The sequence below is a fragment of the Tachysurus vachellii genome, chromosome 14, assembly GCF_030014155.1.
Source record: "Tachysurus vachellii isolate PV-2020 chromosome 14, HZAU_Pvac_v1, whole genome shotgun sequence".
NCBI lineage: Eukaryota > Metazoa > Chordata > Actinopteri > Siluriformes > Bagridae > Tachysurus > Tachysurus vachellii.
Window position 1 is genome coordinate 2,109,664 of NC_083473.1, and position 144,179 is coordinate 2,253,842.

Consider the following 144,179-nt stretch of genomic DNA (forward strand, 5'->3'; position numbering starts at 1 on the left):
TTATCTTATGTTTCTGAAAACGGAAAATCATCACCTGACTCCACTGAACAGGTACGAAAACATTTAAATAAAAATAAATAAATAAATAAAAGTTTAATCACTTTTTCAAAAAAATCATTGGATTTTGGTTGTAGTTCAGGTGGGGAGTTTACAGAAACATGGCAACCCTCCCTGCCTACTTTGGGTCACTGTCATTTTAAAGGTACATTAGACAAGATCAGAAACTTTGGTCAGAAGAAGCGCTTTCATGACCTCTAGACTGGACTATTGTAATGCATTACTAGGTGGTTGTCCTGCATCTTTAATAAATAGGCTACAGTTAGTCCAAAATGCAGCTGCCAGAGTTCTCACTAGGACAAGAAAGTATGATCATATAACCCCAATTTTATCATCTCTACACTGGCTACCTGTTAAGTTTAGAATTGATTACAAACTGCTGCTACTTACGTACAAGGCTCTTAATGGTTTAGCTCCCACGTATCTAACTAGTCTTCTAACACGTTACAATCCTTCACGCTCTCTGAGATCACAAAACTCAGGACCTCTGGTAGTTCCCAGAATATCTAAGTCCACTAAAGGCAGTAGAGCGTTTTCTTATTTAGCTCCCAAACTCTGGAATAGTCTTCCTGATAGTGTTCGGGGCTCAGACACACTTTCCCAGTTTAAATGTAGATTAAAAACTCATCTCTTTAGTCAGACGTACACATAATACATCCCGTTACATTATATTGTGCTCTATTACACTAGACATGCACATTTTTATGAACAGCAGATATGTTAATCCCTTTGCACTGCTCTTCTCTTTTTCAACCCATGCCGAGACACCCAGACATTGTACCAGCTCCTATCGTCTTCCGTGCGATGAAGTTTTTGGTTTCCGCTTAGACGAGGCCGACTCTGCGAGAATCCTGAAGAAAACATCTACAGATCTACCAGCTCCAGTTGGACTCTGTGATACTAAGAGGAGATCTGAACTCCATGTGATCTCTACACCAATACAACACTTGTCTGACTGTATATTTGTAATCACACCATCTAGTGTCACCCATATGAGGATGAGGTTCCCCTTTGAGTCTGGTTCCTCTCAAGGTTTCTTCCTTTACCAATCTAAGGGAGTTTTTCCTTGCCACTGCTGCCTGAGTCACCTCAGACTTGCTCATTGGGGATATACATACACACGTACACACACACTGTGAACTATATATATTTTGAATTTTGAATTTTTATTATATTAATTCTCTATATTACTCCTTATGCTTACCTTCTGCTCTATGTTTACGTTCTGTAAAGCTGCTTTGAGACAATGTCCATTGTAAAAAGCGCTATACATATAAACTTGAATTGAATTGAATTGAATTGAATTGAATTGAATTGAATTGAATTAACAAATCCGAAAACAAATTAACAAATCCGAAAACACTATATTACCAGTTAAATACAAAGCAAAAATCATGCATTGCAGTCAGACTCGCAAGACACCAAAATGTGAAATTTTCATGTGGAACCTAATCTAAATGGACTGAAAACCACAATCTTTATAATTACCAAGGTGATGAGAAAGTTTGCAGTGGTCCAGTGGGGAGGATGCTGGGATGTATAGCGAGATGAAAACTGATGCCATACGCAAATATGATGACACCAAGATGGATGAGGATGGATACCCACAAACTGACTATTCAGTTGCTGTGGAATGGCAGAAGGGGAAAAAGCCAAAACATGGCTGGCCAGTGTACGCTGCCTCTATCAAGTTTGTGAGCAGTAAGTAAACCTCTAATGGATTTTGTTTTTACAGTGTCAGGTCCACTACTGTCACAATAATGTTAAGCTGTTGTGATGTGTAACTATACCATTAACAAATAATATTTACAATAGCAATTAAGTGTCCTTAGTTTCAAATAGGTTTGGCTGTAAAGTGCCTTAATTTGATCTCTTGTCCTACTTTTAACTATTTTTCAGACAACCGATTTCAAACTAATGCAATGTAAGAAAAGGGCCACAGTCCCACCATCAAGGTATACAGATTCAGATGAAACTGATGCTGAGAACACACTGGTAAGATAAAATAAGATATAATATAATAATACTTTTGGGCCTGGCTTCACAAACAGGGCTTAGATTAAGTCAGGAATAGGCCTTAGTTATATTTAAATATCTACATTTTTATTTTTATTTTTATTTTTTAATAAATGTGCCTTACAAAAACTTTACTGGTTTGTATCTTGCAACAAAACAATGACACTGATAGATTTGAGATGTCAGTGCAAGATATTTTAGTTGAACACTTAAAACATACATTTTAGTCTGGGACTAGACTTAAAGGGACAGTTCATCCAAAAATAAAAATTCTGTCATCATTTACTCACTCTCATGTTGTTACAAACCTGTATAAATGTCTTTGTTCTGCTGAACACAAAGAAAGATATTTTAATAAATGTTTGCAACCAAACCGTTCAGGGGCCCCATTGACTTTTACAGTAGGATAAAATAATACTATGAAAGTGAATGGAGCTCATGAACGGTTTGTTTACAAATGTTCCTCAAAATATCTTTCTTTGTGTTCATCAGATTTTTCATTTTTGGGTGAACTACCCCTTAAATATTTCTAATGACTAAAGTGGTCAAACATGATAAGAAGCTTCTCAAATTTTTTGCCCCTATAATGTATATAAAACTATTGCAGCTCTGGCAACACTGCATAATAAATTGTTTTTGTACGCTTCCTTAAAATAGGTGGAAATTTCTCCTGGATCGAATGTATTTGTTGACAGACTGGCTTGAGCTGTGGCTCAGAATGCAAACTCTGCCTCCAGTTTTGTGAGAACACTCCTGACAGCTGTGTTTCATACTGATGTGCTCCTTGTCAGCAATCTTCGAGGAACATCTAAGGATCCTGGGCCACAACGCCAGGCTCTTGACAAAATAAAAGTGGATGCCATCTACAGTATGGGCCTTTTTACACCTGGTCACTTCATGTGTTGTCTCTGATCCGATAGCTATCTGATTTGTTAAAACTGTTCCATTTACATTAGGCCACATAAATGCGTCTTGGCGAATCGGATATCGATCCGATCTTTCTACTCCCGCCCAAAATGCTAATATATTTTACCTCATTTACGGGGTAATTGAAATGGAATACATGCGGTTGCTACAAAAAAAAATCATTTACTGTTTGCTGCGTTTTTGCTGGCGGCAGCAGTGCATTTTAAGACCCATCGAGACACCTGGGTGAAAGATCAGAGCAGCACTAGTGGGAAAACATGTTTCTTTCTGGCGCGATGCACGATTCGCAAGTCAACTGCGAGTGACGTACTTCAGTTTGGGAGGAGTATAGCGCTGACATATGTGGCTTGAACAAACACATTCATTTACACCTGTCCAGTTTCATCTGAAATGCGTCCCAGACCACCTCCTGAAGTGGTTTGTACCATCGGATTTATATCCGTCTCCAAAACGTTTACGGAGGACATTTAGACCTGGTCTTTTTACCATCGGATAGCTATCGGATCACAGAAAACGCATGAAGTGACCAGGTGTAAAAAGCCCCTAAGTTTCAAATCAGTTGAATATTGTAGTTCAGTGGCGGCCGGTGACTTCCCTACCGAGGGCCGCGAATATAAAATATGTGTTCGGTGCGTCATGTGAACCTATGTGCATCATGCCATCATGCCATGTCAAAATACGTGCCTGCAGCATACTCGTCGAAAGGGTTTATGATAAAAGAGACACATTCACAAAAAAATACTCGCAAGACACTCACTTAACACTAAACTTTAATTACACATGAGATTAAGGGAGTTTCTGGCAAACCTGAGCGTCTCTTTTATCATAAACCCCTTCGAAGCGTCTGCAGCAGGCATGTATTTTGACATCAGGCATGATGCACATAAGTTTACATGACGTGCCAAACACATAATTGACATAAAGAGCCACACACGATGGGCTACATACATGTTGTGATGAGCTTCGCATTGTGCGCCCTTGAAAACGAAGTCACTGGCCGCCACTGTTGTAGTTATGTACTGTAGAGTGAGTATCTTTATCCATATTATATTGCTACACTATGAGGTATTATTACACTTTTCTGTTGATTTTTCTACATGCTTTCTGCCTTTTATTTATTTGTCTCACAGGAGCAACGTTGCAAAAGTGGCCTCATGTGGTGCCCTCCAGCATTGGTGCAGTCATCAATGCCAAACTTACTGAAATTAGATGGAAAAAGAAAACTAAAAAAGATTCTGAAACCTTAATGCTCTTTGATGACTGATGGCCATGACTGTGTGTTTGAGGTATTCTGTTGTTAAAGGTTTGTTCTATTTTTTCTGAGCAAAGAGTTCAGTTCATAAGTTGTAATTCAAAATGACTTATGTGGAGTATAATTTGATTGTGTCACTTTAATTGTGTTAAAAATAAAAGTGTTTCCATCGCAAATTTTTGTTTATCATCTTTTGTTTGTCATCTTGTTTTTGCTTGACTAAAATCATATATGATCAGTATATATAGATATATAGTAATATCAGTGCTGTAATATGAGGAATTAGGTCATAAACTTATAAAGCTTGAAGAGAAGGCACAGACATTTTCTTATTCAAAACCTATAAAATCTGTATCAAAAACATGTAAACAAATTACACAAAATGTGAATAAATCCAGTATGACTTTAATTTGACTAGCATGTGATTCACTATAAGATCTTTAAATGTTTTGTATATGAATATCAGTTATTTCCTATATTTTCTACTTATAACATACACCACTGCATACTGTTATCATATAAAACACATATAAGATTTCTTATAATATTTATATATGACCCACCCAAAAGTCCCTTACAAGTTTTATGTGTGCTTTTTAGTATGAAAGTGGCCATAATCGGTCTGATTTTGTATAGGACTTACATGAAACCATAAAGATTCCTCTGGCCAATTTAAGAAAGAAAGATATATGTTTGTTGTATATAAACCATATAGTTATTTTTCATATGGGGTGAGACTCTGAGTTCTGACAAACAACCAAACAAATGAAGCATGATACAGTGTACAGGCTGGAATACACTGACCCTAACACATCTGGACTAAATCAAACCTACCTAAAGTGGAAAATGTGGATACGGGCCATGTGGCCGGACTGTGAAGAACCAAAAGATCCCTCACACTGCACCCTGTATTATGATTATGACAGAGAAGACAAGGAATATGGACAACTGTGGAATGGATTAATAAAAACGAAACAGTTCGAAATAACAACGACAGATGCCCACAGCTGCCATGATGCTCCTGATGGATAAGTTAGAGGCATGGCATCACATTCCAAAAGCCGCCCCACATATCTCTCTTATGAAGGGTTTGAAGATTTAGGACCAAAGATTTAGGACCTATGATTAGAGAAGCAGCACAGATCAGGGAGTGGAAGGTAACTCACAATCCATACAAACATATTACCAGATAACAAATACATGAGAATTTCATAGAAGGCAATAGATAGATAGCATGGTAGCTACTCACACATGCACTTGTCATCACACACACTGACACTCATAACAGAAGATGAAGTGGAGGACAATGAAGCATGCCTGACACCTTGTGGACAAAACATCAGACAGATGTAGGATTTGTTAAATCAGCAGGATAAATACAAATTCAGGTTCAACCCAATGTAAGGCTTCTATACCAAAGGCAATACCCATCATCAGTGCAGGCTAAAGAAGGGATTAGACCTACAATCCGAGGATTACTCTAGGTAGGAGTCATGATTCCAACCAACAGCCCATGCAACACACCCATATTTCCTATCAAGAAGCCCAGCTCAATACGTTATACTAAATATTATAAAGTATTATACTTTACTTTATACTTTAAAACTTACAATTTATCATGTATTTAATATACCTTGTTTCAGGTTTGGAGATGTCACTCTTGCCTGTCTTCAAAACTTGAGAGCCCTGCAGCTACAAGAGCATCAGTGAGATCAGACTCTGATGTTGAGATATTAAGGAGACTCCAGTTCCAGTCAGGGCTCAGTGCAGGACACTCGAGTTCTTCACTTCAACCTTCACCACCTCACATTACATTTGCAGCTTTTGACAGATGCAGACTTACATTTTTATCTCATTTTATACATCTGATCAATTAAGAGTTAAGGGCCTTGCTCAAGGGCCCCAGCAGTGGCAGCTCGTGGACCTGGGATTTGAACTCACAACCATATTAACCACTTGGTTACCACATCCCACACAATGTCTTCATGGAGCTGCTTTGTGCACACGGGTATCGCTTTGCTGGAACAGGAAATGGTTCTTCCCTAAACATCTGCACATGATAGAATCACATGACTATCTAAACCATTATCCCTCCTCCAGCACACTTTACTGTTGGTCCTGAGTTCTCCAGACATCCTCCAAACCCTAGTAGTAGTTCAACACATCTATAAATGATATGTTGTAAAGCTGGTGTCCTGTGTGTCACAGTTATAGTCACTGAGCTCTTCAGCATGATCGTATACTGGACTTCATTCAGCTGTTTTAAATGAGTGATGATTAAATAGATGAACCTGATGATTAGACAGAGTTTGTCCACATACCCAGAGTGTCCAGGAAAATACACACGAACATCTACACATACAGCTGCTGCTTCTTTAACACACTTAGAACAAAAGCTTCTCACACTTTGTCTCACACGAGTGAAGACAGACTCATAAACAGCAGAGTGCTTCCTTTTTACCTAAAAGTGTAGGAGACGGATATTTTTACAATTGCACAATGAAGTTCATGCTCCTTTGACTTGATAAGACTCTTATGACACTCTGTGATGTCTGTGTTCCTACTGACTTTATAAAGACTGAGGAAAAAGGTCCCTGTGTCTGTCCTTATAGCTGGGAAACAACACAAACAACAACACGGAGTTACGGGGAAATTGTCTATAGTGTTGATAACAGCAACCTCTTTAGTGAAGTGTTTATCATTTCAGTTTCATTTATTTCACCAATTTAATGAACAATTTGATATTTTCTTAATTATTTAATTCATAATTATGTCGATCAAAACATCTGAGTTATCTATATTGAGGTAGAACTCTAAAGGTAATGCCATTGATTTCACTTTACACATTCTTTGTATTTTAGAACAGTTTTAATATAAAAGGTTTATTTTTCTCCAAGGGTTCAATATAGATCACACACAGACACACACACACACAGACACACACACAAAACTCCCGTGTAATAAAACTTCAGTAGCAGTACATTATATTAATTTATATTACTAAGAGGAGCTGAACCCGTTTCAGAATACATATTGTGGTAATGTTGTTTGGAGCATATTCTCATATTACTAGCTACAAACCTTTAGTTTTCTTTATTAAACACTTTGGAATCATCAACACTTCAATCACATTGGCTTCATGAACAGAGGCTGTAATCCAAACCAATGTGCTGTGAAGTCTGAAAATCATCTTCACTCGTCTTCACACGACTGTTCTAGGAAGAGCACGAGGATGTTTAGACATCATTACTATGACTTTAGATATCATTACATTCCCAAAAAATCAGACAAAACTATCGACGAAGAATGAAGAATATTTCTTATTGATAAAATGATAAATATTGTGTTTACTGTATATATTTACATATAAATTGTACATTTATTGGGGCTTCATATAATAAATATATTAAAATACAATATGACTGATTTTACTCCCATCAAGTATTTCTTAAATACGTAAATAATTTCTTAAATACGTTTTTCACTGTAAAATATGCATGCAGGCCAAAACGGCATCAGTTTCTGTTGTGAATGTTGGATAACAGATATTAAAAGTATCCAAGGTTCAGTGGACATGTAGAACTTGGTGGTGTGTCTTGTTAAACACAGAACAACTTAATCCCTTTACTCTCATTTATTCTTGTTGACAATAAAACTGGATGCACAGTACACAGGTTTCACAGGGTAAGCGGAATGCTTAGGATACACAGGATGGTAAAGATGGTGTTCTGGTTACTACAAACAATACAACAGAGAAATCAGGCTCACAAATAATAATAAGGATGGAAGTCATACAACATCAAACATAATATCTGTAAACCTACTAATGACAAGTATACAACCCATCAGATTCAAGTAAACTATACAATACATAACTTACATAACTCATCTTATGGAAAGGATTCAAACACACATGGTTGAGTGCTTAAATGAAAAAAAGAAAGGAAATGAGGTCTATTTATAGACCTCAGGTGAGAATTATGGGTAATGAAGTGCACTGGAAAACGGTGACGCAATCTGTAGAGGATTGTGGGAAATGTAGTATAAAGGAAAAAGTAAAAACAAGTCTAATTCACAACAGTGAATGACTGATACAAGTCCTGCACAGTAGTCAGAGGGATTTTGAATCATTTCTCCATCAGAACAGTGGCCAAGTTATTTTTGTGGCAGTTTCCTGACCTGCTCCTGTGAAACGCCTCAAAGTGGTGTTGGTCTGCCAGAATGATTCAGTAGTCTGTGGCAGTGAGGCATCTCTCTATAAGTAGTTTGTCTAGGGAACGCAATAATATTGGCTGACCTCAAACAAAGTTATGGGACAAAATAAAATATATGAAGAAATAATTTCACTGTGCTGTAATGGAGATGTGACAAAAATAAAGGCTTCATCTTATAAATCTGTTAGTGTCATGAACACGGAACAGAGCGGACCCAAACGCAGGATAGCATAAATAAACGGGGTTTAATGACAGAACACAAAACAGGAACACAGACTCGAGACGAGACTAAACAGGACTAAGACCACAGTAGACGCACAGTAGACACAGTTAAATACAAAAAGGACAATGACACAATAAGGATCAGGTGTGATGACAGGGATGAGCAGACGAAGGCGGGGCAGACACGTGACGAGAAACATAAACAAACGCACGTGGCCAGAGTCCGGGCAGAGTCCTTACAGTTAGCCACTAGCACATACTGTATCTCCTATGCAGTACACACACACACACACACACACACACACACACTCAGGCACGCATACTATTATTTCTTATTATTATATTTTAAACAAGTAAAGATTTAGTAAAAAGAAACACCCCTGTAATAAAACTTCAGTAACAGTACATGATATTAATTTATATTACTGAGAGAAGCTGAACCCAGGTTCCTCCTCAACTACAGTATAAAGTTCCTACACATGACTTCAGCCATTGTACATACTGTGTTCACTGCTGCAATGCAAACACAAAAAACTACATCAAAATAAACAACAAATAAAAATATAAATGTAAAAATTACTGCTGTTCACAGTTCATTATTTAGTGTAACATCACATGACCAAGACCACATCAGGTGAGATAGAAGAGTAACTGATGGTCCATGATGTGTGATCTGAGAGTTCTGCAGTAAATCAGAAGATCCTGTCATGGTGATGAAGCTCCAGAGATGAACATCAGCTCAGTGGTGCAGGGATGAAGTTTAAGATGATCTGAAATCCATGATGAGATCAGAGCAGACCATCTGAGAGAGGAAAGGAGAAGGGAAGGTGGTGAAAAAAACAACTTTATACCATGTAAAACATGCCAAAGTTCATCTTTAAAGAAAAGAAATATAAAAAAGAAAAGAAAAGAAATAAATAATTGGTGCCACCTTGTGTTGGTCATTAACTCTGTGGTTGTGTGTTGACTGTTGTGTACGTCACACTGTCGGACGTTGTGTTGTACTGAACACTGTGATGATGTCTGTTTCCATCCTGTAGAGAGATTCAGATTCAGATGATGAAGAAACACTGAAGAGTTTTTTTCTGTTTATTGTCTAAACTTTGACATTAACTGCACTGTTCTGTTTACTGAATTCTGTTCACTTACATTTATTAGAATATTTCACACTTTTCTTGTCACATTTCTAATTTAATCCCCTTAAACACTTGGCTTATTATTGTGGCTTCATATTAGATTAATAACTGATAATAAATCCTATAAATAAATAATATTAGTGTAAGAGTCAGAACACTTCAGACTGAGTGTGTGATGGTGACTGAAAAAAACAGGACAATGTTTTTACTTTAATGTAAAAGTACAGTTTTTTCTCTTTGTTCCTAACACATAGAACCTGGAACATAGTGAATAAATAATACTGATGTAAGTCATGACCTCAACACGAGTGTATTATGTGACTGAAACAGGTTTGTTTGTGTTTGAACCTCGTCTCAGTCATTTATAGAAATCCCACGGAGCCCCTTCCCTCCATCTCAGTCTGAACTTTCACCTGCACATCAAGATCATTCTCTGTGCTCAAAAAAACTGCTCCATGAAAAGGAAATAAAAATAACACAGAAAATAAAGTACCACAGAATGACCAGAAGTATAAAGTTTAAATAAAAAACTTTGAGGCTTCTTCTGACCAAAGTTTCTGATCTTGTCTAATGTACCTTTAAAATGACAGCGACCCAAAGTAGGCAGGGAAGGTTGCCATGTTTCTGTAAACTCCCCACCTGAACTACAACCAAAATCGAATGATTTTTTTAACTAACAACAAAAAAGTGGTCACAATTTTATTTATTTATTTATTTTTATTTAAATGTTTTCGTACCTGTTCACTGGAGTTGGTGGCACGTCTGAGACATGAAGATACTGATAATGATGATTTTCCGTTTTCAGAAACATAAGATAAATATTTAAAAATTATAATATTAGACAATAAACTTAGACACGTTAAACACAATTACCACAAAATTAAAATAACAATTTTAACCAGTTTTACCTTTCACCCTGCTGTAGTACACAGACACACAGATGATGATGATGATGATTACGATCACAACACATATAATAATCCAGTTGTTCCCTCCAGTCTGGTGTGAGTCTGAATCCTCTGATAAAGATCCTCTCTCATTAACACTGACCTCTAAAACACACATTAAACCACACAGAGATATCAGTACAGCGCTGAGGAAAACGTGTCCTCGAAGAAAATCTATCAAACATCAGACTACATTTACTGATATTGTTCAGTGTTTTTCAGCCATACATGCAGATGATGTCATCACTGATCCTTAAATAATAATCAGTGTTGTGCTGCTATAATAATATGAAGTGTTTTATTAAAGTTTATCCAGGAACAATAAGAGATGTTTAGAACTGGAGCTCACACCAGATTAAGAAAAGCCCTGTACTTTAGACACACCCCCTTGTCATGTCATTAAAATCTAACCAGGTTCCTTTTTCCATCCTAATGTACTGCTTTTTCCATGAAACCCTGTTCAGAGTGAAAGGATCACAAACACTGGATCACTTTCATTTATTCTACATTTATAATGTTTTAATCAACTGGAAATGGAAAGTGAAGATATTTTATCAATGTCAGATCAGAGTTATTGGTTAAGAACCATTTCAGTAATTTATCAGATCACAAGGCTCTTAGATGAGGATTGAGTGTTGATTATTGAGAGGAAGTGACTGAGTGTGTGCTGAAACAGTAGTGAAATACAGGACAGGAGGTGTGTGTTCTCCTCACTCAGTCTAACACAGCCATGAAAAGCTTTAGAATGATCTGTGGGAACATTAAACTGTGTAGTTCTCTCTCAACCAGGACTGAAAAACACTGACATCTACAGGAAACATGCTGCTCAAGTCACTCAGTAACTTTCCAGACATTTTAAACTTTGTGTACTGATATGTGTCGTACTCAGTATCGTCTGAGATTAATCCACTTACCAACAACTGACAGTTTAACCTTCTGGACCAAGACAGATTCCTGTGTGTCTGTAATTAACATGGAGCTGCTGTAGATTCCTGTATCATTAACACTGATGTTCTTCATCACCAGGGAACAGTTTCCTTTAAGCAGCTCATCCTCAGGAACGTCCACACAACCCTCATATCCTTCACCCTGATATGGATCTTTACCCTTTCGCTCAAACACAGTCTCAGTATTGATAAACCACTTAACGTAAGGAGTTTTGATGGACAGATGACTCCAATCACACGGCAGGACAGCTGTGGAACCCACTGGAGCTGATATCTGAAGAGCTTCAGAGACACAGAAAAACCTTTTAGGAAATGATCTGATGTTAGGAACTTTATATTTTTATTTCTTTTATAGAAACTTTATAGAAACTGATTGTTTTTGTTGTCCTGTGAGCTTCATATCTGATCACTTGTTCTTGTCCACATGAAAGTAAAAGTGTTTTAATTGTTGCTGCAGGATCTCAGTCCTGATGAACATCTCTAATCTCACCCAGATGACCTCTGAACCTTTCTGACAAACTTTCTACAAATAAAATATTGTCTGTGTCTTATTTATGTCTGTATTTGTGTATTTTTCTAACACATCATCTGTTAACTCTAAATAAAGTATTGATTCCTCTCTATAATAGATGTTGTTATTGTTCCTTATTTCCAGCTCTGTTATCTGAGACACTGTGACTTCTATAATTAGTCAATATTTTACACTGAACACTTTACTCACCATCGACTGAGAGATTAACTCTGTTAATTTCTTTTGCTTCCTTAGTGTTAGTGTCCACATGTACCATTGTAAAGGTTTTGTCATCAGTAACTCTGACGTTCTTCAACACCAGGGAACAGTTTCCTTTACGCAGCTCGTCCTCAGGAACATCCACACGTCCTTCATATCCTGAACCTGAATATGTAACATCACTGTTTCTCTCAAACACAGTGTCTTTATTGAGCTGCCACTTAATAAATGATGTTAGTTTGAAGTCTTCAGTCAGTTTACACGGCAGGATGACTGTGGAAGCCACTGGAGCTGATACAGTAACCAGAGATTCTGCACTGTCTGTGGGAGAAACATTACAATCTACAGGATTTGTAACATTTGACAAAACATTGTTGTGATATTTGATTCAATAGAAGGACACTTCTGTCTTGTTGGTGTTGTAGAACCTGGTCACTCACCCACACAGGCACAGACCCATAAGATGGAAATATAAAGGAGGGACATGATGTCTGGAAGACTCTTGTGGAGTGTTGGCAGATTTTCTGACACAAACAGAGACACGTTATAAATAAAAGTGACAGAACAGCTGACTGATGTCACACACACTTCTATAGCAGTTAGCATGTGTTTAACTCTTCAGTGAATCCAAATATTTACAAATGTCTCTTAATTTCACTGGTTTCATTTTTCAGGCAGATTAAAAAAATCCTTGTAAATATACTGTGTTGACCTGTATAGTGTGACCTCAGTGGGTCAGACATGGCCTACTGATCAGAAGGTCATGGGTTTAACTCCCAGTAATATCAAGCTGTCTTTGCTTTATGTTTGATCATGACACTTAACCCTCAACTGTTCATTTGTATGATGAGATAAATGTTAGTTGTTCTGGATAAGAGCGTCTGCTAAACACTGTACAGGGATCAGGATACGAGTTTTAGTGTTTTTACTGAGTATCAGATTAATAAGAGACTCGTTACATCATAAACAACCTGAACTAACTGCTGAGAACTAAATCTAATCAGCCTTCACAAAACAATGCTAGGAGCTAAAAATCCTGCTCTACCACTACATTACACCATTTATACTGATTTACTTTATACACAGAAATCTACCTTTCAGTTCACGTATGAACACATGACTGAGTATAACACGTGTACACAATCATTCATGTAGAAAGAAGAAACCATCAGCTTTTATACAAACACGTGAAATTACAGAGTTAGTTGTGAAGTTTGTGATATTTATTCACTATTAGGTGGATGTTTATCACCTTAACATTAATCCTCCCTCTGAATAAGTAATCGTGTCTCTGAAATAAAGGATCTGCTCTTAGAGAAAAGGTCCATCAGTGTGAATAAAGGATCAGTGATTGTGTTTATCACACAGAGCAGAGTCTAGAACATTAAACTACTGACAGAACAGACCACAGATTTAGATAAACGTAACCCACAATATGAGTTAGTGATGTCACTGGAAACAGAATTTAAATGGGGATCTTTTATTCCAGACCACATCTTAAGTAGTGCAGCGTTGTTTATGCAAATCTTGGGATACTGAAGTAGAAAAGTTAAAGCTTATGTAAAGTTGTTGAAAATCAATAAATTCTGTTTATCACATCAGAAAGGTTCTGTCTCTTTCCCCCAGTCACAGCAGTAAGAAATAAATCACAAAACTATCTAACACAGACAACGGTATCAGCTAGACAACGTTCACCTGAAAACACACAGAGAGAACATGAAGCACTTTTTACCCCTGTTCATTAAACAAGATGATTACATGTCAATAACACTGGTATAACAATCTAGCCATGGGGGTCACAGTCCAGTGACTTCTGTGCCGGTCCCAAGCCCGGATAAATAGAGAGGGTTGCGTCAGGAAGGGCATCCGGCATAAAACATTGCCAAATCTAACCATGCGAGTTGTCAGTAAGAATTTCATACCGGATCGGTCGAGGCCCGGGTTAACAACGACCGCCATCGGCGCCGTTGACCTACAGGGCGCTGGTGGAAATTGGGCTACTGTTGGTCGAAGGAGTAGAGGAGGGAGGAGAGTGCACAGACAGAGAGAGAAGAGGAAAGGTAAGAGTGTAAGACTGAGAATAGGGACTCTGAATGTTGGTACTATGACAGGGAAAGGTAGAGAGCTGGCTGATATGATGGAGAGAAGGAAGGTGGATATACTGTGTGTACAGGAGACCAAGTGGAAGGGTAGCAAGGCTCGTAGTATAGGAGCAGGATTCAAGCTGTTTATTATGTTGTGGATAGTAAGAGAAATGGGGTAGGTGTGGTCCTGAAGGAGGAGTTTGTGAGGAATGTTCTGGAGGTGAAGAGAGTGTCAGACAGGGTGATGAGTCTGAAGTTAGAGATTGAAGGGGTGATGTTGAATGTTGTTAGTGGTTATGCCCCGCAGGTAGGTTGTGAGTTAGAGGAGAAAGAGAGATTCTGGTGTGAATTCGATGAGGTGATTGAGAGTATTCCCAAGGGTGAGAGAGTGGTGATAGGAGCGGATTTTAATGGACATGTTGGTGAGGGGAACACAGGTGATGAGGAGGTGATGGGCAAGTTTGGAGTTAAGGAAAGGAACCTTGAAGGACAGATGGTAGTAGACTTTGCTAAGAGGATGGACATGGCTGTGGTTAACACGTATTTTCAGAAGAGGGAGGAACATAGAGTGACTTACAAGAGTGGAGGTAGGAGAACACAGGTAGACTACATCCTTTGTAGAAGAGGCAATCTGAAAGAGATTAGTGACTGTAAAGTGGTAGTGGGAGAGAGTGTAGCCAGACAGCATAGGATGGTGGTGTGTAGGATGACTCTGATGGTCTGTAAGAGGAAGAGGTCAAAGATAGAGAAGAAAACTAAGTGGTGGAAGCTGAAAAAGGAGGAATGTTGTGAGGAATTTAGACAGAAGTTGAGACAGGCTCTGGGTGGTCAGGTAGTGCTGCCGGATGACTGGGAAACTACAGCAGAAGTGATCAGGGAGACAGGGAGAAAGGTGCTGGGTGTGTCATCTGGAAGGAGGAAAGAAGATAAGGAGACTTGGTGGTGGAATGAGGAAGTTCAGGATAGTATCCAGAGGAAGAGATTAGCCAAGAAGAAGTGGGATATGGACAGGACTGAAGAGAATAGACAGGAATACAAGGAGTTACAGCGCAGAGTGAAGAGGGAGGTGTCTAAGGCCAAGCAGAAGGCATATGAAGAGTTGTACACTAGGTTAGACACTAGAGAAGGAGAGAAGGACTTGTACAGGTTAGCTAGACAGAGGGATCGAGATGGGAAGGATGTGCAGCAAGTTAGAATTATTAAGGATAGAGATGGAAGGGTGCTCACAAGTGAGGAGAGTGTACAGAGGAGATGGAAGGAATACTTTGAGGAGCTGATGAATGAGTAAAATCAGAGGGAAAAAGAGTAGAAGGGGTGAACTTTGTGGAACAGGAAGTAGATAAGATTAGAAAGGATGAAGTCAGGAAGGCTTTGAAGAGGATGAAAAGTGGAAAGGCAGTTGGTCCTGACGACATCCCGGTAGAGGTCTGGAAGTGTCTAGGAGAGGCAGCAGTGGAATTTTTAACTAGTTTGTTCAACAGGGTATTAGAAAGTGAGAGGATGCCTGAGGAATGGAGAAGGAGTGTGTTAGTGCCGATCTTTAAGAATAAGGGTGACGTGCAGAGTTGCAGCAACTATAGGGGGATAAAGTTGATGAGCCATACAATGAAGTTGTGGGAAAGAGTAGTGGAAGCTAGGTTAAGGAAGGTGGTGGAAATTTGTGAGCAGCAGTATGGCTTCATGCCCAGAAAGAGCACAAAGGATGCAATTTTTGCTCTGAGAATGTTGATGGAGAAGTATAGGGATGGTCAGAGGGAGTTGCACTGTGTGTTTGTAGACTTAGAGAAAGCGTATGACAGGGTGCCAAGAGAAGAGCTGTGGTACTGTATGAGGAAGTCAGGAGTAGCAGAGAAGTATGTCAGAGTGGTGCAGGACATGTATGAGAGGAGCAGGACAGTGGTGAGGTGTGCTGTAGGTCAGACAGAGGAGTTCACAGTGGAGGTGGGACTGCATCAGGGATCGGCTCTGAGCCCCTTCCTTCTATAGTGATGGACCAGTTGTCAGAGGAGGTCAGACAGGAGTCTCCTTGGACGATGATGTTTGCAGATGACATTGTGATCTGTAGTGAGAGCAGGGAGCAGGTGGAGGAAAACCTGGAGAGGTGGAGGTTTGCGCTGGAGAGAAGAGGAATGAAAGTCAGTCGTAGTAAGACTGAGTACATGTGTGTGAATGAAAGGGAGGGAAATGGAACAGTAAGGTTACAGGGTGAAGAGGTGAAGAAGGTACAGGAGTTTAAGTACTTGGGGTCAACAGTCCAGAGTAATGGAGAGAGTGGGAAGGAAGTAAAGAAGCGAGTGCAGGCAGGTTGGAGTGGGTGGAGAAAGGTGTCAGGAGTTCTGTGTGATAGGAAAATATCAGCAAGAATCAAGGGGAAGGTGTACAGGACAGTGGTGAGACCGGCCGTGCTGTATGGTTTACAGACAGTGTCACTGAAGAAGAGACAGGAGTCAGAGCTTGAGGTAGCCGAACTGAAGATGTTGAGGTTCTCTTTGGGTGTGACAAGATTGGACAGGATTAGGAACGAGTACATCAGAGGGACAGTCCATGTTGGACGTTTGGGGGACAAAGTTAGGGAGGCGAGATTAAGATGGTTTGGACATGTTCAGAGGAGGGAGAGTGAGTATATTGGTAGGAGAATGTTGGACATGGAGCTGCCAGGCAGGAGGCAAAGAGGAAGGCCAAAGAGGAGGTATATGGATGTAATTAATGAGGATTTGAAGCTAGTGGGTGCAAGTGTTGAGGATGCAGAAGATAGGGTTAGGTGGAGAGAGATGATTCGCTGTAGCGACCCCTGAAGGGAAAAGCCGAAAGAAGAAGAAGAAGAACACTGGTATAACAGAATTATACACTAAACTGTCTCAGTATTACACTGATATTGATCATATTACACTAAACTGTCTCAGTATTACACTGATATTGATCATATTACACTAAACTGTCTCAGTATTACATTAATATTGATCATATTACACTAAACTGTCTCAGTATTACATTAATATTGATCATATTACATCACTTACGTTTCTTTACAAAACAATGCCAAGTTTTTTCCAACAGAAATCTTCAGAAATCAGCAAAATACACAGTAAACAAAATAAAAATAGTGAGAGAGCAGAATTCCAAACTCAGCTTTACCTCAGAGACAGAAGAACATTTCCAGTGTGAATTTAATGTCCTGCTGCCATCTGTTTAGTGTCATATTACATCATCACCCTGACTGTAGGAAGCTTTTACTTTCTCTTTATTTTAGTCTGATCACTTACTGTAAAGATTCTGTGAAGTTTCTTGTCTGTAGAATCTCCAACATTAAACAGTGACTACAGACGGAAGGTCTTCAGGCCTGGTCCAGTTGTCTGGTGTGAACATTCTGAGGATTATAAAGTTAAAAAACGATTAAATCTGTTCTTATGTCGGTGTCCGTCCTGGTTTGTAAAACTGCGGTTAATCCAGCTGTAAACACACTTTATTCACTAATACATGTTATTTAATCCAGATGTTCTTTACAGAAACACGGTTAAAGTATCAGCGCCGCACCCTGTAGTGGATGGACCGGAAATCTGGTCCTAACAAGTCCTAATGTAGCATGTCTGGAACGAACACCGTCACCCTCAAGAATCACACAGAGATGAGATCTGGAACTAGTAATCTGTTAATATGGCGATATCCTCAGATCGAACAGGGTAGAGGCTCCTCCAACTCTGATATACACAGAGTTTACCTGAAGGACCTCAGAGCGCATGCGTCCACCAGATGTGCCCCGCTGACGTCACTTTCTCCCCAAAAAAGTACTCTAAAAAAGAAAAGTTCCTCTACATTTTTAGATATTTAAACAAAAATGATAAAAACTAAATTTTGTGAAGTTCATCACTTCATCTTGAATGTACAAAGTGTAACATTAATATAAAAAAAATTAGAGAAGTGAAAAAAAAACTTTAATACAGAAATAAATAAATAAGAGAAAAGAAAAACTCAAAACAAAAATCCAGTAAAGATATTATTTATACCAGTTCCATCCTCTTCCCTGAACTTCACAAATTTTGACTACAGAGATAATACACACTGGACTCAGACCAACTGTTATTTGGAATTTTGTGCAACAGAATATTTCCCACTCACAGGGAAGGTAAGAACAGCAGGTTGATCAGGACCACTGCAGTCAATGGTGCCTTAAACACCATTCATTTGTAGATGAAACTTCATCTCGGATCCAAACAACACTGTACTGAATAACAATGACTCAAAGACACTTAACTTTAAAGTTAAATCTCATAAAAAAAAGATAATCTAACAATGCATTCTTATTTTAATAGAGATCTCATAACCCCACCAGCCTGACTCAGGGTTTTGGAGCAGGTAAGGTTGTGTGTTCGAGCCCCCTTTCTAACATCTTCAACACACACTCCAAAGTGCCCGATTCTGCAGTTTCACTAGTTTTAGTATGCAAGCCTGCAGTACACACTGTAGAGGTCACCAGAGCCGATCGGCCCTATACGCACACTCCGCAAGTTGCGTAGGGCCCCGCAAATTACGCAAGGCCCCGCCCCCCTGCCTCGTTTTACAGCGTGTGTTAATGTTTACTGTGTAGCATGGGCGAGGCTAAAAAGGAGCTCAGCACCCCTAAAATTTTTATTAATATTTTAGTCCAGCGGGTCGCCGCCGCTGTGGAGTAGCACAGTACGTGAGTGATTCGTCCATAGTCATAAACGGAGAGAAGTAGCGCCGGTTACAATGTTCTTCCGCAAGACGCATGCAGTTCTGTTTATTAACTGCTAGAGCATGAAACAAAAACAGCAGCGCGACAAATAAACTGCGTACCTGTGTAGTGTGTACGTGTGTCTCTGTTGGTAAAGTTTATCGTTAATTTGATACTCATTTTAACAATCGGGAGTCATGTAAACATGACGTCACGTGCGTCTTTTGGAAACATGGAAGCCCTGGCATTTGGACCAGAGTGAAAATAAACGACATATAACTGTATATCACCAGTACGTGTGAAAACACTCACTCACTTTGCTGTATTTATTCATTCCTCACACACAGAAGATTTAACCTGAACCAGGCTTAACTCCTGAACTCCTAGCATTACTCTCTCTCTCTCTCTCTCTCTCTCTGTGTGGCCTGCCAATGAGCAATGGACATACGACAGTTCTTTAAAAGAAAAAAGACAGAATCAGGTGAGAGACTAGGGACAGTCCATAATGATCTTGTGAAAGGAATTTGTCATTTAATAAAAAGTTAAAAGCCCAATAATAATAATAATAATAATAATAATAATAATAATAATAATAATAATAATAATGACATTGGGGGCACGGTGGCTTAGTGGTTAGCATGTTCGCCTCACACCTCCAGCGTTGGGGGTTCGATTCCCGCCTCCACCTTGTGTGTGTGGAGTTTGCATGTTCTCCCCGTGCCTCGGGGGTTTCCTCCGGGTACTCCGGTTTCCTCCCCCGGTCCAAAGACATGCATGGTAGGTTGATTGGCATCTCTGGAAAATTGTCCCTAGTGTATGATTGCGTGAGTGAGTGAATGAGAGTGTGTGTGTGCCCTGTGATGGGTTGGCACTCCGTCCAGGGTGTATCCTGCCTTGACGCCCAATGACGCCAATGAGGCTCCCTGTGACCCGAGGTAGTTCGCATAAGCGGTAGAAGATGAATGAATGAATGAATGAATGAATGAATAAAGATATTTAAAATGACACGCCTCTGTGTGCCTTTTGATCATAACCTTAGCTTCAGCATCCCTGAAAAGGAGCTCAGCACCCATAAAGCTCTGACCTTAGAATCGCCCCTGCTGTGTAGATGACAATATGAAGCGGAGTTATCCATCTGGCCATGAAAAGTGAAAAAAAAAGTAGACCAGTACAAAAAGTAGCGTGATAGCGCTCCTAAATGACAATGTTTATAGTCTCTCAAGGTTACAACAACGTTAATGCGATATGGAAACCAATGGATTTACATTGGAATGAGCATAATGCCAGGTCAATGCACATCCCTCAGTAAATAATAACCATCAGGGATCAAGTATTGTTCTAATGCATACTATAAAACACAGTGATACGGTATTTCAAGCCATTTTAGCTTTTATACATTCACATGATATGGATTTTTGATATAAAGAATTCAGTTTTCGATACTTAAAATGTAAATATTAAGAGTGTGATTTTTAGTAGTAACCATATTTTTGATATCAGGAATTACATTTTACACTAGTAAAAAACGTAATTGCTGATATCTGCTATTGCATATTCACTAGTTGAATATTGCAAGAGCCAAGTCATTATAAATAGTATTTTATATTTGAAAATGGATAAAGAGGAATCTGAGGGAGGCAGTTTAAGTGGGGCCTAATGCAGCTTATAAAATGAATAATAGTGGTTATCTAAACCTTACAGGTGCTATGCTGAAATTTGTTAGTAGAGGAGATGCTGTCAAGTGTGAATGTGTGGCAAATGGTTTACATGGCTCACGGGTCAGGTAGGAGGGCCCCTTAGCAGAATTTTGCTTAGGGCCCCAGGGAGGTCAGGATCGGCTCTGGAGGTCACACCCACACCTTCACTTCCTACTGTTACCTGAGTGCTGACAGGCACTACATAGTCAAATCATAGTCTTAATCACTTGGTGCGAACAATCGGTTGTAAATGAGAAAAAAAACAACAACAATATTTCACTACTAATTACTTACATATATTTACATATAATTACTTGGATTTGTTTAGTCAGGCTGCTTGACTGACAAAAGAGAACTGACCGAGACACTTTGCTGCAAGGAGTGGAGCTTCAACCAGCAGATCAGTGTGACAAAGCCTTCACTGTCAAACCCAAGAGGGCTTCCAACAGCACCCGTGGAACATGGACATGCTGTTATTGAGTTCCAGGAGCCTGAAAATGTTAACAGTGAGGCAGTAATTCACCACCACAAACATGCTAGAACTGAGACAGTGGTATCACATGCAGATGTAGCTGCACCTGGCACCAGCCTGACTCGTAGCATGTGAATATTCTTTCTGGCCTTGTGTCATGCATGATCCTGTGTGGTTTAACTGGCCTGGATTTTCAAATCAGCAGGGTCAACACCCATCAGCACCAGCACCGTCATCAACATCAAAAGACATGTGTACAGTATGCACTTCTGTTGCTCACCAAAAAGGGTCCATGAAGGTGCTGAGATGGTCACTCTGGAATGTTCCCTCATGTCTTTCTTATGTTGGACACGAGTGTGTGACATTGTAAAGATGGTGAATTCAGTGACCTTCTGAATGTAATCTATTCACTGAAGCTCCAACCTGGGATGGTTTCTGTTTTCTTTGTGCATAGGGTCTTCACCTGGTAGATCTAGGGTTGAAAAGGTTTTCCAAACAGGCTTAGATCATAAAAGCCACTAGTGATAAAAATAACCGTCAGTAGAAACAAGTTCAAACAAGTGGACTGTAGGAAATACTGAGATTTATTTTGTGCTGTAGAATTTTGTATTACATTGTTATCAAGAACACTTTTCTTCAACATCTTCTAGTAGATGTGTTGCATTTGGTGTCTATGTTTTATTGGCAGCTTTTTAGTTCCGGTTTTGCTGCCAGTGAAAATAAACTGAGGGAATGTAGAAGGAGAATGATATAAAAAAACAACAGTGACACAGAGAGCTTTTTACTGAAGGAGGTCAGAGTAAGTGAAGGATAATCTGAGCAAAATTTCAGGTTGTAAGTCTTAGATAACAAGACACAAGTGCAGAGTAATCACTAGGCCACCGAGAATGACGACTAAACTTATTCTCCAACCTGGTCTACAGGCGCCCTCTGGTGGATGATCATGTCATGACAGGTCACTCGGATTGAAAATCGATTTCTGGGAACATTTTCAGTCCAGCATCAATAACCTCGGTGTGGATTTGTTCATTTAACAAATAACTCAATAAATAGATGACAATTTTTTATTTAACACTTGTTTCCGTATTAAAGTTACAAAAATGAAGTCAAAATGTCATTAGTTGATAACAGATACAATAAGAACAATAACAATGACGAGAACACAGACATGCTTTTATTACTGAACATGTGCTTCAAAAGAGCAGGGCTGTCAAGTGTCACGCATTGAGAGTGACAGTCACTCATTTTGGTCTTTTGTCACGCTCTCCCACCACACGTCGTATTTCTCACGCAGAAAAACCTTTTGACTATTTGTTATATATTTAATATGCCTCAGCACCCAAAATGTATCTGTCCGCACCGCTGTCTCTATTGAACCGGGCAGGAATCAAACGCGTCTCCCCTGGAGGTCTTAGTCGAGCCTGACACTAGTAACGAGTGGAGTGGTGCTACCCCTTTAAGAGCAATGTGCAGTTGTTTTATTGCTGTGTATATTAGTTGAATGTGCTCAGTTATAACACCACATGTGTGTGAGGAAGTCTGATGCTGCAACCGATTTACCCTTTTATTTTATTTTCTCATACAAATGTTTTTGTTTAATGTGACATGTTTTATGGAGGTTTTCCCTATGTAAGGAGGAATAAACCGTTGTGAGTGAAACGTTTGTGAGGTCTCCGTCCTTATTTTTGCGGGCCTAACATTGAGGGGCTATCCTAAATCTCCATTAACGTGTTACAAGTGGCGCCCGAACATTATTTTTGTACCTGCCTTTTTTTTAAATGCTTGGAGTGCCAGAGGCCTGCAAAGCCTGCGTGTGGCCTACTGTGTGTAGCGGATATTTTGTGTTGCTAATGTAGATGCCCTTTTCGTCACGCTTCTGGTGATTTGTAGTGACGGATTTTCGTGGATCTAATGTGCAACATGAACTGGGTGTCATGGTAATTTTCCTGGCTTTTTGCTACGTTTGAACTTTGACTGTTCGTAGGACTTTCAAACCACGTTATTGCATTCATCTACTGAACTGCGTATGTTGAACTGGTCAAAGTGGACACAAGACTTTGAACTTAACATTAGCAATAAAACTGTTCCCATTGTTATTGTTTCACTGAGATATTTGAGTATATGCCTCATTTATTTATATATTGCCTATTAGTTTCTCACATAGGGTATTGTAGGGTATATATTACATTTAGCACTGTGTTATTCACATACTGATGCAAGTTGGAAATTTTTGTGATTCATTGTTTTGATTTTGTTAATTTTGCTAAAAAAAAAAGATTGACCTTGTTATTATGGCCAAACGGGTTGATAAAGTTGACAAAAAAGTTAAGACTCCACCTCCAGAACGTGAGCAAATTGATCTGATCTGCAAACATGTCCTTGAGCGCTACCGAGTGGCACTATATGGTGCACAGATTACTTCAGTTATTGATCTTGTGATGCGTGCTCATGAGCTGCATGTAGCTCTTGGTCCTGACTGCCATAGCATTCCGGTAGTGCTGAAAAGCAAACAAGTGAGAGAAACGTACTGTTGCACATGTTCTATGCCTGGTTTTACTTCCAAAAATTGCCCAAACTGTAACTTTGAGCAGCGTTCTTCTCTGGCTACGGAAAGGAAGCCTAATCAGATTTTAAATGACCCACGGCTCACTGACAAAACTAACACGGCTGCGGAGGATTCTAGCAGGGAAGAGCAAAACCAAAACCCTGTTCGACAGAAGGCAAACTTCAGAGGGGGGAGGAATTTTCACAGAGGCAATCCTCCTCCCAGAAGGTAAATATGCCTCATCCTTCTCTTACGCCCCCGACTGAGCCTTTTGTCTTGAGACATGTTGAAGACCGTATGTCTCCTTCTTTTTGGAATACGCCATTTCTTGTTAAAGTGAACCTTTCTAACAAAGCGGTCGATGCAGCATTGGATACGGGGGCCTCAATTTCAGCGGTCCGTGCAAACATGGTCTCTGAAATTGTAAAATGTCTTGAGAAAGTTCAGCCATGGACTGCCCCACCAGTTCAGCTTGCAAACAACACTGCTTGTAGTCCCACTGGCATTGTGTGGCTAAACATTGGTTTCCAAGGACACCATTTTTACCACCGTTTTGTTGTTATACCCAATCTTTCTTATTCTTTTATCTTGGGGATGGATTTCATGTTGCGTGCTTCTGTAAGCATTCATATCCCTTCAAGGACAGTCACTGTGGGTGAAAGTGGCTCACAACCTTGTGTTGAGGCTCTGCCTGAGTGGATAGAGGCTCCTGAAGCCTGAAAGCCTGATGTCTGCCCCTCTATACTAGAGGAGAAGGTTCACTTGGCTTGTCTGAAAAGTCGGCAAAAAGAACAATTGTTAAGTCTCCTTAAGGGTTTTTGGAGCTTGGTTGATGGACATTTAGGTCACACCTCCATGGCTGAGCATGTAATTGATACAGGTGATGCTAAACCTGTCCACCTTCCACAGTATCGTACCTCTCCAGCTAAGAAACAGATAATTGAGGAACAGATTCAGTTGATGTTGGAGCAAAACTTTATTGAACCTTCTTCAAGCCCATGGGCTGCGCCTGTTGTAATTGTCAAAAAGCCTTGTGGAACCCCTTGGTTCTGTGTCAATTACAGAGGCCTCAATAATCTCACACTGAAGGACTCTTACCCACTTCCCAGGGTGGACGAATTGTTAGATTTCTTGGCTAGGGGGAGATATCTTACCACCCTTGATCTCTCGCGAGGGTACTGGCAGGTCTCGGTGGATCAGCATTCGAGACCAAAGACTGCTTTCTTATCACACTGCGGCCTATTTCATTTCAAAGTTCTTCCTTTTGGACTTTGTAACGCTCCAGTCACATTTCAGAGGGTAATGAACAATGTGCTTGCCGGCTTGATCTATAAGTGCTGTGCCGTCCCCAACATTTGAGCAACATCTCACAGACATTAAGGAAGTCTTGTCTAGGCTTGCGTCAGCTGGCCTTTCCCTCAAGCTGAGTAAATGTCAGTTCTGCTTGAATGAGCTTGTCTTCCTGGGTTATCGAGTCACGCCTGACGGTATTCTTGGTGTCGACCCCATTGACATTCTGCTGGCTCATGCAGTCATAGGTGGTTTGGATTTGAGGTGTCTCTCCTCAGTCATGGTAACCGACAAGGAGCAAGTGAGGCAAATGTAAAAGGAAGACCCAGTGATTGGCAATCTTCTCAAAAGTCTTGAGGAGGGTGGTACAGATGAGGACCATGTTGTTCATGATGGTCTTCTTTCACACTTCCAAGTATCTCCCACAAATTTGTTTTGCCCTTAGGACGGCCCAACATGAGAGCACAGGTCTATCTCCGGCTATGATGTTATACGGTCGTGAGCTGGAAACACCGCTTGACCTGTTGACACAACCAAACTCTGTGGGTGTTGATGACCCTGAGATACCTTACCCAGAAAGCTTGAGAGCATAGCTGCAGGATGCGCACGATCACACCAGGACTGTGCTAAGTGCCAGCCATGCAAAAAGAAAAGTTACTATGACAAGAGACGCCGTATGATGCGGACGCAAGTTTTATGGCCAAATTGTTTTAAAACGGTTATCCGATGTCAATTACAGACTTACCAGTGTGAGCACTGACGAGGATGCTGGTGTGATCCATGTTGTGAATCTGCAGCCATTTCATATGTGGGACACGGTCATGCCTGAAAGAGGTTCCCACATTGATGATGTGAGTGCGCATCAAATATGAAATATGTAATGAGTGGAGTGGTGCTACCCCTTTAAGAGCAATGTGCCTTTGTTTTATTGCTGTGTATATTAGTTGAATGTGCGCATGCGCCAAAGAGTGCACGCTTCAGTTATAACACCACATGTGTGAGGAAGTCTGATGCTGCAACCGATTTACCCTTTTATTTTATTTTCTCATACTAATGTGTTTTTGTTTAGTGACATGTTTTACGGAGGTTTCCCTATGTACGGAGGAATAAACCGTTGTGAGTGAAACGCTTGTGAGTTCTCCATCCTTAATCCTTTATCCTAAATCTCCATTAACGTGTTACACACTTATCAGCCAATCAAAAAAAGAGGCTACACAATAGCCAATCAGAAAATAGCACTATCTGGGTACGATTTAACGCAACAACCAATGAAAAAAAAACATTCATTAGCGAGGGTATTTTCGATGGTCGGTTTGAACAAAACCTCAACACAAAACAATCATGACGCTAAAAATGTCTGGGCTTGAGCCGAACTGTTTTAAATGGGAGCAACATTACAAATGATAAAGGAGTCCAAAAAGGCAATAAACACCACCAGTCATAATCTCTCTCTCTCTCTCTCTCACACACACACACGCACACACACACACAGACACACACAGACACGCACGCACGCACACACACAAATTAATAAATGGAAATAAAATACTTTGTATGTGGTTAAATTGCGGTCAGCGATCCTTACCGAACACAACTCCCCCATTATTGTTTTTCCTTTTTTTCTTTTTTTTCTCTTATTTTTTCACGTTTCACGAGTATCACAAAATTTCACGTTACTTAGATCAATTAAAATAAAACTTTTTATAAATACTGATGAAGTATTTATAATGTTTATGAAGTACTGATATGATGCTGATGATGTGCAGTAAAAAATGTGCAGTAAAAAATCTGCCCTGTGTGAGTGTGTGTGCGTGTGTGTGAGTGTGTGTGTGTGTGAGTGTGTTTGTGGGTGTGTGTGTGTGAGTGTGTGGGTGTGTGTTTGTGGGTGTGTGGGTGTGAGTGTGTGTTTATAGGTGTGTGTGAGGGTGTGTGTTTGTGGGGCTTGCATGTGTGTGAGTGTGCGTGTGTGTGTGTGTGAGTGTGTGTCAAGTCAAGTCACTTTTATTGTCATATCAACACAACACATGTGCCATGGTGAGTGAAATTCTTGGGAGAAAACTCCAGAAATTGCAGAAACAATTGACATACAGTTAACAGGTGAAAATGTTAAATATGCTCATACATAGTCAGTACAGGGGTGCTGAAGTGGGAGTACAGGGGTGAGCTGAGGACACAGCCCTGAGGAGCACCAGTGTTGAGGGTCAGCGGGGATGAAGTATTGCTGCCCATTCTTACCACCTGACTTCTGCCTGTCAGGAAGTCCAGAGTCCAGCTGCACAGAGATCTGTTTAGTCCCAGAGTCTGGAGCTTTGCAACAAGTGTGGCAGGCACTATGGTGTTAAATGCTGACCTGTAGTTACTAGCAAAACGCGGTTGTAGCTGCGTCTCTACATTACTATGATAGAAAAGAGGTGTTATTTGTGTAGTAACAGCGTTTAGCTCAGGAGTTATTGACTTGGGAAACTCCAATCTGTGAATATGTGACCAACTTCCTGCTCCTTCAGTTCTCTCCAGCGCTGGAAAGCTGATCCTATATTAACACGGGTCCTACTTCTTGCCTTATCGTAAGCCTTTCTTCCCTTTCTTTGTTTCTTTGTTCGCTTTCATTAGCTTTCTGCTAATGTCACACATGCGCACTGAACACTCTCTCCACCCATATTGACAAGACCTGCCCCTTACTGCTCATTGGCTACACGTTTGTTTTGATTCTTGTTTAGTTTGTCGTCCCGTTTTCTGAAGCATTTCTCAATCAATGGCGACCCCACCTTTAAGCTATTTTCGAAAACAAATAAACAACCAAAAACTACGGTTAGGGTTAGATTATCAAATAGGCCACGCCTACCCAATGATGCAATATCTGTTACGCTGTTCTGAAATTCCTGGAAATAAGTGCATCCCGTATAAATTTATCCCTCTTTTCTGTTTCTCTTTAAGTAAGGTTGTTGCTTACAATAGTGCTATTTTCTGATTGGCTATAGTGTAGCCTCTTTTTTTGATTGGCTGATAAGTGTCAGGCTCGACTAAGAGCTCCAGGGGAGACGCGCTTGATTCCTGCCCAGTTCCATAGAGAGAGCGATGCGGACTGATACATTTTGGGTGCTTCGGCTTATTAAATATATGATAAATAGTCAGTTTTGAGCGTGAGAAAAGACCCAAATGAAGGACTGTCAGGCTCAATGCGTGACACTTATTCGTTTTCCAAGATGGCGGCGCGGCAGTAGCACGCAGCGGCCTCTCCGGATTCAATACGGTGCTATTTACATTTTCTAAGTTTTTATTTACGGTTTTTAGCCCGACCATTGCTTCTACATGGATGCCAGGCACAGCGGTGTTCATGTATACCACCATCAGGACCTAATAAAGTACAGAAATCGCGTAACAACCAACCTGCACGATGATGTACTGTATAGGCTACGTGACCTCGGCTTGCTGCGGAGACCAGGCCTCCAGTCCCCGGTACCGCCTGATACCAGAGACCAGGAGAGGGGACGCCGAAAGCGGTGCGCGAGGAAGCGGAAGCGCGGTAAGCGGGCGGGGGTCCGTGCTAGGCTAAAAACAAACCCTAGCCGGCCGGCTCTCCCGTCCATTTTACTAGCCAACGTTTGCTCCCTGGACAATAAACTGGACTACATCCGACTCGAACGCTCTACACGGAGAGAGATTAGAAACTGCTGCGTGTTTGTTTTCACGGAGACGTGGCTCAGCGACAGAGTTCCGGACGCCGCCATTCAACTGGACGGGCTAACTTCATTTAGAGCCGACAGAAATGCAGCTCTGTGCGGTAAGACTCGCGGTGGTGGTGTGTGTGTTTATATCAACACGGATTGGTGCAAGAACTCTGTGCTTGTTTCTAGTTACTGCTCATCGTCAGTGGAGTTTGTGACTGTTAGATGCAGACCATTTTATTTACCACGGGAATTCACTACTGTTTACATTGTCGGAGTTTACATTCCTCCTAGCGCTAATGCTAAAGAGGCGCTAAGTGAGCTATACGGAGCTATTAGTGACCTACAGAATGTTCACCCCGACGGACTTTTTATCATCGCCGGAGATTTCAACCATGCAAATCTCAAGTCAGTGCTCCCTAAATTCCATCAACATGTGGACTTTGCTACGAGAGGTGAAAACACGCTGGATCTTGTTTACACAAACATTCCCGGCGCATACCGTGCGGAGCCCCGGCCCCACCTCGGCTACTCAGACCACATCACTGTTATGCTAATTCCAGCATACAGACCACTCGTCAGACGCTCAAAACCGGTTATGAAGCAAGTGAAAACCTGGCCAGCAGGAGCCACCTCTGCTCTTCAGGACTGCTTTGAGTGCACTGACTGGAATATCTTCAGGGAGGCTGCAACCAACGGTGACTCTGTCAACTTGGAGGAGTACGCGTCATCAGTGACCAGTTACATCGGCAAGTGCATTGATGACGTGACCATCTCCAAGACCATTACTACACGCTCCAACCAGAAGCCGTGGATGACTGCTAATGTGCGTGCTCTGCTGAGGACTAGAGACCTAGCCTTCAGAACAGGGGACAGGGCGGCCCTAAGAACAGCAAGGGCCAAACTGTCCCGAGCCATCAGAGAGGCAAAGTGCGCACACGCCCAGACTATCCACAGCCACTTCCAGGACAGCGGAGACACCCGGCGCATGTGGCAGGGCATACAGGCGATCACAAACTACAAGACAGCTTCACCTGCTTGTGATAGCGACGCCTCCCTCCCAGACGCGTTGAACGATTTCTACGCTCGGTTCGAGGTACAGAACAACGTAACGCAGAGGAAGTCCATCCCTCCCCCCGACGACCAGGTACTCTGTCTATCCACGGCCGACGTGAGGAGATCTCTATGCAGAGTTAACCCACGGAAGGCTGCTGGACCAGACAACATTCCTGGCAGGGTGCTCAGAGAATGTGCAGAACAGCTAGCGGATGTCTTTACGGACATCTTCAACATTTCCCTGAGCAGCGCCGTTGTTCCTACGTGCCTCAAAACTACCACCATCGTTCCTGTCCCAAAGAAGTCTACAGTGTCCTGCCTCAATGACTATCGTCCCGTTGCACTCACACCCATAGTTATGAAGTGCTTCGAGAAGCTCGTCATGAGGCACATCAAGACGCAGCTACCACCCTCACTGGACCCCCTACAGTTCGCGTATCGTCCAAACCGCTCCACAGACGATGCCATTGCCACAGCTCTCCACTTAGCCCTCACCCACCTGGACAATAAAGACACTTATGTACGAATGCTGTTCATAGACTTTAGTTCAGCATTCAATACAATCATCCCTCAGCACCTGATTGGGAAGCTGAGCCTGCTGGGACTAAACACCTCCCTCTGCAACTGGATCCTGGACTTCCTGACTGGGAGACCTCAGTCAGTCCGGATCGGGAACAGCATCTCCAGCACCACCACACTGAACACTGGAGCTCCTCAAGGCTGCGTGCTCAGTCCACTGCTGTTCACTCTGCTGACTCACGACTGTGCAGCAACGCACAGATCGAATCATATTATCAAGTTCGCCGATGACACGACCGTGGTGGGTCTCATCAACAAGAACGACGAGTCAGCATACAGGGAGGAGGTGCAACAACTAACTGCCTGGTGTAGAGCCAACAACCTTTCTCTGAATGTGGATAAAACTAAAGAGATGGTTGTGGACTTCAGGAGAGCACAGAGTGACTACTCTCCGCTGAACATCGACGGATCATCTGTGGAGATCGTCAAGAGCACCAAATTTCTTGGTGTTCATCTAGCGGAGAACCTCACCTGGTCACTCCACACCAGCGCCATCACCAGGAAAGCCCAGCAGCGTCTCTACTTCCTACGAAGGCTGAGGAAGGCACATCTCCCTCCCCCCATCCTGACCATGTTCTACAGAGGGTCCATTGAGAGCATCCTGAGCAGCTGCATCACTGTCTGGTTCGGGAACTGCACCATCTCAGAACGCAAGACCCTGCAGCGGATTGTGAGGACAGCGGAGAAGATCATTGGGGTCTCTCTTCCCTCTATCACAGTCACTTACACCACACGCTGCATCCGCAAAGCCAACAGCATTGTGGATGACCCCACACACCCCTCACACACACTCTTCACCCTCCTGCCATCTGGAAAAAGGTACCGAAGCATTCGGGCCCTCACGACCAGACTGTGTAACAGTTTCTTCCCACAAGCCATCAGACTTCTCAACAACTGAAATGTACTGTACTGAGCACAACATACACACACATCATCTGTATGGACTGCATAGACCCTCACAAAACACACACACTGACACAACATACTGTTTACATGCTGCTTACAATCCAGCAAACTGTTTACATGCTGTTTTGCACACCTTGTCTGCTGTTTTTTGCACAATCTGTCCCAACATTTCAGCCGTTTTTGCACATACTGTACAATATCTCAGCCATTTCGCACATACTATATTAACACATACAGTATTAACACTGGTCGGTCGGCACTGTTTCTGTGACTGTTTACTATTTATTGTCTTTTGTGTACTGCATTTTTTGTACTTTTTGTATTGTCTTGTAACTTGTGTCTGCACTGTCATTGTCCTGCACTGTCTTGTCCTGCACTGTCTGGTCCTGCACTGTCTTTTGTCCTGCACTGTCTTTTGTCCTGCACTGTCTTGTCTGTCTTGTTTGTCTTGTCCTGCACTGTTTGCACCAGGTTGCACAGTTACACTTTATGTGGCTAAGACTACTTACAAGTCTTTAGCCCTGTCTTTGTTTCTATGTAGCACCTTGATCCTGGAGAAACGTTGTCTCATTTCACTATGTACTGCAACAGCTATATATGGTTGAAATGACAATAAAAGCTTCTTGACTTGACTTGACTTGAGAGCCCTGTCATCTTTAACACAGAGGCAGTTGAGGACGCTGGTGCAGAAGAAACTCTGGAAAAAATCTCCTTCTCAATATCATTAATTAGTTCTCAACCATCATCATAAATTTGTTTCATTTAGTTTAACACACACACACACAAACACACACACACACACACACACACACACACACACACACACAAACACCTCAGTGTCGTTCCAGTGATTTTTGGATTCATTGCCAAGAAAATATTGTTGTATCTCCTGATGGCTCAAAATCTTAATAATGGTTCTTTTTTCTTTCATCAGCAATTGCTGAGCTGCCACTGTGGGCCCTTGAGTAAGGCCCTTAACCCTCTCTGCTCCAGGGGACTGTATCATGACTAACCCTGTGTTCAGATCCCTTCAGCATGACCTTCTCTATGCTCACAATAAATATCAGACAAATTTACTCTGGAGATGTGAAGTAATGTTCTTTCAAAATGTGTCAGTTGCACTTTAAGAGACGGCACCAGGAGACACTGTAGGAAGGAGAGCTGATGGAGGTGGTGTAATGATCTGCAATGTTCTGATGTCAAACCTCAGGTCCTGGAGTTAATGTGGATGTTAATTTGACCCATAATACCTACATAAACACTGCTGCAGACCAACTAGACACAATCGTATCCCTAATGGCAGTGGTCTCATTCAGCATGATAACGTTTCCTGCTACACTGCAAACATTGTTCAGGAACCGTTTGAGGAAGATAAAGAGTTCAATGTGTTGACTTGGACTCAAAGTTCCCAAGATCTCAACTGGATCAGGCATGTACTGGACCAATATGTCTAATCCATGGAGACCCCACATCAACTTACAGGACTTTAAGAATCTGTTGCTGTGTTAGTACCAGATGCCTTGTTTTTTTGGGTCAGAACTGTTTTGTCAACAGAAGAAGAACCTACAGAACATCAGGCAGGAGCTGTTTAATGTGATGGATGATTGGTGTACAGTTTATTTATGTAAAATAGGATCTTTATTCAACAGTAAAAGAATGTTTATGGTATTGACAAAGACAGAGATCTTTGATTAAACAAAATACCATCTATGGAATTTAAAACAATTATTATTATTATTATTATTATTATTATTATTATTATTATTATTATTTACATGATACTCCTGGTATAATAATATTCTTTTATTTACTTTTAAACCCGAAATGTTTCATGTTTCAGTAGAAGAATGTTGTGAATATTTCTGACAGAGATTTCAGTGAAACCTTTTCAGCACTGTGTGTCCTGACACCTTTCCATGTCAAGTTAGATAGAAGAGTAACTGATGGTCCATGATGTGTGATCTGAGAGTTCTGCAGTAAATCAGAAGATCCTGACATGGTGATGAAGCTCCAGAGATGAACATTAGCTCAGTGGTGCAGGGATGATGTTTAAGATGATCTGAAATCCCTGATGAGATCAGAGCAGACCATCTGAGAGAGGAAAGGAGAGGAGAAGGTGAGTGTCATCAGCATATGGTAGTGGTTTGTAAACACATGTGAACACATAATGTTAGTGACAAAAACAACCTTATACCATCTTAATAATGACAAAGATCAATTCTAAACAAACTCATGAGCTTTTAATGCTTTCATTTCTAGAATAAGTCTTTAATATTTATAGAAGTCTATATTTGTGTAAATTGTTCAAATCCATTTCAAACTATTTTTCCATATATAAAGAGATGGATAAATGTTTGTTAAATGTTCATTAGAGAGAATAAATAAATAAATAAATAAAAAAATAAATGATTGGTGACACCTTGTGTTGTTCAGTGTCTCTGTGGTTGTGAGGTGACTATTGCGTACGTCACACTGTCCAAATCTGATGTTGTGTTGTTCATAGAAGATTTTCTGGTCCTTCTTTTGTACTGAACACTGGCATAATGAAGGTTTTCGTCCTGTAGAGAGATTAGATGATGAAACTGCACTTAATTTTTTGTTTTTCTTTTTTAGTCCCTGTTTTTCTTTTTTAGATAAAAATATTTGCACTGTTTATTATCTGTTTATTACACACATTTATTGCAGTATTTCATGATGGTCTGGTTTCTTATACCAGAAACATTTATAAAATCTTAACCCCAATTATCTCATTTAAGCCTGAATATTTGATTGATAATGCATCATATTAAATGAGTAAGTACAGGATTTGAACAGTAGGTGGAGTTTTTGTTTTTCTTTACCCTTTTTTGCACCAGAAAATCTTGTAGTATATTCATTCATTCATTCATTCATTTTCTACCGCTTATCTGAACTACCTCGGGTCACGGGGAGCCTTTCAGGCGTCATCGGGCATCAAGGCAGGATACACCCTGGACGGAGTGCCAACCCATCGCAGGGCACACACACACTCTCATTCACTCACGCAATCACACACTACGGACAATTTTCCAGAGATGCCAATCAACCTAACGTGCATGTCTTTGGACCGGGGGAGGAAGCCGGAGTACCTGGAGGAAACCCCCGAGGCACAGGGAGAACATGCAAACTCCACACACACAAGGCGGAGGCAGGAATCAAACCCCCCACAGTTACCACAGTTTCCGTATTGAACCTACTGTGAATAACAAAGGATTTTATTCATTTGATCATTTTCATGTTATAATGTATTTTTAATAGTAAACTTTAACCCTTGTATTGTCCTCCTATACAAATTAGGAGCGCTGAGTCAACTTGACCTTGTCTGTTTTGACTGCTTATAAAAAATGAAGTATATATGATAGCCATTTTTTTTTTCAACTTTTTAGTCTAACTTCTTTGCAACATAACATTTTTGCAAAAAAAAAAAAAAAATATATATATATATAGCCCTCCTCGAACCGCCACCTTATTGTGGTGGAGGGGTTTGCGTGCCTGAATGATCCTAGGAGCTATGTTGTCTGGGGCTTTCTGCCCCTGGTAGGGTCTCCCAAGGCAAACAGGTCCTGGGTGACAGGCCAGACCAAGAGCGGTTCAAATACCCCTTATGAGTGGTTTAAAAACAAGGTCCGTGACGTCGCCCGGTATGGCGCAACCGGGGCCCCACTCTGGAGCCAGGCCCGGGGTTGGGGCTCGCATGCGAGCGCCTGGTGGCCGGGTCTTACCCCACGGGGCCCGGCCGGGCTCAGCCCGAAGGAGCGACGTGGGGCCGATCTCCTGTGGGCCCACCACCTGCAGGAGGGACCGTAAGGGGCTGGTGCAATGTGGATTGGGTGGCAGTCGAAGGCGGGGGCCTCGGCGACCCAATCCCCGGACACGGAATCTGGCTCTAGGGACATGGAATGTCACCTCGCTGGGGGGAAAGGAGCCTGAGCTGGTGCGGGAGGTTGAGAGATACCGACTAGAGATAGTTGGGCTCGCCTCCACACACAGCTTGGGCTCTGGAACCCAACTCCTTGAGAGAGGCTGGACTCTCTACTACTCTGGAGTTGCCCGCGGTGAGAGGCGGCGGGCTGGTGTGGGCTTGCTCATAGCCCCCCAGCTCAGCAACCATGTGTTGGAGTTCACCCCGGTGAACGAGAGGGTCGTTTCCCTGCGCCTGCGGGTCGGGGATAGGTCTCTCACTGTTATTTGTGCTTACGGGCCAAATGGCAGTGTAGAGTACCCGACCTTCTTGGCGTCTCTGGAAGGGGTGCTGGAAAGTGCTCCAACCGGGGACTCCATTGTTCTACTGGGGGACTTCAACGCGCATGTGGGCAGCGACAGTGACACCTGGAGGGGTGTGATTGGGAGGAACGGCCCCCCCGACCTGAACTCGAGTGGTGTTCTGTTATTGGACTTCTGTGCTAGTCACAGTTTGTCCATAACGAACACCATGTTCAAGCATAAGGGTGTCCATCAGTACACATGGTACCAGGACACCCTAGGTCGGAGGTCGATGATCGACTTTGTGGTTGTTTCATCTGACCTCCGGCCGTATGTCTTGGACACTCGGGTGAAGAGAGGGGCAGAGCTGTCAACTGATCACCACCTGGTGGTGAGTTGGATCCGATGGCGGGGGAGGAAGTTGGACAGACTTGGCAGACCCAAACGTACTGTGAGGGTCTGCTGGGAACGTTTGACAGAGTCTCCAGTCAGAGAGAACTTCAACTCCCACCTCCGGCAGAGCTTCAACCAGATCCCGAGGGAGGTTGGAGACATTGAGTCCGAGTGGACCATGTTCTCCGCCTCCATTGTCGACGCAGCCACTCGGAGCTGTGGCCGTAAGGTCTCCGGTGCCTGTCGTGGCGGCAATCCCCGAACCCGGTGGTGGACCCCAGAAGTAAGGGATGCCGTCAAGCTGAAGAAGGAGTCCTATCGAGCCTGGTTGGCTCGGGGGACTCCGGAGGCAGCTGATAGGTACCGGAGGGCCAAGCGAGCTTCAGCCCGGGTGGTTGCGGAGGCAAAAACTCGGGTCTGGGAGGAGTTTGGTGAGGCCATGGAGAAGGACTATCGGTTGGCCTCGAAGAAATTCTAGCAAACCGTCCGGCGCCTCAGGAGGGGGAAGCAGTGCCCTGCTCACACTGTTTACAGTGGGAGTGGGAATCTGCTGACTTCGACTGGGGACATCCTCGGACGGTGGAAGGAGTACTTCGAGGTTCTCCTCAACCCCACCGACATGTCTTCCATTGAGGAAGCAGAGGCCAAGGGCTCAGTTGTGGACTCGTCGATCCCCCAAGCTGAGGTCACTGAGGTAGTTGAGAAGCTCCTCAGTGGCAAGGCACCGGGGGTGGATGAGATCCGCCCTGAGTACCTCAAGTCTCTGGATGTTGTGGGGCTGTCTTGGTTGACGCGCCTCTGCAACGTCGCATGGAGGCTGGGGACAGTGCCTCTGGACTGGCAGACTGGGGTGGTGGTCCCTCTGTTTAAGAAGGGGGACCGGAGGGTGTGTTCCAACTACAGGGGGATCACACTCCTCAGCCTCCCCGGAAAAGTCTATGCCAGGGTACTGGAGAGGAGAATTCGGCCTATAGTCGAACCTCGGATTCAGGAGGAACAATGCGGGTTTCGTCCCGGTCGTGGAACACTGGACCATCTCTATACCCTCGCCAGGTTGCTGGAGGGTTCATGGGAGTTTGCCCAACCAGTCCACATGTGCTTTGTGGATCTGGAGAAGGCATTCGACTGTGTCCCTCGTGGTGACCTGTGGGGGGTGCTCTGGGAGTATGGGGTCCGGGGCCCTCTGCTAAGGGCTGTCCGGTCCCTATATGACCGGAGCAGGAGTTTGGTTCGCATTGCCGGCAGTAAGTCAGACTTGTTCCCGGTGCATGTTGGACTCCGGCAGGGCTGCCCTTTGTCACCGGTCCTGTTCATTATCTATATGGACAGGATTTCTAGGCGCAGTCGGGGGCCGGAGGGAGTCCGGTTTGGGGACCACAGGATTTCGTCTATGCTTTTTGCAGACGATGTTGTCCTGTTGGCTTCCTCAAATCAGGACCTTCAGCGTGCACTGGGACGGTTTGCAGCCGAGTGTGAAGCGGCGGGGATGAGAATCAGCACCTCCAAGTCCGAGGCCATGGTTCTCAACCGGAAAAGGGTGGCTTGCCCCCTTCAGGTTGGTGGGGAGCTCCTGCCTCAGGTGGAGGAGTTTAAGTATCTTGGGGTCTTGTTCACGAGTGAGGGAAGGATGGGGCGGGAGATCGACAGGCGGATCGGTGCATCTTCTGCAGTGATGCGGTCGATGTACCGGTCTGTTGTGGTGAAGAAGGAGCTGAGCCGCAAGGCGAAGCTCTCTATTTACCAGTCGATCTACGTTCCTACCCTCACCTATGGTCATGAGCTTTGGGTCATGACCGAAAGGACAAGATCCCGGATACAGGCGGCCGAAATGAGTTTCCTCCGCAAGGTGGCTGGGCGCTCCCTTAGAGACAAGGTGAGGAGCTCGGTCACCCGGGAGGAGCTCAGAGTAGAGCCGCTGCTCCTCCACATCGAGAGGAGTCAGCTAAGGTGGCTCGGGCATCTGTTTCGGATGCCTCCTGGACGCCTCCCTGGGGAGGTGTTCCGGGCATGTCCAACCGGGAGGAGGCCCCGGGGAAGACCTAGGACACTCTGGAGGGACTATGTCTCTCGGCTGGCCTGGGAACGCCTCGGTATTCCCCCGGAAGAGCTGGAGGAAGTGTCTGGGGAGAAGGAAGTCTGGGCGTCCCTGCTTAGACTGCTGCCCCGCGAAAAATGGCTCATTTTTTAGTAAAAAAAAACAGAAATTTTTAATTATTTTCACTATAGAGGCACAAAAGTTGATGCACGATTACAGGCTGGTATATTTCAAGGGCAGGAGATTGTTTTGAAACCATTTTGACCATTTTTAATGTCAGTAAATAATAAAACCTGTTTTTTTCCAGGCCAAATTGACTTGAATGCTTACAAATCAAAAATTCTACAATTATCACCATTCTGAGTGTAATATCTATTTTACACTTGTAATATGTATTTTGCCCACCTGATGTCATCTGATCAACCAACCTGCTACACACACACACACACACACTCAAAAACATGCCATAATTTCATGTGAATAAAACTTTGTTTACCTACTTATGTTTTTTATTATACTTAATTTATGAACGATAAACCTATAAGCAGAAATTATTAAATATTATTTTGGATAACCACTGACTGATAAATGTCAAACATTACTCAGCATATCTCCAGGCCAAAGCTGATGCAACTAAATTCATAAATAAGAGACGAAACAAATATGATTTGAATATGAAAACACAATGTGTGTGTGTGTGTGTGTGTGTGTGTGTGTGTGTGTAAAGATTGTTGGAGAAGAAGAAGAAAAGATATTGCCCCCAGCTGGACAAATGCATATAACAAGTGTGAAATATTTACAAATGATTGTTTTTGTTTTTTTGAAGGCCCAATGAATTGCAATGCCCAATGCTTGTGTGTGTGTGTGTGTGTGTGTGTGTGTGCGTGTGTGTGTAGCATCATTTCGGTAGATGATATTTTGCCCTCTGCTAGGCGAAGGCATATCAAAAGTGTGAAATATTTACAAATGTTTGGCTTTTTTTTTTCTGGAGGCCTAATGAAATCCAATGCCCAATTTGTGTGTGTTTGTGTGTGTGTGTGTGTGTGTGTGCCTGCGTGTTTGTGTGTTTGTGCATGTGTGTGTGTGCATGTGTTATGAATGAAGCACCTGCCTCGTCTCCCGACCGCCACCAGAGGGAACCTTCACCCGAGTTCTAACGACTCCCGAACTACATCTCCCACAAGCCACCGCTCCTGTCATTACTACACCACCAGCTGATCTCAATCACAGGCGTCCTATAAAACAGGAACTTGAACTTCCCTTCTCTGCGAAGTCTCGATTTGCCTCTGCTATCGGTCTGAGCGTTTGTCTGTCTGTCTGTGTATTCCTGGTTTTGACTCTGTTTTGGTTTTTGCTCCACTTTATGATTGTCTGCCGCCTGTCCCGACCTTCTGCCTGTATTACCGTTTCTGATTTCTGCCTCACCTTTGATATTGTGTTTGCCGATTCTGACCTACACCTGTTGTACCTCGAGCTTATATTAAAAAGCGTGCACATGGATCCTCAGTCTCATGACCTGTCATTACAGCGTGTGTGTGTGTGTTTGTGTGTGTGTTTTGGGTGAGTGTGTTAGTGGACATTTTATGTGTGCATTTTTGTGTCTGTATGTATGTTCATTGTGCTGAAAAGGGCAAAAGTGTGACCTGTTGCCCCACTAAATGTGGCCGGGTCAAAATGACCCAAGTGGATCCAAAGTGCAAAGTATATACTGGTCTGAACACATAGTTCAACGAAAATAGACCAAATTAATTTTACTTGCAAAGTCCATAATTTGGAACAATCCTGGTAAATATCAGGCAAATATGTGGAAGAAAACGCAAGTTATGACACATTAAAACTTAACCACATAACACTGATCTCAAAATAACTAAACTAGATTAGTGAAGAACATGGAGAAGAGTCTGTGACGTCACAGTAAGAATGAGGAATTTCTTTAACACACAGGTTCATTTATGTTTCATGGTAATGTAGACAGTTCTGTACTACATCAACTCTACAGGAATAGAACATCAAATGATTTATAAAATACACCAGTCTGCAGTTACTAACTCCACAAATAAATAATAATAAAGCAGGTAATGTTATATAACTGTAAAGGTTTTATGTGTTTGTAACATCATATATTTTATTCTGTCTTTAATATTAAATTCCATTATGTTTGTTTTTTTATTTATTTTTTATTTATAAATTCCTCTATTGTTTTTATCTAATTACACTGTCATTTAATGTGAATATGCATTTTATTTACTGCCAAATAAACAAATGTTTGTCATATTTTTTGTCCTTTTCTTCATACCAGAAATAATTATCCAGTACTTAGGAATTAATTCTAATCACTTACCTAGAAATTGATTCCAATTCTAAAAATGTTACTGTGATAAATGCAGTCATTTTTTTTTTTCTGGAGAAAAATGATAATAGATTTTTGTCCTCAGTATTTGACATTAATGTGAATGTTTTTATACCTGTTCAGTGGAGCTGGTGTCGTGACTGCAGCATGATGATAATGATGATGATAATTTTCCTGAAAGAGAATTCTGTTTTCATTAATATAAATTAGACAATAAATTTAGACACAATAAATACATAATTACCACAAAACTTCTGTCTGATTCTTTAATGTTTAACCTACAAGTTAAAGCACTTTTACCTTCCACCCTGCTGCAGAACACACACATGCAGATGATGATTATTAGGACAGAGATGGAGCACACAAACATTATGATCATATGTATAATCCAGATGTTCTCAGTTCCTCCAGTCTGGTGTGAATCTGAATCCTCTGATGAAGAACGAGTCTCATTTCTGCTGCCACCTAAAATACACACAGAACCACAGAGATATCAGTACAGTGTCCTCCAAGAAAATATCTTAAATAATAATCAGTATTATGCAGCTATAATAATTATTATTGTTAAATCCAGGAAACGTCTCAAGTCTGATCAATAATAGATGTTTTGTTGGACTGTAATTCAACACATAAGACTAAAACGTGTAACTCTGAATTCACACGTGACTCTCTGGTTATTCTACGGTGCCCGAGAAGTGCAAAACACATTAACAAATCCGAAAACACATTAACAAATCCGAAAACACATGAACAAATCAGAATACACATTAACAAATCAGAATATACATTAACAAATACGAAAACACAACGACAAGTCAGACAACCCAGAAACGGTAGAGTATCTTTTTTGAATGGAAACTTACCGATCATTGGACAAGACACCTATCACTCAAGATATACAGGTATGGAATCTTATGTGTAATGTGTAAAGTTCTCTGTTTAAATATAAGAAAATAACAGAATTAATCCACAGTAATCCATTCCATCCATCCATTCCAACTTTTCCCTGCGGCAGACTGTTGAACTTCATGTATACCTTGAGTGACAGGTGTCTTGTCCAATCACAAACTATACCAACCGCTTCCGGGTTGTCTGAAATGTCGTTGTGTTTTCTGATTTGTTAATTTGTTTTCGGATTTGTTAATGTATTTTGGGATTTGTTATTGTGTTTTGGGATTTGATAATTTGTTTTCGGATTTGTTAATGTGTTTTGGGATTTGTTAATTTGTTAATTTGTTAATGTGTTTTTGGATTTGTTAATTTGTTTTTGGATTTGTTAATGTGTTTTCGGATTTGTTAATTTGTTTTCGGATTTGTTAATGTGTTTTGGGATTTGTTAATTTGTTTTCAGATTTGTTACTGTGTTTTGGGATTTGTTAATGCGTTTTCGGGTTTGTTAATGTGTTTTCGGATTTGTTCATTTGTTTTGCACTTCCCGGCCACCGTATTATTCAGACTATCATGTGTTTATAAAGTGCATTATGTGAACATCAGTGACTTCATTTCACACCTAAACTAATGCTTTAAACTATAAAAACATAAGATTAGTGAAACAAAAAGAACAGACAATTAAACAAAAAGAACAAAGTCTAAACTGACCAGTGATCTCTGTTTGGACTTAACTGTAAAATTAATGGACCTGCAAACTTTTATAGATAAAGTGATGACTATGACACCATACAGGAGTCTGGAGCTAGACATGCGTCCCTGGTGAAAGAGCTTCTACACAATTATTAACACATTTAGTCTTGAACCTTTAAAATGACAAAAATGACCTAAATAAAAGAATAAAATTCTAGTTTAATGTAGCCGGTAAGGCTATCAATGTTAGGATCACACAGTTATAGGCCAGATTGCTAGGTTCGCTAAGGAGGGCAAGGAAAAGTGAATGCGAATCACAAAGACAGACAGACCAGGAAAATCACTTTCACCAAGATGGTTTGATTTACTTAAAGAAAAAAAGTTTAAATGGGTATAAATCTGGAATGTAAACAAAAATAAAATGACAATGAAACAATAACAGTATAACAAAAAAATAGTTTTTCCCTTCTTTCCTTTAAATAACTTTAAAGGTCTTGAGCTCCTTTATGGTTACTTGACCTAATTGTATTTTATTTTTGTTTATATTTGTATTACAATTGCTATTTTGGATATTAATGTACAACTAAAGTAATTCAAACTTAACGTTATTTTATAATCTAGTATATTTTTTTGGAGCTTTGTTCCCTACAAAATTTGTTAAATTAGAACATTTTACCCACAAAGGAATTTACAATTTCAGATACACAACAGATTACATCAAGTGAAATAAAGATATACATGGAAATTATTCAAACATGTCAAATGGTATCCTGAGTGAATAGTTCTCAACCCATGGAACAAAAATATATGAATGTGTGTAAGGAAAATAGTCCTTTGAATCCAAATGACAAATCCAACAAATGCAAAAGTCTTGGTGTAATGTGTGCAATTGTTGATGCTGTAAATGTTCAATAGTGCAGCAATCAGTTATATGCAATGAGGTAATTACTGAGAGATACCGACAAAGCTGGGTGAATACCCCTCGTAAGAGCAGATAAGGCACGGATCACTTGATGAATCGTGAATTCTCTCTCGTCTTCCTTAGGGTTCTCAAACTGGGAGGCTCGCCATCTCAGGATCACAGCTTTTCCTAGTCCTCAAAAACTCGACCTGTTCATATGAACAGTACCATGAACATAGTAGACAATTAATGTCTTTTAAACTCAACAGATCTGAAATACATTGCCTTAACTATGTGGAAAACACTATTTTAGCACTTTGTCACTCAATATATAAGCAATCATTTATCACAATGATAATCATCAATGATAATCATTTGGAAAAGCATTGTAATGCTCTTAGAATTACAATGCATACAGTTAGAATACACTACACATTCCAACTAAACAAATAAATTCTCACATCTCACAAAACTCACATAAACCTCTTTTGAACATGAATAAACTCAAACAATTCCTTTCAGAGAACTACACATCATATATTGAAACTCACCAAATCCGGGAAATTTCACTAAATCACATCGGATGCTACTCAGTCCACAATCGACTAACATCCACTTCAATCTTGCCAATCATCACACTAAAATAATCCAAATAGGTTTTATACAAGGAGTTACAACATCATATAACAATATTTATACATATTAATCAAGGATGATTGACATATTTGCCTTTTAATCCACATTAAAACACCCGCGACCTGCGATGCGTGTGCTCTCCGTGTAATTACTTCCGTCTTACCTCTGTGACGTCATGCACGGCGCCAGTCATAATAGACTATAATGTTAGCGGTTTTTTCCTTATTTATTTTTTAAACTATTTTTCCTTTGTTAATAGTGCAACAGAACAACTTTTAAAATAAATTATATTACTTTTGTTAGTGTTTAAATTGAAAATATAATTAATGCAAATTACATTTTATTTTCCACCAGCAGTTCAACTCTGACCTGTGTTACACCCTCCCCCCTTAGTCTATGCAAGTCCCTTTGCATGGCTGTAACCTAAAGTTTTAGGGTTTGGAGTGTCTAATTGATCTGGGTTGTTCTGTAAGTGACTCGACGAAAGCAGTGTTCAACCCCTGAAGCAAAGACTGAATGATTGATATCATTGGGTTTCCCAACTCTGGATAAGTTAGTCTTTTTGACTTCTGCTTCACTCTTTTAGACCTTCTTAGATGACTTTCATCCTCACTCTCATCTTGATCTGTTTCATCCTCATCAGGGTCAGGTGAACTCAGTCTGCTGTTCTGCACTGAAACATCGGGTGTAGTTTCTTCAGTTTGCAAATGCGTTTCATTGTCTTGTTTCCTTTGGTTTTCATTAAGTACATCAAGTGTCGGCTCTTCTACTTGAGGTACTTGCTTTCTTTCTTTCAGGTTTTCCTTTACAGGTTCTGCAGGACTGCATGAGGATTCAACTTCTGGTAAGTTCTGCATTTCAGGTGAGCATTCAGTGCCGGGAAGGTATTCAAGTTCAGATGGATTCCCCAACGACACATCTCCTGCATTCACAGGCTCTGAATCATCACGTGGGACAAGTGCTACGTTAGGTGAGATTCGGTTTGCAGAATCCCAGTTAAGAGGGACCTCTGTAGGTTTCCTTATAACATCGTACTCCTGGATGAACCTTTCTGAGGTAATGGTTGGAACTACAGAGATTTGAGGTGCATAGTCATCCTCATCAGAGCTTTGACAGTTCTCTAAACATTCATCAGTGTCCTCAACTCTGCTTCGTCTGGTTAAACGTTTTTCCTGAGGTTTCGTCATGCCGACCTCATCTTCTGGAAATGAAGGCAAAAACCCACAAGGTAACAATAAATCTCTGTGCAATGTTCGTAAGGGACCTTCTTGTTTCTCAGGTTTCACTGTATAGACAGGTAGTTCACCAGCACGACCTACTACAACGTGCACTACAGGATCCCACCTGTCAGCCAGTTTATGTTTTCCACGTAACCTCACATTTCTGACCAGCACACGGTCACCTTCCTCAAGAGATGACTCAGTCACTCTGCGATCAAAACGGACTTTGTTCCTTTCTGCGGTTTTGGCCGCATTCTTCTGAGCTAGCTTGTAGCTCTCCTGTAGGTGACTTTTTAGTGACTGAACATATTGAGAATGGAACTTAGGACTGTCACGGTTCATCGTGGTGTTGAAAATCAAGTCTACCGGCAGTCTTGGCTGCCGTCCGAACATAAGTTCGTATGGTGTGAAACCCGTTGTATCGTGCTTTGTGCAGTTATAAGCATGCACAAGGGGTTTAACAAAGTCTTTCCAGTGAACTTTATCCTGAGCTTTTAAAGTACCAAGCATCCCCAACAGTGTGCGGTTGAAACGCTCAACTGGGTTCCCTCTTGGGTGGTACGGTGTGGTTCGGACCTTTTTAATTCCAGCAATGTCACAGAGTTCTTTAATGGTTTTGGACTCAAAATCAGGTCCTTGATCACTGTGGAGCTTTTCAGGCACACCATAATGAGCTATAAAATTCTCCCACAGGCTCTTGGCGACTGTTCTAGCTTTCTGATTTGGAGTTGGAACCGCAACCGCATACTTGGTGAAATAGTCAGTTATCACCAAGACGTCTTTGGTGTTGCTCCGGTCGGGTTCCAATGACAAAAAGTCCATGCACACTAGCTCTAGTGGCCGGGTAACTTGAATGTTCACTAGGGGTGCTGCTCTTTCTGGCAAAGCTTTTCTACATACGCAACGACTGCAGGTCTTGATTTTGTTTTCAACATCACTAGCCATCCTGGGCCAATAGAATCGGGACCGGATGAGATCAAGGGTCCGTTCTATTCCCATGTGACCCATGTTGTCATGCAGGCTTTCCATGGTCATGGCTCTCAACTCCGGTGGAAGGACGAGTTGGTAAGTTGTACAATCTCCAACAGTTCTTTTACGGTAGAGAACACCATCCTTCAATTCAAGTTTTCTCCATTCTCTCAACAGGAAAGTAAGTTCTGGGAGCTCATGTCTCAGTGCAGGTAGGATAGCGTCTCCTGATTCCAAGTAAAAAATTACTTCTCGCATGGCTGGATCATTTCTCTGCTTTTCCTTTAACTCCTGTTCTGACATACAGGGAACAACTGAAGATCCTTCCATCAGCTCATAATCTTTGGGAATCGCTTCTGGGCACATAGAGAGTGACTCGACAAGAGTGATACAACTGTTGTTACCAACCTGACATAGTGAGTGCTTGTCACAGATTGCTTGGATTACATCAGTGGGAACCAGGGTGGAATTAGCCGCTTCAGATGAATAGTACAAGGTGAACTGCCGTATGCGATCTTGCTCCTTCTGCGATACAGAATCATTCACCAGATCACCATGAGGTCGTCTTGAGAGTGCATCTGCGTCGAGATTGCTCTTCCCAGGGCGATACTGGAGGGTGAAGGAGAAAGTGGACAAAGCAGACAGCCACCTGTAGCTGGTTGCATCCAGCTTGGCTGATGTTAAAACATACGTGAGGGGGTTGCTGTCGGTGATCACTTTAAAACTGCTTCCATAAAGGTAATCACAAAACTTTTCAGTAACTGCCCACTTCAGAGCAAGGAATTCCAGCTTGTGGGCAGGATATCGGGCCTCACTCTTTGACAACCCTCGACTAGCATATGCGATTACTCGAAGCACTCCCTCTTGCTCCTGATAGAGTGCTGCCCCAAGCCCGGTAGTGCTCGCGTCTGTATGCAGCACATATGGCAAACCAGGGTCTGCAAATCCTAATATCGGCGCTTCTGTAAGTTTCGTAATGAGTGTTTCAAATGCTCGCTGGCAGTCAGCTGTCCATCGCCCTCCAAAAGGCTCTTTGGGATCAAAGTAGGTCTTTTCCTTTCTTTGCACCTTGCAACTCCTCTGAAGAGGAGGATACCCCACAGTCAGCTCGTTCAGTGGTTTCACCAGCTTCGCATAGTCCTTAATAAATCGTCGGTAGTAACCGGAGAAACCCAGAAAGGAACGCAACTCTTTCAGGTTCCTTGGATTTGGCCAGGTCTTAATGGCTTCTATTTTTTGAGGATCTGTCTCCACACCATTTTCTGAGACAATGTGACCAAGATATTTCACTGACTGCTGGAAAAACTTGCACTTTTCCAACGAAAGCTTTAGCCCATAGTCTTTCAAACGTCCCAGAACATGAAGAAGACGTCGCTCATGCTCTTCTAGAGTATCTGAAAAGACAATTAAATCGTCCAAGAACACTAGGACTTCTGAAAGGTTGATGTCACCCATGCACTTCTCCATCAGCCTTTGGAATGTGCTGGGAGCATTAGTGATGCCCTGCGGCATCCTATTAAACTCCCAAAAACCCAGCGGGCATACGAAGGCAGTCTTGGGTTTGTCTTTCTCTTCTAGTTCAATCTGGTAATACCCAGATTTGAGATCAAGCACTGAGAACCATTTTGAACCTCGAAGTGCTGAAAAAGTTTCTTCTAAATTGGGTAAGGCATATGCGTCTTTGATGGTTTGCATATTCAGCTTCCGATAATCAATGCAAAGCCTTATGTCACCGTTCTTCTTCCTTACTACAACGATAGGGGAAGAGAAAGATGATTCTGACTCACGAATGATACCGGCTTCAAGCAATTCCTCCAGATGTCGGCGGACAGCTTCAAGATCATTGGGATGGATCGGTCTGGCTTTATGCTTGAAGGGGGTTTCGTCATGTAACTTGATGCTGTGTTTTACTTTGTTTGTCTGTCCAACGTCCATGTCGTGCAATGCAAAAACGTCTGGCATAGCGCACAGTTTCTGAGTGATTCTCCTCTTCCATTCCTCTGGCAGACAGGAATCACCGAAGTCAAAACAGAGGTCTTCAATGGGTTTTATACGAGCACTTGACGCTGAGCAATCAGATTGCACAAAGTTGTGCGGCATCACTTTCTGCAAAGCATGAATGTCTGCAATCACACTCTTGCCAGGGATGATGATGTCATGCTCTGTCTCATTCTTTACCACCACTGGAACTTTCTGTGATGGGTGCTGAGGTAGATTTAGTAAACAGCTGGCAACTAGCAGCCCTCCAGGAAAAGGTGAACACGAAGGAGGTTCCATCACAGCCCCCCTCTCTGCTACTTGTCCTCTTACACTCACCACTCCTTCAAGAACAGCATTTTGACCGGCAGGAACAACAACAGGGTCAGCACCAGGCAGCCTAACAATTCCCATGTTACTGTTTTCTTTCTGTTGGCGCCTGTGTTCGATGGTCTGAATCACAGCTCTGTAGCCAAATGGAATGGCTTTACAGACTGAACCATTGGCTTCAAGATATTTGTCGTATGCAAGATCCAAGGTGTTCGTGCCTATTAGCACCTTTGGCTGGGCAGTACCACCAGTCTCTGGAATTACTAAAGCAAGGGTCAAGACTTCAACATTAGACCCAAGGAAGTCTCTGGGAAATGTGACCTTCACCTCAACATAACCCAGGTAAGGTACTGATTGACCATTTGCTGCTTCTACCTCTAACAGATTATCCAAGGAGGTTATGCTTAATCCAGGTAAATTTTGCTCATAAAAAGACTGGGAAATGGTCGTTACTTGGGACCCTGTATCAAGTAGACAAGAACAAGGGTTCCCTTCGATGTTCACTTGAGCAGTGCACTTCGTGCCAATTAATCCTTTGGGTAGGCCAACCGGATGGCGTTTTCCATAAGACTTGAGATAGCTCACATTGTTTGGCTTCTTGAGACTTGCTTGACAATTGACAGCCCTTGTACGTCTCGCTACAAGGACTGGCTGGCATTTAAAGCTTCCGAAACACTGGGACCATGCTGAATGTCCCACAGGGCTTGGCGTTCCTTCAACTGCTTCCTCTTATCAGCTACCAGAAACGGATTTGGATCATTTTCGCAAATTGAAACGACATGCCCATCCTCACCACATTGAAAACAATAGCCTGGCCTGGGCCTGTGATGTAGCCTGTGGTCAGCTATATGGGGGTTCTCTCTGGCAGATCTCATTGTTGTGTGCTTCATTCTGCTTGGATTATTCTTTGGCTCTGGGTTCTTTTGCACTTTGAGCTTAGACATTTGACTCTGGAGCTCTGTGACTTGCTGCTTGAGCTCAAGGACAGTGTTCGACTGCGATACGCTTTGTCCTGTCTGTTTACTCCTTTGTTTAGCGAGCTGGCTCTGGAGCTTGGCAACCTGCCGTTTTAATTCAGCAACCTCAGTCCCTTCTGACTTTTCATTCTCACTTTGTTCAAGAGGGTTAGCAGTGACAATATGGGAACTGGCTTTTTGTCTCTGTGCACCTAGGTGCTGTCTCATGCGACTTTCCTTGGCAAAGTGTTTGTTCTCCTCACTGCGCAACTGCAAGAGTAACTCAGGGAATGGGGGTGGTCTGTTCCTCTTATGTTCAAGCTGAAGATTTGCTATTAGGGTGTCATCCCAACAGCCTCGACAGAATTGTTTCAGAAGTTGTCGGTCAGCTTCATCTGCAGAAATACCGCCTCTTTTTATCACTTTGAGAAGGTTAGTGTACAACCGTTGTAAGTACAAGGACGGCTTTTCACTCGCGTTTTGCAGCATATTCAGAAACCTTGCAAAGAGATCATCACCGTCCTCTATCGTATCAAAAGCTGAGTCTAAGATTTCAAGGTAAGCAACTGGTAAGGCTTTTGCACCTAACTGCTTGACAATTTCTGATGCTGGCGGCAATAGGCTGTCTAATATCCTCCTAGACCGATGCAATTCAGAAAGTGAAGGGTCTTGAAGAATTAACTCTACACTGTTCCGCCAAGTATCGTAATCAACTTCACCAGCAGGACGGGGAACTTTGCCTGAGAATACCCTTAGCCTGAACGATGCATTAGAGGGTGAAACGCAATCACTTTTCACAATGTGCTCTACAACCATCCTTTGGACTTCAGTTGGGTTCACATCCTTTGCTTCCAATGTTGGTGAAAAGTTTCCTGTAACCACTCTGTGGACTGTATCAGAGTTGCGTTCTCCTGAATAATCAGTTTGGTTTGGTGGAGAAGGAATGTCGGAGGAAGAAGGATTGGTCATTTTGGATGAATCAGTGAGATTGTCAGCAACGGAGACAGTGGCTGAGAGAAGCTGCTCTTTCACAAGTTCATCAAAAGTTCTGCCACTGAGCTTCGCTATTCTCTTCAGTTCATCAAAATAATGGGCGGTTGCAAGTTCAGTTACTGCTAATGTATAGACATTTGACAGAAGCCTTATGTGGTAAGCAACGTTGTGGGGACTCACAAAAGTGTAAGGCAAAAGTGGTTTAAGAGTCACTAATGCAGAACTACTGCTGTACTCTACAACAACTTCTTTATGATAGGGCGATTTGGGATTGTCTATGCGAATGTGTCTATGAACACGACCATACTTGATTAAGAATTCAGTCAGGTCTTCATCAATTTCTGAGTTTGTCAGTCCACTAATTATCACTGAGTTTTCAATTATGACATTTTCAAGCTCAACTACTTCCATGTTGACACTATTTGCACCTCTTTCAAATACCAAGTTATTCTCCTGGTCTCGTGTCTTTAGGGTTTCTGAAAAATTTTGAGTATAATGCCCTCCTGGCTGGCTCGCCACTTACTGTAGCCGGCAGGGCTATCAATGTTAGGATCACACAGTTATAGGCCAGATTGCTAGGTTCGCTAAGGAGGGCAAGGAAAAGTGAATGCGAATCACAAAGACAGACAGACCAGGAAAATCACTTTCACCAAGATGGTTTGATTTACTTAAAGAAAAAAAGTTTAAATGGGTATAAATCTGGAATGTAAACAAAAATAAAATGACAATGAAACAATAACAGTATAACAAAAAAATAGTTTTTCCCTTCTTTCCTTTAAATAACTTTAAAGGTCTTGAGCTCCTTTATGGTTACTTGACCTAATTGTATTTTATTTTTGTTTATATTTGTATTACAATTGCTATTTTGGATATTAATGTACAACTAAAGTAATTCAAACTTAACGTTATTTTATAATCTAGTATATTTTTTTTGGAGCTTTGTTCCCTACAAAATTTGTTAAATTAGAACATTTTACCCACAAAGGAATTTACAATTTCAGATACACAACAGATTACATCAAGTGAAATAAAGATATACATGGAAATTATTCAAACATGTCAAATGGTATCCTGAGTGAATAGTTCTCAACCCATGGAACAAAAATATATGAATGTGTGTAAGGAAAATAGTCCTTTGAATCCAAATGACAAATCCAACAAATGCAAAAGTCTTGGTGTAATGTGTGCAATTGTTGATGCTGTAAATGTTCAATAGTGCAGCAATCAGTTATATGCAATGAGGTAATTACTGAGAGATACCGACAAAGCTGGGTGAATACCCCTCGTAAGAGCAGATAAGGCACGGATCACTTGATGAATCGTGAATTCTCTCTCGTCTTCCTTAGGGTTCTCAAACTGGGAGGCTCGCCATCTCAGGATCACAGCTTTTCCTAGTCCTCAAAAAACTCGACCTGTTCATATGAACAGTACCATGAACATAGTAGACAATTAATGTCTCTTAAACTCAACAGATCTGAAATACATTGCCTTAACTATGTGGAAAACACTATTTTAGCACTTTGTCACTCAATATATAAGCAATCATTTATCACAATGATAATCATCAATGATAATCATTTGGAAAAGCATTGTAATGCTCTTAGAATTACAATGCATACAGTTAGAATACACTACACATTCCAACTAAACAAATAAATTCTCACATCTCACAAAACTCACATAAACCTCTTTTGAACATGAATAAACTCAAACAATTCCTTTCAGAGAACTACACATCATATATTGAAACTCACCAAATCCGGGAAATTTCACTAAATCACATCGGATGCTACTCAGTCCACAATCGACTAACATCCACTTCAATCTTGCCAATCATCACACTAAAATAATCCAAATAGGTTTTATACAAGGAGTTACAACATCATATAACAATATTTATACATATTAATCAAGGATGATTGACATATTTGCCTTTTAATCCACATTAAAACACCCGCGACCTGCGATGCGTGTGCTCTCCGTGTAATTACTTCCGTCTTACCTCTGTGACGTCATGCACGGCGCCAGTCATAATAGACTATAATGTTAGCGGTTTTTTCCTTATTTATTTTTTTAAACTATTTTTCCTTTGTTAATAGTGCAACAGAACAACTTTTAAAATAAATTATATTACTTTTGTTAGTGTTTAAATTGAAAATATAATTAATGCAAATTACATTTTATTTTCCACCAGCAGTTCAACTCTGACCTGTGTTACATTAATCATTTTAAAATCACATTTTATATAAATCCATGTTCATGTTTACTGTCTGTTTTAATGTGGGAAAAAATCACGTTTAATGTCTAAATAATAATTTTAATAAATTCTGAAGATAATAATATGTAATAAGATGAAATAAATCTTAAATAAGTCTATAAATAAATATAAAAAACAAAGTACAGTATTAATAACCAATGTAAATAAAGTGTTGTTACTGACCTGTAAAGTTCAGACTGATGACTTTCCCAAACTGAATGTGTTCCTTGTTTCGACCTCCACAGTAATAAAATCCCAGATCTGTGTCTCTAACTCCAATAATCACTAAACTGACTGAACTGCTGCTTTCTGATATAGTAAAGTGACTCTTATCCTCATTATAATCAGTATAAAAGTGTTTGTCCACTTTCCCTTGTTTGGTCGATATAATCTGCCTCTTGCCTGCTGAGTTCATGTGATACCACGATATCTCTGAATAATTAGTGCTGTTACAGAACAGAGTGACGTTTTCTCCAGGATCAACAGATAACAGATCAGCTGAAATGTTCTGAAGGAGACTCAGACTGATGACACCTGAAAGATCAACACCACATGAAGAGAGAAGATTCATCAGCACTCTGTAAACCTAACACACAGATCACACTACATTACATCCACGGAGCCGCACTTAACATATAGACAATACTGTTATATTTATACTTTAATATTTTATTTATATTTATTTTGTTTATTTAAATGGTCAAAAAACTCCATTTTAATTCAGCTTCCTGTTATAACTGAATGCATTGATCTCTCTTCAGCTAATGTGGATAGTCTAAAATGTAAAAAAGAAGAAAAAAGCTAAATAACAATAAGAAAAAATAATAATAATTAATATACTCACCAATCAGCAGCAGTAGATTAAACCCACTCAGGAACTCTGCCATGTCTAACACACATCCTCCACTGAACATGTGAACAGACACTTAGTGGAATAAAAAGTCTTCTGTTTCTGCTGTTTTCCGGTTTAACTTCTTCAGCCACGAGACTCTACATCCTGTCTCCTGTTATGTTCTGGTGTTCAATAAGCTTCTGAAATCTCATTTTATATTCTCACATTTATTCTTATAACTCATTAGTTTATTAGTTACTTTAATCTACTGTCCTGACTGTTAGAGCTAAAATGAATAGATGAAGGATGAATATAGAGAAGTTACCAGTCAGAGTTGAGTTAAAACAGAGAAATCCATCATTTTGGAACTGTTTTCTTGGCTGTCATGAAACTCTTTGTTGGGACTTACAGATCAAATCATACTCAGGTTTTACTTCAGGTGTTTGTTGGTTCTGTGTGAATGAATTTGTTTTCATGCAGCGAAACCCAGGACACTGCTGTTGTGAGACGGTGATGTTCCCCACTGTCCCTCTGTGCAACACATGAATTAGAGAATATTATTATTTACTACACTAATTATTTCTTCCTGTCTGTATCAGTTTAACTTCCTTAAAGATGAGTTAATGTGTGAGATTTCTGTTATTTACATTATTAATAAAGATCACTGGTCTGCTTTATTAATTATACAGTCAGTACTGAGGCAGGATGGTGGAACAGTGCAGGATTCTACAGACACCTTCACACTAACATATTAGTTTAAACAGCAGTAATGAATAAAGTCTGGTGTTTAGGAGCATTTCAGCTTCATGGTAAGTTACAATGCTGATGATCAGTAAATGATGGACAGATTCAGCACATTACAGTGTAAACAACACACACATCTCTGCTGCATTCAGGCAGAATTTCATCTCTCATTTAGTCCAATAAATAAATCTGAAGTTTATAGCTGCAGATATGAGACTGTACTCGTTAGTGGAGACCACAGGATTTAATAACATGTCCAGTGTTACAGAGAGAGTAAGATTAAGAAAAGCTCTATGTTTATACACCAGTACATGCAGAAGGGTCTGATGGAGCTTTAGGTAGACAGACCTGCATGAAACCACAAAGTCAAGCTCATTTTTCATTTTCTATTTCTGCTGCTGGAGGTTTAACCACACAACAGAGGAAACAGCACAATGTTGGATACAAAAAAACACACCCTGGGCAGTCTTTAACCTCAAAGTGCTAGTAGAAGCTTGTAGATTAAATCTCCTAAATAAATAATAAATTTTGGACTCATGAACATTAATTTATTAAATCCAGACCTGCTTCTGATCCTCTGTATGTTCAGCACAATAGTCCCATCTCTTGACCTCACAATTATTTCTCTTCTCCTGTGTACCTCTGTGTACAGTATAATACTGTGTGTGTATACTGTATAACAACTAACACACAATCCTCCAGCTTCCCAATAAATCCCAAAATGGCTCCCAAAACACGTTGATGGCATCAGAACTGCTCCAGAACATATTGCAGTTTGTGTCATCCAGAGCGTCCACTGATTGGTCAATCCAGCATGTGACCTTCCTCTGAACCGGACCTTCCTGTTTCAGCCATTGTTAATATGTTACATGAGAACAATGCCAACATGGTCTGATTTCCCATACTGTGGACAAAACTGCTTCTCGTACAGTAGCTGTCCTTAAACTGGATTTAGCCGTGGTTCGGTGTCCTTTCACCAAGGGTGGGGCCATCAACTTCCATCCACTTCAATGCTGAGACGAAACCAATTAAGATGGAAATGTTTTATTAAATGTGTTTTGTTTAGAAGATACACTTCCATTCTAAGAGGATAAGTTGAGCCAACGGTCATTAATGGCCTTACAATAATGTGGCCTCAGATCCCCTCACCCTCACAACAACAGGATGAAGTATGACTCACTAATGAGATCACTTTTTCCACATCTTTGTACAGCAGCACTTGTGGTTTCTGCATTAATATACTCAATATACTTATATATACATGTTTTCAGTCCTACTGCCCAAGACTAAATAGATCTAAATAAAGATATCCTGAGTGACGTCTCTGTATCCGGCTTAAGTACTGAAACCCCTTTTAAAGTCACCTTTCTCTTCTTGTCATCTTCATCCAATATTTTAGATCATCTAATCCTGTTCAACATGTTCCATTGTTATACTCATAAATAAACATCACTAATGTTTAAGTTAAACATTAGATACATGGGAGCTAAACCATTAAGAGCCTTGCACATAAGTAGAAGCAGTTTGTAATCAATTCTAAACTTAACAGTTTAACAACTGAAAAATTTAACAAGAAAATTCAGCTCATTCAATCTGTCTCTCTAACGCACTCAGTTAATTTGGACAATTTAGCTATTTCATTTGGTTTTCATGAGATATATAACTGTGTATCATCAGCATAACAGTGGAAACTAATCCCATGTCTTCTAATAATGTTCCCTAATGGAAGCATGTATATCCAGAAAAGCAGAGGTCCTAGAACTGATCCTTGAGGGACTCCATAATTAACTGGCAATAAACTGACTGGAGGATTCACCATTTAATTCTACAAAATGGTGAAACTGGCAATAAACTGACTGGAGGATTCACCATTTAATTCTACAAAATGGTATCGATCAGACAGGTAGGATCTAAACCAACTTAAAGCCTGTCCATGAATACCTGTGTAATTTTGTAAGCAATCTAGGAGAATGTTGTGATCTACTGTATAGTGTCGAATGCAGCACTAAGGTCAAGTAGAACTAAAAGGGATATGCAGTCTTGGTCCGAAGCTAAGAACAAGTCATTCGTAACTTTCACAAATGCAGTTTCTGTGCTATGATGGGGCCTGAAACCTGACTGAACCTCTTCAAAGATATTGTTCTTCTGTAAGAAGGAGCTCAGTTGAACAGACACAACCTTTTCTAGTATTTTAGACATAAACGGAAGGTGTGAAATAGGTCTGTAATTTGATAGTTCATTTGGATCTAAATTAGGTTTCTTAATGAGGGGCCAAATAACTGCCAACTTGAAAGATTTAGGGATGTAACCTAAAGATGGTGAGGAGTTAATAACATGAAGAAGAGGCTCACCAGCTTTATATAACACTTCGTTCAGTAATTTAGTTGGGATGGGGTCTAGTGAACATATTGTTGATTTAGCAGTAATAAGCTTATCTAACTCTTCCTGTCCTATACTTGTAAAGCACTGTAGTTGTGATTGTAGAGCTTTAGGTGAGACTGGGTCACAAGATGCTCTCATATATTGAACATCAACTATTTTGTCACTGTGCTTTCAATTTTAATTTTAATTCACTGTGCAGATGTTTTGTCTCTATCCTTCTTTCATCGGATGGGGGCAACAGTCTAATGTGCTAGTGAGTATAGCGCCTATGCTGTTAGTCATTACATCTAGATTGTTTGTGTTTAAGGGTACAGTAAGAAGTATAGTATAGCTCTACCGAGTCGATAATGTGGTGCGACACAGTTAGTCTGTTCTACAGGTAGTGTGTACATTATGGTCTGTGATGTCATCACTTTGAGGTATGATATCTATATCAGTGACATCTATTCCATCTGATATAATTAAATCTAACATATGATTAAGATGATGTGTTGCTCTATTGATGTTTTGTTTAAGCCCAATGAGTTGAGTAGGTCCATAAATGTGAGTCCTAAGGCATTGTTTGTATCATCAACGTGAATGTGAAACCTCCTACAATTAATGCTTTATCAAAATTAACCAATAGGTTTGAAAGAAAATCTGCAAATTCTCGAAGAAAATCAGTGTAGGGCCCTGGGGGTCTGTACACGGTCGCTAGTGCAAGAGACATCAGGGATTTTTATGTGTGCAGGGAGCAACATTAAGAACAAGCTCTTCAAAATAATTAAATCTATACCGTGTTCTCTGAGTAACATTAAGGAAATCACTAAAGATAGTGATAACACCACCTCCACAACATGTCTGACGAGGCTCGTGTTTATAGATATATCCTGACGGGGTAGACTCATTTAGTCAGATGTAACCATTTGGTTTAATCCAAGTTTCAGCAAGGCAGAGTGCAGTAAGGTTATTGTCTGAGATGATTTCATTTACAATACGTGCTTTGGGTGATCTAATGTTCAGAAGCCCAAACTTTAGCAACTAGTGGAGTTTGTGATTGTTAGATTCAGGCCATTTTCTTTATCACAGGAATTCACCACAGTTTTCATTGTCAGAGTGTACGTTCCCCCAAGCGCTAAGGCTAAAGAGGCTCTATGTGAACTCTATGAGGATATTAGTGATCTGCAGAATTTTCACCCCGATGGACTGTTTCTCATCGCCGGAGGTTTCAATCATGCAAATCTCAAATCAGTGCTCCCTAAATGTTATCAGTATGTGGACTTTGCAATGAGAGCTGAAAACACAATCTTGTTTACACAAACATTCCAGGCGAGTATCGTGCGGAGCCCCCCCCCACCTTGGCTATTCAGACCACATCTCTGTTATGCTAATTCCACCATACAGACCACTCCCCAGATTCTCTAAACCGGTTCTGAAGCAGGTGAAAACCTGACCATCAGAAGCCATCTCTGCTCTTCAGGACTGCTTTGAGTGCACTGACTGGAACATCTTCAGGGAGGCTGCAACCAACGGCGACACCAATAACTTGGAGGAGAACACGTCAGCAGTGACCAGTTACATCGGCAAGTGCATTGATGACGTGACCGTCTCCAAGACCATCACTACACGCTCCAATCAGAAGCCGTGGATGACTGCTAACATGCGTGCGCTGCTGAAGTCTAGAGGCCTAGCCTTCAGAACAGGGGACAGGGTGGACCTAAGAACAGCAAAGGAGAAACTGTCCCGAACCATCAAAGAGGCAAAGCGCGCACATGCCCAGACAATCCACATCCACTTCCAGGACAGCGGAGACACCCGGCACATGTGGCAGGGCATACAGGCGATCACAAACTACAAGACAGCTTCACCTGCTTGTGATAGCGATGCCTCCCTCCCAGATGCGCTAAACGACTTCTACACTCAGTTTGAGGTGCAGAACAACGTAACGGAAAGGAAGACCATCCCTCCCCCCAATGACCAGATACTCTGTCTATCCACGGCCGACGTGAGGAGATCTCTATGGACCAGATAACATTCCTGGCAGGGTGCTCAGGGAATGCACAGAACAGCTAGCGGATGTCTTCACTGACATCTTCAACATTTCCCTGAGCAGCGCCGTTGTTCCTATGTGCCTCAAGACTACCACCATTGTCCCCATTCCAAAGAAGTCTACAGTGTCCTGCCTCAATGACTATCGTCCCATTGCACTCACACCCATCGTTATGAAGTGCTTCGAGAAGGTTTTCATGAGGCACATCAAGACCCAGTTACCACCCTCACTGGACCCCCTACAGTTCGCGTATCGTCCAAACCGCACCACGGTTGATACCATTGCCACAGCCCTCCACTTAGCCCTCACCCACCTGGACAATAAAGACACATGTACGAATGCTGTTCATAGACTTTAGTTCAGCATTCAACACAATCATCCCTCAGCACCTGATTGAGAAGATGAGCCTGCTGGGACTAAACACCTCCCTCTGCAACTGGATCGTGGACTTCCTGACTGGGAGACCTCAGTCAGTCCGGATCGGGAACAGCATCTCCAGCACCACCACACTGACCACTGGAGCCCCTCAGGGCTGCGTGCTCAGTCCACTGCTGTTCACCTTGCTGAATCACGACTGTGCAGCAATTCACAGATTGTGGAGGAAATTCTATTCTATTAATCAGAGATAATAGTTCAAATAAACTTGTCCCTAAGTTGCAGAGAAGAACGCAGCAGAGTCCTGTGGAATATCAAATTTCTTTATCCAATACACTTGCAAGTGTGAAGTCAGTCTGTCCCGACCTAAGTCTGAACAGAGTGAGTTAGTTGGCTTGTAAGCAGTTCTCCATTTATACATGAAGCTATGTGTGTGTCTTTTACTGTGCGTGACTTCCTCTAATCTTGTCTTCCTCTAATCTTGTCGTCGGATAAGGAGGGCGACGGTCATGCTTTTAGTCTCTGTTATTTCCACACCCCTGAAGCCTGTAATGTTCTTGTTTCTTCTACTTAGTGTGCAACTGGAAAACAGTTCAGTTCCCGTTATCTTTGCTGTTCCTAGTTTTGGGTGTGTGTGCATATTGGTACAGAATGTTCAATGTTCATTTTTGTTATTTACAACATTTTCTATTACAAGATCGAACCATATCATCAAGTTCGCCGATGACATGACCGTGGTGGGTCTCATCAGTAAGAACGACAAGTCAGCATACAGAGAGCAGGTGCAACTACCTGGTGTAGAGCCAACAACCTTTCTCTGAATGTTGATAAAACTAAAGAGATGGTTGTTGACTTCAGGAGAGCACAGAGCGACCACTCTCCGCTGAACATAGATGCATCATCTGTAGAGATCGTCAAGAGCACCAAATTTCTTGGTGTTCATCTAGCGGAGAACTTCACCTGGTCACTCAACACCAGCTCCATCACCAAGAAAGCCCAGGAGCATCTCTACTTCTTACAAAGGCTGAGAAAGGCACATCTCCCTCCCCCCATCCTGACCGTGTTCTACAGAGGGACCATTGAGAGCATTCTGAGCACACCCCTCACACTCACACTTCACCCCACACACAGACTCTTCACCCCACACACCCCTCAGACACTCTTCATCCTCCTGTCATCTGGAAAAAGGTACCGAAGCATTCGGGCCCTCACGACCAGACTGTGTAACAGTTTCTTCCCACAAGCCATCAGACTCCTTAATAACTGAAACTGAACTGTTCTGAGCACAACATACACACACACATAAACTGTATGGACTTGGCCAGAGGATAGTGTGTAGAGCAGCAGAGTTACACATCTGGCCAGAGGACAGTACAGAGCTGATTTTTCACATGTGGGTTTATATATATTAGATTAGGTACAAAACAACTTTTAATCTTTTTTGATAATGTTACTGAAACCTTGAGGATCAGCAAAGTTCCTGTTCTTTTTTTTTTTTTTTGTCCTTTTTCATATTTTTCATAAAAAGCTATATGAAATGTAAGCTACAAAATGTTTCTTAAAAATACCTGAACCAACAGAAATCTAGAAACATAACACCAGTAAATAGTATAAACTTTACACATAATAAAGCTAAAAGAATCTATCCAATATGAATAAACTAAAGAAACAGATGTAAACAACAGCATCTAAAAATAATTCCAATACTGCAGGCTTTTAACAGAAAGGTGAATTTTCCTCCAGGTGAAAAGTTTACAGTGTTTTTTACAGTGTATATCTGAGTCTTCGCTACACAGGAGGCTGTGATGACTTTAACTCCTTGCTACAGGCATGAAAGAGTAAAAAGGTGAGCAGTGATGTGATGATGACCAGCGGATGAGGAGAGTTCACTACTGCGTCACCTGGAAGACAAATTCATGGTTGGAATTCAAAAGCAGAAGTTTGAAGAAATTATTTTCCAACACTGTAAACACAGGACCCCAAAAAGTTTTCACTCCAAACTGATTATTTCTTCTTCTTTTTTTTTTTTTTTTTAGATTAGATGGGATTTTATTTCTGCGCATTTTGAAGATAAAATTCTGATGTGCTGTGATTTAATTTCTATAAAAAATTATATAAAAAGAGAAATACTTCATGTTGGCATTCTGTATACATGCAGAACAATATTCTACATATACTGCTATACATACAAGGAATTCTTTTAATACGCCATACATAAAGCAATAAAATGTAAAAAAAATAAAATAAAATAACTGAATAAAAGTTAAACAAAATAACATTCAAAATAAATGTGAAAATAAATAGAGAATTTAAAAAAATGTTGATTTATAAGAATCTACTGAGCTCACGGTGTTGATTTAAACTCAAAGCTGCTTTATGTTAAATGTTCTGCAGCATTTCAGTTTTCAGTGTATTATCTCCTCTTCTCACCTGAAACAGATGGCTTTTCTGGAGTTTCTGTGTTTTATAGTATGCATGAGAGCAATACTTGATCCCTGATGGTTATTATTATTGAGGAATGTGCATTCATATTGACCTGGCATTATGCTCATTCCAATGTAAATCCATTGGTTTCCATATTGCATTAAAGTTGTTGTAGCCTTGATTGAGTGACTATAAACATTGTCATTTAGGAGCACTATCACGCTACTTTTTGTATTGGTCCCCACACAGATGTCGCTGCTGGAAAGCGTACGTGTAATTTCATGCACGATTGCACGCGCATATGAACGCATGTTCACGCGCAGCGCGGTTATCGAGCTGCCGTCTTGCCGTTTATTTACATGAATGTTCACGCAATAAATTGTTGTGTGACAGACAGACCAAGAGATGCACTGTCAGCACTGCACAGCTAATTTAGCTAGTCAGATAGAGACTAGAGACAGAATCACATCAAGTTAACTTGAACACAAGTTTACCTGATTGCTGTTCTCGTATTTCACTCTCATTTTGTTTCTTTTTTCTCTTTTCATGGCCAGATGGAGAGCTCTGCTTCATATTGTCATCTACACAGTAAACATTAACACGCGCTGTAAAATGAGGCAGGGAGAGGCGGTGCCTTGCATAATTTGCGGGGCCCTACGCAACTTGTGTAGTGAGCATAGGGCCGACCGGCTCTGTATACAGACAAGCTAACACTGTTGGGCCCCTGAGAAAGGCCATTAACCCTCTCTGCTCCAGGGGCACTGTATCATGACTGACAGTGAGCTCTGATCTTAACCTCCAAAGTTGTGATATATGAAGAAATAATTTCATTGTGCTGTAATGTAGATGTGACAAAAATAAAGGCTTCATCTTAGAAATCCATGTTCTAAGCACACACATGTCACTAGCACACACTCACACACACAAGTGCACACAGACACACACACGCAGACTTACACACACATGCAGACACACACAAACAGTACATGATATTAATTTATATTACTGAGAAGCTGAACCCGCTGAACCTGATTGTCAGCGTTCTGTGATAGGCTAGTCACAGCGCCCCTCCCCTACAGTGATAGGCTAGTCACAGCGCCCCTCCCCTACACACATACAGATGTATTGTGTTGCTGTGTCTCGCTCTGCTCACTCACAGTCACACACAGAACAGCTCTCTGTCTCTCCCTCAGTCACTCGGGTTCGCGGGTCTTTTCCGTTAACGTTTAGGGTTTCTTCAGCTTTTTACTTCGGGTTGTAACGTTAATAATACGTACTTACTAACCAGTAGAGTTCCGGTAAACGTGGGTTCGTTCAGACGTGGTGCTTGCTTGGTAGAATGCGACTCGCATCGTGTCTCTGCCTGTCGGAGATTTTTTTCTTTTTTAAACCTTCAGCTGTCTCTAACCAGTAACCAGACACTGAGTGTCTGACATGTTTTTGCTGTATTTCATAAAAACATAAAAAGGTAGTAAGCTAGTGTTATAAATATTACAAATTAATTATTACTGGTTAAAGCCCCGCCCATTTCAAGACAAGGTTCCGGGTTAGGCCCCACCCACTCCGAGTACAGATACAGATAATGCTGTACTCGCTCATCCCTAAAATTTGGGTGTTTGGATCAGCAATTTCATTTTGATCTATCAAATAACTGAAGGACACAGTAATATTTCAGTAGTGAAATGAGTTCTACTGGATTAACAGAAAATGCACAATATGAATCAAGACAAAATTAGACAGGTGCATAAATTTAGGCACCCTTGCCATTTTGTTAATTTGAATACCTGTAATTACTTAGCACTGATTAATTGGAACACAGAATTGGTTTGGTAGCTCATTAAGCCTTGAACTTCATAGACAGATGCATCCAATCATGAGAAAAGGGATTTAAGTGGCCAATTGCCCCACACACACGCACACACACACAAAACTCCCCTGTAATAAAACTTCAGTAGCAGTACATGTTATTAATTTATATTACTGAGAGAAGCTGAACCCAGATTCCTCCTCAACTATAAAGTTCCTACACATGACTTCAGCCATTGTACATATTGTGTCCACTGCTGCAATGTAAACACAACAAACTACATCAAAATAAAACAACAAATAAAAATATAAATGTAAAAATTAAAGCTGTTCACAGTTCATTATTTAGTGTAACATCACATGACCAAGACCACGTCAGGTTAGATAGAAGAGTAACTGATGGTCCATGATGTGTGATCTGAGAGTTCTGCAGTAAATCAGAAGATCCTGACATGGTGATGAAGCTCCAGAGATGAACATCAGCTCAGTGGTGCAGGGATGAAGTTTAAGATGATCTGAAATCCATGATGAGATCAGAGCAGACCATCTGAGAGAGGAAAGGAGAGGAGAAGGTGGTGAAAAAAACAACTTTATACCATGTAAAAAATGCCAAAGTTCATCTTTAAAGAAAAGAAATAAATAATTGGTGCCACCTTGTGTTGGTCATTAACTCTGTGGTTGTGTGTTGACTGTTGTGTACGTCACACTGTCGGACGTTGTGTTGTTCTGAACACTGTGATGATGTCTGTTTCCATCCTGTAGAGAGATTCAGATTCAGATGATGAAGAAACACTGAAGAGTTTTTTTCTGTTTATTGTCTAAACTTTGACATTAACTGCACTGTTCTGTTTACTGAATTCTGTTCACTTACATTTATTAAAATATTTCACACTTTTCTTGCCACATTTCTAATTTAATCCCCTTAAACACTTGGCTTATTATTGTGGCTTCATATTAGATTAATAACTGATAATAAATCCTATAAATAAATAATATTAGTGTAAGAGTCAGAACACTTCAGACTGAGTGTGTGATGGTGACTGAAAAAAACAGGACAATGTTTTTACTTTAATGTAAAAGTCCAGTTTTTTCTCTTTGTTCCTAACACATAGAACCTGGAACATAGTGAATAAATAATACTGATGTAAGTCATGACCTCAACACGAGTGTATTATGTGACTGAAACAGGTTTGTTTGTGTTTGAATCTCGTCTCAGTCATTTATAGAAATCCCACGGAGCCCCTTCCCTCCATCTCAGTCTGAACTTTCACCTGCACATCAAGATCATTCTCTGTGCTCAAAAAAACTGCTCCATGAAAAGGAAATAAAAATAACACAGAAAATAAAGTACCACAGAATGACCAGAAGGATAAAGTTTAAATAAAAAACTTTGAGGCTTCTTCTGACCAAAGTTTCTGATCTTGTCTAATGTACCTTTAAAATGACAGTGACACAAAGTAGGCAGGGAGGGTTGCCATGTTTCTGTAAACTCCCCACCTGAACTACAACCAAAATCGAATGATTTTTTTAACTAACAACAAAAAAGTGGTCACAATTTTATTTATTTATTTATTTTTATTTAAATGTTTTCGTACCTGTTCACTGGAGTTGGTGGCACGTCTGAGACATGAAGATACTGATAATGATGATTTTCCGTTTTCAGAAACATAAGATAAATATTTAAAAATTATAATATTAGACAATAAACTTAGACACGTTAAACACAATTACCACAAAATTAAAATAACAATTTTAACCAGTTTTACCTTTCACCCTGCTGTAGTACACAGACACACAGATGATGATGATGATGATTACGATCACAACACATATAATAATCCAGTTGTTCCCTCCAGTCTGGTGTGAGTCTGAATCCTCTGATGAAGATCCTCTCTCATTAACACTGTCCTCTAAAACACACATTAAACCACACAGAGATATCAGTACAGCGCTGAGGAAAACGTGTCCTCAAAGAAAATCTATCAAACATCAGACTACATTTACTGATATTGTTCAGTGTTTTTCAGCCATACATGCAGATGATGTCATCACTGATCCTTAAATAATAATCAGTGTTGTGCTGCTATAATAATATGAAGTGTTTTATTAAAGTTTATCCAGGAACAATAAGAGATGTTTAGAACTGGAGCTCACACCAGATTAAGAAAAGCCCTGTACTTTAGACACACCCCCTTGTCATGTCATTAAAATCTAACCAGGTTCCTTTTTCCATCCTAATGTACTGCTTTTTCCATGAAACCCTGTTCAGAGTGAAAGGATCACAAACACTGGATCACTTTCATTTATTCTACATTTATAATGTTTTAATCAACTGGAAATGGAAAGTGAAGATATTTTATCAATGTCAGATCAGAGTTATTGGTTAAGAACCATTTCAGTACTTTATCAGATCACAAGGCTCTTAGATGAGGATTGAGTGTTGATTATTGAGAGGAAGTGACTGAGTGTGTGCTGAAACAGTAGTGAAATACAGGACAGGAGGTGTGTGTTCTCCTCACTCAGTCTAACACAGCCATGAAAAGCTTTAGAATGATCTGTGGGAACATTAAACTGTGTAGTTCTCTCTCAACCAGGACTGAAAAACACTGACATCTACAGGAAACATGCTGCTCAAGTCACTCAGTAACTTTCCAGACATTTTAAACTTTGTGTACTGATATGTGTCGTACTCAGTATCGTCTGAGATTAATCCACTTACCAACAACTGACAGTTTAACCTTCTGGACCAAGACAGATTCCTGTGTGTCTGTAATTATCATGGAGCTGCTGTAGATTCTTGTATCATTAACACTGATGTTCTTCATCACCAGGGAACAGTTTCCTTTAAGCAGCTCGTCCTCAGGAACGTCCACACGACCCTCATATCCTTCACCCTGATATGAATCTTTACCCTTTCGCTCAAACACAGTCTCAGAATCAATAAACCACTTAACGTCAGGTGTTTTGATGGACAGATGACTCCAATCACACGGCAGGACAGCTGTGGAACCCACTGGAGCTGATATCTGAAGACCTTCAGAGACACAGAAAAACCTTTTAGGAAATGATCTGATGTTAGGAACTTTATATTTTTATTTCTTTTATAGAAACTGATTGTTTTTGTTGTCCTGTGAGCTTCATATCTGATCACTTGTTCTTGTCCACATGAAAGTAAAAGTGTTTTAATTGTTGCTGCAGGATCTCAGTCCTGATGAACATCTCTAATCTCACCCAGATGACCTCTGAACCTTTCTGACAAACTTTCTACAAATAAAATATTGTCTGTGTCTTATTTATGTCTGTATTTGTGTATTTTTCTAACACATCATCTGTTAACTCTAAATAAAGTATTGATTCCTCTCTATAATAGATGTTGTTATTGTTCCTTATTTCCAGCTCTGTTATCTGAGACACTGTGACTTCTATAATTAGTCAATATTTTACACTGAACACTTTACTCACCATAGACTGAGAGCTTAACATTCGTTTGTTTCACTTCCACATTGTTATTAATGACCACATGTACCACTATAAAGGATTTGTAGATTTTGTCATCAGTAAATCTGACGTTCTTCAACACCAGGGAACAGTTTCCTTTACGCAGCTCGTCCACAGGAACATCCACACGTCCTTCATATCCTTTACCTGAATATGTAACATCACTGTTTCTCTCAAACACAACGTTATGAATGAGCTGCCACCTAATAAATGATGTTGGTTTGAAGTCTTCAGTCAGTTTACACGGCAGGATGACTGTGGAACCCACTGGAGCTGATACAGTAACCAGAGATTCTGCACTGTCTGTGGGAGAAACATTACAATCTACAGGATTTGTAACATTTGACAAAACATTGTTGTGATATTTGATTCAATAGAAGGACACTTCTGTCTTGTTGGTGTTGTAGAACCTGGTCACTCACCCACACAGGCACAGACCCATAAGATGGAAATATAAAGGAGGGACATGATGTCTGGAAGACTCTTGTGGAGTGTTGGCAGATTTTCTGAAACAAACAAACAGAGACACGTTATAAATAAAAGTGATAGAACAGCTGACTGATGTCACACACACTTCTATAGCAGTTAGCATGTGTTTAACTCTTCAGTGAATCCAAATATTTACAAATGTCTCTTAATTTTCATTTTTCAGGCAGATTAAAAAATCCTTGTAAATATACTGTGTTGACCTGTATAGTGTGACCTCAGTGGGTAAGACATGGCCTACTGATCAGAAGGTTATGGGTTTAAATCCCAGTAATGTCAAGCTGTCTTTGCTTTATGTTTGATCATGACACTTAACCCTCAACTGCTCATTTGTATGATGAGATAAATGTTAGTTGTTCTGGATAAGAGCATCTGCTAAACACTGTACAGGGATCAGGATACGAGTTTTAGTGTTTTTATTGAGTATCAGATTAATAAGAGACTCGTTACATCATAAACTCAACCTGAACTAACTCTGACAACAACTCAGTCTCATGACAGTTCGTCACATAGGTCACGAAATTTAATCCATTGATTCGTGTTCGTTTTTTTTCGCGTCACTCAGCACGGACTTTCGATCTAACGTATTTCAATAGGAAGCATCTTTCTGGTGCTTTCTGTCTGCACCACGTTTTTCTTTCTGCCATTCGGAAGCACTGTTTTTGCTCATTTGTTATTCAGACAGTAATCGGACAGTAAACTAAATACTACATTACCCATGAGCCTTATCTACTTTTACTATGTTGAAGACGTCAGCTAAAACTACCTGATGACCCACCGCCGATTCTCTTTTAATGATCTCATCTTTCTTTCAACACATAAACACGAAATTGTGCTTGATAATTCAACAATACGATGTGATGACCATCTGTTTTATTTCTCTCAGAACCGCCTCACCCACAGCAGTTCTCTCAGAACCGACTCATCTCTCAGCGCGCTATAGCGTCACCACCACAGCTAATAGGAAGCGTGATCACATTAGAGCAGGATTTACTTAAAGAACCCTCTATAATATTTATCCTGTTACATATGTGCTGTATTGAGCCAGTGCATGCATGATCATTGCATATTTTATTTGATTCTCCTGATTTCTGAAGGCAGCAAATTCTCCTTCATTGCGCGCAAACCAATTCCCTGGTAATGTTACTTGAATGTAATGATCAAATTTGAACATTTAGAATTCGCGGCTTACAGAAATCACCCAACTGCAAAGGGTGATTGGGTGATTTCTGCAGGCTTTCAGGGTTTGGCGAATTCTAAATGTTCAAATTTGAAGACGTCTTCAACATAGTAAAAGTAGATAAGGCTCATGGGTACTGTAGTATTTAGTTTACTGTCTGATTTGACACACCAAATAGATGGAAAAACGGCTTTTCTCAGAAAAGAAACCACAGCACAATGTTTAGTACCCTACAGAATATAAAGCATTAAATACAAGGATAAAATCTCCTGGTTAAATGTTGAGTAATGAAGCGCTTAAAGTTTAAAAATGAATAACAAATGAGCAAAGTAAATGCTGACAACTAAATCTAATCAGACTTCACTAAACAATGCTAGGAGCTAAAAATCCTGCTCTATCACTACATTACACCATTTATACTGATTTACTTTATACACAGAAATCTACCTTTCAGTTCACGTATGAACACGTGACTGAGTATAACACGTGTACACAATCATTCATGTAGAAAGAAGGAAATCATCAGCTTTTATACAAACACGTGAATTTGTACAGAGTTAGTTGTGAAGTTTGTGATATTTATTCACTATTAGGTGGATGTTTATCACCTTAACATTAATCCTCCCTCTGAATAAGTAATCGTGTCTCTGAAATAAAGGATCTGCTCTTAGAGAAAAGGTCCATCAGTGTGAATAAAGGATCAGTGATTGTGTTTATCACACAGAGCAGAGTCTAGAACATTAAACTACTGACAGAACAGACCACAGATTTAGATAAACGTAACCCACAATATGAGTTAGTGATGTCACTGGAAACAGAATTTAAATTAGGGATGTACCGATACCACTTTTTCTCTTCCGATCCGATACCAGAGTTTACCAGTATCGACTGATACCGATACGATATCTGTGTTCTTTTCTACCTTTAAAACTAAAGAATGTAAACAACTCATTTAGTTATTAAGATTTATTTGTTTCTGGCAAAGAAATACAAAAATGCCCATATTACTGTATGAAAAATGAAAACACAAGAAACCTTAAAATAATTATTAATGCAGCAGCACAAACAGTACATTTTGCTGTATTTTGCGTTTCACAGCAAAATACACAGTAAACAAAATAAAAATAGTGAGAGAGAAGAATTCCAAACTCAGCTTTACCTCAGAGACAGAAGAACATTTCCAGTGTGAATTTAATGTCCTGCTGCCATCTGTTTAGTGTCATATTACATCATCATCCTGACTGTAGGAAGCTTTTACTTTCTCTTTATTTTAGTCTGATCACTTAAAGATTCTGTGAAGTTTCTTGTCTGTAGAATCTCCAACATTAAACAGTGACTACAGACAGAAGGTCTTCAGGTCTGGTCCAGTTGTCTGGTCTGAACATTCGGAGGATTATAAAGTTAAAAAACGATTAAATCTGTTCTTATGTCGGTGTCCGTCCTGGTTTGTAAAACTGCGGTTAATCCAGCTGTAAACACACTTTATTCACTAAAGCATGTTATTTAATCCAGATGTTCTTTACAGAAACAAAGTATCAGCGCCGCACCCTGTAGTGGATGGAGCGGAAATCTGGTCCTAACAAGTCCTAATGTAGCATGTCTGGAACGAACACCGTCACCCTCAAGAACCACACAGTGATGATCTGGTACTTTTAATCTGTTAATATAGAGATATCATCAGATCGAACAGGGTAGAGGCTCCTCCAACTCTGATATACACAGAGTTTTTACAGGGAGGATCTCAGAGCGCATGCGTCCACCAGACTCGTGCAGTGAAACTGAGGCCAAAAACATATCGTATGATGAGAAACACCCGGATGTGCCCAGCTGACGTCACTTTCTCCCCAAAAAAATACTCTAAAAAAAAAAGTTCCTCTACATTTTTAGATATTTAAACAAAAATGATAAAAACTAAATTTTGTGAAGTTCATCACTTGAATGTACAAAGTGTAACATTAATATAAAAAAAAAAATAATAATTAGAGAAGAGAAAAAAAACTTTAATACAGAAATAAATAAATAAGAGAAAAGAAAAACTCAAAACAAAAATCCAGTAAAGATATTATTTATACCAGTTCCATCCTCTTCCCTGAACTTCACAAATTTTGACTACAGAGATAATACACAATGGACTCAGACCAACTGTTATTTGGAATTTTGTGCAACAGAATGTTTCCCACTCACAGGGAAGGTAAGAACAGCAGGTTGATCAGGACCACTGCAGTCAATGGTGCCTTAAACACCATTCATTTGTAGATGAAACTTCATCTCGGATCCAAACAACACTGTACTGAATAACAATGACTCAAAGACACTTAACTTTAAAGTTAAATCTCATAAAAAAAAAGATAATCTAACAATGCATTCTTATTTTAATAGAGATCTCATAACCCCACCAGCCTGACTCAGGGTTTTGGAGCAGGTAAGGTTGTGTGTTCGAGCCCCCTTTCTAACATCTTCAACACACACTCCAAAGTGCCCGATTTTGCAGTTTCATTAGTTTTAGGATGCGAGCCTGCAGTACACACTGTAGAGGTCACATCTACACCTTCACTTCCTACTGTTACCTGAGTGCTGACAGGAAAAACAGTCAATTGGCCAAAACATAGTCTTAATCACTTGGCGCGAACAATCGGTTGTAAATGAGAAAAAAAAACAACAACAACAATATTTCACTACTAATTACTTACATATATTTACATATAATTACTTATATATATATATATATATATATATATATAGTTTCATTCTAAAATGGATTTGTTTAGTCAGGCTGCTTGACTGACAAAAGAGAACTGACCGAGACTCTGGAATGTTCCCTCATGTCTTTCTTATGTTGGACACGAGTGTGTGACATTGTAAAGATGGTGAATTTAGTGACCTTGTGAATGTAATCTATTCACTGAAGCTCCAACCTGGGATGGTTTCTGTTTTCTTTGTGCATAGGGTCTTCACCTGGTAGATCTAGGGTTGAAAAGGTTTTCCAAACAGGCTTAGATCATAAAAGCCACTGGTGATAAAAATAACCGTCAGTAGAAACAAGTTCAAACAAGTGGACTGTAGGAAATACTGAGATTTATTTTGTGCTGTAGAATTTTGTATGACATTGTTATCAAGAACACTTTTCTTCAACATCTTCTAGTAGATGTGTTGCATTTGGTGTCTTTGTTTTATTGGCAGCTTTTTAGTTCTGGTTTTGAATGCAGAAGGAGAATGATATAAAAAAACAACAACAACAGTGACTGTTAAAGTAAGTGCACTCTTATCATTTGTATTACGGTTATGCGTGATGACGTCATTCTGCAACGTCACACGTCGTTACGCTGTATAAAAAGTCCGGATATGTTATTCTGCCATGTGAGCTAATAAAACTGTGGATGCTGAAGTGTTAAATGTCAATTGTGCAACGTTTGTTTCTTTCACGCGAGTAATTAGTAAAACTGCGTACACCAGTTCAACAGTGACACAGAGAGCTTTTTACTGAAGGAGAAGGATAATCTTGTTTCAGGTTCAGGTTATAAGTCTTAGATAACAAGACACAAGTGAAGAGTAATCACTAGGCCACCGAGAATGACGACTAAACTTATTCTCCAAACTGGTCTACAGGCGCCCTCTGGTGGATGATTGTGTCATGACAAGTCACTCGGATTGAAAATCGATTTCTGGGAACATTATCAGTTCAGCATCAATAACCTCGGTGTGGATTTTTATTTAATTAATAACTCAATAAATAGATGACAATATTTATTTAACGTTTGATATTGTATTAAAGTTACAAAAGTGAAGTCAAAAAATATTCTTTGACAACAGATACAATAAGAACTCCCCGTGCTAGGAAAATTGTCCTGATTGGGTGAGTGAATGAGAGCATGTGTGTGTGTGTGTGTGTGTGTGTGTGTGTGTGTGTGTGCCCTGCGATGGGTTGGCACTCCGTCCAGGGTGTATCCTGCCTTGATGCCCGATGACGCCTGAGATAGGCACAGGCTCCCCGTGACCCGAGGTAGTTCGGATAAGCGGTAGAAAATGAATGAGTGAATTTTTATAAATACTGATGAAGTATTTATAATGTTTATGAAGTACTGATATGATGCTGGTGATGAGGTTCATGTGCAGTAAAAAATCTGCCCTGTGTGTGTGTGTGTGTGTGTGTGTGTGTGTGTGTGTATCAAGTCAAGCCACTTTTATTGTCATCACCACAACACATGTGACACAAACACAAATTCTTGGGAGAGAACTCCAGAAATTGCAGAAACAATTAACATACAGGTGAAATTAACAGGTGAAAATGTGTAATTGTGACAAGTGTGTTCGTAACTCATTATTTAATTTACAATAGTCTGTTATATTAATTCTTATATTAGAATGTTTATTATGTTTGTCACTGTTAAAAATTAGACAACGAGTAATATTAAGAAGGGGGGCACGATGGCTTAGTGCTTAGCACGTTCGCCTCACACCTCCAGGGTTGGGGGTTCGATTCCCGCCTCCACCTTGTGTGTGTGGAGTTTGCATGTTCTCCCCGTGCCTCGGGGGTTTCCTCCGGGTACTCCGGTTTCCTCCCCCGGTCCAAAGACATGCATGGTAGGTTGATTGGCATCTCTGGAAAATTGTCCCTAGTGTGTGATTGCGTGAGTGAATGAGTGTGTGTGTGAATGAAAAAAAAAATGAATGAATGAATAATATTAAGAAGTGGAATGCAGATAATGCCTATACTTGTCTGTATGGGTTGTTTATTCGTCGATGTGTTGGTGATGCCTCGGGGCTTCTGTAAGGGGAGGGGAATTGCTTGCGCGCGCCTCTTCATTCAATACAGACGAGTGAAGGCAAGAGCGTGTGTGTGTTTCTTCAACCTTCTCCGGTTACTTTTTCCCTTTTTAAGGGTACAACACAATATGCTCATACATAGTCAGTACACACAGTGTACTATTAGACATACTTACAGTAGCACTACACATTATATGCAATATGTACTTACATACAAACACCTTGGAAAGACAAGATAACTTTTTAGATAAACTTAATTTTCCTAAACTATCAGAAGAGAACAGATGTACTTTGGACAGAAATTTAAGCATTGAAGAACTGCAAGAGGCATTACAGTCCATGAACACTGGAAAAGCCCCCGGGCCTGATGGCCTGCCGGTAGAAATCTATACAAAACTTATGCCACATTTGCTTAATATGTTTAACGAGTCATTTGAGAAAGGAATCTTACCCCCTTCATTAGGATCAGCACTAATAACACTTATATTAAGTCCAGGCAAACCTTCTAATAACAGGTCATCCTATAGGCCGATATCCTTAATGTCTTGTGACACAAAAATACTTTACAAAGCAATGAGAAGCTATGAGAACTGAAACGTGTACAAAACCTCGTTATGAATGATCAAAATGGGTTTGTTCTTGGAAGACAGACCTTCCATAATACACATAGGGTTCTTAATATACTATATAAAAAGCAGAATGCTAAAGACCGTGCAATCCTGTCATTGGACGCTGAAAAGGCCTTTGATAGGATTGAATGTGAATTCCTGTTGAAACGCTTAAAACATTTGGACTGGGAGATGGATATCTTAAATGGATCAGGCTACTTTATAAGGATCCCCTCGCAGAAGTAATAACAAATAACCAAATCTCAAAGCCAATTAGTTTAAGTAGAGTCACACACCAAGGCCCATCATAAGCCGTATTATTTTTATTTGCAGTTGAACCTCTTGCCATGGCAATTCGAAATAGTCCAGATATAAAAGGTATAACAGTAGGTGAAAAGGGACATCGTCTATTTTTGTTTGCAGATGAAATAGTATATTTCTTACAAAACTAGAAACTTCTATCCCGGCACTTTACAATACTCTAATAGAGTTTGAAGCAGGTTATAAAATTAATAATAAAAGCGCCCTATTATTTTTAAATGGAGATGAAAGGAGAAACCCTGTGTATCATACACAATTTGCAAATTCTCCAGAAGTATTTACATATTTAGGAATTAAGGTGACTCCCAGTTTGGACAAAATTGTTTCAACTAATTATGACCCATTAAGTGACGTGACATACGGCTAAGTACGGTGACCCATACTCAGAATTTGTTCTCTGCGTTTAACCCATCCAAAGTGCACACACACAGCAGTGAACACACACACACCGTGAACACACACCCGGAGCAGTGGGCAGCCATTTATGCTGCGGCAAAGTGGGGGGAGCAGTTGGGGGGTTCGGTGCCTTGCTCAAGGGCACCTCAGTCGTGGCTGGCCCGAGACTCGAACCCATAACCTTAGGATTAGGAGTCTCAACCTAACCATTAGGTCACTTGAGAGTTGGAATACACTACCGATTTTTATGATAGGACGCATTAATATTATAAAAATGTCAATTCTACTTAAGTTTTTATACCTTTTCCAGTCAATCCCACTTCCACTAACTGCTACATTTTTACATTTACATTTACAACATTTAGCAGACACCCTTATCCAGAGTGACTTACAACTGAGCAACTGAGGGTTAAGGGCCTTGCTCAGGGGCCCAGCAGTGGCAGCTTGGTGGACCTGGGGTTCGAACCCCTGACCTTCCGATCAGTAGCCCAACACCTTAACCACTGAGCTACCACATCCCTAGCTACCACATCCCTTTTTACCTACACTCAAGAAAATATTTACTAGATTTATTTGGAATAATAAACGCCCTCGATTACGTTAGTCCCTACTATATCTACCACATGACCGGGGAGGACTTAGAGTGCTAAATATTAAACTTTATTATTGTGCAGCCCAACTCTGTACAGCTATGTATTATTTCAACAATACTGACCCCTCACCAATATGGGTAGATATGGAAAAAAGTGAAATGCCAGTCTCACTACAGACGTATCTTTATTCTTCCTCAATTAAAACACTTAAAAAAAATACCAAAAATTATTTTCTTAAAAATACAATATCTGTATAATACATTCACATAACAGTCTTTCTCAGACCCCTTCATTATCATAGGAACCAGTTCACCTCTAATGCTTGGCATTCATTCTTGACTCAGACCTTGAATCAAATGGCCACCTTAAACAACGGGACAAATGGCACAAAGAGACAGATGATACCCTGAGTTACCTTGCCCCTGTCCTTTACTATTAATGAGATACAGGAACCACAAGTCTAATGTAAAGTTTGAATCTAACTAGCATTGTAACTGGATTTGGCTTCTACATGATCCACAAAAATATGCTAGAACTAAAAGGAAATAAAACAATGACTTAAAATTATTTTCCCACACCTGGCAGAAGCGATATGGGATTTAAAAACTGGACGTATAAAGGAATTTGCCAAGTAAAAGATTTATACGGAGAAGGTATATTATGTCATTTCAACAACTGGTGAGAAAATATGGTCTCCTTCAGAAACACTACTTTAAATATCTGCAGCTCAGGAGCTTTGTACACTCTCAAATGAAAACCTGCTCAGAACCTTATTGTCAATCAGGAAAACCACACTTTAATACTTTAATACACTTTAATACTATTGGCTCAAGCCCAGAGCATTAACACAAGGTGCAAACTACTGCAATACAAATGGCTTTTAAGGACATACAGTACATTATCCCTGTAAAATGAAATAGGTTCAATCCCAATATCTCTGACAACTGTACAAAGTGTAAAGATGAAACTGGTCACTTTTCCACTGTGTATGGGAAAGTAAAGAGCTTCAAATATTTTGGAAGGAAATTCTTACTATGATTGGTCAGTTAATTGGAGATAATGTTCCTCTTGACCCGAAACTGTGTGTATTCCATCTATACCCAATAAATTTGGTCGTAAATGCAAGAAAACGTAAACTAATAGACTTTAGTTTGCTACAGGCCAAATGTATTATTGCATTAAAGTGGAAAGACTCTCAAAGACCCTCTTCTAACCAATGGATCAAGGAAATGTCCTTAAACCTTGCTTTGGGAAAACTGACATTTGTTATCAAAGGGAAGTTAAATTAATTTTATAAAATCTGGACTAACTTTCTACACTTCTGTGATCAAGTGGACTTGACAACAGAATAATTTGGGAGAAAAACAAGGTTAAAGAACACTGAATTGCTGCAGTTATTACTGTATTATCAAAATATTATCTAATTTAAGTGTATTTTTATGTAATCTTTTTTTATATTTTTTATTGTACTTATTTATTTATTTTATGTTCCAATTGTAATTGTTCATTTTGATATTTAATTCCTTGTAGGGTTTCGCTTTTGTCTTGATGTGGAAAAAATCTAATAAAAATAGTAGTGGAAAAATATAAATGTAAAAATTAAAGCTGTTCACAGTTCATTATTTAGTGTAACATCACATGACCAAGACCAAGTCAGGTTAGATAGAAGAGTAACTGATGGTCCATGATGTGTGATCTGAGAGTTCTGCAGTAAATCAGAAGATCCTGACATGGTGATGAAGCTCCAGAGATGAACATCAGCTCAGTGGCTCAGGGATGAAGTTTAAGATGATCTGAAATCCATGATGAGATCAGAGCAGACCATCTGAGAGAGGAAAGGAGAGGAGAAGGTGGTGAAAATAACAACTTTATACCATGTAAAAAATGCCAAAGTTCATCTCTAAAGAAAAGAGATAAATAATTGGTGCCACCTTGTGTTGGTCATTAACTCTATGGTTGTGTGTTGACTGCTGTGTACGTCACACTGTCGGACGTTGTGTTGTTCTGAACACTGTGATGATGTCTGTTTCCATCCTGTAGAGAGATTCAGATTCAGATGATGAAGAAACACTGAAGAGTTTTTTTCTGTTTATTGTCTAAACTTTGACATTAACTGCACTGTTCTGTTTACTGAATTCTGTTCACTTACATTTATTAAAATATTTCACACTTTTCTTGTCACATTTCTAATTTAATCCCCTTAAACACTTGGCTTATTATTGTGGCTTCATATTAGATTAATAACTGATAATAAATGCTATAAATAAATAATATTAGTGTAAGAGTCAGAACACTTCAGACTGAGTGTGTGATGGTGACTGAAAAAAACAGGACAATGTTTTTACTTTAATGTAAAAGTCCAGTTTTTTCTCTTTGTTCCTAACACATAGAACCTGGAACATAGTGAATAAATAATACTGATGTAAGTCATGACCTCAACACGAGTGTATTATGTGACTGAAACAGGTTTGTTTGTGTTTGAATCTCGTCTCAGTCATTTATAGAAATCCCACAGAGCCCCTTCCCTCCATCTCAGTCTGAACTTTCACCTGCACATCAAGATCATTCTCTGTGCTCAAAAAAACTGCTCCATGAAAAGGAAATAAAAATAACACAGAAAATAAAGTACCACAGAATGACCAGAAGTATAAAGTTTAAATAAAAAACTTTGAGGCTTCTTCTGACCAAAGTTTCTGATCTTGTCTAATGTACCTTTAAAATGACAGTGACACAAAGTAGGCAGGGAGGGTTGCCATGTTTCTGTAAACTCCCCACCTGAACTACAACCAAAACCCAATGATGTTTTTATACCAGAAAAAAGTCGTTAAAATTTTATTTATTTATTTTTATTTATATGTTTTCGTACCTGTTCAGTGGAGTCAGTGGCACGTCTGAGACCTGATGATAGGTGATGATTTTCCGTTTTCAGAAACATAAAATAAATATTTCAAAATTATAATATTAGACAATAAATTTAGACACATGTTAAACACAATTACCACAAAAATTCTCTCTGATTCTTTCAGACATTAAACCTACAATTTTAACCAGTTTTACCTTTCACACTTCTGTAGTACACACACACACAGATGATGACAAAGATGATGAAGATTACGATCCCAACATATAAAATAATCCAAATGATCCCTCCAGTCTGGTGTAAGTCTGAATCCTCAGATAAAGATCCTCCCTCATTAACACTGTCCTCTAAAACACACATTAAACCACACAGAGATATCAGTACAGCGCTGAGGAAAACGTGTCCTCAAAGAAAATCTATCAAACATCAGACTACATTTACTGATATTGTTCAGTGTTTTTCAGCCATACATGCAGATGATGTCATCACTGATCCTTAAATAATAATCAGTGTTGTGCTGCTATAATAATATGAAGTGTTTTATTAAAGTTTATCCAGGAACAATAAGAGATGTTTAGAACTGGAGCTCACACCAGATTAAGAAAAGCCCTGTACTTTAGACACACCCCCTTGTCATGTCATTAAAATCTAACCAGGTTCCTTTTTCCATCCTAATGTACTGCTTTTTCCATGAAACCCTGTTCAGAGTGAAAGGATCACAAACACTGGATCACTTTCATTTATTCTACATTTATAATGTTTTAATCAACTGGAAATGGAAAGTGAAGATATTTTATCAATGTCAGATCAGAGTTATTGGTTAAGAACCATTTCAGTACTTTATCAGATCACAAGGCTCTTAGATGAGGATTGAGTGTTGATTATTGAGAGGAAGTGACTGAGTGTGTGCTGAAACAGTAGTGAAATACAGGACAGGAGGTGTGTGTTCTCCTCACTCAGTCTAACACAGCCATGAAAAGCTTTAGAATGATCTGTGGGAACATTAAACTGTGTAGTTCTCTCTCAACCAGGACTGAAAAACACTGACATCTACAGGAAACATGCTGCTCAAGTCACTCAGTAACTTTCCAGACATTTTAAACTTTGTGTACTGATATGTGTCGTACTCAGTATCGTCTGAGATAAATCCACTTACCAACAACTGACAGTTTAACCTTCTGGACCAAGACAGATTCCTGTGTGTCTGTAATTATCATGGAGCTGCTGTAGATTCTTGTATCATTAACACTGATGTTCTTCATCACCAGGGAACAGTTTCCTTTAAGCAGCTCGTCCTCAGGAACGTCCACACGACCCTCATATCCTTCACCCTGATATGAATCTTTACCCTTTCGCTCAAACACAGTCTCAGAATCAATAAACCACTTAACGTCAGGTGTTTTGGTGGACAGATGACTCCAATCACACGGCAGGACAGCTGTGGAACCCACTGGAGCTGATATCTGAAGACCTTCAGAGACACAGAAAAACCTTTTAGGAAATGATCTGATGTTAGGAACTTTATATTTTTATTTCTTTTATAGAAACTGATTGTTTTTGTTGTCCTGTGAGCTTCATATCTGATCACTTGTTCTTGTCCACATGAAAGTAAAAGTTATTTAATTGTTGCTGCAGGATCTCAGTCCTGATGAACATCTCTAATCTCACCCAGATGACCTCTGAACCTTTCTGACAAACTTTCTACAAATAAAATATTGTCTGTGTCTTATTTATGTCTGTATTTGTGTATTTTTCTAACACATCATCTGTTAACTCTAAATAAAGTATTGATTCCTCTCTATAATAGATGTTGTTATTGTTCCTTATTTCCAGGTCTGTTATCTGAGACACTGTGACTTCTATAATTAGTCAATATTTTACACTGAACACTTTACTCACCATAGACTGAGAGCTTAACATTCGTTTGTTTCACTTCCACATTGTTATTAATGACCACATGTACCACTATAAAGGATTTGTAGATTTTGTCATCAGTAAATCTGACGTTCTTCAACACCAGGGAACAGTTTCCTTTACGCAGCTCGTCCTCAGGAACATCCACACGTCCTTCATATCCTTTACCTGAATATGCACCATCACTGTTTCTCTCAAACACAAAGTCATTATTGATATGCCACCTAATAAGTGATGTTTGTTTGAAGTCTTCAGGCAGTTTACACGGCAGGATGACTGTGGAACCCACTGGAGCTGATACAGTAACCAGAGATTCTGCACTGTCTGTGGGAGAAACATTACAATCTACAGGATTTGTAACATTTGACAAAACATTGTTGTGATATTTGATTCAATAGAAGGACACTTCTGTCTTGTTGGTGTTGTAGAACCTGGTCACTCACCCACACAGGCACAGACCCATAAGATGGAAATATAAAGGAGGGACATGATGTCTGGAAGACTCTTGTGGAGTGTTGGCAGATTTTCTGAAACAAACAAACAGAGACACGTTATAAATAAAAGTGACAGAACAGCTGACTGATGTCACACACACTTCTATAGCAGTTAGCATGTGTTTAACTCTTCAGTGAATCCAAATATTTACAAAAGTCTCTTAATTTCACTGGTTTCATTTTTCAGGCAGATTAAAATCCTTGTAAATATACTGTGTTGACCTGTATAGTGTGACCTCAGTGGGTAAGACATGGCCTACTGATCAGAAGGTCATGGGTTTAAATCCCAGTAATATCAAGATGTCTTTGCTTTATGTTTGATCATGACACTTAACCCTCAACTGCTCATTTGTATGATGAGATAAATGTTGGTTGTTCTGGATAAGAGCGTCTGCTAAACACTGTACAGGGATCAGGATACGAGTTTTAGTGTTTTTACTGAGTATCAGATTAATAAGAGACTCGTTACATCATAAACAACCTGAACTAACTGCTGAGAACTAAATCTAATCAGCCTTCACTAAACAATGCTAGGAGCTAAAAATCCTGCTCTATCACTACATTACACCATTTATACTGATTTACTTTATACACAGAAATCTACCTTTCAGTTCACGTATGAACACGTGACTGAGTATAACACGTGTACACAATCATTCATGTAGAAAGAAGGAAATCATCAGCTTTTATACAAACACGTGAATTTGTACAGAGTTAGTTGTAAAGTTTGTGATATTTATTCACTATTATTCACTATTAGGTGGATGTTTAGGCATTCCTGAAGTAAACACTGCAACTCAACCGTGCAAGACAGATGAGAGAGAATTAGAGTAAAGTTACACATGAAAGAAAGATAGCGATACATGTAGAAAACAAAGGGAGAGAAACAGACGAGTGAGATGGAGAAAGGGAGAGAAACAGAAGAGTGAGACGGAGAAAGGGAGAGAAACAGAGGAGTGAGACGGAGAAAGGAGAGAAACAGACGAGTGAGACGGAGAAAGGGAGAGAAACAGACGAGTGAGGCGGAGAAAGGGAGAGAAACAGACGAGTGAGATGGAGAAAGGGAGAATAAAGAACAAATGGTGCTCTACAAAAAAAGAAAAGTGGACAGCGAAAACATTTAATACAGAATGGACAGACTCATTTTTGTTCATACTTCACACTTCACACTAAACCAGTGTGTCTCATATGTTTAGAAACTGTGACACTTATTAAAAGTGACAATGTGAGACATTATGAGACAAAACATAAAGGTTTTGAACAAACATATCCACTCAAATCTGAAGACAGCGTCCCTAAGACAGATTTCCCAGGTCTGAGGAAAGTAGCCCTATACATCCTGACCATGTTTGGCTCTACATACAACTACGAGGCAGCTTTCTCTACAATGAACATAATCCAAACTAAATACTGTTCCAGGGTCACTAATGAGCACCTCCACATGTGTATGAGAGCGGCCCTGACTCCATTCAAGCCCAGGTTTAACATCCTGCCAAGCCTCACTGAGTTCTCACAAGTTCTCTCACTGAGATATAAAAGGGAAAGTTAAGCACTTTATTTAAAGATACACAATTTTCACATTTTATTTATTTTCTCTTATTTTGAAATGTAGCCTTACTTTTATTTATTTAATGAGAGAACGTTATACATATCTACAATCATACATATGTTCAGTTCTATGTTACGTGACAATAAATATTTAGTTTTTGAATTGTACTGAATTTATGTGATTTGACAGTCAGGTGTAACGGCGGGAAACAGAGCGGACCCAAACGCAGGATAGCATAAATCAATATAGGGTTTAATAACTGAAAACATGAAACAGGACGCAGACTAGACAGGACAAATCACAGTAGATGCCGCGCTGCACGAAGCAAGGCGGCACAGTTAAATACAAGAAGACAATGACACAATAAGGATCAGGTGTGATGACAGGGAGGAGCAGACGAAGGCGGGGCAGACACGTGACGAGAAACATAAACAGATGCACGTGGCCAGAGTCCGGGCGGAGTCCTTACACAGGTATTGATTGCTTGCAGATGTTGATACAACTACTAGGCTACATAAATATATATCACACTAACTAGTGAGACTTTATGATCTTCCGGACCTTCGCTTCAAGAAATTTTCTCTTACTGGACCTCTTTAAATTTTAGTTGAATACCTCTGGTTTAGAACATTAAACTACTGACAGAACAGACCACAGATTTAGATAAACGTAACCCACAATATGAGTTAGTGATGTCACTGGAAACAGAATTTAAATGGGGATCTTTTATTCCAGACCACATCTTAAGTAGTGCAGCGTTGTTTATGCAAATCTTGGGATATTGAAGTAGAAAAGTTAAAGCTTATGTAAAGTTGTTGAAAATCAATAAATTCTCTTTATCACATCAGAAAGGTTCTGTCTCTTTCCCCCAGTCACAGCAGTAAGAAATAAATCACAAAATAATAATGTTATAATGTTATAATAATGTATAATTCTGTTATACCAGTGTTATTGACATGTAATCATCTTGTTTAATGATTACATGTCAATAACACTGGTATAACAGAGTTATACACTAAACTGTCTCAGTATTACACTGATATTGATCATATTTCATCACTTACGTTTCTTTGCAAAACAATGGCAAGTTATTTTCCAACAGAAATGTTAAAGTAAATGCACTCTTATCATTTGTATTACGGTTATGCGTGATGACATCATTCTGCTACGTCATCAAGTCGTTACGTTGTTTATGTTGTATCAAGTCCAGGAATGTTCTTCTGCCATGTGAGATAATAAAAACAGCGGATGCTGAAGTGATAAAAGTGTGTTGTGCAAGGTTTGTTTGTTTTCCACACGAGTAATCAGTAAAACTGCGTATTCAACAGGTTATGGGCCCAGGAGAGGAAACAAGCGAACGTCTTGAGTAAGTCTGTTACACGACGTATTACGCGTTATTAAGCTTAACGAAGAAAGCACATTAATGAAAGTCAGAGAGTTTACAAAATGGCAATTAGGACGACGGGAGGTCTGGTACCACAGCTTTTGTTTGAAGGATGCGAAGATACAGTAAATATGACCTTTGGGGAAACAAGATTCCTAGGCTATTTACATACTCTAAAGCTAAAACAGACTATTTTGCATGAGCCCACTGATGTTAACGCAGAAGAGCTAGCCGAAGACAGACGGAAAAAAGCTGATTGCTAGGCTGAGTTAATAAGACTGATAGATGACAAAAGCCTATCACTGATAAGACACGAAGCTGCTGATGATGGCCGGAAAGCCCTGAAAATACTGAAAGAGCATTATTCAGGAAAAAGTAAGCCACGCATAATAAATATGTACACATCGTTAAACCAGCTACACATGATGGACAACGAGAGTGTTACCGACTACTTAATAAGAGCAGAGAACATCATTACAGCCCTGAGAGATGCAGGAGAAACCATGAGTGATGGACTAACCAGTCTTATCCTGAGTCTAAAAGATGTAAAGCAAATGCTAACTGAAAGGTTCAAAATGAAAGACATGGGAAAGTTGAAACAGGCATAGATTTATGCCTTTCCTAGGCATAGATTTTGAACAAACAGATGGTCTAGTCAAAATGTCACAGGAGAGATATGTGTGCAAAATACTAGATTAAGCTGGATTATTCAGAAGATGCAGAAAAATTGAAAGAGAAAAAGAAGTTCAGGGAGGCAGTGGGAAGTTTAATCTATTTGTCCACTTGCACACGACCAGATTTAAGTTTTGTTGTCAGTAGACTATCTCAACATTTTGCTGAACCAACAGAACAACACTGGAACACAGTAAAACATGTGTTCAGATACCTTAAAGGTACAACAACACAGGAACTATGCTTCAGAAGAAATGACACAGAGAAACTAGGTCTTACAGTATATAGTGATGCTGACTGGGCGTCAGATACAAAATGACAGACGTAGTACCTCAGGATGTTGTGTTAATCTAAGTAAAGGAAGTTCTTTGATTTCCTGGAAAACCAGAAAACAATCTACAGTGGCATTATCTACTTGTGAAGCGGAGTACATGTCCTTAGTGTCAGCCATGCAGGAATCTATCTACTTGAAACAGCTACTTAAGTGTATGGACACATACTAATATACACAACCAAAAGTGTATGAGGACAACCAAGGTACCATAGCAAGAGCCAGAAACCCAATCTGTAGGCAAAGGTGCAAACACATTGACATCAAGTACCACTTTATAAGGGAAATTGTAAATGATGGTAAGGTAATTTTGGAGTTTTGTCCCACAGAGAAAATGGTTGCTGACATTATGACAAAAAAAAATTATGACACTCTTATCATTTGTATTACGGTTACTGCATGCGTGATGACGTCATTCTGCCACGTCACCACGTCGTTACACTGTTTACAGAAATCAGCAAAATACACAGCAAATGAAATAACAAAAATAGTGAGAGAGAAGAATTCCAAACTCAGCTTTACCTCAGAGACAGAAGAACATTTCCAGTGTGAATTTAATGTCCTGCTGCCATCTGTTTAGTGTCATATTACATCATCATCCTCCTGACTGTAGGAAGCTTTTACTTTCTCTTTATTTTAGTCTGATCACTTAAAGATTCTGTGAAGTTTCTTGTCTGTAGAATCTCCAACATTAAACAGTGACTACAGACAGAAGGTCTTCAGGCCTGGTCCAGTTGTCTGGTCTGAACATTCTGAGGATTATAAAGTTAAAAAACGATTAAATCTGTTCTTATGTCGGTGTCCGTCCTGGTTTGTAAAACTGCGGTTAATCCAGCTGTAAACACACTTTATTCACTAAAGCATGTTATTTAATCCAGATGTTCTTTACAGAAACACGGTTAAAGTATCAGCGCCGCACCCTGTAGTGGATGGACCGGAAATCTGGTCCTAACAAGTCCTAATGTAGCATGTCTGGAACGAACACCGTCACCCTCAAGAACCACACAGTGATGATCTGGTACTTTTAATCTGTTAATATAGAGATATCATCAGATCGAACAGGGTAGAGGCTCCTCCAACTCTGATATACACAGAGTTTTTACAGGAAGGATCTCAGAGCGCATGCGTCCACCAGACACGTGCAGTGAAAGTGAGGCCAACACATATCGTATGATGAGAAACACCTGGATGTGCCACGTTGACACTTTCTCCCTAAATAAGTACTCAAAGAAAAGTTCCTCTACATTTTTAGATATTTAAACAAAAATGATAAAAACTAAATTTTGTGAAGTTCATCACTTCATCTTGAATGTACAAAGTGTAACATTAATATAAAAAAAATTTATTAGAGAAGAGAAAAAAAACTTTAATACAGAAATAAATAAATAAGAGAAAAGAAAAACTCAAAACAAAAATCCAGTAAAGATATTATTTATACCAGTTCCATCCTCTTCCCTGAACTTCACAAATTTTGACTACAGAGATAATACACACTGGACTCAGACCAACTGTTATTTGGAATTTTGTGCAACAGAATGTTTCCCACTCACAGGGAAGGAAAGAACAGCAGGTTGATCAGGACCACTGCAGTCAATGGTGCCTTAAACACCATTCATTTGTAGATGAAACTTCATCTCAGATCCAAACAACAGTGTACTGAATAACAATGACTCAAAGACACTTAACTTTAAAGTTAAATCTCATAAAAAAAAGATAATCTAACAATGCATTCTTATTTTAATAGAGATCTCATAACCCCACCAGCCTGACTCAGGGTTTTGGAGCAGGTAAGGTTGTGTGTTCGAGCCCCCTTTCTAACATCTTCAACACACACTCCAAAGTGCCCGATTCTGCAGTTTCATTAGTTTTAGGATGCGAGCCTGCAGTACACACTGTAGAGGTCACATCTACACCTTCACTTCCTACTGTTACCTGAGTGCTGACAGGAAAAACAGTCAACTGGCCAAAACATAGTCTTAATCACGGCGCGAACAATCGGTTGTAAATGAGAAAAAAACAACAACAATATTTCACTACTAATTACTTACATATATTTACATATAATTACTTGGATTTGTTTAGTCAGGCTGCTTGACTGACAAAAGTGAACTGACCGAGTGTCAGGGATCAGCGCGGACCTTTGGACACGTGCGAATGTTTTTATTATTGTCACGTGTCTGCCACGCCTTCGTCCGCTCCTCCCTGTCTCCTCACCTGTTTCCCATCCTGTGATTGACTGTGTGTGTATTTATGTGAGCCGCGTTGCCGATGGCAGGGCGGATTCATTAGTGTATTTAAGTTAGATTAAGTTACGTTAGTTCCCCGTGTCGTGTGGATGTCTGTTTGTTTCCCTTGTGTATTAAACCCCTATCATTTGAAGCTATCCTGCCGACGGGTCTGTCTCCTTTCCACCGGATCCGGGGGCCTGACACCGAGACACTTCCAGCAGATCAGTGTGACAAAGCCTTCACTGCCAAACCCAAGAGGGCTTCCAACAGCACCCGTGGAACATGGACATGCTGTTATTGAGTTCCAGGAGCCTGAAATGTTAACGGTGAGGCAGTAATTCACCACCACAAACATGCTAGAACTGAGACAGTGGTATCACATGCAGATGTAGCTGCACCTGGCACCAGCCTGACTCGTGGCATGTGAATCTTCTTTCTGGCCTTGTGTCATGCATGATCCTGTGTGGTTTAACTGGCCTGGATCTTCAAATCCGCAGGGTCAACACCCATCAGCTCCAGCACCTTCGTCAACATCACAGTCTCTGGGTTTTACATCCTTTCTGCCTGGTCATCACCCATGAGTAACAGCACCATGAGTATCAGGGTTCTTTATCATTTTGTCAGGTCCCCAGCCAACAGCTCCAGTCCTACAGTCACAGAACTGACAACGTGCATGGAGACTGTGAAAGGCAGAGCTTGTGGCAGGGAAGCCATCAAAAAAAGTGTCTGTCAAAAGAAGGCTACCACTACCAGTGTAAATGATGTGGTCAGTCAAAGAACAAACTTACTGTCCATACTCAAATTAAAGGTAAATAGTTCTGTCCAACATCGTCCAGCCCTCAAGGTGATGAAGAAACCTGTACTTCCAGTACTGTAGACAGGCCAGTTCAGTATGTGCTGAGTACTGAATACTGTTTATTTTATAAACTGTAAACCATTTGTTTTATAACTGTATATAAACTGTGCTCTATAATTGTGTTACTGAGTCTACAGTGCAAGTGTGCAAAAAGGTCTGGGAGAACTGTGATGATTTTTATCTTTTATCTGATACACTTCCTGTGCTGTGTTCACTGTTTACAGCAGATCATCAAATATTCATTATGTCCACATGGTATAAATCCTAGGCCTCAAGGTCATAGTGTATACTATGGGCTTTTGCATTACAGTGCTTTTCTGTGTGAAGTTCTGCCCATCCAGAAGCTTTCAAAATACAAAAGTTATCTTCAGAGATCCAGAGCCATATACAGAGCAGGCACACAGGGATTCTAGTGGGCTTTGTTTAACATGTGCTTGTTAGTGGTCATGTTGAAAGGTTTGGTGGCCATCAAAAGACTGAAATGTGTACAGTATGCACTTCTGTTGCTCACCAAAAAGGGTCCATGAAGGTGCTGAGATGGTCACTCTGGAATGTTCCCTCATGTCTTTCTTATGTTGGACACGAGTGGGTGACATTGTAAAGATGGTGAATTTAGTGACCTTGTGAATGTAATCTATTCACTGAAGCTCCAACCTGGGATGGTTTCTGTTTTCTTTGTGCATAGGGTCTTCACCTGGTAGATCTAGGGTTGAAAAGGTTTTCCAAACAGGCTTAGATCATAAAAGCCACTGGTGATAAAAATAACCGTCAGTAGAAACAAGTTCAAACAAGTGGACTGTAGGAAATACTGAGATTTATTTTGTGCTGTAGAATTTTGTATGACATTGTTATCAAGAACACTTTTCTTCAACATCTTCTAGTAGATGTGTTGCATTTGGTGTCTGTTTTATTGGCAGCTTTTTAGTTCTGGTTTTGCTGCCAGTGAGAATAAAGGAGAAGAATGCAGAAGGAGAATGATATAAAAAACAACAGTGACACAGAGAGCTTTTTACTGAAGGAGGTCAGAGTAAGTCAAGGATAATCTGAGCAAAATTTCAGGTTGTAAGTCTTAGATAACAAGACACAAGTGCAGAGTAATCACTAGGCCACCGAGAATGACGACTAAACTTATTCTCCAAACTGGTCTACAGGCGCCCTCTGGTGGATGATTGTGTCATGACAAGTCACTCGGATTGAAAATCGATTTTTGGGAACATTATCAGTTCAGCATCAATAACCTTGGTGTGGATTTTTATTTAATTAATAACTCAATAAATAGATGACAATTTTTTTAACGTTTGTATTTATATTAAAGTTACAAAAGTGAAGTAAAAATATGTCATTCTTTGACAACAGATCTCCCCGTGCCTCGGGGGTTTCCTCCGGGTACTCCGGTTTCCTCCCCCGGTCCAAAGACATGCATGGTAGGTTGATTGCCATCTCGGGAACATTGTCCGTAGTGTGTGATTGCGTGAGTGAATGAGAGAGTGTGTGTGTGTGTGTGCCCTGCGATGGGTTGGCACTCCGTCCAGGGTGTATTCTGCCTTGATGCCCGATGATGCCTGAGATAGGCACAGGCTCCCCGTGACCCGAGGTAGTTCGGATAAGCGGTAGAAAATGAATGAATGAATAAAATAGACCAGTATTTTGTTATAAATACAGACCAGATGAACGCTTCAGTGAAATGGGAGGCCTTTAAAGCCTATATGAGGGGAGTGTCATAAACGTGAAACAGGTTAGATCCAAATGCTGGTTTATTAGGCGATATCCAAAAACAGGCAAGGGTCAAAACACCAGGCAAACAACAACAACAAAGGAAATCCAAAAGCAGTAGTCAATAATCCAGGCGTAGGTCAGGGCAGGTAGCAAACATTCACAAATACGAAAAACAAGCAGGGTCAAAACAAGGCAATAGACGGAACAGAGTAATACACTCAGTATGCAGACAGTGCTAACAATACTTTGCGTCATGCGAGAATTCTGTGTGAGCTTAAATAGACCAGGTGATTACAAACAGGAAACAGGTGTGCTGAGTTGGTGGTGCAATGGATTGTGGGAATTAGAGTCCTGATGATAAAGTGCAGCAAATCCTCAGCAGGCCAGCAGAGGGAGCCCTCATGGCTCTCATAACAGGGAGATACTAAGCTATACAAGATATACCGTAAATCCAAAATATATTATAAACAAATGGAAAAGCTACAAAAGCAAATTAAATCTTTAATAGCTCTTTAATAGCAATGACCCTTTAATGCAAAAGGAAATTTTAGCCCAATATAACAAATTAACTAGCAGTAAAATAGTTACACATTTATTACGGTTAAAGCAATCTTACTATGATCAGGGTGAAAAACCTGGAAAACTACTCGCATGGAGAATTAAAAAGATACACAAACACCTTGGAAAGACAAGATAACTTTTTAGATAAACTTAATTTTCCTAAACTATCAGAAAAAAGAACAGATGTACTTTGGACAGAAATTTAAGCACTGAAGAATTGCAAGAGGCATTACAGTCCATTGTAAGAAATTACAGAAATTGCACCCAAATTCCACTCCAAGATACACATCTAAAAGAGCTCATTCCTAAAAAGGTTTAAGTATCATAAGGTAATACGTTTAGGGCTCTAAACGTATAAACTTGATTCAATTATAAATATGGGAACACGGCAGCAGGACATTAAGCATCACCATGAACAAAGGGTCTACGTGACCGCGATTACCATTTAAAGTGACCACTTGGTTGATAACAATTGTAACAATACCAAGACAAGGTGTACGTGACCATGATTAACATTTAAAGACAATCAGCTAGACAACAAGGTGTAGCCCATCCATTTGGGAGACAGTCAATTCTTACACTCAACACACATTCAAAGCGGAACTTCATTTAAATTACCAAAAGGGAAAACTGTATATAATGCTTGAGCAGGATTTGCTCTGGGTTCTTGTTGACTCCGATGAACCCAAAGTACGTCAGGTATTTTGTCACTGCTATGCTGGAATAAACTTCTTGTTCTTCATTAAGATCTTCACCATCATCGTCTTATTTTTACACTACGCATTTTTTATTTCTTACATTGGCGAGCCACCCAGCGAGGATTCCAAAAAAAAAAAAAAAAAAAAAAAAAAAAGTGGGGAAAGGTAAGAAAAGCGGAATTTTCTTCTTTTACGCTGTTTTTGATTCAGGGAACCCCCTCGTTTAAAAAAACCTAGAAAAGAAATGTTTTAGTGTAGAATAGAACATAGAGTAGAGTTTACTGATCATAAGCAGGAGGAGTTATTATTATTATTATTATTATTGTTAAGCCTATCCTGTACATTTCTGTTTAAGATTCTAAAGGAACTGAATTAACCCAACGCAGTGTGGTGACAGAGTTGTGTGTGAATCGTTGTTTCTAAAGTAACTGAAGCAAAGTGCTTAAGCTGATAGGTTTCTAAAGGAACTGAAACTTGTTGTGTGGTTGTTATAATTCTGTTAAGATTCTAAAGTAACTGAATCAGCCCGACGCAGTGTGGCAGTTGAATTATAGCTAAAAGTGTTTCTAAAGTAAGTGAAACAGTAATAGTGTAAAGAGCCCGACGCACTGCGGCTCTGTAGAGTTTAAAGCAATAACCCGAGGTAGTGTGTTGTTGTCTGACAGACTGGAACAGTGTTTTAAACTTACGTTTTAAGTCCATGTACTGTGGTTAAGTAAACGGGTAGGTTTTAACGCAAAGAAACCCGACGTACTGTGGTTTTGTCCGACGTACTGTGACAGTGTTAAATTAACGTTTTAAGTCCAAAAGTGCTGTGGCTAAGACTGTTTTAAAATATAACAAATAAAACCCGACGTACTGTGGTTTTGTCCGACGTACTGTGACAGTGTTAAACTAGACAACCTGTAGTCACAGAAATTGTGTATAGTTGTAAGACTAAGATTTAAGGAAAGCTGTGAGTTTGTAAAAATGGAACAGCTGATTGTTAAGTACATCGCTAAACACGGTTCTCAGGGAATGTTTGATGGAATAGAGAACATTGTTGATAAACCGTATGAGTGGGCTATTTCTAAGTTTGAAAATGACCCTAAAATGCCCAAGAACAAAAAAGGACAGATTGCCAATGCACTGCAGGCAGTTCTTGCATCGTATAAGGTCACTAGAAAGGCTTTAAATACATTAAAGGCTGAAAACGAGCAACTGCAATCTAGACTAGATGATGGGATAATCTCTAAAAGAGATTACCAGACTAGTGAGATAATCTGGAAGGAAGACAAGATTAGGATGCAGAGTGAGATTGCACGTCTTAAAACTAACAACAGCATGCTTAGTTCATCTGTGGAAAAATTGTTCAAAGATTTAGAAGAAGCAAAGTCTGCTTGTCAATTTTTGATAAAAAACGGCACAACTGAACCGATCAGCAGTAAGACATCTGTATGTGGCATGTGGAGTAATCAAGTTCCTGAAATGTTAGACAGTGATGAGAACTCAGAAAGAGATTCTCAGTCAGTCAGGAGTCAATACTCTGGCTGTACAGTTAAGTTCCCCATGGCTCCAGTTCACTTGACTACAACTATGCGTGCTAATGAAGGAGCGGAGGAACCAATGACGTCTACTATGGTCAGAGGGTTTAGTCCCAATGAGCTCGAAGCTGTGATTAAAAGTATTGGTAAATTTGACCCTGCCAAACAAGATCCACTAGATTTTCTTAAAGTCCTGGAGCAATATGCAGACATTTACAAATTCACAGATGGTGATGCGTGTGTGTTGTTGATTATGTGTTTGCCTGACACTTTGTCTGGAGCATTAAATCAGAAAGTCAAAACTAAGACCGCCAATAAGTTAGAGAGGAAACAGGCCCTGCTTGAAGTCCTAGGAGTGACGTCCATTAACTGGGATAAAATATCTGATGTACACATGAGGAAAGGAGAGCATCCAGTGGCATTTTCGGAGCGATTATTGGAGGCATTCAAAACTTTCAGTGGTAATCCTGACATCACTCAGGATGATGCCAGTTTTAAATCTGCTTTGCTGAGCAAATGTGATACACCCACCCGTTCTGCTGTGACAATGTTTGTAACCCACTTATCTGAATTTAAGGATATCATTGAAAAAATGACCCAGTTTTACAACAATAACACAAATGCAAAGAAATCTCATGCTGTATCAGTGGTAGGTGTTAGGAAGCCCTATCAGAATAATGGTCGCAGGGTTTCCTGGAAAAATGAGAGCTACTCTGTTGTTGATAAAGAGGAAAGACCACCTCCTTTCAACCCTGATAACCACACAGGGTGTTACTCATGTGGCCAAGAAGGACATACCTCAAGGGAATGTAAATTTTCCCTTCAGAGAACAAGCTCCAAAGTTGATCTGCATCAATTACAAGCCACAGTAAACCGGCTAAGCAAAGAGAATGAGGAACTGCGTTTTCGTATGGAAAAACAAAACTCTCAAACCAAATCTTCTTCAGCATAGGATTCCCAGGCCTCCATAACACATGTAGCACCCCTGTTGAGAGACAGACACGGTAGACCAATTGTAAACGTTGCTGTTGGAGGCCGAAGCAATGATTGGTTAGTGGATTCTGGTGCTTCATTAACAATTCTTCATTCAGATAATCCCCCACAGAATGGTAAAAACACACTGACACTAGAAGGTTTTGATGGAACGATCTCTCTAGCATCACAAACGGATAAAATGTCATTTCGAATAGGCAAAGATGAATTTAAACACAAAGCATGGCTAAGTAGAACTGGTGATGGTCACAGTATTTTAGGCTCTGACATTATGACTGAGCGTGGTTATGTTATTGATTATGGCAATAATTGTATCTGGCGTAACCCTCAGAGGGAAGACAAGGTTGTGGAAATTTCAGATGTGCATGCGGTACATGCAATCAGAAAGTCAGAAGATTTGTGAATGTGACACCTTGGAAAAACAACCATTATGTGGGGCACCCCAAACTAATTATGAGACTTGTGAAATCCATCTAACGCATGTCCACAATAATTTTACAAGAGTAATAGTTTCAAACAGGAAAACATGTGTCACCACAACTCTCAATCACTTTTCTGTCTTTGTTAATGATAACCAGACACTTTGTCAGATTAACGATACCTCATTTTGTATAACACCAGATACAGCTTGGTCAATAGGAAAGTATTACTTCCCATATGTGAATATTACCCAACAAACACTATCACTGAATCCAGAGGAACAACTAGGTTTTGTGGAAGATATCCCCGAATTTGATTTTGAGTTACCAAAGTTGGATAATATGCTAATGTCACTAATGCAGAGAAAAGACGACCATATTGTTAAAGCTCAACAAGGTCTTGTGGGAAAAGATAATGTTTTGACTAAACAAATGCATGGTGGTGATTTGGTTATTGCCTATTCTGATCTGATTTGGGATGTAACTTTCAAAACTGCTGTGTGTGTATGCATCTTTCTCATTCTTTGTCAATGCATGATGTTAGGTTGTATGTGTACCATATTGAAACGACAGATTGCAGATAATTCAATGATCAATGTGGGACGTTCCCGTTGGCTGTGATGGTTTCTGAATGTCTCTGCTCCAAACCCAAGTAATATTTTACATAGAACCAAATTTTAAGAAGAAAACCTGTGATAAGTTTGCCTTATGGAATGGAGCTAAAACCAGTGTGCGTGAGGTGAAGTTTCTATGACGGGTAAGATTCTCTGAGGGCCGAAGGGGAACAACCTAAGGCAGGGCTTCACCGACACTGGGCACCTGCCCAAAATGGGAGGTGTGATCTGTATTAAGGAAGTGATGTGATGCTTCAGGGCCAAAAGCATCAAAGGGGGGACTGTAAGAAATTACAGAAATTGCACCCAAATTCCACTCCAAGATACACATCTAAAAGAGCTCATTCCTAAAAAGGTTTAAGTATCATAAGGTAATACGTTTAGGGCTCTAAACGTATAAACTTGATTCAATTATAAATATGGGAACACGGCAGCAGGACATTAAGCATCACCATGAACAAAGGGTCTACGTGACCACGATTACCATTTAAAGTGACCACTTGGTTGATAACAATTGTAACAATACCAAGACAAGGTGTACGTGACCATGATTAACATTTAAAGACAATCAGCTAGACAACAAGGTGTAGCCCATCCATTTGGGAGACAGTCAATTCTTACACTCAACACACATTCAAAGCGGAACTTCATTTAAATTACCAAAAGGGAAAACTGTATATAATGCTTGAGCAGGATTTGCTCTGGGTTCTTGTTGACTCCGATGAACCCAAAGTACGTCAGGTATTTTGTCACTGCTATGCTGGAATAAACTTCTTGTTCTTCATTAAGATCTTCACCATCATCGTCTTATTTTTACACTACGCATTTTTTATTTCTTACACCATGAACACTGGAAAAGCCCCAGGGCCTGATGGCCTGCCGGTAGAAATCTATACAAAACTTATGCCACATTTGCTTAATATGTAATTTGAGAAAGGAGTCATTTGAGAAAGGAATCTTACCCCCTTCATTAGGATCAGCACTAATAACACATATTAAATCCAGGCAAACCTTCTAATAACAGGTCATCTTATAGGCCGATATCCTTAATGTCTTGTGACACAAAAATACTTTGCAAGGCCTAAGCTATGAGAACTGAAACGTGTACAAAACCTCATTTAAATGATCAAAATGGGTTTGTTCTTGGAAGACAGACCTTCCATAATACACATAGGGTTCTTAATATACTATATAAAAAGCAGAATGCTAAAGACCGTGCAATCCTGTCATTGGACGCTGAAAAGGCCTTTGACAGGATTGAATGTGAATTCCTGTTGAAACGCTTAAAACATTTGGACTGGGAGATGGATATCTTAAATGGATCAGGCTACTTTATAAGGATCCCCTGGCAGAAGTAATAACAAATAACCAAATCTCAAAGCCAATTAGTTTAAGTAGAGTCACACGCCAAGGCCCATCATAAGCCGTATTATTTTTATTTGCAGTTGAACCTCTTGCCATGGCAATTCGAAATAGTCCAGATATAAAAGGTATAACATTAGGTGAAAAGGGACATCGTCTTGTTTGCAGATGACATAGTAGTATTTCTTACAAAACTAGAAACTTCTATCCCGGCACTTTACAATACTCTAATAGAGTTTGAAGCAGGTTATAAAATTAATAATAAAAGCGCCCTATTATTTTTAAATGGAGATGAAAGGAGAAACTCTGTGTATCATACACAATTTGCAAATGTTCCAGAATAATTTACATATATAGGAATTAAGGTGACTCCCAGTTTGGACAAAATTGTTTCAACTAAGTATGACCCATTAAGTGACGTGACATACGGCTAAGTACGGTGACCCATACTCAGAATTTGTTCTCTGCGTTTAACCCATCCAAAGTGCACACACACAGCAGTGAACACACACACACCGTGAACACACACCCGGAGCAGTGGGCAGCCATTTATGCTGCGGCAAAGTGGGGGGAGCAGTTGGGGGGTTCGGTGCCTTGCTCAAGGGCACCTCAGTCGTGGCTGGCCTGAGACTCAAAGTCATAACCTTAGGGTTAGGAGTCTCGACCTAACCATTAGGTCACTTGAGAGTTGGAATGCACTAACGATTTTTATGATAGGACGCATTAATATTTTAAAAATGTCAATTCTACTTAAGTTTTTATACCTTTTCCAGTCAAACCCACTTCCACTAACTGCTACACTTTTACCCACACTCAAGAAAATATTTATTAGATTTATTTGGAATAATAAACGCCCTCGATTACGTTAGTCCCTACTATGTCTACCACATGACCGGGGAGGACTTAGAGTGCCAAATATAGTAAACTTTATTATTGCGCATCCCAACTCTGTACAGCTATGTATTATTTCAACAATACTGACCCCTCACCAACATGGGTAGATATGGAAAAAAGTGAAATGCCAGTCTCACTACAGACGTATCTTTATTCTTCCTCAATTAAAACACTTAAAAAAAATACCAAAAATCCCTTTCTTAAAAATACAATATCTGTTTGGTACGAAGCTCATGAATATTTAGGTGAAAGAATTACATTGACATGATTTTCACCAATCTGGGGTAATAAAGGTTTTCCAGAGAAGACCAGGAGACTTGGATATCCTTGTGCAGTGGTCTTTATTGTACAGTAGATACACCATGAAACGAGTCTGCAAGTCAGAGCGTACTGGCACGGGTGCTGCAGTCATCAAGTCTGACTTAAAGTTGTAATACATTGTAAACATACACATTTTAGGGGGCAGTCACATCAGATAGAGACAAAACACTCGGGTGACAATCAAAGCATGAAGGGATGTAACAGCCCCACACCAGATCCTGGAATTTCACCCACCCTTAATCCCATTCACATAACAGTCTTTCTCAGACCCCTTCATTATCATAGGAACCAGTTCACCTCTAATGCTTGGCATTCATTCTTGACTCAGACCTTGAATCAAATGGCCACCTTAAACAACGGGACAAATGGCACAAAGAGACAGATGATACCCTGAGTTACCTTGCCCCTGTCCTTTACTATTAATGAGATACAGGAACCACAAGTCTAATGTAAAGTTTGAATCTAACTAGCATTGTAACTGGATTTGGCTTCTACATGATCCACAAAAATATGCTAGAACTAAAAGAAAATAAAACAATGACTTAAAATTATTTTCCCACACCTGGCAGAAGCGATATGGGATTTAAAAACTGGACGTATAAAGGAATTTGCCAAGTAAAAGATTTATACGGAGAAGGTATATTATGTCATTTCAACAACTGGTGAGAAAATATGGTCTCCTTCAGAAACACTACTTTAAATATCTGCAGCTCAGGAGCTTTGTACACTCTCAAATGAAAACCTGCTCAGAACCTTATTGTCAATCAGGAAAACCACACTTTAATACTTTAATACACTTTAATACTATTGGCTCAAGCCCAGAGCATTAACACAAGGTGCAAACTACTGCAATACAAATGGCTTTTAAGGACATACAGTACATTATCCCTGTAAAATGAAATAGGTTCAATCCCAATATCTCTGACAACTGTACAAAGTGTAAAGATGAAACTGGTCACTTTTCCACTGTGTATGGGAAAGTAAAGAGCTTCATATATTTTGGAAGGAAATTCTTACTATGATTGGTCAGTTAATTGGAGATAATGTTCCTCTTGACCCAAATCTGTGTGTATTCCATCTATACCCAATAAATTTGGTCGTAAATGCAAGAAAACGTAAACTAATAGACTTTAGTTTGCTACAGGCCAAACGTGTCATTGCATTAAAGTGGAAAGATTCTCAAAGACCCTCTTCTAACCAATGGATCAAGGAAATGTCCTTAAACCTTGCTTTGGAAAAACTGACATTTGTTATCAAAGGGAAGTTAAATTAATTTTATAAAATCTGGACTAACTTTCTACACTTCTGTGATCAAGTGGACTTGACAACAGAATAATTTGGGAGAAAAACAAGGTTAAAGAACTCTGAATTGCTGCAGTTATTACTGTATTATCAAAATATTATCTAATTTAAGTGTATTTTTATGTAAGCTTTTTTTATATTTTTTATTGTACTTATTTATTTATTTTATGTTCCAATTGTAATTGTTCATTTTGATATTTAATTCCTTGTAGGATGTTTGTAAATCAGAAGATCCTGACATGGTGATGAAGCTCCAGAGATGAACATCAGCTCAGTGGTGCAGGGATGAAGTTTAAGATGATCTGAAATCCATGATGAGATCAGAGCAGACCATCTGAGAGAGGAAAGGAGAGGAGAAGGTGGTGAAAAAACAACTTCATACCATGTAAAAAATGCCAAAATTCATCTCTAAAGAAAAGAGATAAATAATTGGTGCCACCTTGTGTTGGTCATTAACTCTGTGGTTGTGTGGCGACTGTTGTGTACGTCACACTGTCGGACGTTGTGTCGTACTGAACACTGTGATGATGTCTGTTTCCATCCTGTAGAGAGATTCAGATTCAGATGATGAAGAAACACTGAAGAGTTTTTTTCTGTTTATTGTCTAAACTTTGACATTAACTGCACTGTTCTGTTTACTGAATTCTGTTCACTTACATTTATTAGAATATTTCACACTTTTCTTGTCACATTTCTAATTTAATCCCCTTAAACACTTGGCTTATTATTGTGGCTTCATATTAGATTAATAACTGATAATAAATCCTATAAATAAATAATATTAGTGTAAGAGTCAGAACACTTCAGACTGAGTGTGTGATGGTGACTGAAAAAAACAGGACAATGTTTTTACTTTAATGTAAAAGTCCAGTTTTTTCTCTTTGTTCCTAACACATAGAACTACACCAGGTTACGTATGTAACCCGGTTCCCTGAGAAGGGAACGAGACGCTGCGTCAGTGCTGACGCTATGGGAATGCTTCTTTGAGGAAGTTGTGTCTGAAGCTCTGTGTGCACACACGCCATTTTAATGGCTCGGAAAGGACACGTGACGGAGTAATTACTCGCCAGTAAGTCCATATAAGGGCATCTACGTCACACTGCTCCAGCTTCTATTTGTCGGAAGGAAGCGCGAACGGACGCCCGGGGCGTGGCCAGCAACGCAGCGTCTCGTTCCCTTCTCAGGGAACCGGGTTACATACGTAACCTGGTGTAGTTCCCTTTCGAGGGAACTCGACGCTGCGTCAGTGCTGACGCTATGGGAACGCCAATACCCACGCCGCCACGCACCGGTCGATGACTGTGCCAGAGGCCGTGAAAGAGCACGAGCAAACTGCCAACAGCACATCACAGGCCCCGCAGTACCTGGGACCCTGGAGTGGGGTCCAAGTCCAGGTCATAGAATCTGACAAAGGTGTGCGGAGAGGACCATCCTGCCGCAGCACAAATATCTTCAATGGGGACACCCCTGGCCAAAGCACTGGATGAGGCGATACCCCTAGTGGAGTGAGCCCTGATGCCGAGAGGTGAGGCCTGACCGCGCACCTCATAGGCCTGAGTAATGGCCTCCACCACCCAGTGGGCCAGGCGCTGTTTGGAAACCGGATTACCCCTATTCCGGCCCCCAAAACAGACGAAAAGGGTGGAGGAGTTACGCCACGAGCTAGAGCGGTGGACGTAAGTCCTCAGGGCCCTTACCGGGCAAAGCAAATGCAGCCTCCCTTGTTCCGCCGACTCATGGGGCGGGGGACAGTAGGCCTGCAGGATGATTGGACAACCCGCCATCCTTGGCACCTTAGGGACATAACCCGGCCTGGGGTGCAGGATAGCCTTGGACATGCCGGGGGAAAATTCCAGGCAGGTGGGGGCAATCGACAAAGCCTGCAAATCACCGACTCTCCTGAGAGAGGCCAAGGCTAGAAGCAGAGCCGACTTCAGGGTCAGAAACTTCTCGGAGGCTGACTCCATGGGCTCAAAGGGGGCTTCCACCAACCCCTCCAGGACCACAGAGAGGTCCCAGGAAGGAAGGCGTGGTCTAGAGGAAGGCCTCAGCCGCCTGACACCACGCAAAAAGCGAGAGACCAAAGGGTGCCTACCCAAGGAGGCTCCAAGGACAGGTTCGTGGTTCGCAGCGACCGCGGCCACGTACACCTTTAGAGTAGACGGGGACAGGCCCCGAGAAAAGCAAGACTGCAGGAACTCCAGCACTGTACCAACCGGGCAGTGAACTGGATCCTGAGAGTGCTCGTCACACCAGAGGCGAAAAAGCCTCCACTTCAGAGCATACAGCCTCCTAGTGGAGGGAGCCCTAGCATTCAGCAGAGTCTCTGTCACCTCAGTCGAGAGGCCTGCGTCTAGGAGCTGGTCCCCCTCAGGGGCCAGACCCAAAGCTTCCACATCTCGGGGCGGGGGTGAAGAATTGCCCCCTGCGCCTGAGAGAGGAGATCCCTCCTGACGGGAACCTCCCATGGAGTGCCGTTCAGGAGGGAGACTAGGTCCGTGAACCATACTCGAGAGGGCCAACGAGGGGCAACTAGGAGAAGGTTGACCTGGTCGTGGCGCACTCTGGCTAGGACTTGCGGGAGCAGAGCTACCGGGGGAAAGGCGTACAGACGGAGCCTCGGCCACGTCCATACCAGGGCATCCAGGCCCAACGGGGCCGGATGAGAGAGGGAGAACCACAGCGGACAGTGGGTCGACTCCTCGGAGGCGAACAAATCCACTTCCGCCCGGCCGAAAATCCGCCAGATTCGCTCCACCACATGGGGGTGAAGCCGCCACTCCCCGGGCCTCAGCACCTGCCTCGACAGGAAGTCTGCCTCCCGATTCACACGCCCTGGGATAAAAACCGCTCTCAGCGAAAGAAACCTGGTCTCTGCCCAGAGCAGAATCTGCCGCGCCAACCTGAACAGGGGGCGTGAACGCAGACCGCCCTGATGATTGATATAGGACACCACCGCGGTGCTGTCTGTCCGCACCAGGACATGGCAGCCCTTGAGGTGTGGGAGAAAGTGTTTCAACGCTAGAAACACAGCCCTCATCTCCAGGCAATTTATGTGCCACAAGAGACAGGGGCCCTCCCATAGGCCCTGGGCCGGGCGGCCATCTAAAGCCGCGCCCCAGCCCGAGAGCGAGGCGTCCGTCGAAAGAGTCCTGCGACGGTGACACGCCCCTAGAATGGGACCCAAGGCCAAGAACCGGGGTCTTTTCCACAGAAGAAGGGTACGAAGCCCACGGCGCGTAACCCGTATAACCCTGAGGGGATGTCTGCGAGGATGAAAGCCCGCACCCCTGAGCCAGAACTGGAACGGCCTCATGTGAAGCAGACCCAAAGGGATAACGTTGGCTGCTGCTGACATGAGGCCGAGCACCCTCTGTGCCTCGGCGACAGAGAGGCCGCGGCCCAGCCGAATAGCTTTCACTGCTGCCAAGATGGAGGCCACCCGAGCGGGAGACAGATGTGCCCGCATCGTGGTGGAATCCCAAACTACCCCCAGAAAGGTGGTTCTCTGAGAAGGAGCAAGCACACACTTTCCTGGGTTCAGCCTGAGGCCTAAGGACCTCATGTGGGCAAGCACAGCATCTCGATGACTGGCTGCCATAGCCTCGGACTGGGCCAGAATGAGCCAGTCGTCGAGGTAATTCAGTACACGGATGCCCTGGAGACGCAACGGTGCCAGGGCAGCATCCATGCACTTCGTAAACGTACGGGGTGAAAGGGCCAGGCCAAAAGGAAGGACACGATACTGGTATGCTTCGCCCCCGAAAGCGAACCTGAGGAACTTCCTGTGTTCTGGCAGAATGCTTATGTGAAAATAAGCATCTTTGAGGTCGATCGTCACAAACCAGTCCTCGGATCTGATCTGGGACACGATCACCTTGAGCGTGAGCATCTTGAACTTGTAGGTCCTCAGAGTACAGTTCAGAGCCCGCAGGTCCAAAATCGGACGCAGCCCCCCGTCCTTCTTGGGAACAACAAAATATCGGCTGTAAAAGCCGGAGTCCTGCTCTGGGAGGGGAACATGCTCTATGGCCCCTTTCTCCAGAAGCGAGCAGAGTTCCCCTTGGAGGAACACCGCCTGGTGCCCGCCCACGATCGTGGGCAACATGCCCTGGAAGCCCGGGGGGCGGGAGGAAAACTGGATCCTGTACCCTCTTTCTACAGTGTCCAGGACCCACTGCGACACCCCTGGCAGAAGTTTCCACGCTGCCAGGCTGCCTGACAGAGGCAACAGCCTCGCGCAGACCTCCCGGGTGCCCTGAAACAGCGCACTGGCAGGCGCTAACCCGGGAAGATCCGTACACAAACGGGGAGCCGAGACAGGCCCCACTGCCCCCCGAAACGACAAAGACGGCGGGGCAGGCAGTAGGGGGGGCGTTCCTGAATAGGATGCCCCCAGGAGCCCCCGCCCTCGGGCATCAGGACTCCTTTGGGGCTCGCCTGGCTGAAATAACGGACCTAAGGTCCCCTCTCCCCTGACGGGTCTGGGCCCGGGCACGCTGACCGGCCTCCCTAGTCCTAGACGGGGGGGCACGGGCCGCTACACTAACCTTTTTCACTGCCCTAAGCGAACTAGAAGGGGGCAGGGAGTGGCTAGATGAAGGCCCAGGCTGCTCGCCGCGGCGAGGGAGAAACTCCCTGAATGCCGCCGATTGGCGTTTCACCTCCTGGTGTCTGTCGACGACAGTATTCACTGCGTCGCCAAACAAACCCAGGGGCGACACCGGGGCGTCCAGGAGAAAGGACTTATCCTTGTCCTTTATGCCGGTTAAATTAAGCCACAGGTGCCTCTCCGTGGCAACTAGCGCAGCCATTGAACGGCCTATGGAGCGGGCCGTCTGCTTCGTGGCACGGAGTGCAAGGTCAGTGGCCCGGCGGAGCTCAGATATCGCCTGAGGTCCCAATTCCTCCCTCCCATCAAGCTCTGCCAGCAGGTCAGCCTGGTAGGCCTGCAAAACGGCCATGGTGTGCAGAGCCGCACCTGCTTGGCCTGCTGCTGTATAAGCCTTACCTACAAGGGCTGAGGTGGTCCTACAGGGCTTGGAGGGAAGGGCAGGTCTCCTCCATGCGGGCGATGCAGGCGAGAGATAGCCCGCGAGCGTCTCTTCAACCCTAGGCATCGCCCCATAGCCATGGCTTTCCAGCCCTATGATGGCTGAATAATCAGACATGGCCGGAGAAAAAACACGCGCCGCAAATGGATTCTTCCAGGACCACGACACCTCAGCATGGAGGTCAGGAAAAAAAGGCAGTCGCCTGCGTGCAGGTGGCCTGCGGCCTGAAGTCAGAAAGCGGTCGTCTAACTTAGAGCGGGCGACACTAACTTCCTCTTCAGGCCAATCCAAATTCAGCCTACCCACGGCGCGTGACACCACTTCGAGGAGCTCCTCGAACGTGACTGACTGCTCTCTCTCATTCGGCTTTACCGAGGGGGAAAGCACGTCCCCGCCCACATCGAGCTCCTCAGAGCCCGACGCGGAAAGCAGCATGCCCTCTTCCGGGTCGGGAGAAATCGCAGTGCGAGCTCCCGAAACCGAAACTGAGCGAACGGAGTCAGGGGAGAGGGCAAGAGAAAGGGAAACACCCGTCTCTTGCTCCGCCTCCGCTAACTCGACCTGCGAACCCCATGATCGGAGCCGCCGCGCCGCCTCGGCGGACGCAGGACCCGAACCACGAGGCGCAGCTGATTGCTTGGAAAACACAGCCAGGCGGGATCGGAGAGTGCGCAGAGGGAAATCCTCACAATGCACGCAGCCGGCTCCCTCGAGAGCCGACCGCGCATGCTCCTCTCCCAAACACACAACACAAAGAGAATGCGAGTCGTCCCCCGTGATAAAGCGGGGGCACGGATGCACGCATTGCTTAAAGTGCTTGGACTGTAACATAATTATGTCCTCGCCTAGCTTTCCCTATTTTTTTTTCTTTCCCTGCACTTGACAGACAGTGACAAACGACACACATACACAGAGCGCTTCCTGAAGACAAAGAAAGCTGGAGCAGTGTGACGTAGATGCCCTTATATGGACTTACTGGCGAGTAATTACTCCGTCACGTGTCCTTTCCGAGCCATTAAAATGGCGTGTGTGCACACAGAGCTTCAGACACAACTTCCTCAAAGAAGCATTCCCATAGCGTCAGCACTGACGCAGCGTCGAGTTCCCTCGAAAGGGAACCTGGAACATAGTGAATAAATAATACTGATGTAAGTCATGACCTCAACACGAGTGTATTATGTGACTGAAACAGGTTTGTTTGTGTTTGAATCTCGTCTCAGTCATTTATAGAAATCCCACGGAGCCCCTTCCCTCCATCTCAGTCTGAACTTTCACCTGCACATCAAGATCATTCTCTGTGCTCAAAAAAACTGCTCCATGAAAAGGAAATAAAAATAACACAGAAAATAAAGTACCACAGAATGTCCAGAAGTATAAAGTTTAAATAAAAAACTTTGAGGCTTCTTCTGACCAAAGTTTCTGATCTTGTCTAATGTACCTTTAAAATGACAGTGACACAAAGTAGGCAGGGAGGGTTGCCATGTTTCTGTAAACTCCCCACCTGAACTACAACCAAAACCCAATAATATTTTTATACCAGAAAAAAAGTGGTTAAAATTTTATTTATTTATTTTTATTTATATGTTTTCGTACCTGTTCAGTGGAGTCGGTGGCACGTCTGAGACCTGATGATAGGTGATGATTTTCCGTTTTCAGAAACATAAAATAAATATTTCAAAATTATATTAGACAATAAATTTAGACACATGTTAAACACAATTACCACAAAAATTCTCTCTGATTCTTTCAGACATTAAACCTACAATTTTAACCAGTTTTACCTTTCACACTGCTGTAGTACACAGACACACAGATGATGATGATGACGATGATGATGAAGATTACGATCACAACATATAAAATAATCCTGTTTCTCCCTTCAGTCTGGTGTGAGTCTGAATCCTCTGATAAAGATCGTCTCTCATTAACACTGTCCTCTAAAACACACATTAAACCACACAGAGATATCAGTACAGCGCTGAGGAAAACGTGTCCTTAAAGAAAATCTATCAAACATCAGACTACATTTACTGATATTGTTCAGTGTTTTTCAGCCATACATGCAGATGATGTCATCACTGATCCTTAAATAATAATCAGTGTTGTGCTGCTATAATAATGTGAAGTGTTTTATTAAAGTTTATCCAGGAACAATAAGAGATGTTTAGAACTGGAGCTCACACCAGATTAAGAAAAGCCCTGTACTTTAGACACACCCCCTTGTCATGTCATTAAAATCTAACCAGGTTCCTTTTTCCATCCTAATGTACTGCTTTTTCCATGAAACCCTGTTCAGAGTGAAAGGATCACAAACACTGGATCACTTTCATTTATTCTACATTTATAATGTTTTAATCAACTGGAAATGGAAAGTGAAGATATTTTATCAATGTCAGATCAGAGTTATTGGTTAAGAACCATTTCAGTACTTTATCACATCACAAGGCTCTTAGATGAGGATTGAGTGTTGATTATTGAGAGGAAGTGACTGAGTGTGTGCTGAAACAGTAGTGAAATACAGGACAGGAGGTGTGTGTTCTCCTCACTCAGTCTAACACAGCCATGAAAAGCTTTAGAATGATCTGTGGGAACATTAAACTGTGTAGTTCTCTCTCAACCAGGACTGAAAAACACTGAAAAAAAGATCTTCAGAGACACAGAAAAACCTTTTAGGAAATGATCTGATGTTAGGAACTTTATATTTTTATTTCTTTTATAGAAACTTTATAGAAACTGATTGTTTTTTGTTGTCCTGTGAGCTTCATATCTGATCACTTGTTCTTGTCCACATGAAAGTAAAAGTTATTTAATTGTTGCTGCAGGATCTCAGTCCTGATGAACATCTCTAATCTCACCCAGATGACCTCTGAACCTTTCTGACAAACTTTCTACAAATAAAATATTGTCTGTGTCTTATTTATGTCTGTATTTGTGTATTTTTCTAACACATCATCTGTTAACTCTAAATAAAGTATTGATTCCTGTCTATAATAGATGTTGTTATTGTTCCTTATTTCCAGCTCTGTTATCTGAGACACTGTGACTTCTATAATTAGTCAATATTTTACACTGAACACTTTACTCACCATAGACTGAGAGTGTAACACTGATCGTTTGTTTCACTACCGCACTGTCCGTATGTACCATTGTAAAGATTTTGTCATCAGTAAATCTGACGTTCTTCAACACCAGGGAACAGTTTCCTTTACGCAGCTCGTCCTCAGGAACATCCACACGTCCTTCATATCCTGAACCTGAATATGTACCATTACTGCTTCTCTCAAACACAATGTCACTGTTGAACTGCCACTTAATAACTGATGTTAGTTTGAAGTCTTCAGTCAGTTTACACGGCAGGATGACTGTGGAACCCACTGGAGCTGATAGAGTAACCAGAGATTCTGCACTGTCTGTGGGAGAAACATTACAATCTACAGGATTTGTAACATTTGACAAAACATTGTTGTGATATTTGATTCAATAGAAGGACACTTCTGTCTTGTTGGTGTTGTAGAACCTGGTCACTCACCCACACAGGCACAGACCCATAAGATGGAAATATAAAGGAGGGACATGATGTCTGGAAGACTCTTGTGGAGTGTTGGCAGATTTTCTGAAACAAACAAACAGAGACACGTTATAAATAAAAGTGACAGAACAGCTGACTGATGTCACACACACTTCTATAGCAGTTAGCATGTGTTTAACTCTTCAGTGAATCCAAATATTTACAAATGTCTCTTAATTTCACTGGTTTCATTTTCCAGGCAGATTAAAAAAATCCTTGTAAATATACTGTGTTGACCTGTATAGTGTGACCTCAGTGGGTAAGACATGGCCTACTGATCAGAAGGTCATGGGTTTAAATCCCAACAATGTCAAGCTGTCTTTGCTTTATGTTTGATCATGACACTTAACCCTCAACTGCTCATTTGTATGATGAGATAAATGTTAGATGTTCTGGATAAGAGCGTCTGCTAAACACTGTACAGGGATCAGGATACGAGTTTTAGTGTTTTTACTGAGTATCAGATTAATAAGAGACTCGTTACATCATAAACAACCTGAACTAACTGCTGAGAACTAAATCTAATCAGCCTTCACTAAACAATGCTAGGAGCTAAAAATCCTGCTCTATCACTACATTACACCATTTATACTGATTTACTTTATACACAGAAATCTACCTTTCAGTTCACGTATGAACACGTGACTGAGTATAACACGTGTACACAATCATTCATGTAGAAAGAAGGAAATCATCAGCTTTTATACAAACACGTGAATTTGTACAGAGTTAGTTGTGAAGTTTGTGATATTTATTCACTATTAGGTGGATGTTTATCACCTTAACATTAATCCTCCCTCTGAATAAGTAATCGTGTCTCTGAAATAAAGGATCTGCTCTTAGAGAAAAGGTCCATCAGTGTGAATAAAGGATCAGTGATTGTGTTTATCACACAGAGCAGAGTCTAGAACATTAAACTACTGACAGAACAGACCACAGATTTAGATAAACGTAACCCACAATATGAGTTAGTGATGTCACTGGAAACAGAATTTAAATGGGGATCTTTTATTCCAGACCACATCTTAAGTAGTGCAGCGTTGTTTATGCAAATCTTGGGATATTGAAGTAGAAAAGTTAAAGCTTATGTAAAGTTGTTGAAAATCAATAAATTCTGTTTATCACATCAGAAAGGTTCTGTCTCTTTCCCCCAGTCACAGCAGTAAGAAATAAATCACAAAACTATCTAACACAGACAACGGTATCAGCTAGACAACGTTCACCTGAAAACACACAGAGGGAACATGAAGCACTTTTTACCCCTGTTCATTAAACAAGATGATTACATGTCAATAACACTGGTATAACAGAGTTATACACTAAACTGTCTCAGTATTACACTGATATTGATCATATTACACTAAACTGTCTCAGTATTACACTGATATTGATCATATTACACTAAACTGTCTCAGTATTACACTGATATTGATCATATCACACTAAACTGTCTCAGTATTACACTGATATTGATCATATTTAATCACTTACGTTTCTTTACAAAACAATGCCAAGTTTTTTCCAACAGAAATCTTCAGAAATCAGCAAAATACACAGTAAACAAAATAAAAATAGTGAGAGAGCAGAATTCCAAACTCAGCTTTACCTCAGAGACAGAAGAACATTTCCAGTGTGAATTTAATGTCCTGCTGCCATCTGTTTAGTGTCATATTACATCATCATCCTGACTGCAGGAAGCTTTTACTTTCTCTTTATTTTAGTCTGATCACTTAAAGATTCTGTGAAGTTTCTTGTCTGTAGAATCTCCAACATTAAACAGTGAACACAGACAGAAGGTCTTCAGGTCTGGTCCAGTTGTCTGGTGTGAACATTCGGAGGATTATAAAGTTAAAAAACGATTAAATCTGTTCTTATGTCGGTGTCCGTCCTGGTTTGTAAAACTGCGGTTAATTCAGCTGTAAACACACTTTATTCACTAAAGCATGTTATTTAATCCAGATGTTCTTTACAGAAACACGGTTAAAGTATCAGCGCCTCACCCTGCAGTGGATGGACCGGAAATCTCGTCCTAACAAGTCCTAATGTAGCATGTCTGGAACGAACACCGTCACCCTCAAGAATCACACAGTGATGAGATCTGGAACTAGTAATCTGTTAATATGGAGAAATCATCAGATCGAACAGGGTAGAGGCTCCTCCAACTCTGATATACACAGAGTTTTTACAGGGAGGACCTCAGAGCGCATGCGTCCACCAGACACGTGCAGTGAAACTGAGGCCAAAAACATATCGTATGACGAGAAACCCCCGATGTTCCCCGCTGACGACACTTTCTCCCTAAATAAGTACTCAAAGAAAAGTTCCTCTACATTTTTAGATATTTAAACAAAAATGATAAAAACTAATTTTTGTGAAGTTCATCACTTCATCTTGAATGTACAAAGTGTAACATTAATATAAAAAAAATTAATTAGAGAAGAGAAAAAAAACTTTAATACAGAAATAAATAAATAAGAGAAAAGAAAAACTCAGAACAAAAATCCAGTAAAGATATTATTTATACCAGTTCCATCCTCTTCCCTGAACTTCACAAATTTTGACTACAGAGATAATACACACTGGACTCAGACCAACTGTTATTTGGAATTTTGTGCAACAGAATGTTTCCCACTCACAGGGAAGGTAAGAACAGCAGGTTGATCAGGACCACTGCAGTCAATGGTGCCTTAAACACCATTCATTTGTAGATGAAACTTCATCTCAGATCCAAACAACAGTGTACTGAATAACAATGACTCAAAGGCACTTAACTTTAAAGTTAAATCTCATAAAAAAAAAGATAATCTAACAATGCATTCTTATTTTAATAGAGATCTCATAACCCCACCAGCCTGACTCAGGGTTTTGGAGCAGGTAAGGTTGTGTGTTCGAGCCCCCTTTCTAACATCTTCAACACTCCAAAGTGCCCGATTCTGCAGATTCATTAGTTTTAGGATGCGAGCCTGCAGTACACACTGTAGAGGTCACATCTACACCTTCACTTCCTACTGTTACCTGAGTGCTGACAGGAAAAACAGTCAACTGGCCAAAACATAGTCTTAATCACTTGGCGCAAACAATCGGTTGTGAATAAGAAAAAAAACAACAACAACAATATTTCACTACTAATTACTTACATATATTTACATATAATTACTTGGATTTGTTTAGTCAGGCTGCTTGACTGACAAAAGTGAACTGACCGAGACACTTCCAGCAGATCAGTGTGACAAAGCCTTCACTGCCAAACCCAAGAGGGCTTCCAACAGCACCCGTGGAACATGGACATGCTGTTATTGAGTTCCAGGAGCCTGAAATGTTAACGGTGAGGCAGTAATTCACCACCACAAACATGCTAGAACTGAGACAGTGGTATCACATGCAGATGTAGCTGCACCTGGCACCAGCCTGACTCGTGGCATGTGAATCTTCTTTCTGGCCTTGTGTCATGCATGATCCTGTGTGGTTTAACTGGCCTGGATCTTCAAATCCGCAGGGTCAACACCCATCAGCGCCAGCACCTTCATCTCAGGGATGGTCATCTGCGCCACCTGGTCATCGCCCATCAGCGCCAACATCATAGTCTCTGGGTTTTACATCCTTTCTGCCTGGTCATCACCCATCAGCGCCAGCACCTTCGTCTCAGGGTTCTTTATCATTTTGCCAGGTCCCCAGCCAACAGTTCCAGTCCCACAGTCACAGAACTGACACGTGCATGGAGACTGTGAAAGGCAGAGCATGTGTCAAGAGGGAAGCCACCAAAAAAAGTGTCTGTCAAAAGAAGGCTACCACTACCAGTGTAAATGATGTGGTCAGTCAAAGAACAAACTTACTGTCCATACTCAAATTAAAGGTAAATAGTTCTGTCCAGCATCGTCCAGCCCTCAAGGTGATGAAGAAACCTGTACTTCCAGTACTGTAGACAGGCCAGTTCAGTATGTGCTGAGTACTGAATACGTTTATTTTCAGATAGGCACAGGCTCCCCGTGACCCGAGGTAGTTCGGATAAGCGGTAGAAGATGAATGAATGATGAATGAATGTTAGTGGTCATGTTGAAAGGTTTGGTGGCCATCAAAAGACTGAAATGTGTACAGTATGCACTTCTGTTGCTCACCAAAAAGGGTCCATGAAGGTGCTGAGATGGTCACTCTGGAATGTTCCCTCATGTCTTTCTTATGTTGGACACGAGTGGGTGACATTGTAAAGATGGTGAATTTAGTGACCTTGTGAATGTAATCTATTCACTGAAGCTCCAACCTGGGATGGTTTCTGTTTTCTTTGTGCATAGGGTCTTCACCTGGTAGATCTAGGGTTGAAAAGGTTTTCCAAACAGGCTTAGATCATAAAAGCCACTGGTGATAAAAAATAACCGTCAGTAGAAACAAGTTCAAACAAGTGAACTGTAGGAAATACTGAGATTTATTTTGTGCTGTAGAATTTTGTATGACATTGTTATCAAGAACACTTTTCTTCAACATCTTCTAGTAGATGTGTTGCATTTGGTGTCTTTGTTTTATTGGCAGCTTTTTAGTTCTGGTTTTGCTGCCAGTGAGAATAAAGGAGAAGAATGCAGAAGAAGAATGATATAAAAAACAACAGTGACATAGAGAGCTTTTTACTGAAGGAGGTCAGAGTAAGTGAAGGATAATCTGAGCAAAATTTCAGGTTATAAGTCTTAGATAACAAGACACAAGTGCAGAGTAATCACTAGGCCACCGAGAATGACGACTAAACTTATTCTCCAAACTGGTCTACAGGCGCCCTCTGGTGGATGATTGTGTCATGACAAGTCACTCGGATTGAAAATCGATTTCTGGGAACATTATCAGTTCAGCATCAATAACCTCGGTGTGGATTTTTATTTAATTAATAACTCAATAAATAGATGACAATTTTTCTAACGTTTGTATTTATATTAAAGTTACAAAAGTGAAGTAAAAATATGTCATTCTTTGACAACAGATACAATAAGAACAATAACAAAAAAGAGAACACAGACATGCTTTTATTACTGAACATGTGCTTCAAAAGAGTATCACAAGATTTCACGTTACTTAGAGCAATTAAAATAAATTGTTTTATAAATACTGATGAAGTATTTATAATGTTTATGAAGTACTGATATGATGCTGGTGATGCGGTTCATGTGCAGTAAAAAATCTGCCCAGTGTGAGTCAGTGTGTGTGTGTGTGTGTGTGTGTGTGTGTGTCAAGTCAAGTCACTTTTATTGTCACATCACCACAGCACATGTGCCTTGGTGAGGGAAATTCTTGGGAGCAAGCTCCAGAAATTGCAGAAACAATTAACATACAGTTGAAATTAACAGGTGAAAATGTGCAATATGCTCATACATAGTCAGTACGCACAGTGTACTATTAGACATACTTACAGTAGCACTAGACATTATATGCAATATGTACTTTTATATATATATATATATACAGGAGTGGGCTGAGGACACATCCCTGAGGAGCACCAGTGTTCAGGGTCAGCGGGGATGAAGTGTTGCTGCCCATTCTTACCACCTGACTTCTGCCTATCAGGGTGTCCAGAATCCAGCTGCACAGAGATCTGTTTACTCCAAGAGTCTGAAGCTTCGCAACAAGTGTGGCAGGCACTATGGTCTTGAGCTGTAGTCCACAAACAGCATTCTCACATAGGTGTTCTTATTTTCCAGGTGGGAGACAGCAGTGTATAGGGTGAATGCAATAGCATTGTCTGTGGAACGGTTCCTACGATATGATATGCAAACTGTAGCTGTAGTATATCAGGTGGAAGACAATAAACAGGCTGAGCAGAACAACTTAACACGTCTTTACTTCTTACTTCCGTGAACAGACTCCATCACTACAGGTGCCGCAAAGGCTCAATTATCATTTGCCAACAAACTTAACATAACAACTTGCTTTACCATAATGACCCAGAAGGTGGCAGCCTCAACCTGTCAATACACAAATCTATTACATTCCTCCCCTTTTAGTTTTAAACAATAACAATTTTAAGTTTAGTAATAATAAGCAACAACAACTTTGCATTTAAATCTCACAGTCAAAATAAATCCACTGCCTTAATTAAATCTAAACTTACGGCAAAATATTAACTTCCTATTTTCAACAAAAAAAAATGTCTCTTGGCAGCTTACATCCACTGTGCAGATTTACATTTACCAACAAAATCCTGCCGGTCATAGATTCAGTTTTTTTAGGTGGTACGCGGACCCTCTCTGGGTACCGCCGTTTCTCAGGTGACTTTTTGTTTGCTGTGGGGGATGGCACTTCGACAACCTGTTCAGTTGGTTTAGTGAGAACAGTAGGTGGTATTAGCATCACAGGTGCACTGGGCAAAACAGCTGGACAAGCACAGTTCATAGTTACTGGTGGCTCATTTTCCACCAATGGTGAGGGCAAGCTTTGTGGAAGTGTCCCCACATTTCCTCGCCCGGGCAACATGTGGTCGACATGCACTGTGCGCTGCCTCTGACTCTCTTGTACCAAATATGTGACAGCTCCCAGTCTTTTTAGTACTTTTGCCTGATTCCATTTTCCACTCCTCCCCTGAAATTTCGGACACGGACCCCTTCCCCTTCCTGAAAGAAACGAGGAGATGAGCCACCACAGTCATGATGACGTTTCTGAGTGGCTTGTTTCTCTTCAATCCGTCTGGCAAGCGTGGGCTTAAGCAAACTGAAGCGGGTTCGTATCTGGCGTTTCAGAAATAACTCAGCCGGTGTACGTCCCGTCACGGTGTGGGGTGTACTGCGGTACATGAGCAGGAAATTTGCAAGTCTATGACTGAGTGGCAAGGGAGCCTTTTTCTCCGCCTCCAACACATCCTTTGTCAGTGCACGTTTCAAAATCTGCACCGACCTCTCTGCAGCTCCATTCGATGCAGGATGATATGCAGGAACAGCAGTGTGTTTGATACCGTTTCTCTCCAGGAACTGTGTAAACTCCCTCGACACCAGCTGTGGACCTTTATCTGATACCAGCTCTTCTGGCAGTCCATACGCTGAGAACAAGCTTCGCAGCACTTCAATGGTTTTGTTAGAGGTGGTAGAAGACACAGGAAACACTTCTAACCACTTTGAATGACTATCAATGACCACCAAAAAATACTGCTTGTCCTTTTCAGCAAAATCAATATAAATTCTCTGCCACACTCTTTCCGGCCATCTCCAGTGGTGCAGTGGTGCGACTGCTGGCATTGTTGGTGCAGCTTGACAGATAGAGCAACCTTTCACGAGCTCTTCAATTTCCCCATCACAGCCAGGCCACCACATGTAACTGCGAGCGAGAGCTTTCATGCGGCAGATACCTGGGTGCACCTGATGAAGGTCATCCAGTAAGCACTGTCGATAGCCTGGGGGTATGATGACTCGCTGGCCCCAAAGAACGCAACCTTGTTCCACTGACAACTCCTGATTACGTATGAAATAAGACCGTAGTGCTTCCTCCTGAACATAACTTGGCCATCCATTCATTGTGTAGCTCCACACTTTGTTCAGTATAGGATCTTTTAAAGTAGCACTCTCAATGTCTTTTGCACTCACTGGTAGTTCCTCCATGTGTGAGAAGTAGAAACTAGCTCCCTCTTCTCCTGTGTTGTCGAATGAGGCACTGGGTAGGCGAGACAAAGCATCAGCGTTAGCATGATCAGCTGATCTTCTGTACTCAATATCATAACTGTATGCCATAAGGATGAGAGCCCAGCGTTGCATCCTTAATGCTGCTAAAGTTGGAACCGCTGACTTTGGTCCCAGGATAGTTAACAGTGGTTTGTGATCTGTAATGAGTGTGAATTTCCTCCCATATAGATATTTGTGGAATTTCTTAACTCCAAAAATGATGGCAAGGGCCTCCTTTTCAATTTGTGCGTATTTCCTTTCAGCCTCCCTTAATGTCCTTGATGCAAAAGCCACAGGCCGTTCCTCTCCATTTTTCATGACATGAGAAATCACCGCCCCTACTCCATAGGGTGACGCATCACACGCAATCCGGAGTGGCAAACGTGTGTCGTAAGGCACCACCACATTATTTTTCTGTAATAGCTGTTTTGCATCTTCAAATGCCTTAGCACACTCAGAGGTCCAAACCCACTTTGCCTCTTTTCTCAGCAGGCTGTGTAGAGGGTGGAGGATGGTGGAGGAGTTTGGCAGGAAACGGCTGTAATAGTTAAGAAGACCTAAGAAAGACTTCAGCTCAGTGACATTTTTGGGCTCCGACGCTTTGTTTATGGCCGCTACCTTTTCATTAGTGGGGTGCAGACCATCCTGGTCGATGCGATGTCCCAGATACTCCACACTGCTCTGAAAAAACTGACATTTAGACAGTTTCACGAAGACACCGTGTTTTTCCAGACGTGTGAGCGCTTCATCCAGTCTTTTTAAATGCATCTTCTCAGATGATGCAGTGATGAGAATATCATCCAAAAAACATGTCACATGATCCAGTCCTAGTAAAATCTGGTCCATAACAGACTGAAAAATCGCAGGTGCGCTGGAAACACCATAGGTGAGGCGATGAAATGTGTACAAGCCCTTATGGGGGTTAACTGTCAGATATTTCTCTGACTCTTCGTCTAACATCAGCTGCTGGTAGGCATGAGAGAGGTCAAGCTTGATGAATGATGTTCCTCCTGCTAAAGTAGCAAACAAATCTTCGGCGTTAGGTAGTGGGTATGTCTGCTCTTCCATACACCGATTAATACTGACCTTGTAGTCGCCACAAACCCTGATTGTTTTCTCTGCCTTTGGTACAGTGACAATCGGAGAGGCCTACTTACTTTTCTCAGTCTTTGAAATCACTTTCATTTTCTCCAACCTGTCCAGCTCCCTTTCTACTGCTTCCTTTAATGCGTAAGGAACTGGGCGAGCTTTGCAAAAGATTGGTGTGGTGCCTGGTTTTATACGGATTTTGGCTTTAAAGCCCTCTATGCAGCCCTGGTTCTCAGAGAACACTGCCTGGTGGCGCTGTAACACCGCGTTCACTCCTAGAGTCCCATCTGCCTGTGTAAACACCCTGTGTACAGTGAAAATCTGTTTCCAGTTCAGGTGTAGTTCCTTTAGCCAGTTCCTACCAATCAGAGCTGGTCTACTTCCCTTTACAATGACCAGAGGAAGGGTAACTTGCTGTGTTTCATACTGCACTGGAATCATAATGCATCCTCGAACAGCGATACTTTGGCCTGAATATGATTTTAGCTTTAACTGGGGGGCTGGTTTTAAACTGAAATGGTTTAGATTCGTCTGGTAGAAATCCTCAGATACCACTGACACAGCTGACCCTGTATCCAGTAGCATTGTTGTTCTCATATCATCCAGTGCGACATCCACTGTGTACCCCTTTTCATACCTTGAGGTGGAGTATACTGCATACAATCCAAAAGGTTCAGCCTCTTCATCCACTCTGGATGTATTTACTTCAGCTTCCACATACTGAGTTTGAGAAATGGCCTTTCCCTTTCTACATGTGTCCAATTTTGGAGCAGGTATGACACTTTTCATTTTTAAATCTGCAGTCACGTGCTGAGTGTTTTCCCCCACATCGGTAGCATGCCTGTTGTGGTCCAAAGTAATTTTTTACTCCTTTCTGTCCCTTGTTTTGCAATTTATTATCATTTTGTCGTCTAAACTGTCCTTTCCTCCCCTTCTCAGAAAAGCTTGCACTTGACAGGGCATTTACCTGCTGAGGCTCGCTGTGTCCAGAAAATTCCATCGATTTCTTTGACACCAGTTCCATTGCTACTGCAATCTCACAAGCCTTCGAGAAGGTCAGATCCTTCTCAGACAACAACCTGCGTTGCACGGCATCCGAGCGTAATCCACTCACAAAACGATCTCTCAGCGCATCGTCCAGGTACTGTCCAAAAACACAGGTAGCAGCTAACTGCCTCAAAGCCACCACATAATCAGAGACAGTTTCACTCTCTTTCTGGTTACGCCTCTGAAACCGAAACCGTTCCGTGATTACAATCGGTGCCGGCTTGTAATGCGTGCTCAGTGCTCTCACCAGATCAGCATACGCCATAGTACTCTGTACTGTCTGTTACACCAGATTCTTCAGCAGCTTATAAGCATCAGCCCCAATCACCGAGAGAAACACGCACACTTTCTTTTCATCCTCGATGTCATTTGCCAACATCCACTGCTCCAGACGTTCCAGATACGACTCAAAATCTTCCTTCGCGTCATTGTATTCATCCACACGACCGACTAGCACAGCCATGCTGATTTTCAATGTTAACTGCTAATCCAACACATGCCCGGTTCCTCCGAAAAAAAAACTTCCGAAAAAAAAACCACGACCAGTGCACGTGACTCTTACAGTCCATTGATGCAGTGGTATTCATTTAATATCCTCGTCGCCATTTGTAGTATATCGGTTCCAGTGAGGCAGGATCCAGTGAGGCAGGCAGCACAGAACAGATGTAATCTCTGATGAGTCTCTCAAAACACTTGCTGAAGATGCGTGTGAGAGCAACGGGCCTCCAGTCATTTAAGCATGTGATTTTGTTTTTCTTTTGGTATGGGCACAATGGTGGATTTTATGAAGCACGATGGAACCACAAACAGACAGAGGGAGAGGTTAAAAATGTCTGTGATGCGCCTGCTCAGAGCACATGGCCTGGGATGCCATCAGGACCTACAGCCTTGCGGATGTTTACCCGTTGGAAGCAGACACGGGAGCCCTCTCTGTGTGGGCGGTGTTGTGAGCCTCGAAACGAGCATAAAAGTTATTAAGCTCATCCGGTAGAGAGGCGGCAATGTTCACAGTAGCTGGTTTATTCCCTTTAAACTCTGTGATGTTATTGATGCCCTGCCACATGCTTCTTGCATCGTTGGTGTTGAACTTTATATTAATATTGTCTTTTTTTTGCGGCTTTGATGGATTTCCTGAGATCGTAGATTTGTAGTAAAAGAATTTTCAAGCTTCTTAAGTACATACAAAACATTTTCATGAATAGATTATTATTTATTCTCTAATAGCCTGATTTCAAAAATTGGTAAATGCTACTATAATAGTATCATACTGTCTGATCATGCCCCAATTACTGTTACAATTCATATAAGCAACCTTCTGCCCTCTACTTTTAGATTTCAATTTCAAGTAAGATGGCTTCAAGATACAGAGTTTGTGAAATGTTTGGATACTAAAATAGACCAGGGGGTCACGATGGCTTAGTGGTTAGCACATTCGCCTCACACCTCCAGGGTTCGATTCCCGCCTCCACCTTGTGTGTGTGGAGTTTGTATGTTCTCCCCGTGCCTCGGGGGTTTCCTCCGGGTACTCCGGTGTCCTCCCCCAGTCCAAAGACATGCATGGTAGGTTGATTGCCATCTTGGGAACATTGTCCGTAGTGTGTGAGTGAATGAGAGTGTGTGTGTGTGTGCCCTGTGATGGGTTGGCACTCCGTCCAGGGTGTATCCTGCCTTGATGCCCGATGATGCCTGAGATAGGCACAGGCTCCCCGTGACCCGAGGTAGTTCGGATAAGCGGTAGAAAATGAATGAATGAATAAAATAGACCAGTATTTTGTTATAAATACAGACCAGATGAACGCTTCAGTGAAATGGGAGGCCTTTAAAGCTTATATAAGAGGGGAGTGTCATAAACGTGAAACAGGTTAGATCCAAATGCTGGTTTATTAGGCGATATCCAAAAACAGGCAAGGGTCAAAACACCAGGCAAACAACAACAACAAAGGAAATCCAAAAGCAGTAGTCAATAATCCAGGCGTAGGTCAGGGCAGGTAGCAAACATTCACAAATACGAAAAACAAGCAGGGTCAAAACAAGGCAATAGACGGAACAGAGTAATACACTCAGTATGCAGACAGTGCTAATACTTCGCGTCATGCGAGAATTCTGTGTGAGCTTAAATAGACCAGGTGATTACAAACAGGAAACAGGTGTGCTGAGTTGGTGGTGCAATCGATTGTGGGAATTAGAGTCCTGATGATAATGTGCAGCAAATCCTCTGCAGGCCAGCAGAGGGAGCCCTCATGGCTCTCATAACAGGGAGATACTAAGCTATACAAGATATACCGTAAATCCAAAATATATTATAAACAAATGGAAAAGCTACAAAAGCTAATTAAATCTTTAATAGCAATTTACCTCTTTAATAGCTCTTTAATAGCAATGACCCTTTAATGCAAAAGGAAATTTTAGCCCAATATAACAAATTAACTAGCAGTAAAATAGTTAAACATTTATTACGGTTAAAGCAATCTTATTATGATCAGGGTGAAAAACCTGGAAAACTACTTTCATGGAGAATTAAAAAGATACACAAACACCTTGGAAAGAGAAGATAACTTTTTAGATAAACTTAATTTTCCTAAACTATCAGAAGAGAACAGATGTACTTTGGACAGAAATTTAAGCATTGAAGAACTGCAAGAGGCATTACAGTCCATGAACACTGGAAAAGCCCCCGGGCCTGATGGCCTGCCGGTAGAAATCTATAAAAAAAACTTATGCCACATTTGCTTAATATGTAATTTGAGAAAGGAGTCATTTGAGAAAGGAATCTTACCCCCTTCATTAGGATCAGCACTAATAACACTTATATTAAATCCAGGCAAACCTTCTAATAACAGGTCATCCTATAGGCCGATATCCTTAATGTCTTGTGACACAAAAATACTTTGCAAGGCCTAAGCTATGAGAACTGAAACGTGTACAAAACCTCATTTAAATGATCAAAATGGGTTTGTTCTTGGAAGACAGACCTTCCATAATACACATAGGGTTCTTAATAAACTACAGTATATAAAAAGAAGAATGCTAAAGACCGTGCAATCCTGTCATTGGACGCTGAAAAGGCCTTTGACAGGATTGAATGTGAATTCCTGTTCGAAACGCTTAAAACATTTGGACTGGGAGATGGATATCTTAAATGGATCAGGCTACTTTATAAGGATCCCCTCGCAGAAGTAATAACAAATAACCAAATCTCAAAGCCAATTAGTTTAAGTAGAGTCACACACCAAGGCCCATCATAAGCCGTATTATTTTTATTTGCAGTTGAACCTCTTGCCATGGCAATTCGAAATAGTCCAGATATAAAAGGTATAACATTAGGTGAAAAGGGACATCGTCTATTTTTGTTTGCAGATGAAATAGTAGTATTTCTTACAAAACTAGAAACTTCTATCCCGGCACTTTACAATACTCTAATAGAGTTTGAAGCAGGTTATAAAATTAATAATAAAAGCGCCCTATTATTTTTTAAATGGAGATGAAAGGAGAAACCCTGTGTATCATACGCAATTTGCAAATTCTCCAGAAGGATTTACATATTTAGGAATTAAGGTGACTCCCAGTTTGGACGAAATTGTTTCAACTAATTATGACCCATTAAGTGACGTGACATACGGCTAAGTACAGTGACCCGTACTCAGAATTTGTTCTCTGTGTTTAACCCATCCAAAGTGCACACACACAGCAGTGAACACACACACACCATGAACACACACCCGGAGCAGTGGGCAGCCATTTATGCTGCGGCAAAGTGGGGGGAGCAGTTGGGGGTTCGGTGCCTTGCTCAAGGGCACCTCAGTCATGGCTTGCCTGAGACTCAAACTCATAACCTTAGGGTTAGGAGTCTCGACCTAACCATTAGGTCACTTGAGAGATGGAATGCACTACCGAATTTTTATGATAGGACGCATTAATATTATAAAAATGTCAATTCTACCTAAGTTTTTATACCTTTTCCAGTCAATCCCACTTCCACTAACTGCTAAATTTTTTTCCCACACTCAAGAAAATATTTATTAGATTTATTTGGAATAATAAACGCCCTCGATTACGTTAGTCCCTACTATATCTACCACATGACCGGGGAGGACTTAGAGTGCCAAATATTAAACTTTATTATTGTGCAGCCCAACTCTGTACAGCTATGTATTATTTCAACAATACTGACCCCTCACCAATATGGGTAGATATGGAAAAAAGTGAAATGCCAGTCTCACTACAGACGTATCTTTATTCTTCCTCAATTAAAACACTTAAAAAAATACCAAAAATCCTTTTCTTAAAAATACAATATCTGTTTGGTACGAAGCTCATGAATATTTAGGTGAAAGAATTACATTGTCATGATTTTCACCAATCTGGGGTAATAAAAGTTTTCCAGAGAAGACCAGGAGACTTGGATATCCTTGTGCAGTAGTCTTTATTGTACAGTAGATACACCATGAAACGAGTCTGCAAGTCAGAGCGTACTGGCACGGGTGCTGCAGTCATCAAGTCTGACTTAAAGTTGTAATACATTATAAACATACACATTTTAGGGGGCAGTCACATCAGATAGAGACAAAACACTCGGGTGACAATCAAAGCATGAAGGGATGTAACAGCCCCACACCAGATCCTGGAATTTCACCCACCCTTAATCCCATTCACATAACAGTCTTTCTCAGACCCTTTCATTATCATAGGAACCAGTTCACCTCTAATGCTTGGCATTCATTCTTGACTCAGACCTTGAATCAAATGGCCACCTTAAACAAAAGAGACAGATGATACCCTGAGTTACCTTGCCCCTGTCCTTTACTATTAATGAGATACAGGAACCACAAGTCTAATGTAAAGTTTGAATCTAACTAGCATTGTAACTGGATTTGGCTTCTACATGATCCACAAAAATATACTAGAACTAAAAGGAAATAAAACAATGACTTAAAATTATTTTCCCACACCTGGCAGAAGCGATATGGGATTTAAAAACTGGACGTATAAAGGAATTTGCCAAGTAAAAGATTTATATGGAGAAGGTATATTATGTCATTTCAACAACTAGTGAGAAAATATGGTCTCCTTCAGAAACACTACTTTAAATATCTGCAGCTCAGGAGCTTTGTACACTCTCAAATGAAAACCTGCTCAGAACCTTATTGTCAATCAGGAAAACCACACTTTAATACTTTAATACACTTTAATACTATTGGCTCAAGCCCAGAGCATTAACACAAGGTGCAAACTACTGCAATACAAATGGCTTTTAAGGACATACAGTACATTATCCCTGTAAAATGAAATAGGTTCAATCCCAATATCTCTGACAACTGTACAAAGTGTATAGATGAAACTGGTCACTTTTCCACTGTGTATGGGAAAGTAAAGAGCTTCATATATTTTGGAAGGAAATTCTTACTATGATTGGTCAGTTAATTGGAGATAATGTTCCTCTTGACCCAAATCTGTGTGTATTCCATCTATACCCAATAAATTTGGTCGTAAATGCAAGAAAACGTAAACTAATAGACTTTAGTTTGCTACAGGCCAAACGTGTCATTGCATTAAAGTGGAAAGACTCTCAAAGACCCTCTTCTAACCAATGGATCAAGGAAATGTCCTTAAACCTTGCTTTGGAAAAACTGACATTTGTTATCAAAGGGAAGTTAAATTACTTTTATAAAATCTGGACTAACTTTCTACACTTCTGTGATCAAGTGGACTTGACAACAGAATAATTTGGGAGAAAAACAAGGTTAAAGAACACTGAATTGCTGCAGTTATTACTGTATTATCAAAATATTATCTAATTTAAGTGTATTTTTATGTAAGCTTTTTTTATATTTTTTATTGTACTTATTTATTTATTTTATGTTCCAATTGTAATTGTTCATTTTGATATTTAATTCCTTGTAGGATGTTTGTAAATCAGAAGATCCTGACATGGTGATGAAGCTCCAGAGATGAACATCAGCTCAGTGGAGCAGGGATGAAGTTTAAGATGATCTGAAATCCATGATGAGATCAGAGCAGACCATCTGAGAGAGGAAAGGAGAGGAGAAGGTGGTGAAAAAAACAACTTTATACCATGTAAAAAATGGCAAAATTCATCTCTAAAGAAAAGAGATAAATAATTGGTGCCACCTTGTGTTGGTCATTAACTCTGTGGTTGTGTGTTGACTGGTGTGTACGTCACATTGTCGGACGTTGTGTTGTACTGAACACTGTGATGATGTCTGTTTCCATCCTGTAGAGAGATTCAGATTCAGATGATGAAGAAACACTGAAGAGTTTTTTTCTGTTTATTGTCTAAACTTTGACATTAACTGCACTGTTCTGTTTACTGAATTCTGTTCACTTACATTTATTAGAATATTTCACACTTTTCTTGTCACATTTCTAATTTAATCCCCTTAAACACTTGGCTTATTATTGTGGCTTCATATTAGATTAATAACTGATAATAAATCCTATAAATAAATAATATTAGTGTAAGAGTCAGAACACTTCAGACTGAGTGTGTGATGGTGACTGAAAAAAACAGGACAATGTTTTTACTTTAATGTAAAAGTCCAGTTTTTTCTCTTTGTTCCTAACACATAGAACCTGGAACATAGTGAATAAATAATACTGATGTAAGTCATGACCTCAACACGAGTGTATTATGTGACTGAAACAGGTTTGTTTGTGTTTGAATCTCGTCTCAGTCATTTATAGAAATCCCACGGAGCCCCTTCCCTCCATCTCAGTCTGAACTTTCACCTGCACATCAAGATCATTCTCTGTGCTCAAAAAAACTGCTCCATGAAAAGGAAATAAAAATAACACAGAAAATAAAGTACCACAGAAAGACCAGAAGTATAAAGTTTAAATAAAAAACTTTGAGGCTTCTTCTGACCAAAGTTTCTGATCTTGTCTAATGTACCTTTAAAATGACAGTGACACAAAGTAGGCAGGGAGGGTTGCCATGTTTCTGTAAACTCCCCACCTGAACTACAACCAAAACCCAATAATATTTTTATACCAGAAAAAAAGTGGTTAAAATTTTATTTATTTATTTTTATTTATATGTTTTCGTACCTGTTCAGTGGAGTCGGTGGCACGTCTGAGACCTGATGATAGGTGATGATTTTCCGTTTTCAGAAACATAAAATAAATATTTCAAAATTATATTAGACAATAAATTTAGACACATGTTAAACACAATTACCACAAAAATTCTCTCTGATTCTTTCAGACATTAAACCTACAATTTTAACCAGTTTTACCTTTCACCCTGCTGTAGTACACACACACACAGATGATGACAAAGATGATGATGAAGATTACGATCACAACATATAAAATAATCCTGTTTCTCCCTTCAGTCTGGTGTGAGTCTGAATCCTCTGATAAAGATCGTCTCTCATTAACACTGTCCTCTAAAACACACATTAAACCACACAGAGATATCAGTACAGCGCTGAGGAAAACGTGTCCTGGAAGAAAATCTATCAAACATCAGACTACATTTACTGATATTGTTCAGTGTTTTTCAGCCATACATGCAGATGATGTCATCACTGATCCTTAAATAATAATCAGTGTTGTGCTGCTATAATAATATGAAGTGTTTTATTAAAGTTTATCCAGGAACAATAAGAGATGTTTAGAACTGGAGCTCACACCAGATTAAGAAAAGCCCTGTACTTTAGACACACCCCCTTGTCATGTCATTAAAATCTAACCAGGTTCCTTTTTCCATCCTAATGTACTGCTTTTTCCATGAAACCCTGTTCAGAGTGAAAGGATCACAAACACTGGATCACTTTCATTTATTCTACATTTATAATGTTTTAATCAACTGGAAATGGAAAGTGAAGATATTTTATCAATGTCAGATCAGAGTTATTGGTTAAGAAACATTTCAGTACTTTATCAGATCACAAGGCTCTTAGATGAGGATTGAGTGTTGATTATTGAGAGGAAGTGACTGAGTGTGTGCTGAAACAGTAGTGAAATACAGGACAGGAGGTGTGTGTTCTCCTCACTCAGTCTAACACAGCCATGAAAAGCTTTAGAATGATCTGTGGGAACATTAAACTGTGTAGTTCTCTCTCAACCAGGACTGAAAAACACTGACATCTACAGGAAACATGCTGCTCAAGTCACTCAGTAACTTTCCAGACATTTTAAACTTTGTGTACTGATATGTGTCGTACTCAGTATCGTCTGAGATTAATCCACTTACCAACAACTGACAGTTTAACCTTCTGGACCAAGACAGATTCCTGTGTGTCTGTAATTAACATGGAGCTGCTGTAGATTCTTGTATCACTAAATCTGATGTTCTTCATCACCAGGGAACAGTTTCCTTTAAGCAGCTCGTCCTCAGGAACGTCCACACGACCCTCATATCCTTCACCCTGATATGAATCTTTACCCTTTCGCTCAAACACAGTCTCAGTATCGATAAACCACTTAACGTCAGGTGTTTTGATGGACAGATGACTCCAATCACACGGCAGGACAGCTGTGGAACCCACTGGAGCTGATATCTGAAGAGCTTCAGAGACACAGAAAAACCTTTTAGGAAATGATCTGATGTTAGGAACTTTATATTTTTATTTCTTTTATAGAAACTTTATAGAAACTGATTGTTTTTGTTGTCCTGTGAGCTTCATATCTGATCACTTGTTCTTGTCCACATGAAAGTAAAAGTTTTTTAATTGTTGCTGCAGGATCTCAGTCCTGATGAACATCTCTAATCTCACCCAGATGACCTCTGAACCTTTCTGACAAACTTTCTACAAATAAAATATTGTCTGTGTCTTATTTATGTCTGTATTTGTGTATTTTTCTAACACATCATCTGTTAACTCTAAATAAAGTATTGATTCCTCTCTATAATAGATGTTGTTATTGTTCCTTATTTCCAGCTCTGTTATCTGAGACACTGTGACTTCTATAATTAGTCAATATTTTACACTGAACACTTTACTCACCATAGACTGAGAGCTTAACGTTGTTAATTTCTTTCATTTCCACAGTGTTATTAATGTCCACATGTACCATTGTTTTGTAGATTTTGTCATCAGTAAATCTGACGTTCTTCAACACCAGGGAACAGTTTCCTTTACGCAGCTCGTCCACAGGAACATCCACACGTCCTTCATATCCTGAACCTGAATATGTAACATCACTGTTTCTCTCAAACACAAAGTCATTATTGAGCTGCCACCTAATAACTGATGTTAGTTTGAAGTCTTCAGTCAGTTTACACGGCAGGATGACTGTGGAACCCACTGGAGCTGATACAGTAACCAGAGATTCTGCACTGTCTGTGGGAGAAACATTACAATCTACAGGATTTGTAACATTTGACAAAACATTGTTGTGATATTTGATTCAATAGAAGGACACTTCTGTCTTGTTGGTGTTGTAGAACCTGGTCACTCACCCACACAGGCACAGACCCATAAGATGGAAATATAAAGGAGGGACATGATGTCTGGAAGACTCTTGTGGAGTGTTGGCAGATTTTCTGAAACAAACAAACAGAGACACGTTATAAATAAAAGTGACAGAACAGCTGACTGATGTCACACACACTTCTATAGCAGTTAGCATGTGTTTAACTCTTCAGTGAATCCAAATATTTACAAATGTCTCTTAATTTTCATTTTTCAGGCAGATTAAAAAAATCCTTGTAAATATACTGTGTTGACCTGTATAGTGTGACCTCAGTGGGTAAGACATGGCCTACTGATCAGAAGGTCATGGGTTTAAATCCCAGTAATATCAAGATGTCTTTGCTTTATGTTTGATCATGACACTTAACCCTCAACTGCTCATTTGTATGATGAGATAAATGTTAGTTGTTCTGGATAAGAGCGTCTGCTAAACACTGTACAGGGATCAGGATATGAGTTTTAGTGTTTTTACTGAGTATCAGATTAATAATAGACTCGTTACATCATAAACAACCTGAACTAACTGCTGAGAACTAAATCTAATCAGCCTTCACTAAACAATGCTAGGAGCTAAAAATCCTGCTCTATCACTACATTACACCATTTATACTGATTTACTTTATACACAGAAATCTACCTTTCAGTTCACGTATGAACACGTGACTGAGTATAACACGTGTACACAATCATTCATGTAGAAAGAAGGAAACCATCAGCTTTTATACAAACACGTGAATTTGTACAGAGTTAGTTGTGAAGTTTGTGATATTTATTCACTATTATTCACTATTAGGTGGATGTTTAGGCATTCCTGAAGTAAACACTGCAACTCAACCGTGCAAGACAGATGAGAGAGAATTAGAGTAAAGTTACACATGAAAGAAAGATAGCGATACATGTAGAAAACAAAGGGAGAGAAACAGACGAGTGAGATGGAGAAAGGGAGAGAAACAGAAGAGTGAGACGGAGAAAGGGAGAGAAACAGAAGAGTGAGACGGAGAAAGGGAGAGAAACAGAAGAGTGAGACGGAGAAAGGGAGAGAAACAGACGAGTGAGACAGAGAATGGGAGAGAAACAGACGAGTGAGACGGAGAAAGGGAGAGAAACAGACGAGTGAGACGGAGAAAGGGAGAGAAACAGACGAGTGAGACGGAGAAAGGGAGAGAAACAGACTAGTGAGACGGAGAAAGGGAGAATAAAGAACAAATGGTGCTCTACAAAAAAAGAAAAGTGGACAGCGAAAACATTTAATACAGAATGGACAGACTCATTTTTGTTCATACTTCACACTTCACACTAAACCAGTGTGTCTCATATGTTTAGAAACTGTGACACTTATTAAAAGTGACAATGTGAGACATTATGAGACAAAACATAAAGGTTTTGAACAAACATATCCACTCAAATCTGAAGACAGTGTCCCTAAGACAGCTTTCCCAGGTCTGAGTGAAGTAGCCCTATACATCCTGACCATGTTTGGCTCTACATACAACTACGAGGCAGCTTTCTCTACAATGAACATAATCCAAACTAAATATGGTTCCAGGGTCACTAATGAGCACCTCCACATGTGTATGAGAGCGGCCCTGACTCCATTCAAGCCCAGGTTTAACATCCTGACAAGCCTCACTGAGTTCTCACAAGTTCTCTCACTGAGATATAAAAGGGAAAGTTAAGCACTTTATTTAAAGATACACAATTTTCACATTTTATTTATTTTCTCTTATTTTGAAATGTAGCCTTACTTTTATTTATTTAATGAGAGAACGTTATACATATCTACAATCATACATATGTTCAGTTCTATGTTACGTGACAATAAATATTTAGTTTTTGAATTGTACTGAATGTATTTGATTTGACAGTCAGGTATTGATTGCTTGCAGATGTTGATACAACTACTAGGCTACATAAATATATATCACACTAACTAGTGAGACATATGATGATCTTCCGGACCTTCGCTTCAAGAAATTTTCTCTTACTGGACCTCTTTAAATTTTAGTTGAATACCTCTGGTTTAGAACATTAAACTACTGACAGAACAGACCACAGATTTAGATAAACGTAACCCACAATATGAGTTAGTGATGTCACTGGAAACAGAATTTAAATGGGGATCTTTTATTCCAGACCACATCTTAAGTAGTGCAGCGTTGTTTATGCAAATCTTGGGATATTGAAGTAGAAAAGTTAAAGCTTATGTAAAGTTGTTGAAAATCAATAAATTCAGTTTATCACATCAGAAAGGTTCTGTCTCTTTCCCCCAGTCACAGCAGTAAGAAATAAATCACAAAACTATCTAACACAGACAACGGTATCAGCTAGACAACGTTCACCTGAAAACACACAGAGGGAACATGAAACACTTTTTACCCCTGTTCATTAAACAAGATGATTACATGTCAATAACACTGGTATAACAGAGTTATACACTAAACTGTCTCAGTATTACACTGATATTGATCATATTACACTAAACTGTCTCAGTATTACATTAATATTGATCATATTACACTAAACTGTCTCAGTATTACACTGATATTGATCATATTACACTAAACTGTCTCAGTATTACATTAATATTGATCATATTACACTAAACTGTCTCAGTATTACACTGATATTGATCATATTACACTAAACTGTCTCAGTATTACATTAATATTGATCATATTACACTAAACTGTCTCAGTATTACACTGATATTGATCATATTACACTAAACTGTCTCAGTATTACATTAATATTGATCATATTTAATCACTTACGTTTCTTTGCAAAACAATGCCAAGTTTTTTTCCAACAGAAATCTTCAGAAATCACCAAAATACACAGCAAATGAAATAACAAAAATAGTGAGAGAGAAGAATTGAAAACTCAGCTTTACCTCAGAGACAGAAGAACATTTCCTGTGATTCAGTAAAAAGGAAATGTCCTGCTGCCATCTGTTTAGTGTCATATTACATCATCATCCTGACTGTAGGAAGCTTTTATTTTCCCTTTATTTTAGTTGCATCACTTAAAGATTCTGTGAAGTTTCTTGTCTGTAGAATCTCCAACATTAAACAGTGACTACAGACGGAAGGTCTTCAGGCCTGGTCCAGTTGTCTGGTGTGAACATTCTGAGGAAATAAAATGATTAAATCTGTGTCCGTCCAAGTTTGCAAAACTGCGATTGATCCAGCTATAAAAAAACTTCACTAATACATGTTATTTAATCCAGATGTTCTTTACAGAAACTGAGGCTAACCCATATCATATGATGAGAAATATCCCGGTGTGCCCAGCTGACGTCACATCCTCCCCAGCAAGTACTCGAAGAAAAGTTCAAAATCCAGTCAAGGTATTATTTATACCAGTTACAGTGGCGGTTCTAGGATTTTTCTGTAACAGAAGCCATTACGGGGCCACATGTTACATTCAGGGGCCAAGTACAGGGTACATTCAAGCACACAAAATAATTTATTCAGTACAGTGCAAATACATTTCGGCAGTCATTCCTTTTTTAAACGCTCGAGTGCCCCCAATTGTTTGGGGGTGGAATTGCATCTGTGATCGTTGTGAAAAATTCTCCGGTTGCTCTTCCCATCGACGATTGATGGAACGGGGACCAATCAGGGGCCAATCAGATTTCAGCAGAGGCCAGGGCCCCTGTTTCCCACTCACAGGGAAGGTAAGAACAGCAGGTTGATCAGGTCCACTGCAATCAATGGTGCCTTAAACACCATTCATTTGTAGATGAAACTTCATCTCGGATCCAAACAACACTGTACTGAATAACAATGACTCAAAGACACTTAACTTTAAAGTTAAATCTCATAAAAAAAAAGATAATCTAACAATGCATTCTTATTTTAATATAGATCTCATAACCCCACCAGCCTGACTCAGGGTTTTGGAGCAGGTAAGGTTGTGTGTTCGAGCCCCCTTTCTAACATCTTCAACACACACTCCAAAGTGCCCGATTCTGCAGATTCATTAGTTTTAGGATGCGAGCCTGCAGTACACACTGTAGAGGTCACATCTACACCTTCACTTCCTACTGTTACCTGAGTGCTGACAGGAAAAACAGTCAATTGGCCAAATCATAGTCTTAATCACTTGGCGCGAACAATCGGTTGTGAATGAGAAAAAAAAACAACAATATTTCACTACTAATTACTTACATATATTTGCATATAATTACTTACATATATATGTACTGTCAGGCTGCTTGACTGACAAAAGAGAACTGACCGAGACACTTTGCTGCAAGGAGTTTAGCTTCCCCAGCAAATCAGTGTGACAAAGCCTTCACTGCCAAACCCAAGAAGGCTTCCAACAGCACCCGTGGAACATGGACATGCTGTTATTGAGTTCCAGGAGCCTGAAAATGTTAACGGTGAGGCAGTAATTCACCACCACAAACATGCTAGAACTGAGACAGTGGTATCACATGCAGATGTAGCTGCACCTGGCACCAGCCTGACTCGTGGAATGTGAATCTTCTTTCTGGCCTTGTGTCATGCATGATCCTGTGTGGTTTAACTGGCCTGGATCTTCAAATCAGCAGGGTCAACACCCATCAGCACCAGCACCTTCGTCTCAGGGATGGTCATCTGCTCCACCTGGTCATCGCCTTCGTCTCATGGCTCTTCATAATTTTGCCAGGTCCCCAGCCAACAAAAATTTATGAATTGCTTAGCGAATGAGACCCAGTGGTTCTCAACTGTTTTTGCTTATTGCCCCAGTGTGTCATCAATGCGGATGAATCGACTAAGCTACAGATTTGTAACTACAGTGTTACTTCCATGTTTTTCATGACGCTGCTTTAAAGTTTACACGATTTGCTTCTTTTTGTGTAAAATCAATTTAATTAGTAAAGAATTGTAAATTTCTTGTGTTGTCTTATAAAAGAGTGGTTCAACATATTGAAAAATTATTGAATAGGTATCATTAAACAATGTTGTTTTTCACAGATATGATCAGTTTGCTGTGGCTAAAACAAGGTCTAGAACTGAAAAACAAGTGGCAATTAAGGGTGTTCGGGGTCACTAAAACTTCAGAAATTAGTATTTTTTTCCCCCTCTTCTCTTTTCAAGGTTATTAACTTCTATTTGTCCTTGCTAATGAAGAGAAACAGTGATCAGCTGGGAGCCTTAAAGTCTTCTCTTTCTACACTTTTTTCTACCCAAAGCTTCAGAGTGGTGAAGGCCATGCAGCAGTGAAGAACTGGACAAAAACTCAGGACCTCTTCGTCTTTGATCTTGTTTTTGTTCCTTTGCACCTAGGCATACAGTGGGCTTTGGCTGTAAGTCATATATAAGTTGGGATGCATTGTTTTAATATTTACATGTCTTTTAAAAGTGTAAAAAAAATATTTTTTTCATTTGTCTTTAACTTGCCTATATTGCTTCTAACTGTCACGGCTGGAGCACCTGCCTCACTCCCCATGCACCGACAGAGAGAAGCGTCTCCGGAGTACTAGACACTTCCGGACTGCAGTTCCCACAATGCCCACACCGGGGCTAATTACACAGCCAGCTGTAACCAATTTCCTACGCTACTTAAGCGCACTTGAACTTGACCCCGGTGAGAAGTCTCGATTTGCGTTAGCAGTCAGTCTTTGAGCGGTTTCCTATGTTTGTTTCCTATGTTTGTTTCCTATGTTTGTTTCCTATGTTTGTTTCCTATGTTTGTTTCCTATGTTTGTTTCCTATGTTTGTTTCCTATGTTTGTTTCCTATGTTTGTTTCCTATGTTTGTTTCCTATGTTTGTTTCCTATGTTTGTTTCCTATGTTTGTTTCCTATGTTTGTTTCCTATGTTTGTTTCCTATGTTTGTTTCCTATGTTTGTTTCCTATGTTTGTTTCCTATGTTTGTGTCCTATGTTTGTGTCCTATGTTTGTGTCCTATGTTTGTGTCCTATGTTTGTGTAACGAGTTATAAATGTAATACATTATTTTCTTTTTTTTCACAAAAATCCTTATATTACCGTATTGTTTTTCTTTTTTTTTGGGTATTAAGTATTCATTTTGGTGTTTTCTGTTGGGAGACTTTTGTTTTGACACTCTCTGTGTTACGCAGACGGCACTTTCCATTGAGCATGCGCACCTCTTCAGTCTGTATTGCATGTGCCGGAGAGAGGTAGGCATTTGTGTGAGCTCGATAATTAAGTTTATTAAGTGTAGAAATGGACTTAATTTCATTTTGTAAACAGTTGTGAGATTGAGACATTGTTTTATGTTTTATGTACAAGTGGATGTCGAGTGAGAGAATTTATCGTGTGGGCCGTTTATATACGGTGTTAACGTGGTTGTTAGCCAGCTAACATGTGTTGTGTTATACAGGGATATATTGTCACGAGGTGCCCACGAGTGATTAATAATCTTTATCGACATTAATCCACAGGTATTTCTTCCTTAATCTATTTTCTATTGGTTTTGTATGAATGTTTTAATGTTAATGTGTTTTGTTCAACTGTTACATATAATGAGTCTGTATTGCATGTGCCGGAGAGAGGGATATATTGTCACGAGGTGCCCACGAGTGATTAATAATCTTTATCGACATTAATCCACAGGAGTGTTCATGAGTGGCCAAGGCTGGTAATAAACTTTCTCTGGTGAACTGAGCGAAAGCGTCCTGAGCCTTCTTTGAACACAACGCGGATAAGGGTAGCAGCGGTTAGTCTGAGACCGGCTACATTGGTGCCGTGACCCGGATGAAGATTTGCTTCAGGATCTACGTCAGCTGGGTCACCGAGGGATGCTGAATTAAGGTTCACTTGTTTCTTAGTGGAGAACTGTGATAATATAAATGGACATTTGAGCTTCTTGATTTTGAATAATATTGACTGAAGCATTCTCTCACATTAGTTATTCTTTGTTTCAGAGTTATAGATATTTCTAACGTGATAATTGTATCTAAAAATTTATCAAGTTATATATTTTTATGTTTGTTTGATTCTGAACATGGCATTTAGTTTGAAAGCAGACGAAATTGATGTAAATGACACCATGACTGGCTCGGGTTTTGGAAGGGGTAGGTTTTTTGGTGAAGTTCCACTTACTCCAATTGTTAAGGGGCGTAGAACTAAAGGAGCATCTCCTGTCTTATGCTCCACACGTGTAACCAGTTATGGCTCCAATCCGGCAGCTGATACTTTGCCTTTAGCTGTCCCAGATATAAATGATCCAAATTGGCAAGGTTTGATAGCACACATCGCTCAACAAGTAGGACAGACAATGTTAGCTTCCCAAAAAGAGGCTAGTAATGGGGTAAATGAGAGTAGAGGTGCACAAACACAAGGGTTGAGTACCAGTAATGCATCCCCAGACATACCCTCACTTAACTTGACTGGAGTGAGGTTAGTCATGCAATCTGATGCAAAAGAGCCACCAGTTTACCGTGGTGATTCATCAGACAAGCTTGGAGTTCGTGAGTGGGAGGAGCTGATGGATACATATTTGCGAAAGAGAGGCATACCATTAGAAGAACATCATCAAGAGATTTTAAGCAGATTGATGGGTAAAGCTAAAGATTTAGTCAAAGTTACCCTTCGTTGTAATTCAGCTTTAAACCCAGTTGAGAACCCGAAGGTCATCATGGATATCCTGAAACAACATTTTAGCGATGCCAACTATTCATGCATGCCTTTGGCCGACTTCTCTGCCACTGTTCCATTAGCAGGAGAAGATCCTGTCGAATATTGGGTACGACTAAATAAAGCAGTGGATCTGGCAGAGGAAGCTTTAAAGAGACTTGGACGACGGATGGAGGACCCATGTCAAGAAGTGGCTATGATGTTTGTGAAGTACTGCCCTGATTCAAATCTTGTTGCGGTGTTCCGTTTTAAATCCCCAGAAAAATGGACCGCACAGGAAATCCAGGAGCAGCTTGATCGCTACCAGAAAGATTTAAAGGAGAAGATGTCAACCAAACTGAAACGTCATAATGCTCCCAGACATGCCACTGCTCACGTTCAGATGTCCTATGAGAGCGATGAAGTGGATGTTGACCCTCCTATAGAGCCAGGTGACTGTAGCAAAGTCAGTACTGCACAGAGTGATGACAATTGCATGAGAACTTTGATTAGCCTTCTTGACCGTGCTTTGTCTCAAAATGTCCAAATGCCTATTCGTCAGCCACAGAGCAAGTTCTGTAGAGTGTGTCGATCTCACGAACACTCCACCGTGGCACATTGCCGACGAGAGCATCTGTGTTTTGCATGCTTTCAACCAGGGCATATTAAGAGGGATTGTGCAAGTGACAGGCCCAGGCCTAGCCCGGCAGCATTCCGCGGCCCATCAACTTTAAACTAGATGGCTCATGTTCGGAAGGGGGATGCGTGAGTGCAGGCAAAAAACCCCTAGAGAGTATTAATCTTACACATTTCTATGAAAGCGCATGCACACAGGCCCCCATTGGGACCAAGGTGATAGCACAAAATATTCAGGCAGTTGAGGCATTCGATGAGTTGTTCTATGCACCAGTTAGTGTAAATAGCATGTTTCCATTGAAGGGAATGCTAGATACAGGTTCCATGGCCTGCACTTTTAGTGAAGAAGCAGAGAAGAGGATGTTATATGAAAATGTGCTGTCTACACCCACACCGCTTCAGGAGGAAGTCATCTTAGTAGGATGTGGCGGGAAGGTTACAAAACCAAAATGTATGTACGAAGTTGAATTGAAAATTTATGGAGAAAGCTGTTTAGTACCCATTCTCGTTGTACCCGGCCAGTGGGATGATTTGATCATTGGCACAAATGTAATCAAATTCCTTGCACATCGTATGAAAAGTATCAGTGACTACTGGAGACTTGTTTCTAATCACGCAGTGGAGCCAATGGCAACTTGTGAGCATTTCCTGGATGTCATGGCCAACACATGTCGCTGGAAAGGTTCAGAGCCACCAAATAAGGTGGGAACTATTAAGCTACAGCAATGTGTCACTCTCCTGGCAAGGCAAGAGCATCTCGTCTGGGGGAGATTGCCCAAAGATGTTCCAATGTCACCAGGGAGCACAGTTGTAGTTGAACCAACGACTTCAAAGTCTGTATCCCGAGACGTCATGGTTGGACGAGTTATCACGCCATTATGGGGTGATCACTGGGTTCCTGTAAAAGTCACCAACATCTCTGACAAGCCAGTCACTCTAAGGAGAAATCGCAAATTAGCAGATGTTTTCCCATGTGTCGCAGTGGAGGATTTTGAACTTTTACAAGGGCTGAGTCATGCTGAAATGGTTGTAAAAGAGAGTCAGAGTGTACCTAATTCATCAGTTGACTTCAAACAAAGGATGGAAACTGTTGGCCTCTCCGATCTTAACATCCAGTCTTGCTCCATCGGCCATGAGACAAAGGAGAAGTTAGTGCAGTTATTGGAGAGATATCATGACGTGTTTTCCAAGCACACATTGGACTGTGGAGAAGTAAAAGGGTTCGTTCACCGCATTCGGCTGATGGATGAGCGTCCTTTCAGACTCCCTTATCGACGAGTGCCACCTGCGCATTACCAAAAGCTACGGCAAGTTTTGTCCAAGATGGAAGAACAGGGGATAATTAGGAAGTCTGTAAGTGAGTATGCTTCCCCGTTAGTCCTAGTGTGGAAGAAGGATGGCAGTCTTAGAGTATGCACAGATTTCAGATGGTTAAATGCAAGAACGATAAAGGATGCACACCCACTTCCACACCAGTCCGACTGTTTAGCTGCTCTAGGCGGGAATACACTCTTCAGCACCATGGACCTGACGTCAGGATTTTATAACATCCCTATGGCTGAAGAGGACAAAAAGTATACTGCGTTCACAACTCCAGTAGGGCTGCACGAATATAACAGGATGCCACAAGGACTATGTAATAGCCCCGCCTCCTTTATGAGAATGATGGTCAGCATCTTCGGAGACTTGAACTTCAGCAGTTTGTTGTGCTACCTTGACGACCTGTTGGTGTTTGCTCCAGGTGAGTCGGAAGCATTAGAAAGGCTGGAGGTTGTGTTTAGTCGTCTGAGGCAGTACAATCTTAAGTTAAGCCCTAAGAAATGCCACCTGATGAGATCCTCTGTAAAGTTCCTGGGACACATCATAGACAGGAATGGAGTTTCTGTAGATCCTGATAAAGTCGAAGTCATCTCGAAATTGTCCAAGTTCGATCTGATGGAGGGCGACAGATGCACCCCATCAGTGCGGAGGATTAAATCAGTCCTTGGTATGATCTTCTATTACCAACATTTCATTCCCGGATGTTCTTCCTTGGCAAAGCCACTTTTTGCTCTCACAGCTGGGCAAAGGAGGAAGAGGGGAAACAAGGGTGATGTTAAAGCAGGAACGTACAGGAAACTTAAGCCCACAGATTGGACTGTGGAATGTGATTATGCATTACGTAGCTTAAAGGAGAGCCTATTACAAAGTGTGGTATTAGCCCACCCCAACTTTTCTCGACCCTTAATACTGGCAGTTGACGCTTCACTGGATGGGTTGGGAGCTGTATTATCCCAAGTGCCTGCAGGCGAAGAACGAGCTCGCCCAATCGCGTTTGCAAGTAAGACCCTGAGCAAATCGCAGAGAAACTACCCAGTTCACAAGCTCGAGTTTCTGGCACTCAAATGGAGTGTGTGCGAGAAATTTAGCCATTGGTTGAAAGGTCAAACATTCACCGTCTGGACTGACAACAATCCGCTCACGTACGTTATGTCCAAGGCAAAGCTTGATGCATGCGAGCAACGGTGGGTGTCCAAACTGGCGGCATACACCTTTGAGCTGAAACACATAGCAGGGACAAAAAATGTAGTGGCAGATGCTTTGAGTAGGGACCCTTTTGTCAGGACTGTGAGCAGCAGGTTAATGAAGGAGCGTTATCGTGATTTGCTAGAGGAGGCTGAAGAGGTTGATGGAGATGGAGTTAGGGATGCCTTCCGCCAAGGTGCTCAAAATTTACAGATTTGTCTCCAATCCTGTCTCGCCTTGCCCTCTGATAGTGCCACCGTCAAGGCCTGTTTAAGTTCCCATGATCAATGGGAAGAAACATCTCGAGCCCGAGCAGTACAGCTAATTCAGTCTTACCAAGATTTTGTACCAGCTGGATCCGACACCCTTCCTACCATTGCTGTGGATAAAATCCATGCAATGCAAGAGGCTGATTCAGTCATTTCCAGAGTCATGTTCTTTAAGAATGCGAAGCGTCAACCTGCAAGGCGAGAAAGGGCCAATATGAATGCCAAGACCCTATCACTTCTCAGACAGTGGGACAAATTAAAGATTATGGATGGAATATTGTACAGAGTTATACAATATCCGCACAGTAAACATAAGCGATATCAGCTCGTTTTACCGACTAGCCTAAAGGATCAAGTTTTGAAGGGCGTGCATGACCTAGCGGGACATCAAGGGCAAGCAAGAACCATCCATCTAGCCCGCCAACGCTTCTTTTGGCCAGGAATGGGGAATGATGTTTGCAATTACATCAAGTGCTGTCAGAGATGCATCTTGGCCAAGGCCCCCGAACCATCTGCACGGGCCCCGCTTGAAAGTATTAAGACCTCTATGCCTATGGAATTAGTATGTCTGGACTTTTGGACTGCGGAGGATGGGAAGAAGCGCTCTGTAGACGTGCTTGTTATGACGGACCATTTCACGAAATTGGCTCATGCATTCCCTTGTGCAAATCAATCAGCAAAACAGGTCGCTAGGAAGCTGTGGGACCGTGTATTCTGTGTATATGGATTTCCGAGTCGCATCCACACAGACCAGGGAGCTAACTTTGAGAGCACTCTTATAAAGGAGTTGTTAAAGCTATCAGGGGTTGCCAAGTCTCATACCACTGCGTACCACCCCATGGGGAATGGAGGAGTAGAGAGATTCAATCGGACTTTAGGAAGTATGCTCCGAACTCTGCCCCTGAAAGAGAAGCACAAATGGGCGGAGCAAATACAGACATTGACCTTTGCCTACAATGCTACGGTCCATGAGACAACAGGTTATGCTCCCTTCCAGCTTATGTTTGGGCGTGTGCCAAGACTGCCGGTAGATGTTATGTTCAGACAGGTGCTGCATGATCCTGTAGTTGTTGATCACAGTACTTACCTGAAATCGTTGATGTCATACCTCCATGAGGCAGCTGAGATCGCACAACAACATTCCGAAGGAGAGCAGAGGAAACAGGCAAAATGTTACAACAAGAAGGTCAGAGGTACGTACCTGAATATCGGAGACCGTGTGCTGGTGGCGAATAAAGGAGAAAGGGGGAAGAGGAAATTAGCGGATAAGTGGGACCCTGTAGTGTACACTGTCGCAGACAGGAACTTGCAGACGCACACTTACAAGCTCAAAGACGAGAAAGGTCACGTGAGGATAGTGCACAGAAACCTGTTGTTGGATATTAGTTTTCTTCCTGTTGAGTCACCTGACGAGGAGGGAAGCCCACTACCCTTTGTAAGAGAGTCAGAGAATGAGACAAGTAGCATCAGGAGTGAGTGTTTTGTGGAAGGTTTCAATCTAACAGACTCGGAGGAAAGAACTATGAGATGGGTAGATGAAGACTCTGAAAGCGCTGCAGTTCAAGACTCTGAAGAAGCCTTGGAAACAAATCATTCCAGTTCAGATGGAAAAGAGTCTAGTGTTCAGTTACAAATTGAAGAGAGTCTTCCCCAGAGTGGTTTAGAATCCAGTTCAATATCTCTTGACGTTAACCTTGACTGTGACACAGAGACATATATACAAGCTCCAACTGACCCTCAAACTGACATTGACACCCAAGATTCAGTTCCTGATGCTCAGGTTGTTAGAACACGGGTAGGAAGAGTTGTTAAGAAAGTGAACAGATTAATTGAGTCAATGGGTTAGAAACCTTATTATCTTCATGGTGTAGAAAGTCACCTGAAAAGGAGTACTGTGATATTTCTTTCTCTGTCTTGAATAGTATTGTTATATATTGACTTAGTAAGATGTGAAGGGACATTTTGATTCCAAGTATGGAATAGTAGGATCAGGTCGTATTATGGTGTACAAGGCATCATAATGTTCCAAGATGATCTTAGGCTTGATCACCCTGAGGTTTTTCTTGACCTATTAATGGGTAACTCACAAGTTGAACTAATGGGCATTTCATTGCTGACCTGTGTTAGTTATTCGAATTGAATTCAATACGGATTTTAGTGAAATCCGGAAGGGGTGAATGTAACGAGTTATAAATGTAATACATTATTTTCTTTTTTTCACAAAAATCCTTATATTACCGTATTGTTTTTCTTTTTTTTTTGGGTATTAAGTATTCATTTTGGTGTTTTCTGTTGGGAGACTTTTGTTTTGACACTCTCTGTGTTACGCAGACGGCACTTTCCATTGAGCATGCGCACCTCTTCAGTCTGTATTGCATGTGCCGGAGAGAGGTAGGCATTTGTGTGAGCTCGATAATTAAGTTTATTAAGTGTAGAAATGGACTTAATTTCATTTTGTAAACAGTTGTGAGATTGAGACATTGTTTTATGTTTTATGTACAAGTGGATGTCGAGTGAGAGAATTTATCGTGTGGGCCGTTTATATATGGTGTTAACGTGGTTGTTAGCCAGCTAACGTGTTGTGTTATACAGGGATATATTGTCACGAGGTGCCCACGAGTGATTAATAATCTTTATCGACATTAATCCACAGGTATTTCTTCCTTAATCTATTTTCTATTGGTTTTGTATGAATGTTTTAATGTTAATGTGTTTTGTTCAACTGTTACATATAATGAGTCTGTATTGCATGTGCCGGAGAGAGGGATATATTGTCACGAGGTGCCCACGAGTGATTAATAATCTTTATCGACATTAATCCACAGGAGTGTTAATGAGTGGCCAAGGCTGGTAATAAACTTTCTCTGGTGAACTGAGCGAAAGCGTCCTGAGCCTTCTTTGAACACAACGCGGATAAGGGTAGCAGCGGTTAGTCTGAGACCGGCTACATTTGTTTCCTATGTTTGTTTCCTATGTTTGTTTCCTATGTTTGTTTCCTATGTTTGTTTCCTGTTCCGGTTTTCTGACTCAGTTTCTGTCTTTGGTTTCTCGATTGTTTCCTGCCTGTCCTGACCTTTTGCCTGTTTACCGATTACGATTTTGCCTGTTCTACGTTGTTGTTGTTTGCCTGTCCTGACCGTGAGTGTTTTGTCTACGATTATTAAAAGCTGCAAATGGATCATCAGCCTCATTACACTAACCACCAGGTAATTGATTTTAAATCCCAGACCATACAATGCAATGACTCAGAGACATGATGATATCTGTCATGTTGTTGTGAGTGTCTCCTTATTTTTGCTGTTATTCTGTGGTTTGATCATTTATCTTTGAATATCTGGATATGCATCTTCTGTTTTACAATCAATGTCCTGTTAAAGTGCTCAACCCTAACACTAACCCCAGGTACAACGGTGCTCCTGTTCACACATTTAATCCTCAAACATTTTATTATGCTCCTGATTCATCTGTCTCTTTGTAGTGTGACATTCCACTCTTCAGAAAAGTGATGGTTTGGGAGATAGTACATCAGAAGATCCTGTAAGCTCTGAAGCAACCAAACATAATGAAACATCTTTATGTTATTTTTGTGTAAATTAATTTTAGTATGGAATTATGAATAATTACAAGGGTTTTCTTTACAAGCGGTGGGCTGTGGAAAAGTACGGAGATGAATCAAATCTGAGGTTAAACTGATAGAACTCATGATAGAATTGATGTGAAGTCAGTAAGCTTATTGAAATTGGCATACCATTTACATTCACAGCATGTGACAGACTCTCTTATCCAGAGCGACATACATACTGTAAGTGCTTAAATCTCTAACATTGGATACATTAATGCTGGTTTACTAGGTTACATACTTAAGGTACCATGAGTTCAAAACATTCTTCAAGTTACAATGAAAAAATGTCAGGTTTTTTTGTTGTTTTTGTTTTATAAATGCAAAAGATAGGGAAAGAAGTGCTAGTTGAAGTTTCCTGAATAAGTAGGTCTTCAACCGCCGCTTGAAAATATCCAGTGACTCAGCTGTCCGGACCTCTAGGGGAAGTTCATGCCACCACCTTGGTGCCAGTACAGAGAAGAGTCTTGTAGTATACTTGTCTCTTACCCTGAGAGATGGTGGAACCAGTGGAGCAGTGCTGGTAGATCTGAGGGTGTGGGGTGCAGTGTGAGGAGTGATGAGGGCTTTGAGGTAAGAGGGAGCTGGTCCATTTTTGGCTTTGTAGGCCAGCATCGGTGTTTTAAATCTGATGTGAGCAGCTACAGGAAGCCAGTGGAGGGATCGCAGCAGTGAGGTGGTGTGGAGAACACAAGCCATGCAGCTGCATTTTGGATCATTTGCAGAGAATGAATTGCGTTCATATGTAGACCTGCCAGGAGTGAGTTTCAGTAATCCAGTCTAGAAATGACAAGAGACTGAACAAGTACCTGAGCAGCCTGTGTGGACAAGAATGGCCGAATCCTTCTAATGTTGTAGAGAAGAAACCGACATGAGCAAGTACCAAAACTGAATAGTATATTGTGAACATGGAATGATCAGGACAGGTATCTGAAGTTATAACAGTGTTTAATTTAATCTGACACGAAACACCTGAGATCAGGACAGGTATATGAATGTCACGAAACACTCGCGATTGCGGAAAGGTTATCTTAAGTTGTAACAGTATGATCTGCAGATTATCAAATAGGCCACGCCTGCCTGATGATGCAATATCTGTTACGCTTGTAGATATCTATGTGTTATGCTTTTGAAATCCCTGAAAATAAGTCCCACTGTCCTCCTGTGCGCATGCCCACACGCCATCTACGACAAGCCCCAAGGGGAAAATGTATTCCACACAGGTCACAATGCAAATGAACTCAGTCATTCATTAATTTTCTACCGCTTATCTGAACTACCTCGGGTCACAGGCACTTATCGAGCCTGTGCCTATCTCAGGCGTCATCGGGCATCAAGGCAAGATACACCCTGGACGGAGTGCCAACCCATCACAGGGCACACACACACTCTCATTCACTCACGCAATCACACACTACGGACAATTTTCCAGAGATGCCAATCAACCTACCATGCATGTCTTTGGACCGGGGGAGGAAACCGGAGTACCCGGAGGAACCCCCCGGGGCACGGGGAGAACATGCAAACTCCACACACACAAGGTGGAGGTGGGAATCGAACCCCCAACCCTGGAGGTGTGAGGCGAACGTGCTAACCACTAAGCCACCGTGACCCCCGCAAATGCACTCAGTATAACATAAAATGCGATGTACTCCAATTTACAGATTAAGTCTGTTACAGTTGCATGAAAGCATAAAATCACCTTTACTAGATAAGGACTCTTAACAAAACTCGTATTTACTTGTTTGCTTTTGCCTGCCTTATTTAACCCTGTCCTCTCTTGTACCAGATTATAGACTGTTCATTCATACTTCAGGCCTCGTCTGACAAAAACCAACAAATAAACTTTTTAAAACAGTATGACTGCCATTGACTAACAGAACATTACATTACAGTGTTAGTGTAACATCACTCTACTGAATGTAAATAATGCACTGGTGTTAATGGAGCAGCTCTGTGGAGGCGCTTATCGAGCTTAACATGTTACCGGTAAAAAAACAAAAAAACAAGACAGTCATAAAATGTTCAGTACTAGGGTCAATGCTATGAATGCAGGGCAAAAAATGACTTCCTGATGGGGAAGAAGGAAACAGATGTAGGAATTATGAAGGCGTTTTGGAGGAGACATATAACATAACACGTAAATAATTAATTAACAACTCAGCCAAACAGTTTGTATGTAAAGGACATTAAACAGATAAAGTGATAAATAAATAATTCAGTGTTTAATAAAAAAAAACATAGATATAGTTGGGATGTTAAACTTATCATGGCTTTCAGTCTTTCATTGAGAGCGACAGTCACGTATTAGGATCACGCAGAAAAACTTTGTGACTATTTATCATATATTTAATAAGCCACAGCAACCAAAATGTATCAGTCCGCACCGCTGTCTCTATGGAAACGGGCAGGAATCAAGCGCGTCTCCCCTGGAGATTTAAAATAACACCAAAACAACACCAGTGATAATATCACTCTGTCTCTCTCTCTCACTCACTCACTCACTCACGCACACACACACACACACACACACAACTCTCTCTCTCTCTCTCTCTCTCTATCTCTCTCTCTCTCTCTCACACACACACAACAACTCTCTCTCTCTCTCTCTCTCTCTCTCTCTCTCTCACGCACACAACTCTCTCTCTCTCTCTCTCTCTATCTCTCTCACACACACACAACTCTCTCTCTCAACTCTCAGTGTTAGTGTAACATCACTCTACTGAATGTAAATAATGCACTGGTGTTAATGGAGCAGCTCTGTGGAGGCGCTTATCGAGCTTAACATGTTACCGGTAAAAAAACAAAAAAACAAGACAGTCATAAAATGTTCAGTACTAGGGTCAATGCTATGAATCCAGGGCAAAAAATGACTTCCTGATGGGGAAGAAGGAAACAGATGTAGGAATTATGAAGGCGTTTTGGAGGAGTGGGAAAAGATAAACCTGAGCTTTGATAAGACACGTGACACTTATTTCTATAAACACACTTGATTCACTAATACGTTTTATTTCAACAAGCATGCCCTTTAAACAATGTAAAATTTTATTCATTAACAAAACAAGTATTAATAACAATAAAAATAACTATTATTACTATTTAATTAAATTATTATTGTAATGTTAGAATGGGGAGGAATATTGGAGAAGTGGTTAAAGAGAAACCTCAGCTGTTGTGTGTCTTATGTGGTTTAGGTTCAGAGTTAGGTCATGTGAGACATGTTTCCTGTCTAGAATGTGTTAAGCTGAATGTGTTGAAGCTGAACGTGTTGAAGCTGAATTTGTTTCTGTGACATGATTCTCCTCATGACTGATTATTTCATGCTGCTGAAGCTGATGGTGATTTACAGTGTCATGACTTTTGTGTTATAACATTATATAACGATGCGATGGGTTGGCACTCTGTCCAGGGTGTATCCTGCCTTGATGCCCGATGACGCCTGAGATAGGCACAGGCTCCCTGTGACCCGAGGTAGTTCGGATAAGCGGTAGAAAATGAATGATGAATGAATGAACATTATATAACATTATACTGTATGATTAGATAACATTTAAAATGGAACTGAAATTATTCACAGATTTAAAGACGTCTATGAACTGTAGATATCTAGCTATATTATTTTGACACCTGACACTTGTTTGTTGTAGAACATCTGCACATATTGAGCGCATCATGACCTGATATTTTCTTCCCTAATAATCAACTGAGTTATTTAGAATGAGGTTTGAGTATCACTGTTATTTTTATGACATCTGGCACAGGCCTTCATCCAGAGTGTATATAAAACTGCAGGGTCAGCTGTGATACAGTGATACAAGCAGATGCAGCTTCACAGTGCTGGGGTTTGATCCCCTGACCACCACCTCACATTCACTCCTGACCTGTCTCACACACTCCTGACCTGTCTCACACACTCCTGACCTGTCTCACATACACTCCTGACCTGTCTCACATACACTCCTGACCTGTCTCACATACACTCCTGACCTGTCTCACATACACTCCTGACCTGTCTCACATACACTCCTGACCTGTCTCACATACACTCCTGACCTGTCTCACATACACTCCTGACCTGTCTCACACACTCCTGACCTGTCTCACATACACTCCTGACCTGTCTCACACACACTCCTGACCTGTCTCACACACACTCCTGACCTGTCTCACACACACTCCTGACCTGTCTCACACACTCCTGACCTGTCTCACACACACTCCTGTACATGTGCTTTATTGACATGACAAATAATAATAATAATAATAATAATAATAATAATAATAATAATAATAATAATAATAGTGATTTAACAGTGAGCAGAGACGTGTAAACGACACAGATCCCTCAGTGTCACTCACACTGAGCTGCTGAGATACAGCA

At 40.8% G+C, this 144,179-nt stretch overlaps 6 protein-coding genes across 8 annotated transcripts; all 6 read right to left on the minus strand.

Moving 5' to 3' along the window:
* Positions 1-9,306: 9,306 nt before the first annotated feature.
* Positions 9,307-18,204, minus strand: LOC132857341 (uncharacterized). Of its 2 annotated transcripts, XM_060887312.1 has the most exons (9): positions 18,067-18,204; positions 17,796-17,899; positions 12,889-12,972; positions 12,440-12,769; positions 11,686-12,000; positions 10,733-10,876; positions 10,562-10,602; positions 9,620-9,722; positions 9,307-9,490 (listed from the first exon to the last, which is right to left on the minus strand). In XM_060887312.1, the coding sequence occupies exons 3-8, from the start codon at positions 12,932-12,934 to the stop codon at positions 9,633-9,635; spliced, it is 966 nt and encodes a 321-aa protein (XP_060743295.1). In that variant the 5' UTR covers positions 12,935-12,972; positions 17,796-17,899; positions 18,067-18,204; the 3' UTR covers positions 9,307-9,490; positions 9,620-9,632. The 2 variants fall into 2 exon arrangements, with proteins under 2 accessions (XP_060743295.1, XP_060743294.1); XM_060887311.1 differs by lacking the exons at positions 17,796-17,899; positions 18,067-18,204 and adding an exon at positions 17,668-17,741.
* A 15,059-nt stretch (positions 18,205-33,263) lies between these two features.
* LOC132857050 (uncharacterized) lies at positions 33,264-53,360 on the minus strand. Its single transcript, XM_060887009.1, has 6 exons — positions 53,099-53,360; positions 52,438-52,788; positions 40,735-40,899; positions 40,550-40,608; positions 33,855-33,993; positions 33,264-33,526 (listed from the first exon to the last, which is right to left on the minus strand). Exons 1-5 carry the CDS (start codon positions 53,166-53,168, stop codon positions 33,865-33,867), a joined length of 774 nt encoding a protein of 257 aa, XP_060742992.1. The 5' UTR covers positions 53,169-53,360; the 3' UTR covers positions 33,264-33,526; positions 33,855-33,864.
* An 8,859-nt stretch (positions 53,361-62,219) lies between these two features.
* LOC132857339 (uncharacterized) lies at positions 62,220-69,750 on the minus strand. The gene is made up of 8 exons (XM_060887309.1): positions 69,170-69,750; positions 66,767-66,850; positions 66,309-66,647; positions 65,566-65,880; positions 64,613-64,756; positions 64,442-64,482; positions 63,500-63,602; positions 62,220-63,393 (listed from the first exon to the last, which is right to left on the minus strand). Exons 2-7 carry the CDS (start codon positions 66,810-66,812, stop codon positions 63,513-63,515), a joined length of 975 nt encoding a protein of 324 aa, XP_060743292.1. The 5' UTR covers positions 66,813-66,850; positions 69,170-69,750; the 3' UTR covers positions 62,220-63,393; positions 63,500-63,512.
* A 5,136-nt stretch (positions 69,751-74,886) lies between these two features.
* LOC132857342 (uncharacterized) lies at positions 74,887-84,989 on the minus strand. Of its 2 annotated transcripts, XM_060887313.1 has the most exons (8): positions 84,419-84,989; positions 79,910-79,993; positions 79,452-79,790; positions 78,709-79,023; positions 77,750-77,899; positions 77,559-77,590; positions 76,624-76,726; positions 74,887-76,517 (listed from the first exon to the last, which is right to left on the minus strand). In XM_060887313.1, exons 2-7 carry the CDS (start codon positions 79,953-79,955, stop codon positions 76,643-76,645), a joined length of 966 nt encoding a protein of 321 aa, XP_060743296.1. In that variant the 5' UTR covers positions 79,956-79,993; positions 84,419-84,989; the 3' UTR covers positions 74,887-76,517; positions 76,624-76,642. The 2 variants fall into 2 exon arrangements, with proteins under 2 accessions (XP_060743296.1, XP_060743298.1); XM_060887315.1 differs by lacking the exon at positions 76,624-76,726.
* Positions 84,990-96,105: 11,116 nt separating this feature from the next.
* Positions 96,106-108,191, minus strand: LOC132857346 (uncharacterized). The gene is made up of 7 exons (XM_060887318.1): positions 107,612-108,191; positions 105,967-106,050; positions 105,524-105,847; positions 104,219-104,374; positions 104,031-104,062; positions 97,823-97,925; positions 96,106-97,717 (listed from the first exon to the last, which is right to left on the minus strand). The coding sequence occupies exons 2-6, from the start codon at positions 106,010-106,012 to the stop codon at positions 97,836-97,838; spliced, it is 648 nt and encodes a 215-aa protein (XP_060743301.1). The 5' UTR covers positions 106,013-106,050; positions 107,612-108,191; the 3' UTR covers positions 96,106-97,717; positions 97,823-97,835.
* An 11,981-nt stretch (positions 108,192-120,172) lies between these two features.
* On the minus strand, positions 120,173-128,341 carry LOC132857340 (uncharacterized). Its single transcript, XM_060887310.1, has 8 exons — positions 128,094-128,341; positions 125,191-125,274; positions 124,736-125,071; positions 123,982-124,296; positions 123,020-123,172; positions 122,832-122,863; positions 121,896-121,998; positions 120,173-121,789 (listed from the first exon to the last, which is right to left on the minus strand). Exons 2-7 carry the CDS (start codon positions 125,234-125,236, stop codon positions 121,909-121,911), a joined length of 972 nt encoding a protein of 323 aa, XP_060743293.1. The 5' UTR covers positions 125,237-125,274; positions 128,094-128,341; the 3' UTR covers positions 120,173-121,789; positions 121,896-121,908.
* Between the last annotated feature and the right edge of the window lie 15,838 nt (positions 128,342-144,179).

Coding starts and splice junctions, on each gene's coding strand:
- LOC132857340 (XM_060887310.1), bottom strand. CDS start 125,236: ATGTCCCTCCTTTATATTTCCATCTTATGGGTCTGTGCCTGTGTGG. Junction 124,297..124,735: donor CGTTAAGCTCTCAGTCTATG/GTGAGTAAAGTG, acceptor GTGTCTCTGAAG/CTCTTCAGATATCAGCTCCA. Junction 123,173..123,981: donor GGTTAAACTGTCAGTTGTTG/GTAAGTGGATTA, acceptor TGTGTGTTTTAG/AGGACAGTGTTAATGAGAGA.
- LOC132857339 (XM_060887309.1), bottom strand. CDS start 66,812: ATGTCCCTCCTTTATATTTCCATCTTATGGGTCTGTGCCTGTGTGG. Junction 64,483..64,612: donor GTACTACAGCAGGGTGAAAG/GTAAAACTGGTT, acceptor CATCATTATCAG/TATCTTCATGTCTCAGACGT. Junction 63,603..64,441: donor CCACCAACTCCAGTGAACAG/GTACGAAAACAT, acceptor ATCTCTCTACAG/GATGGAAACAGACATCATCA.
- LOC132857050 (XM_060887009.1), bottom strand. CDS start 53,168: ATGTTCAGTGGAGGATGTGTGTTAGACATGGCAGAGTTCCTGAGTGGG. Junction 52,789..53,098: donor TAATCTACTGCTGCTGATTG/GTGAGTATATTA, acceptor TTGATCTTTCAG/GTGTCATCAGTCTGAGTCTC. Junction 33,994..40,549: donor ACACCAGCTCCACTGAACAG/GTATAAAAACAT, acceptor ATCTCTCTACAG/GACGAAAACCTTCATTATGC.
- LOC132857346 (XM_060887318.1), bottom strand. CDS start 106,012: ATGTCCCTCCTTTATATTTCCATCTTATGGGTCTGTGCCTGTGTGG. Junction 105,848..105,966: donor ATGGGTCTGTGCCTGTGTGG/GTGAGTGACCAG, acceptor TTTCTCCCACAG/ACAGTGCAGAATCTCTGGTT. Junction 104,063..104,218: donor GTACTACAGCAGTGTGAAAG/GTAAAACTGGTT, acceptor ACCTATCATCAG/GTCTCAGACGTGCCACCGAC.
- LOC132857341 (XM_060887312.1), bottom strand. CDS start 12,934: ATGTCCCTCCTTTATATTTCCATCTTATGGGTCTGTGCCTGTGTGG. Junction 12,001..12,439: donor AGTTAATCTCTCAGTCGATG/GTGAGTAAAGTG, acceptor GTGTCTCTGAAG/CTCTTCAGATATCAGCTCCA. Junction 10,603..10,732: donor GTACTACAGCAGGGTGAAAG/GTAAAACTGGTT, acceptor CATCATTATCAG/TATCTTCATGTCTCAGACGT.
- LOC132857342 (XM_060887313.1), bottom strand. CDS start 79,955: ATGTCCCTCCTTTATATTTCCATCTTATGGGTCTGTGCCTGTGTGG. Junction 79,024..79,451: donor TGTTAAGCTCTCAGTCTATG/GTGAGTAAAGTG, acceptor GTGTCTCTGAAG/GTCTTCAGATATCAGCTCCA. Junction 77,591..77,749: donor GTACTACAGAAGTGTGAAAG/GTAAAACTGGTT, acceptor ACCTATCATCAG/GTCTCAGACGTGCCACTGAC.